We start from the raw sequence: 127,911 nt of genomic DNA, 5'->3' as shown, positions 1-127,911 counted from the left end.
CACTTTCTATCTCTCTGACCCATTCTGTGCTAGGGTGTGAAGACCGGTAGATACACACCTGCTCTCCAAACCACTCACTATACTCTAATGCAGTCTGCATGTAGTACAGAATGTGTTTCTCCCACAAAAACCTAAGTTTTTTCCCCCATTCATTCTTAACCACAGATATACATTATTTTTTAACTAATGTGGCCTATATTCTGGAGGATTCATGTTCTGTTCCTCTGCAACAAGATCTCACGTTCTCACTTCAGTATTCCACATTTGTCGGGGGTATCACCTTAACCCTAGTGAAAGTAGGGAAGGGTTAAGGTTTGGGATAGGGTTAAGGTTTGGGATAGGGTTAAGGTCTGGGATAGGGTTAAGGTTTGGGATAGGGTTAAGGTTTGGGATGGGGTTAAGGTTTGGGATAGGGTTAAGGTTTGGGATGGGGTTAAGGTTTGGGATAGGGATAAGGTTTGGGATGGGGATAAGGTTTGGGATGGGGTTAAGGTTTGGGATGGGGTTAAGGTTTGGGATAGGGTTAAGGTTTGGGATGGGGTTAAGGTTAAGGTTTGGGATAGGGTTAAGGTCTGGGATGGGGTTAAGGTCTGGGATGGGGTTAAGGTTTGGGATAGGGTTAAGGTTTGGGATAGGGTTAAGGTCTGGGATGGGGTTAAGGTTTGGGATAGGGTTAAGGTTTGGGATAGGGTTAAGGTTTGGGATGGGGTTAAGGTTTAGGATGGGGTTAAGGTTTGGGATAGGGTTAAGGTTTGGGATGGGGTTAAGGTTTGGGATATGGTTAAGGTTTGGGATGGGGTTAAGGTTTGGGATGGGGTTAAGGTTTGGGATAGGGTTAAGGTTTGGGATAGGGTTAAGGTTTGGGATGGGGTTAAGGTTTAGGATGGGGTTAAGGTTTGGGATGGGGTTAAGGTCTGGGATAGGGTTAAGGTTTAGGATGGGGTTAAGGTTTGGGACAGGGGGGTTAGAGTGCATAGCACTGGGATCCTGACATTTTTATTAATAGAATCACATAGAAGTTTAATTTGGAACATGGACTTGTGATCAACCACCATAGTGTTAAGTACACTGAGTATACCAAACATTAGGAACACCTTCCTCCCCCCCAGATGCTGGCCCATGTTGACTCCAATGCTTCCAACAGTTGTGTCAAGTTGCCTGGATTTCATTTTTGGTAGTCGACCATTCTTGATACACACGGGAAACAGTTCAGCGTGAAAAACACAGCAGTTCTTGACACAAACCGGTGCACCTGGCACCTACTACCAGACCCCGTTCAAACCGGTGCACCTGGCACCTACTACCAGACCCTGTTCAAAGGCACTTCAGTCTTTTGTCATGCCCATTCACCCTCTGTATGGCACACATACACAATCCATGTGTCAATTGTCTCAAGGCTTAAAAATACTTATTTAACCTGTCTCCTCCCCTTCATCTACACTGCTTGAAGTGGATTTACAAGTTAAATCAATAAGGGATCATAGCTTTCCCCTGGATTCCCCTGGACAGTCTATGTCATGGAAAGAGCAGGTGTTCTTAATGTTTTGTACACTCAGTGTACGTAAATCGCATTCATGACTACTTCCTCAAACTGTGAGTTATAACATTGTCGGACACTAGGTGGCAACATAATCCAACTAATCAAACAAGTATCCCATGTTTCCTTTGAAAGACAACAACATGGTTTCCCTCTGTCACAAGTACACGTACACACACACACCGACACACTTGCATGCAAGACCCTGCTAGGTAAAGTCCCCCCTTATCTCAGCTCGCTGGTCACCATAGCATCTCCCACCTGTAGCACACGCTCCAGCAGGTATATCTCTAGTCACCCCCAAAACCAATTATTTCTTTGGCCGCCTCTCCTTCCAGTTCTCTGCTGCCAATGACTGGAACGAACTACAAAAATCTCTGAAACTGGAAACACTTATCTCCCTCACTAGCTTTAAGCACCAACTGTCAGAGCAGCTCACAGATTACTGCACCTGTACATAGCCCACCTATAATTTAGCCCAAACAACTACCTCTTTCCCTACTGTATTTTATTTATTTATTTTGCTCCTTTGCACCCCATTATTTTTATTTCTACTTTGCACATTCTTCCACTGCAATTCTACCATTCCAGTGTTTTACTTGCTATATTGTATTTACTTTGCCACCATGGCCTTTTTTTGCCTTTACCTCCCTTATCTCACCTCATTTGCTCACATTGTATATAGACTTGTTTATACTGTATTATTGACTGTATGTTTGTTTTACTCCATGTGTAACTCTGTGTTGTTGTATGTGTCGAACTGCTTTGCTTTATCTTGGCCAGGTCGCAATTAAATGAGAACTTGTTCTCAACTTGCCTACCTGGTTAAATAAAGGTGAAATAAATAAATACATTTCCTTCTGTCACACTCAAACACACTCAAACACCATATTAACACACAGACACAACATATCAAATCGTATTTGCCACATGCTTTGTAGACAGCAGGTTCAGACTAATGCTTTCGCACACGCACGCATACACACAATCAAACACCATATTATAAATCAAATACATTTTTATTTGTTAAATGCATACTTACTGGTCCTTTTCCAACAATGCAAAGTTAAAGATACAAAAATAAAAATAAAAATAGTTACATGAGGAATAAATACACAGTGCCAATACTGAGTCAATGTGAAGGAGTACAAGGTAATAACATGGCTACATACAGGGAGTGCCAATACTGAGTCAATGTGAAGGAGTACAAGGTAATAACATGGCTACATACAGGGAGTGCCAATACTGAGTCAATGTGAAGGAGTACAAGGTAATAACATGGCTACATACAGGGAGTGCCAATACTGAGTCAATGTGAAGGAGTACAAGGTAATAACATGGCTACATACAGGGAGTGCCAATACTGAGTCAATGTGAAGGAGTACAAGGTAATAACATGGCTACATACAGGGAGTGCCAATACTGAGTCAATGTGAAGGAGTACAAGGTAATAACATGGCTACATACAGGGAGTACCAATACTGAGTCAATGTGAAGGAGTACAAGGTAATAACATGGCTACATACAGGGAGTACCAATACTGAGTCAATGTGAAGGAGTACAAGGTAATAACATGGCTACATACAGGGAGTACCAATACTGAGTCAATGTGAAGGAGTACAAGGTAATAACATGGCTACATACAGGGAGTACCAATACTGAGTCAATGTGAAGGAGTACAAGGTAATAACATGGCTACATACAGGGAGTACCAATACTGAGTCAATGTGAAGGAGTACAAGGTAATAACATGGCTACATACAGGGAGTACCAGTACTGAGTCAATGTGAAGGAGTACGAGGTAATAACATGGCTACATACAGGGAGTACCAATACTGAGTCAATGTGAAGGAGTACGAGGTAATAACATGGCTACATACAGGGAGTACCAGTACTGAGTCAATGTGAAGGAGTACGAGGTAATAACATGGCTACATACACGGAGTACCAATACTGAGTCAATGTGAAGGAGTACAAGGTAATAACATGGCTATATACAGGGAGTACCAGTACTGAGACAATGTGCAGGAGTACGAGGTAATAACATGGCTACATACAGGGAGTACCAGTACTGAGTCAATGAGCAGGAGTACGAGGTAATAACATGGCTATATACAGGGAGTACCAGTACTGAGTCAATGTGCAGGAGTACGAGGTAATAACATGGCTATATACAGGGAGTACCAGTACTGAGTCAATGTGCAGGAGTACCAGGTAATAACATGGCTATATACAGGGAGTACCAATACTGAGTCAATGTGAAGGAGTACAAGGTAATAACATGGCTACATACAGGGAGTACCAGTACTGAGTCAATGTGAAGGAGTACGAGGTAATAACATGGCTACATACACGGAGTACCAATACTGAGTCAATGTGAAGGAGTACAAGGTAATAACATGGCTATATACAGGGAGTACCAGTACTGAGTCAATGTGCAGGAGTACGAGGTAATAACATGGCTATATACAGGGTGTACCAGTACTGAGTCAATGAGCAGGAGTACGAGGTAATAACATGGCTATATACAGGGAGTACCAGTACTGAGTCAATGTGCAGGGGTACGAGGTAATAACATGGCTACATACAGGGAGTACCAGTACTGAGTTAATGAGCAGGAGTACGAAGTAATAACATGGCTATATACAGGGAGTACCAGTACTGAGTCAATGTGCAGGGGTACGAGGTAATAACATGGCTACATACAGGGAGTACCAGTACTGAGTCAATGAGCAGGAGTACGAGGTAATAACATGGCTATATACAGGGAGTACCTGTACTGAGTCAATGAGCAGGAGTACGAGGTAATAACATGGCTATATACAGGGAGTACCAGTACTGAGTCAATGTGCAGGGGTACGAGGTAATAACATGGCTACATACACGGAGTACCAATACTGAGTCAATGTGAAGGAGTACAAGGTAATAACATGGCTATATACAGGGAGTACCAGTACTGAGACAATGTGCAGGAGTACGAGGTAATAACATGGCTACATACAGGGAGTACCAGTACTGAGTCAATGAGCAGGAGTACGAGGTAATAACATGGCTATATACAGGGAGTACCAGTACTGAGTCAATGTGCAGGAGTACGAGGTAATAACATGGCTATATACAGGGAGTACCAGTACTGAGTCAATGTGCAGGAGTACCAGGTAATAACATGGCTATATACAGGGAGTACCAATACTGAGTCAATGTGAAGGAGTACAAGGTAATAACATGGCTACATACAGGGAGTACCAGTACTGAGTCAATGTGAAGGAGTACGAGGTAATAACATGGCTACATACACGGAGTACCAATACTGAGTCAATGTGAAGGAGTACAAGGTAATAACATGGCTATATACAGGGAGTACCAGTACTGAGTCAATGTGCAGGAGTACGAGGTAATAACATGGCTATATACAGGGTGTACCAGTACTGAGTCAATGAGCAGGAGTACGAGGTAATAACATGGCTATATACAGGGAGTACCAGTACTGAGTCAATGTGCAGGGGTACGAGGTAATAACATGGCTACATACAGGGAGTACCAGTACTGAGTTAATGAGCAGGAGTACGAAGTAATAACATGGCTATATACAGGGAGTACCAGTACTGAGTCAATGTGCAGGGGTACGAGGTAATAACATGGCTACATACAGGGAGTACCAGTACTGAGTCAATGAGCAGGAGTACGAGGTAATAACATGGCTATATACAGGGAGTACCTGTACTGAGTCAATGTGCAGGAGTACCAGGTAATAACATGGCTATATACAGGGAGTACCAGTACTGAGTTGATATGCAGGGGTACGAGGTAATAACATGGCTATATACAGGGAGTACCAGTACTGAGTCAATGTGCAGGAGTACCAGGTAATAACATGGCTATATACAGGGAGTACCAGTACTGAGTCAATGTGCAGGAGTACCAGGTAATAACATGGCTATATACAGGGAGTACCAGTACTGAGTTGATATGCAGGAGTACGAGGTAATAACATGGCTATATACAGGGAGTACCAGTACTGAGTCAAAGTGCAGGAGTACCAGGTAATAACATGGCTACATACAGGGAGTACCAGTACTGAGTTGATATGCAGGGGTACGAGGTAATAACATGGCTATATACAGGGAGTACCAGTACTGAGTCAATGAGCAGGGGTACGAGGTAATAACATGGCTATATACAGGGAGCACCAGTACTGAGTCAATGAGCAGGAGTACGAGGTAATATCATGGCTATATACAGGGAGTACCAGTACCGAGTTGTTGTGCAGGAGTACGAGGTAATTTAGGTAGCTATGTACATATAGGTAGGGGTAAAGTGACTAGACAACAGCATAGATAATAGACAGTAGCAGCAGTATACTGTAGGTAGGGGTAAAGTGACTAGGCAACGGGATAGATAATAGACAGTAGCAGCAGTATACTGTAGGTAGGGGTAAAGGATAGATAATAGGCAGTAGCAGCAGTATACTGTAGGTAGGGGTAAAGGATAGATAATAGACAGTAGCAGCAGTATACTGTAGGTAGGTGTAAAGGATAGATAATAGACCGCAACAGCAGTATACTGTAGGTAGGTGTAAAGGATAGATAATAGACAGTAGCAGCAGTACACTGTAGGTAGGTGTAAAGGATAGATAATAGACCGCAACAGCAGTATACTGTAGGTAGGTGTAAAGTGACTAGGCAACAGGATAGATAATAGACAGTAGCAGCAGTATACTGTAGGTAGGGGTAAAGTGACTAGACAACAGGATAGATAATAGACAGTAGCAGCAGTATACTGTAGTTCGGGGTAAAGTGACTAGACAACAGGATAGATAGACAGTAGCAGCAGCGTATTGTATGTGGTGAGTGTGAAAGTGTGTGTGTGAGTGTGTTGCATCTGTATGCATGTGTGGGCATGTTATGTGTGTGTGGGCATATGTAGTGTGTGTGTGTGTGTGTGTGTGTGTTGGGTGTTAGTATGTGTCAGTGTGTGGGTAGATTACAGTGTGTTTGCATAGAGTCGGTGAAAGAGAGTTAGTGCAAAAAAGGGTCAATGCAGGTAGTCTGGGTAGCCATTTGATTAGCTATTTAGCAGTCTTGTTTAGCAGTCTTATGGCTTGGTGGTGGAAGCTGTTCAGGGTCCTGTTGGTTCTCGACTTGGTGCATTCAGTAAGTTAAGGGCCCAGAGTTGTCCCTGACCACAAAACCTATGGAGCCTATAACTAGGGCCCATAGTTTTCTTTGAGTTTTAGGTCATATGGTCAGGGACAACTCTGATAGGTCATACGGTATGGTGTGTGTAAAAGAGAACACACATTTGGAGCAGAGGAGTTTATTTTCACTCAGCTATGTGCATATGATGTATACCAGCGACCAGCCCTTCAGCCTGGCAGGGGAAGAGAGGAACGTATTGTTTAGGTCCTGGGTGTTTAATGTACTGATGTATACAGTGTTTAAAGAAGGCCCTGGCTTCCTTCTTGCTGTCCTCTGCTCTGGCCTGGCCTGTGTGAGACTCTAGAATCACAGTGGTTTCCTGTCTGAAAGTCCCAGTCTGATTCCCAAATGACACCCTATTTCTTATTGTAGTGCACGACTTTTGACAAAGGGCCCATAAAGGGCTCTGGTCAAAAGTAATGCACTACATAGGGAATAGGATGCTATTTGGGATGCACATCCAAATCAAATCAAATCAAATTTATTTATATAGCCCTTCGTACATCAGCTGATATCTCAAAGTGCTGTACAGAAACCCAGCCTAAAACCCCAAACAGCAAACAATGCAGGTGTAAAAGCACGGTACTAAGTTTGCTTTATTCACTGCTTTAGCACATTCTGCCAACCTGGATGTCATAGCCGTGTCTGAATCCTGGTTTAGGAAAACCACCAAAAACCCTGAAATTTCCATCCCTAACTATAATATTTTCCGCCAAGATAGAACTGCCAAAGGGGGTGGTGTTGCAATCTACTGAAGAGATAGAACTCTGCAGGCTATCTTACTATCCAGGTCTGTACCAAAAACAAAATGCACCTTTCCAGAAACAAGTCTCTCACCGTTGCTGCTTGCTATAGACCACCCTATGTCCCCAGCTGTGCCCTGGACACCATATGTGAATTGATTGCTCCCCGTCTATCTTCTGAGCTGTTAGGTGACCTAAACTGGGACATGCTTAACACCCTGGCCATCCTACAATCTAAACTTGATGCCCTCAATCTCACACAAATTATCAATGAACGTACCGGGTACAACCCCAAATCTGTAAACACGGGCACCCTCATAGATATCATCCTAACTAACTCGCCCTCCAAATACACCTCTGCTGTTTTCAACCAAGATCTCAGCGATCACTGCCTCATTGCCTGCATCCGTAATGGGTCTGTGGTCAAAAGACCACCCCTCATCACTGTCAAACGCTCCCTAAAACACTTTTGCAAGCAGACCTTTCTAATTGACCTGGCCGGGGTATCCTGGAATGACATTGCCCTCATCCCGTCAGTAGAGGATGCCTGGTTATTTTTTTAAAGTGCCTTCCTCACCATCTTAAATAAGCATGCTCCATTCAAAAAATGTAGAACTAGGAATAGATATAGCCCTTAGTTCACTCCAGACCTATCTGCCCTTGACCAGCACAAAAACATCCTGTGGCGTTCTACATTAGCATCGAATAGCCCCAGTGATATGCAACTTTTAGGGAAGTTAGGAACCAATAATACACAGGCAGTTAGGAAAGCTAAGGATAGCTTTTTCAAACAGAAGTTTGCATCCTGTAGTACAAACTCAAAAAAGTTCTGGGACACTGTAAAGTCCATGGAGAATATGAGCACATCCTCCCAGCTGCCCACTGCACTGAGGCTAGGAAACACTGTCACTACCGATAAATCCACAATAATTGAATTTCAATAAGCATTTTTCTACGGCTGGCCATGCTTTCCACCTAGCTACCCCTACCCCGGTCAACAGCCCTGCATCCCCCACAGCAACATGGCCAAACCTCCCCCACTTCTCCTGCACCCAAATCCAGATAGCTGATGATCTGAAAGAGCTGCAAAATCTGGACCCCTACAAATCAGCGGGGATAGACAATCTGGACCCTCTCTTTCTAAAATGATCTGCCGAAATTATTGCAACCCCTGTTACTTGCCTGTTCAACCTCTCTTTTGTGTCGTCTGAGATTCCCATAGATTGGAAAGCTGCCGCGCTCATCCCCCTCTTCAAAGGGGGAGACACTCTTGACCCAAACTGCTACAGACCTATATCTATTCTACTCTGCCTTTTTAAGGTCTTTGAAAGCCAAGTTAACAAACAGATTACCGACCATATCGAATCTCACCATACCTTCTCCGCTATGCAATCTGGTTTCAGAGCTGGTCATGGGTGCACCTCAGCCACGCTCAAGGTCCTAAACGATATCATAACCGCCATCGATAAGAGACATTACTGTACAGCCGTATTCATTGACCTGGCTAAGGCTTTCGACTCTGTCAATCACAACATTCTTATTGGCATACTCAACAGCCTTGGTTTCTCAAATGATTGCCACGCTTGGTTCACCAACTACTTCTCCGATAGAGTTCAGTATGTCAAATCGGAGGGCCTGTTGTCCGGACCTCTGGCAGTCTCTATGGGGGTGGCAAAGGGTTCAATTCTCAGGCCGACTCTCTTCTCTGTATACATCAATGATGTCGCTCTCGCTGCTGGTGATTCTTTGATCCACCTCTATGCAGACGACACCATTTGGTATACCTCTGGCCCTTCGTTGGACCCTGTTAACTAAGCTCCAAATGAGCTTCAATGCCATACAACTCTCCTTCCGTGGCCTCCAACGGCTCTTAAATGCAAATAAAACTAAATGCATGCTCTTCAAACGATCGCGGCCCGCACCTGCCCGCCTGTCCAGCATCACTACTCTGGACTGTTCTGAATTAGAATATGTGGACAACTACAAATACCTAGGTGTCTGGTTAGACTGTAAACTCTCCTTCCAGACTCACATTAAACATTTCCAATCCAAATCTAGAATCGGCTTCCTATTTCGCAACAAAGCATCCTTCACTCATGCTGCCAAACATACCCTCGTAAAACCGACCATCCTACTGATCCTCGACTTCAGCGATGTAATTTACAAAATAGCCTCCAACACTCTACTCAACAAATTGGATGCAGTCTATCACAGTGCCATCCGTTTTGTCACCAAAGCCCCATATACTACCCACCACTGCGACCTGTATGATCTCGTTGGCTGGCCCTCGCTTCATAACCGTTGCCAAACCCACTGGCTCCAGGTCATCTACAAGTCTCTGCTAGGTAAAGCCCAGCCTTATCTCAGCTCACTGGTCACCATAGCAGCACCCCCCAGTAGCACGCGCTCCAGCAGGTATATCTCACTGGTCACCCCCAAAGCCAATTCTTCCTTTGGCCACCTCTCCTTCCAGTTCTCTGCTGCCAATGACTGGAACGAACTGCAAACATCTCTGAAGCTGGAGACTCTTACCTCCCTCACTAGCTTTAAGCACCAGCTGTCTGAGCAGCTCACAGATCACTGCACCTGTACATAGCTCACCTGTAAATAGCCCATCCAATCTACCTCATCCCCATACTGTATTTATTTATTTATCTTGCTCCTTTGCACCCCAGTATCTCAACTTGCACATTCATGTTCTGTACATCCTACCATTCCAGTGTTTAATTGCTATATTATAATTACTTCGCCACCATGGCCTATTTATTGCCTTACCTCTCTTATCCTACCTCATTTGCACATGCTGTATATATATATTTTTCTACTGTTATTATTGATTGTATGTTTGTTTATTCCATGCGTAACTCTGTGTTGTTGTATGTGTCGAACTGCTTTGCTTTATCTTGGCCAGGTCGCAGTTGCAAATGAGAACTTGTTCTCAACTAGCCTACCTGGTTAAATAACGGTGAAATAAACCTGGTGCTGGTGCCTTACGCCATAAGGACCTCCAGCTGTTATAATGGCTCGCTCTCAGCTGCTTCAATGATCCCAGTTACAATTCAACAATCAGACGTGTATTGACTGCAAGAGAAATAGAGAGAGACACACCCACCCACACAAACACACTTAATTTGAGTCAATTTGGTTCAAATGCATATTACTGATTGTGTCTAGTTCCCATGTCTAGTGATAGGGATATTACGTAATATAATTGATTAATCTAAGGGAAATAATTTTCCATTGGTAAAACAGCTTCAATTGAAATGGACAAAATGCCCACCACTCTCAATAACCTCTTGCTCAGAGTCAATAATGGTCCTCCAATTCATTGTTGACAAGTAGTGAAAAGCTGGATCAATAGACTGACTGTCAACTATACAGATGGACCATGATCTTCCTTGAACTAGGAAGATCATGGTCCATCTGTATAGTTGATCATGGTCCATCTGTATAGGTGATCATGGTCCATCTGTATAGGTGATCATTCTCCATCTGTATAGTTGATCATTCTCCATCTGTATAGTTGATCATTCTCCATCTGTATAGTTGATCATTCTCCATCTGTATAGTTGATCATGGTCCATCTGTATAGGTGATCATTCTCCATCTGTATAGTTGATCATTCTCCATCTGTATAGGTGATCATGGTCCACCTGTATAGGTGATCATGGTCCATCTGTATAGTTGATCATTCTCCATCTGTATAGGTGATCGTGGTCCATCTGTATAGGTGATCATTCTCCATCTGTATAGTTGATCATTCTCCATCTATATAGTTGATCATGGTCCATCTGTATAGTTGATCATTCTCCATCTATATAGTTGATCATGGTCCATCTGTATAGTTGATCATGGTCCATCTGTATAGGTGATCATTCTCCATCTGTATAGTTGATCATTCTCCATCTGTATAGGTGATCATGGTCCATCTGTATAGGTGATCATTCTCCATCTGTATAGTTGATCATTCTCCATCTGTATAGGTGATCATGGTCCATCTGTATAGGTGATCATTCTCCATCTGTATAGTTGATCATTCTCCATCTATATAGTTGATCATGGTCCAACAGTGTCATCATGAAAATGACTGGTGAAATAAAGGATTTGGTGTATAAATCTTTGAGCAGGTGAAGTCATGCCTTGGTCACAAGTTTCATTCACTTCCTTTGAACTTTAGTGATCTCCAGTGGCTTTGAGTCATAGCAATGCACTCAAAAGTATCTACTGGCGTCGTAAATGTACACGAGTATTGCCTCATTACATAAAACAACTTCATTGAGAACCTGCAAAGGTTTTTCTATAAAGATTATAGAGCCCAACATCACTAGGCTTCACTGGGCAAAAAGTGGTTGAATCAATGTTGTTTCCAGGTCCTTTTCAACCCCACAATTGAATGTGATGATGTTGATTTGCAGAAAGTCATCAAAGTAAGGGTGTTTCGTCTTGTTCTCAACCAACTGTCAACCTAAATCCCATGTCATAGTGACATTTCATGTTGAATTTAGGTTAGTTGACAACTCAACCAAATTGAGCCGAAATCAAAAATAGACGAACTGACGTCTGTGCCCAGTGTGCTACATCTATAGCCTACAGAAATATGTATATTTAGTAAATAAACCAAGCAGCCATTAAAATACAGGCCATATCATGCTACACAAATCACCTCCTCGCCTTCGGTCCTCCCATGTTTTCTCCCTCCTGCGAGCAGCCACGCTTTGGCTTTCATGAATCACTCACACATTTATTATTCGGCTTTACTAAAATCACTCTCGTTTTTTTAAGTGGATGATACGAATAATATAATTTGATAGGCGAAAAGAAAACTAAAAGTGGATTTGTTGCCAATAAGTCGACGTAAAACAAAGTAGCCGCTCGCGCGCAGTGGTGGAGTTCTCAATTATTGTAACTTTTTATGTTTTGTTTTTCTCCAAAGAACGAGAGCTTCACGCTTTTAGGCGCACGGTGCGTTGAAAAATAACTATTTACAGAAACATATAAAATTGAATATTTTTTATTATTGTGGTTGGTTGCCTTATGACAGTGATTATCCGGGGGCAACGTCAAACGGCTTTATAGCGTCAACCCACCCTGGATGGAGCAATCCGGTTAACTTTATAGCAATAGCAAAGCTCTGTTTGTCGGCTAACTGTCATCGTCCCGGTTAGTGTGAGCTGGATATCCCGCCACGGCACTATGGGCTGCGGGTTGAGGAAACTGGACGACCCAGAGGACAGTAGCCCCGGGAAGATATACTCCACTCTGAAGAGACCGCAAGTGGAGACCATAACAGACACCGTTTACGAGTATGTGCTACTGGACTTCAGTTTGGAAGGTAACGTTATGCGTTAGGATATCATCTCACATTCATTGATAAAACAAAACGGGCTACTCTGGATTTATTCTAAACAATGTTTCTTTAGATATTGACTCTGCTACACTAACTGAATGTAAGAAAACAAAGAAACGTGAATTACTACTTTCTTATGAAATAGCCTGGGCTTGCCCCCCATTTTTACAATGTATGGCTTTTCGTTTTCAAACATTGTCTTACAAATTGAAGATTTGTTTTTCAAATACAAGCGTATTTCTTTGGGTTGATCCTAATTGGAACGAACTACATGTGTGTATCCTGATTCCTGTGCTCTGGCTACTCTCTGTTCTCTTAGCAACCGCTGTCATTTTATTATCCAGAGAAATAGGTCAGGATTTTTTTGCGTGCGTGCGCGCATCCATGTGGGATGAACGATACAGTACCTACTACTGCAGACACCTGCCACCACATTAGAATATGATTCATGATCATCTGGAACTGCCACAACAGACCTTCGTCAAACAGATTTTTTTTTGTGTGTAATCCCGACATGAAGAGTTTTGGAGCCTCAGGCTGGTTGATGTTGTACCCATGGTGGCCTATTTGGAAGGGAAATTATGATTAAGTAAGGCCATGTTAACAGTGGCTGGTGTTCCTTTGAATTGAGTGTTGGTTTATAAAGTGTCTGGTAGAATCTAAACAATGATGTTGAAATCAAATAATGGTCATCAATGCCATCCTAATACAGGGTTTAGTCTTTTTGCCCTAGCACTACACATCTGATTCAAATGATCTAAGCTTGATGATGTTTTGGTCAGCTGTGTAGAGCTAGGGCAAAAAAAACTAAACGCTCACCCCAGGACCCAGTTTGCCCTAAACGCTCACCCCAGGACCCAGTTTGGGAAACCCTGCTCTAATACAAATTACATATTGGTCTGTAGACTGGGACTCCCTGGGGAGCCACCACTCTCTTGCTCACTGTGGTACCTCTGTGTCATCATGGCTATGATCTTTAGATGTGATTAGATAGGTCTGCATGGGTTATTGGGTTTGGGCTGACACAGTAAAGAGTGGCATGGCGCCCAGCCCAGGGGTTGGGATTAAAGCCCGCTAGTTGATAGAGTTCATACAGTCACTCTTATTCTACAGCACAGACCATTTAGTATCTGGACATAGCCGGGATTCATTTGAGTATATTCTCAACAAGCGTGTGTGTGTTTGTTCAAAAGTGCTTTTTTTGGGGGAGATCAGCAGAAAGTCATGAGTTTCCTCCACACCAGCCACATATTACCAAGACCAGTTCAACTGGATATAGGAGTCTCAGTCTGTGTAGGCTGGTGGTGACTTCCACACCAGCCACATATTACCAAGACCAGTTCAACTGGATATAGGAGTCTCAGTCTGTGTAGGCTGGTGGTGACTTCCACACCAGCCACATATTACCAAGACCAGTTCAACTGGATATAGGAGCCTCAGTCTGTGTAGGCTGGTGGTGACTTCCATACCAACCGAAACCTGGTCAAGAAGAAAACATGGCCTCATATACGTTATTGAAATACTGTACTACTTAATTTAAATATCAAATGATATGTCTAGTACTACTATGTACATAATAAGACTGTGGTACAGGTTGTCAAGTTCAACCCTAAATAGCTTGAGTGTGTTATTGAAATGAGGAGCGGTGACTGGAGACAGAGAGAAGCTGTATAATAGATGTCCTGAGGGTCTTTTTTGGAGCGTACATAACCCTGAACATGTCTGAGCTCCATTCCCGAGTGCGGAGCACCTGGCCTGCAGATGTCTCCGAGACAAAGCAAAAAGCACATCACAAGAATACCTCTCTCTCTGCTATGTCAGAGTGCCTCGTGTCTGGCTCTAGGCCTGTGTAGAATAGATAGACATCCACACATTGTTGAATAACAGGAATACTCCAAAAAGTGTCTGGAAATACAACAAATATATGTTTTTAATTTGATGCTCATTGGTCAAGAATTAAAAGGACTGCTGTGCCTACTGCTTTTCATGCCTTTATGTGTTGCTTGTCTGGCTGTGTCACAGAGTTATCTTTATTCTATGTGGGGGATCTTAGCCACATTTGATGCTTGCTGTTGATACTGTATTTTTCCCAAGCCAAGTGTCTCCCACAACCTCCAGTACCAGGCCAAGTGTCTCCCACGACCTCCAGTACCAGGCCAAGTGTCTCCCACGACCTCCAATACCAGGCCAAGTGTCTCCCACGACCTCCAGTACCAGGCCAAGTGTCTCCCACGACCTCCAGTATCAGGCCAAGTGTCTCCCACGACCTCCAGTATCAGGCCGAGTGTCTCCCACGACCTCCAGTATCAGGCCGAGTGTCTCCCACGACCCCCAGTATCAGGCCGAGTGTCTCCCACGACCCCCAGTATCAGGCCGAGTGTCTCCCACGACCTCCAGTATCATGCCGAGTGTCTCCCACGACCTCCAGTATCATGCCGAGTGTCTCCCACGACCTCCAGTATCATGCCGAGTGTCTCCCACGACCTCCAGTATCATGCCGAGTGTCTCCCACGACCTCCAGTATCATGCCGAGTGTCTCCCACGACCTCCAGGACCAGGCCATGTGTCTCCCACAACCTCCAGTATCAGGACAAGTGTCTCCCACGACCTCCAGTATCAGGCCATCTGTCTCCCACGACCTCCAGTATCAGGCCAAGTGTCTCCCACTACCTCCAGTATCATGCCAAGTGTCTCCCACGACCTCCAGTATCATGCCAAGTGTCTCCCACGACCTCCAGTATCATGCCAAGTGTCTCCCACGACCTCCAGTATCAGGCCAAGTGTCTCCCACGACCTCCAGTATCAGGCCATCTGTCTCCCACGACCTCCAGTATCAGGCCAAGTGTCTCCCACGACCTCCAGTATCATGCCAAGTGTCTCCCACGACCTCCAGTATCATGCCAAGTGTCTCCCACGACCTCCAGTATCAGGCCAAGTGTCTCCCACGACCTCCAGTATCAGGCCAAGTGTCTCCCACGACCTCCAGTATCAGGCCATCTGTCTCCCACGACCTCCAGTATCAGGCCAAGTGTCTCCCACGACCTCCAGTATCAGGCCAAGTGTCTCCCACGACCTCCAGGACCAGGCCATGTGTCTCCCACGACCTCCAGTATCATGCCAAGTGTCTCCCACGACCTCCAGTATCATGCCAAGTGTCTCCCACGACCTCCAGTATCATGCCAAGTGTCTCCCACGACCTCCAGTATCATGCCAAGTGTCTCCCACGACCTCCAGTATCATGCCAAGTGTCTCCCACGACCTCCAGTACCATGCCAAGTGTCTCCCACGACCTCCAGTACCATGCCATGTGTCTCCCACGACCTCCAGGACCAGGCCAAGTGTCTCCCACGACCTCCAGTATCAGGACAAGTGTCTCCCACGACCTCCAGTATCAGGCCATCTGTCTCCCACGACCTCCAGTATCAGGCCATCTGTCTCCCACGACCTCCAGTATCAGGCCAAGTGTCTCCCACGACCTCCAGGACCAGGCCATGTGTCTCCCACGACCTCCAGGACCAGGCCATGTGTCTCCCACGACCTCCAGTATCATGCCAAGTGTCTCCCACGACCTCCAGTATCATGCCAAGTGTCTCCCACGACCTCCAGTATCATGCCAAGTGTCTCCCACGACCTCCAGTATCATGCCAAGTGTCTCCCACGACCTCCAGTATCATGCCAAGTGTCTCCCACGACCTCCAGTACCATGCCAAGTGTCTCCCACGACCTCCAGTACCATGCCATGTGTCTCCCACGACCTCCAGGACCAGGCCAAGTGTCTCCCACGACCTCCAGTATCAGGACAAGTGTCTCCCACGACCTCCAGTATCAGGCCATCTGTCTCCCACGACCTCCAGTATCAGGCCATCTGTCTCCCACGACCTCCAGGACCAGGCCAAGTGTCTTCCTTGACCTCCAGGACCAGGCCAAGTGTCTCCCACGACCTCCAGGACCAGGCCATGTGTCTCCCACGACCTCCAGGACCAGGCCAAGTGTCTCCCACGACCTCCAATACCAGGCCACGTGTCTCCCACGACCTCCAGGACCAGGCCAAGTGTCTCCCACGACCTCCAGGACCAGGCCAAGTGTCTCCCACGACCTCCAGGACCAGGCCAAGTGTCTCCCACGACCTCCAGGACCAGGCCAAGTGTCTCCCACGACCTCCAGGACCAGGCCAAGTGTCTCCCACGACCTCCAGGACCAGGCCAAGTGTCTCCCACGACCTCCAGGATCAGGCCAAGTGTCTCCCACGACCTCCAGGACCAGGCCAAGTGTCTCCCACGACCTCCAATACCAGGCCAAGTGTCTCCCACGACCTCCAGGACCAGGCCAAGTGTCTCCCACGACCTCCAATATCAGGCCATCTGTCTTCCACGACCTCCAGTACCAGGCCAAGTGTCTCCCACGACCTCCAGGACCAGGCCAAGTGTCTCCCACGACCTCCAGGACCAGGCCAAGTGTCTCCCACGACCTCCAGGACCAGGCCAAGTGTCTCCCACGACCTCCAGGACCAGGCCAAGTGTCTCCCACGACCTCCAGGACCAGGCCAAGTGTCTCCCACGACCTCCAATACCAGGCCAAGTGTCTCCCACGACCTCCAGGACCAGGCCAAGTGTCTCCCACGACCTCCAATATCAGGCCATCTGTCTTCCACGACCTCCAGTACCAGGCCAAGTGTCTCCCACGACCTCCAGGACCAGGCCAAGTGTCTCCCACGACCTCCAGGACCAGGCCAAGTGTCTCCCACGACCTCCAGGACCAGGCCATGTGTCTCCCACGACCTCCAGGACCAGGCCATGTGTCTCCCACGACCTCCAGGACCAGGCCAAGTGTCTCCCATGACCTCCAGGACCAGGCCAAGTGTCTCCCACGACCTCCAGGACCAGGCCATGTGTCTCCCACGACCTCCAGGACCAGTGCATTCCACTAGATAGATAGACAGGCTGACTGATTACTATGCTCTCTGCTGCAGAGCCTCTGAGAAAGATGTTTCAGTGTGAGGTAGAGCTAAACCGATTATTAAGGATTACATCTAATGTCCTTAATCACCCACCTATGATCTGTTTCATTGTTGTTCTGGGCTTTAGGCCAAACCAGTGGGCTTTAGCTTTAGCAATAACATCAACACTGGACCTGCCTGATGATTGGGGATTAGTTAGAACCCATAACACGTTCCTTCTCCTCTCCTTCGGTTCTCCTTGAAATAAAGAAACATTTCTGACACACACACAAGTGCAAGTAAACAACATCACAGTCAAGCATGCTTGCAAACGCACAAAAAAGCTCAATCTGATGGCCAATTTGCTGACATAAAAACACACGTATCACATTCCAACAGACTGAACAAATATCATATATTTACAGACATTCACACACAACGCACTCTCACTCAAAACGCACACAAACACCTTAGACTGAGATAACAGATAAAAAGACCCTGGCAAGTCCAGATCACAGTGAAATCTCTAGATGAGTGAGTGGCCAGGGAAGCAGAGAAAGGGAAGCTTTTGGCGCCGACAGAGATGGTCGCCTCTTCTAGTCCTTAGGAAACTATGCAGTATTTATTTATTTTTTTATGTATTATTTCTTACATTGTTAGCCCAAAAAATCTTAAGTCTTATTACATACAGCCGGGAGGAACTATTGGATATAAGAGCAACGTCAATTTACCAACATTACAACCAGGAATACAATTTTCCCGAAGCTGGTCCTCTGTTTGGACCACCACCCAGGACAATGGATCGGATCCCAGTAGGCAACCCAAAACAACAACGGCGCCACAGAAGGGGCAGACAGAGTGGTCTTCTGGTCAGGCTCCGTAGACGGGCACATTGCTCACCGCTCCCGAGTATACTACTAGCCAATGTCCAGTCTCTTGACAACAAGGTAGACAAAATTCGAGCAAGGGTTGCCTTCCAGAGAGATATCAGAGATTGTAACATTCTCTGTTTCACGGAAACATGGCTCACTCAGGATATGTTATCAGAGTCGGTACAGCCACCCGGTTTCTTCACGCATCGCGCCGACAGAAACGCATCTCTCTGATAAGAAGAAGGGCGGGGTGTATGCCTTATGATTAAGTCGTGGTGTGATCATAACAACATACAGAAGCTCAAGTCCTTTTGTTCACCTGACCTAGAATGACTTACAATCAAATGCCAACCACATTATTTACCAAGAGAATTCTCTTAGATTATAATCACAGCCGTGTATATCCCCCCCAAGCAGACACCTTGACGGCCCTGAAGGAACTTCATTGGACTCTATTTAAACTGGAAACCATATATCCTGAGGCTGCATTTAATGTAGCTGGAGATTTTAACAAAGCTAATCTGAAAACATGGCTCCCTAAATTTTATCAGCATATCGAATGATCGACCTGGGCTGGCAGCATTCTGGATCATTGCTACACTTCCGCAACGCATACAAAGTCCTCCCTCGCCCTCCTTTCGGCAAATCTGACCACGACTTCATTTTGTTGCTCCCAGCCTATAGACATAAATTAAAACAGGAAACACCGGTGCTCAGGTCTGTTCAACGCTGGTCCGAACAATCGGATTCCACGCTTTAAGATTGCTTCGATCACTTGGACTGGAATATGTTCCGGATAGCCTCAGACAACTCAGACTCTCCTTCACCGCGGCCAACGTGAATAAAACATTTAAACGTGTTAACCCTCGCAAGGCTGCCAGCTCAGGCTCCCATTCCTAACCGCATCCTCAGAGCATGTGCAGACCAGCTGGCTGGTGTGTTTACGGACATATTCAATCAATCTCTATCCCAGTCTGCTGTTCCCACATGCTTCAAGAGGGCCACCATTGTTCCTGTTCCCAAGAAAGCTAAGGTAACTGAGCTAATTGACTATCGCCCCGTAGCACTCACTACCGTCATCATGAAGTGCTTTGACAGAATAGTCAAGGATCATATCACCTCCACCCTAGACACCTAAGACCCACTCCAATTTGCTTACAGCCCCAATAGACGACGCAATCGCAATCACACTGCACACTACCCTATCCCATCTGGACAAGAGGAATACCTATGTAAGAATGCTGTTCATCGATTACAGCTCAGCATTTAACACCATAGTACCCCGCCAAACTTGTCATTAAGCTTGAGACCCTGAGTCTCGACCCCGCCCTGTGCAACTGGGTCCTGGACTTTCTGACGGGCCACCCCAGGTGGTGAGGGTAAGAAACAACATCTCCACCTCGCTGATCCTCAACACTGTGGCACCACAAGGGTGCGTTCTCAGCCCTCTCTTGTTCTCTCTGTTCACCCATGACTGCGTGGCCATGCACGCCTCCAACTCATTCATCAAGTTTGCAGACGACACTACAGTGGTAGGCTTGATTACCAACAATGACGAGATAGCCTACAGGGAGAAGGTGAGGGCCCTCTGAGTGTGGTGTCAGGAAAAAAACTCACACTCAACGTCAACAAAACAAAGGAGATGATTGTGGACTTCAGGAAACAGCAGAGGGAGCCCCCCTATCCACATCGACGGGACAGTAGTGGAGAAGGTGGAAAGTTTTTTTAAGTTCCTCGACGTACACATCACAGACAAACTGAAATGGTCCACCCACACAGACAGCGTGGTGAAGAAGGCGCAACAGCGCCTCTTCAACCTGAGGAGGCTGAAGAAATTTGTCTTGTCACCGAAAACACTCACAAACCTTTACAGATGCACAATCGAGAGCATCCTGTCGGGCTGTATCACTGCCTGGTACGGCAACTGCTCCACCCACAACCGTAAGGCTCTACAGAGGGTAGTGAGGTCTGCACAACTCATCACCAGGGGCAAACTACCTGCCCTCCAGCACACCTACACCACCTGATGTCACAGGAAGGCCAAAAATATCATCAAAGACAACAACCACCCGAGCCACTGCCTGTTCACCTCACTACCATCCAGAAGGTGAGGTCAGTACAGGTGCATCAAAGCTGGGACGGAGAGACTGAAAAACAGCTTCAATCTCAAGGCCATCAGACTGTTAAACAGCCATCACTAACATTGATTGAGTCAGTATGCTGGCAGCAGCCAATCTCTAGCCACTTTAATAATAAAAAACTGGATGTAATAAATGTGTCACTTTAAAAATGCCACGTTATATAACGTTTGCGTTTTTCCAACAATTGTTTACAGACAGATTATTACACTTATAATTCACGATCACAATTCCAGTGGGTCAGAAGTTTGCATACACTAAGTTGACTGTGCCTTTAAACTGCTTGGAAAATTCCCAAAAATTATGTAATGGCTTTAGAAGTTTCTGATAGGCTAATTGACATCATTTAAGTCAATTGGAGGGGTACCTGTGGATGTATTTCAAGGCCTACCATCAAACTCAGTGCCTATTTGCTTGACATGAAGGGAAAATCAAAAGAAATCAGCCAAGACTTCAGAAAACAAATTGTAGACCTCCACAAGTCTGGTTCATCCTTAGGTCCAAATTTCCAAATGCCTGGAGGCACCACATTCATCTGTAGAAACAATAGTACGCAAGTACTAGGAAGGAGACATGTTCTGTCTCCTAGAGATTAACATACTTTGGTGTGAAAAGTGCAAATCAATCCCAGAACAACAGCAAAGGACCTTGTGAAGATGCTGGAGTAAACAGGTACAAAAGTATCTATATCCACAGTAAAACGAGTCCTATATCGACATAACCTGAAAGGTCACTCAGCAAGGAAGAAGCCACTGCTCCAAAACCAATATAAAAAAGCCAGACTACTGTTTGCAACTGTACATGGGGACAAAGATCGTACTTTTTGGAGAAATGTCCTCTCGTCTGAAGAACAAAAAATAGAACTGTTTGGCCATAATGACCATTGTTATGTTTAGAGGAAAAAGGGGGATGCTTGCAAGCCTGAAGAACACCATCCCAACCGTAAAGCACAGGGGTGGCAGCATCATGTTGTGGGGGTGCTTTGCTGCAGGAGGGACTGGTGCACTTCATAAAATAGATGGCATCATGAGGAGGAAAAATTATGTGGATATATTGAAGCAACATCTCAAGACATCAATCATGAAGTTAAAGCTTGGCCGCAAATGGGTCTTCCAAATGGACAATGAACCCAAGCATACTTCCAAAGTTGATTCAAAATAGCTAAAGGACAACCAAATCAAGATATTGGAGTGGCCATCACAAAGCCCTGACCTCAATCCTATAGAAAATATGTGGGCAGAACTGAAAAAGCGTAGGAGGCCTAAAACCTGACTTAGTTACATCAGCTCTGTCAGGAGGAATGGGCCAAAGTCCACCCAACTTATTGTGCGAAGCTTGTGGAAGGCTACCTGAAACGTTTGACACAAGTTAAACAATTTTAAAGGCAATGCTACCAAATACTAATTGTGTGTATGTAAACTTCTGACCCACTGGGAATGTGCTACTACACCTGCATTGCTTGCTGTTTGGGGTTTTAGGCTGGGTGTCTGTACAGCACTTTGAGATATCAGCTGATGTACGAAGGGCTATATAAATACATTTGATTTGATGAAAGAAATAAAAGCTGAAATAAATAATTCTCTACTATTATTCTGACATTTCACATTCTTAAAATAAAGTGGTAATCCTAATTGACCTAAGCCAGGGGATTTTTACTATGATTACATTTTAGGAATTGTGAAAAACTGAGTTTAAATGTATTTTGCTAAGGTGTATGTAAACTTCCGACTTCAACTGTATATACTGTACTCTATACCATCTCCTGCATCTTGCCTATGCCGCAAGGCCATCGCTCATCCATTACATATTCTTATTCATTCCTTTACACTTGTGTATGTATAAGGTAGTTGTTGTGAAATTGTTAGATTACTTGTTAGATATTATTGCACGGTCAGAACTAGAAGCACAAGGATTTCGCTGCACTCGCATTAACATCTGCCAACCATGTGTCTGGCCTGGGATCCCCTCCCATTCCCTGCACACCCCCACCCACCAGCCCAGTAGCAGCCCCGCCAAGTAGCAGCTCAGCCCCGCCCAGTCCAAGCCCACTCCAGCAGCAGCCCAGCCCAGTTGCACCCCAGTAGCTTAGCCTCCTTTTAAAGCTCCATTACTCCTGCCTGTGGTGGAAGCAGAGGCCTGCGGCAGCACATCAAAGTGGCTAATGGCTAAAGCTTCACAAGCTGATTTGGTTCAGCCCCGCAGTCAGTGTGGATGGAAGGAGGGAGGGATGGGGGAGAGCTGGAGCACTCCGCTGGACCCAGGACAGAGGCTGGATAGCAGCCCGTGAATAGAGGGGCAGAGAGGGCATTACACTGCTGATCCAGTGGGACTCTACTGGGCTGAGTGGGGGATGAAGGAATACAAGGGAGGGGATGGAAAGGAGCTGGTTGGATGGATGGATGGATAAATGCACAGGGAAGGATTTGTTGATGAAGGTGTATGGACAGATGTATTCATTAAATATTGCAGTTTGATGGGATTGAAGGATACATGAAAGGATTTGAGAATGAGTGTATCCACCCACCCTGTTATCCTAAAATAGTATGACTAAAGTAGTCTGTCCGAGGTTGGTTATCTCTGACTGTTGAACCTGGATTTCCGTGTAAAAGAACTCATAAGTTCATAGGAGAGTAAATCCATTTGAATTCAATCAAAAACAGGGTTGTCAAACAATTTTATAATTTCTAGAAAAAAATATTTGAATAGAAATGGATATTTCTTTACCTTTTTTAAAATCAAATATCTAAAAACGCGTAAACTCATATTTTTTTTCATATTTGCATATATTGTAGCTTAGACCCTATTTTCACAGTATTTTGTTTTTGTGCTCGCTATCAGCTGAGATATATGCTCTTGAATACAGGGTGGGTGTCATTTCAATCATATAAATATAATTTATAGAATGGACCTATCCTTCAGACCACTGCAATTTAGTTGTTACACCATTGATGTTTAAATTGAATTTCCATTTTTACTAACACAAAGATGGCTGCCACCGTCAAACGTCAACTTCAACGGACAGTCTATTCTATTATCTATATTTCTATGATTTCAAAAGGTTTCCTAGGGAGAATTGACTGCATAATTTAAAACAACAGATATTCCCATTCAGGTCAACATTCTCTGATGTGTGGACCTCCAACCATCTTTGGAATAATTTGAAAGATACTATTTCAATTGTATTCCAATTTTAGTACATGTACTGTATCAACAAAAATATGAAACACGCCCTTTATTCAAGAGCATTAGTGTCTGAACCCATGGTGGGCACACCAAAACACGGTACAATTGGAGTTTATGCCTTTTTTGATCATTGACGTTTTTAAGGTAAGTTTATAAAAACTGTTTTGTAAGTTTTTCAATGATATCAATCTCAACCGTTTATGTTTTCCAGTGACAAAGACATGGATGTCTCATGGTATGGTGGGGTATGCAAAATGGGTCCATTTTGAGCACCTTTATTGCTTGAATGTTTTGTCATTAAGGTTTAGAAAAGTAACTTTCTGAGCACTTCTACAATGGGCAAATACAGATCATTCTGAAAGTTTTCAGACCTCTGTCCACATTTTGTTACATTTTGCCTTTTTCTAAAATGGATTCAATTTTCCCTCAATCTACACACAATACCCCATAATGACAGACATTTTTGCAAATGTATAAAAAAAAATGGAAATATGACATTTACATAAGTATTCAGACCCGTAGTACTTTGTTGAAGCACCTTTGGCAGTTATTACAGTCTTCTTGGGTAGGACGCTACAAGCTTGGCACCCCTGTATTTGGGGAGTTTCTCCCATTCTACTCTGCAGATCCTCTCAAACTCTGTCAGGTTGGATGATGAGCATCACTGCACAGTTATTTTCAGGTCTCTCAGAGATGTTAGATCGGGTTCAAGTCCGGGCAACTCGAGGACATTCAGAGACCTGTTCCAAAGCCACTCCTGCATTGTCTTGGTTGTGTGCTTAGGGTCGTTGTCCAGATGGAAGGTGAACCTTCGCTCCAGTCTGAGGTCCTGAGCGCTCTGGAGCAGGTTTTCATCAAGGATCTCTCTGTACTTTGCTCCGTTCTTTGCTCCGTTCATCTTTCCCTCAATCCTGACTAGTCTTCCAGTCCCTGCCGCTGAAAAACATCCCCACAGCATGATGCTGCCACCACCATACTTCACCGTAGGGATGGTGCCAGGTTTCCTCCAGACATGACACTTGGCATTCAGGCCAAAGAGTTCAATCTTGGTTTCGTCATGGTCTGAGAGTCCTTTAGATGGCTTTTGGCAAACTCCAAGCGGGCTGTCTTGTGCTTTTTACTGAGGAGTGGCTTCCGTCTGGCCACTTTACCATAAAGGCCTGATTTGGTGGAGTGCTGCAAAGATGATTGTCCTTCTGGAAGATTCTCCCATCTCCACAGAGGAACTCTAGAGCTCTGTCAGAGCTCTTGGTCACCTCCCTGACCAAGGCCCTTCTTCTCCAATTGCTCAGTTTGGCTGGGCAGCCAGCTCTAGGAAGTTCTTGGTGGTTCCAACTTCTTCCATTTTTAAGAATGATGGAGGTCGCTGTGTTCTTGGAAACGTTCAATGCTGCAGAAATGTTTTGGTACCCTTCCCCAGATCTGTGTCTCGACACAATCCTGTCTCGGAGCTCTACGGACAGTTCCTTTGACCTCGTGGCGTGGGTTTTGCTCTGACAACTGTGGGATCTTATATAGAGAGGTGTGTGTGCCTTTCCAAATCATGTCCAATCAATTGAATTTCCCACAGGTGGACTCCAATCAAATTGTAGAAACATCTCAAGGATGATGAATGGAAACAGGATGCACCTGAGCTCAATTTCGAGTCTCATAGCAAAGGGTCTGTGTACTTATGTAAATACGTTTTTAAAATATTTTTTATAATACATTTGCAAACATTTCTAAACCTGTTTTTGCTTTGTCATTATGGGGTATTGTGTGTAGATTGCTGAGGACTTTTTTTTATTTAATCCATTTTCGAATAAGGCTGTAACGTAACAAAATGTGTAAAAAGTCAAGGGGTCTGATTACTTTCAGACGGCACTGTATGATTTACCACACCCAGTCTCAGGAATGGCTCAGGAAATGCATTTGGTCAGAGAAGTCATCTTTTTTATTTTCTTACACCTTATTTGTAGAACAATCTTCAAAATGTTATTAAATGTGATGTTCTGGTGCCTCTAGGTCCATTCAGAAAGCTGATCGAGGACCTTATTACTGATGAATGTGATGTTCTGGTGCCTCTAGGTCCATTCAGAAAGCTGATCGAGGACCTTATTACTGATGAATGTGATGTTCTGGTGCCTCTAGGTCCATTCAGAAAGCTGATCGAGGACCTTATTACTGATGAATGTGAATGATCGGGGACCTTATTACTGATGAATGTGATGTTCTGGTGCCTCTAGGTCCATTCAGACAGCTGATCGAGGACCTTATTACTGATGAATGTGATGTTCTGGTGCCTCTAGGTCCATTCAGACAGCTGATCGAGGACCTTATTACTGATGAATGTGATGTTCTGGTGCCTCTAGGTCCATTCAGACAGCTGATCGAGGACCTTATTACTGATGAATGTGATGTTCTGGTGCCTCTAGGTCCATTCAGACAGCTGATCGAGGACCTTATTACTGATGAATGTGATGTTCTGGTGCCTCTAGGTCCATTCAGACAGCTGATCGAGGACCTTATTACTGATGAATGTGATGTTCTGGTGCCTCTAGGTCCATTCAGACAGCTGATCGAGGACCTTATTACTGATGAATGTGATGTTCTGGTGCCTCTAGGTCCATTCAGAAAGCTGATCGAGGACCTTATTACTGATGAATGTGATGTTCTGGTGCCTCTAGGTCCATTCAGACAGCTGATCGAGGACCTTATTACTGATGAATGTGATGTTCTGGTGCCTCTAGGTCCATTCAGACAGCTGATCGAGGACCTTATTACTGATGAATGTGATGTTCTGGTGCCTCTAGGTCCATTCAGACAGCTGATCGAGGACCTTATTACTGATGAATGTGATGTTCTGGTGCCTCTAGGTCCATTCAGACAGCTGATCGAGGACCTTATTACTGATGAATGTGATGTTCTGGTGCCTCTAGGTCCATTCAGACAGCTGATCGAGGACCTTATTACTGATCAATGTGTTTTTTTATTTTTATGACTGCGTTTTTCTTTCTGCTTCCATTTTGTATTATGATGTATTTATTTCTGCAATTCAGGGTTCGTATGTAAAGGAGACCATGGTCTCAGTATGACTCCTTGATAAAATGTAAATACAATTGGTGTGAAAATTACCATATGAGTTGGCAAGACGGTACAAATAGATCTAGGATTACCAATAATTTATGGGCAATTCCACTGTCACCGAATTACGCTTTGACTCAGTTTTCACTTTAAAATGTATGCCAAACAAAAAACATTGATTTCAAGGTTTGCACAAGGGTGACTTTTACTAATTTCCACACATTTAAAAAAAATGAACTGCACAGATACCAACTTTGACATGATGATTGAAGTGGATTTACACCCGGTAACGGAATTAAAACATGGGTTCCTAATCTGTACTACACGGAAATGAATAATTATAAATGTGAATGTCATTCTCCTCATGTTTCACAAGTTTGGACATCACAGTGCAGTACAATACAACAGAGGGTACAGTATACTGTACTCTACTGTACTCAGTATTGTACTGTGCCCTACTCACTACTGTGCTATCCAAACATACATCTATAATAAGTTCAGATTTGGTCCAGACCGTCTGCGGACGTTAACATCAAGGCCAGGGTGGACTGTCCCAACGTCCATGGCTCTCTGGTGTCTGTCGGTGCTCAGTGGGTGAGGATGCTGGCTACAGTAAATGCAAAGAGAGGGGGCTCATTGGTTGGTGTCAGAAAGAGCTGGGTGAGTTGAGGAAGAGAAAGATGGGCCTCCCGAGTGGTGCAGCGGTCTAAGACACTGCATTTTTCCCAAGTGTGTGTGTGTGTGTGTGTTTTTACAGGTAAGATGAGTTACACAAATTATTTAGCTTCAGTCGGCTGGTATGTGACGGTGGCAAAATTGGTTTGACTTCGGATAGGTTCTCTCTGGGGCTAGTTAGAGACCAATAAATTATACAATCTAAATGGGACTTATCATGTTGCATACCTTTTAGTTCGCATTAAATGCTTTCAATATTTGTATATGAATTTATAGTTGGAGGGTTTTAAATCATTGAAATTTGGAGCTATTAGAATTGTAACATTGTCACATGTACATTGTGTAATTTACCAATGGTCCCTAACGAGTTCCATAGGGATATCCAAAGTCAACCCAAATTTACCACGGCTATTACGATTGGGTCGCATGAACCTGCACTCCGAATTGATGATTACTTGTGTCCTGCCAGCTGTTGGCAGGATTGAAACAAACCCAACCTTAATTTACGTTGTGATGTAGTCACAACTACAAGTCTCACTAAACAAAGTTTTAGACAAAACTAACTTTACGACCAAAATTATTCTATTTACACTTTGTAGTAAATTTTGACAGTAGAATGACTCGTATCGATGCCACATAGGCTGTTTTCTAAACAAGAAGTTGTTTTTAGGGGCAGTTGCTCTTTTAAATTTGGAAGAGACTACAAGGTCAGTGGTACCAGCCGACCTGGCTGGTGTTGTGATATGGTTCAACACACCGTGAAGAATCAATTCTGCTCAGCTCAATTGAGTTTCCAGTGAACTCGAGGGACCCTGATTGGCAGAACGGTGTACTGTTTAGCTAATGTAATGATCTGCTAGCAGAGATGGATACATTAGTAGGTTAAGTGCCTTGATAATCCCATTAAGATGATCCTCTTTGCTATGAGATCGACAGTATCGCACTCGCTCTCCGCTTTCATGTTCATCTCCTGAACTCCTGTAGTACAGTGACCTCAAAATATTCACACCTCTTGATTTTTTTTCACACATTTTGTTGTAACCAGCCTGAATTTAAAATGGATTAACTGTAGTTTTTTTTGTCACTGACCTACACACAATACCCCATAATGTCAAAGTGGAATTATGAAGGGTAAAGAAAAAAGAAAAAACAGATTGAATATCCCTTTTGAGTATGGTGAAGTTATTTATTACACTTTGGATGGTGTACCGATATACAGGGTCAATTTAAACCACTGTTTCTCTCAAATAAAAAGCCTGCCGAGAACATTTTGATTAAAAGCATCACTTCTCTGATTCTTCTCAGTTATGATGCCAGCGTCAGACAGAACTTGCTTAAGCAAGGAAGAAGAGGAATTTGTACGCTTCAGTGATAGTCAGAGAAAGAGATTAAAAAGTAACTTGATTTACAGATACAGGCATCCTTCCTAACTCAGTTGCCGGAGAGGAAGGAAACCTCTCAGGGATTTCACCATGAGGTCAATGGTGACAATAAAACAGTTAGAGTTTATTGGCTGTGATAAGAAAAAACTGAGGATGGATCAACAACATTGTAGTTACTCCACAATGCTAACCTAATTGACAGAGTGAAAAGAAGGAAGCCTGTACAGAACAAAAATATTCCAAACAAAGGACTAAAGTAATACTGCAAAAGATTTGGCAAAGCAATTCACTTTTTGTCCTGAATACAAAGTGTTATGTTTGGAACAAATCCAATATGACACATTATTGAGTACCACTCCCCATATTTTCAAGCATGGTGGTGGATGCATCATATGGAGGTCCAGAGAGGACATATGAAATCCCTTGTTAAGTCGATCATAACTTATTTATCTCATGATCACGACATAACAAAAGTTATTTAGCCGAGACCACAAGAAACTCTATAAATAGGAGTGGATGCATTGATGATAGATTGACGGTGTGGCTGAGGCGGCAGAGCCCACGGTGGATCAGCACATATGTTTTGATTGATTGCTACATTAAGGGATGGTATATTTTAATGCTAACATTATGCTTTCATTTGTTTGGAGATCATTATCAGTTTATAAGTTAGAATGATAGCAAGCTAAATGTCCCTTGTGCTAAGTGCTCTTGGGGCATCTAAGCCCTCGTAGGGTATTTACAGTGGCTTGCGAAAGTATTCACCCCACTTGCCATTTTTCCTATTTTGTTGCCTTACAAATTGGAATTAAAATCGATTTTTGGGGGGTTTGTATCATTTGATTTACGCAACATGCCTACCACTTTGAAGATGCAAAATATTTTTTATTGTGAAATGAACAAGAAATAAGACAAAAACAGAGAACTTTAGCGTGCATAACTATTCACCCACCCAAAGTCAATACTTTGTAGAGCCACCTTTTGCAGGAATTACAGCTGCAAGTCTCTTTGGGTATGTCTCTATAAGCTTGGCACATCTAGCCACTGGGATTTTGCCCATTCTTCAAAGCAAAACTGCTTCAGCTCCTTCAAGTTGGACGGGTTCTGCTGGTGAACAACAGTCTTTAAGTCCTACAACAGATTCTCAATTGGATTGAGGTCTGGGCTTTGACTAGGCCATTCCAATTCCAAGACATTTAAATGTTTCCCCTTAAACCATGAGTGTTGCTTTAGCAATATACTTAGGGTCATTGTCCTGCTGGAAGTTGAACCTCCTCCCCAGTCTCAAATCTCTGGAAGACTGAAACAGGTTTCCCTCGAGAATTTCCTTGTATTTAGCGCCATCCATCATTCCTTCAATTCTGACCAGTTTCCCAGTCCCTGCCGATGGAAAAACATCCACACAGCATGTTGCTGCCACCACCGTGCTTCACTGTGGGGATGATGTTCTCGGGGTGATGCGAGGTGTTGGGTTCGCGCCAGACATAGCGTTTTCCTTGATGGCCAAAAAGCTACATTTTAGTCTCATCTGACCAGAGTACCTTCTTCCATATGTTTGGGGAGTCTCCCACATGGCTTTTGGCGAACACCAAACGTGTTCGCTTATTTTTTTCTTTAAGCTATGGCTTTTTTTCTGGACACTCTTTCGTAAAGGCCAGCTCTGTGGAGTGTACGGCTTAAAGTGGTCCTATGGACAGATACTCCAATCTCCTCCTTCGGGGTTATCTTCGGTCTCTTTGTTGCCTCTCTGATTAATGCCCTCCTTGCCTGGTCTGTGAGTTTTGGTGGACGGCCCTCTCTTGGCAGGTTTGTTGTGGTGCCATATTATTTTAAATAATGGATTTAATGGTGTTCCGTGGGATGTTCAAAGTTTCTGATCTTTTTTTATAACTCAACCCTGATCTGTACGTCTCCACAACTTTCTCCCTGACCTGTTTGGAGAGCTCCTTGGTCTTCGTGGTGCTGCTTGCTTGGTGGTGCCCCTTGCTTAGTGTGTTGCAGACTCTGGGGCCTTTCAGAACAGGTGTGTGTGTGTGTGTGTGTACAGTGGGGCAAAAAAGTATTTTCTATGGGGTTGAGATCTGGAGACTGGCTAGGCAACTCCAGTACCTTGAAATGCTTCTTACGAAGCCACTCCTTCGTTGCCCAGGCGGTGTGTTTGGGATCATTGTCTTCCTGAAAGACCCAGCCACGTTTCATCTTCAATGCCCTTGCTGATGGTAGGCTTTGTTACTTTGGTCCCAGCTCTCTGAAGGTCATTCACTAGGTCCCCCCGTGTGGTTTTGGGATTTTTGCTCACCATTCTTGTGATCATTTTGACCCCACGGGGTGAGATCTTGCGTGGAGCCCCAGATCGAGGGAGATTATCAGTGGTCTTGTATGTCTTCCATTTCCTAATAATTGCTCCCACAGTTGATTTCTTCAAACCAAGCTGCTTACCTATTGCAGATTCAGTCTTCCCAGCCTGGTGCAGGTCTACAATTTTGTTTCTGATGTCCTTTGACAGCTCTTTGGTCTTGGCCATAGTGGAGTTTGGAGTGTGACTGTTTGAGGTTGTGGACAGGTGTCTTTTATACTGATAACAAGTTCAAACAGGTGCCATTAATACAGGTAACGAGTGGAGGACAGAGGAGCCTCTTAAAGAAGAAGTTACAGGTCTGTGAGAGCCAGAAATCTTGCTTTTTTGTAGGTGACCAAATACTTATTTTCCACCATAATTTGCAAATAAATTCATTAAAAATCCTACAATGTGATTTTCTGGATTTCTTTTCTTTTAATTTTGTCTGTCATAGTTGAAGTGTACCTATGATGAAAATTACAGGCCTCTCTCATCTTTTTAAGTGGGAGAACTTGCACAATTGGTGGCTGACTAAATACTTTTTTGCCCCACTGTATATATATATACTGAGATCATGTGGCACTTAGATTGCACACAGGTGTACTTTATTTAACTAATTATGTGACTTCTGAAGGTAATTGGTTGCACCAGATCTTAATTATGAGCTTCATAGCAAAGGGGGTGAATACATATGCACACACCACTTTTCATTTCACTTCACCAATTTGGAATATTTTGTGTATGTCCATTACATGAAATCCAAATAAAAATCCATTTAAATTACAGGTTGTAATGCAACAAAATAGGAAAAACACCAAGATGGATGAATACTTTTGCAAGGCACTGTCAGCCCTGAACGATGCCTAACAGGCAGCCCTGTCTCCCTGGCTGTATTCTGCCGCCAAGACCACAGCCAATCACATTTAAGCAACAATTCAGCTACAGAGCCTTCAGAAAGTATTCATTCCATATTTTATTTTGTTACAACCTGAATTTTCTTACCCATCTACACACAATACCCCATAATGACAAAGTGAAAACATGTTTTAAGAAATGTTAGTACATTTTTTGAAAATGAAAACAGAAATATCTCATTTACATAAGTATTGTAATACATTTTTTCATGATATTATACTTTGACATTAGAGTATTTTGTGTAGATCATTGACAAAAAATGGAAAATATAGAAAAAGTCAAGGGGTGTGAATACCTTCCGAGGGCACTGTATATTTGGAATCAATCGAGCATCACTTTTTCAGTGCAATTTTTAAGTAAAAAATAGGTATTAGGTTAACAATAGATAAGGGGGGGGGGAAGTTGGGCTATTTGAGGTAATATGTAGATGGAGGTATAGTTAAAGTGACTATGCATAGATGATAAACAGAAAGTATCAGCAGCGTAAAAGAGGGGTTGGCGGGGGTTGCCTTATGGTCCTAGACTTGGCGCTCCGGTACTGCTTGCCGTGCGGTAGCAGAAAGAACTGTCTATGACTCGGGTGGCTGGAGTCTTTGACAATTTTTAGGGCCTTCCTCTGACGCCGCCTGCTGTAGAGGTCCTGGATGGCAGGCAGCTTAGCCCCAGTGATTGTACTGGGCCGTACACACTACGCTCTATAGTGCCTTGCGGTCGGAGGCCGAGCCGTTTCCGTACCAGGTAGTGATGTAACCAGTCAGGATGTTCTTGATGTTGCAGCTGTAGAACCATTTGAGGATCTGAAGACCCATGCCAAATCATTTCAGTCTCCTGAGGGGGAATAGGTTTTTTCGTGCCTGCTTCACGACTGTCTTGGTGTGTTTTGGACCATGTTGGTGATGTGGACACCAAGGAACTTGAAGCTCTCAACCTGTTCTAGTACAGCCCTGTTGATGAGAATGGGGGTGCGCTCGGTCATCCTTTTCCTGTCGTCCACAATCCTCTCCTTTTGTCTTGCTCACGTTGAGGGATAGGTTGTTATTCTGGCACTACCCGGCCAGGTCTCTGACCTCCTCCCTATATGCTGTCTCATCGGGGATCAGGCCTACCACTGTTGTTGTCTGCAAACTTAATGATGGTGTTGGAGTCATGCCTGGCCATGCAGTTGTGAGTGAACATGGAGTACAGGAGGGGACTGAGCACGCACCCCTGAGGGGCTCCAGTGTTGAGGATCAGCGTGGCAGATGTGTTGCTACCTAGCCTCACCACCTGGGGGCGGCCTTTCAGGAAGTCCAGTATCCAGTTGCAGAGGGAGATGTTTAGTCCCAGGGTCCTTAGCTTAGTGATGATCTTTGAGGGCACTATGGTGTTAAATGCTGAGCTGTAGTCAATGAATAGCATTCTCACGTAGGTGTTCCTTTTGTCCAGGTGGGAAAGGGCAGTGTGGAGTGCAATAGAGTGCATCATCTGTTTGAGCGGTATGCAAATTGGAGTGGGTTTATTTTGGGATAATGGTGTTAATGTGAGCCATTACCAGCCTTTCAAAGCACTTCACGTCTACGGACGTGAGTGCTATGGGTCTGTAGTCATTTAGGCAGGTTGCCTTTGTGTTCTTGGGCACAGAGACTATGGTGGTCTGCTTGAAACATGTTGGTATTACAGACTCAATCAAGGACATGTTGAAAACTTGCCAGTTGGTGTGTCCGTTTATCCTCATTCCTTCTCTTCTACTTTTGCCAGCTTTCTTCTCCATCTTTCTCACTTTTACACAAGCTCTCCCTGTCACAGACCAGCTTTCTTCTCCCTCTTTCTCACTTTTACACAAGCTCTCCCTGTCACAGACCAGCTTTCTTCTCCCTCTTTCTCACTTTTACACAAGCTCTCCCTGTCACAGACCAGCTTTCTTCTCCCTCTTTCTCACTTTTACACAAGCTCTCCCTGTCACAGACCAGCTTTCTTCTCCCTCTTTCTCACTTTTACACAAGCTCTCCCTGTCACAGACTTTTACACAAGCTCTCCCTGTCACAGACTAGCTTTCTTCTCCCTCTTTCTCACTTTTACACAAGCTCTCCCTGTCACAGACCAGCTTTCTTCTCCCTCTTTCTCACTTTTACACAAGCTCTCCCTGTCACAGACCAGCTTTCTGGCTCATAAAATCTTTCTCTAAACCCACCTTTTTTTTTGCGCCACACTTGGTATCTGTCCATCTCCTTCCCCCCCTCCTGTGCTCCCCCTCTTCTCTCCACGCTTTTTCTCACACATGGGGAGAACAGAGGGCTCAGTGTGTGTGTTGACAGGGGTGAGCTGTGGGGATGGGAGTGGGTGTGAGGGGGCTTTAAGAAGGGAGATGGAGAGTGACGACAGCACCTCGACATACATGTGTGTGACACTGGAGACTGGATGAATAGCCCAGCGTTGAGCTCCACTAGGGAGCTATTTGTCGAAGTGTGTCACTCCTTGCTCTAGAGCTTAGGTGGGACCCATCACACACGGTGAGATGACAGAGACACTGCCAGGTCAAAAACTTCCAAAGACTTGCCAGGATCTTTCTGTTTCAACCATGGCCAAATTCAGCCAGGCCCTGCAAAATTCACATGGAGAATTGTCAGTAACAAGCTCTTATCTCAGTCTGAGGTGTTTGTGTGGGAGTGTGTGAGTGTGCGTTTTGAGTGAGTGTTTTGTGTGTTTGTTCAGTCTGTTGGAATGTGTTGAGCGTGTTTTTATGTCCAAGAATGGGCCGTCTGATTTGGTGTTGTGTTTTTGTGCGCTTGCATGCATGCTTGACTGTGTGTGTGTGTGTGTGTGTGTTTGTGTGTGTGTGTGTGTGTGTGTGGCACAGCGCCAGCCCCTGTGAACAGACCCTCTTTGTGGACACAAGAAGTATAGTGATGGTGGTGCTATAACTCTCCAGAGACTCCACTAGATTACACCTCACATATTACCAACACAACGCCCCCTCAACAGACAAGAACCAACTTCTAAACAACAACAACATAAACAACAATCCAGCAGCACAAACAACCAGCACTAAAGTATCAATGCAAGAGACAAACTCGATGCAACTCCCCCACAACACTGCAAACCAATCAAAACAAAGCGCCATGCCAGCCTTAACTTATCAGCAACACATGGCTGTTCAAAAAAACTATGTACAGTTGAAGTCGGAAGTTTACATACACCTCCTTGATACTCCTTTCCAATACTCAGTTTTTTGCAATTTCTGACATTTAATCCTAATAAAAATTCCCTGTCTTAGGTCAGTTAGGATCACCAATTTATTTTAAGAATGTGAAATGTCAGAATTAAGAGTGATTTATTTCAGCTTTTATTTCTTTCATCACATTCCCAGTGGGTCAGACGTTTCCGTACACTCAATTAGTATTTGGTAGCATTGCCTTTAAATTGTTTCACTTGGGTCAAACGTTTCGGGTAGCCTTCTACAAGCTTCCCACAATAAGTTAGGTGAATTTTGGCCCATTCCTCCTGATAGAGCTGGTGTAACTGAGACAGGTTTGTAGGCCTACTTGCTCGCATACGCTTTTTCAGTTCTGCCCGCACATTTTCTATGGGATTGAGGTCAGGGCTTTTTGATGGTCACTCCAATACCTTGCCTTTGTTGTCCTTAAGCAATTTTGCTACAACTTTGGAAGTATGCTTGGGGTCATTGTTAGTTTGGAAGACCCATTTGCGACCAAGCTTTAACTTCCTGACTGATGTCTTGAGATGTTGCTTCAATATATCCACATAATTCTCCATCCTCATGATGCCATCTATTTTGTGAAGTGCACCAGTCCCTCCTGCAGCAAAGCACCCCACAACATGATGCTGCCACCCCCGTGATTCACGGTTGGGATGGTGTTCTTCGGCCTGCAAGCATCCCCCTTTTTCCTCCAAACATAATGGCCAAACAGTTCTATTTTTGTTTCATCAGACCAGAGGACATTTCTCCAAAAAGTATGATCTTTGTCCCCATGTGCAGTTGCAAACCGTAGTCTGGCTTTTTTATGGTGGTTTTGGAGCTGTGGCTTCTTCCTTGCTGAGTGGCCTTTCAGGTTATGTCGATATAGGACTCATTTTACTGTGGATACAGATACTGTACCTGTTTCCTCCAGCATATTCACAAGGTTCTTTGCTGTTGTTCTGGGATTGATTTGCACTTTTCACACCAAAGTACGTTCATCTCTAGGTGACAGAACGTGTCTCCTTCCTGAGCAGTATGATGGCTGCGTGGTCCCATGGTGTTTATACTTGCGTACTATTGTTTGTACAGGTGATGAATGTGGTACCTTCAGGCATTTGGAAATTGCTTCCAAGGATGAACCAGACGTGGAGGTCTAAAAAAAAATCTGAGGTCTTGGCTGATTTCTTTTGATTTTCCCATGATGTCAAGCAAAGAGGCACTGAGTTTGAAGGTAGGCCTTGAAATACATCCACAGGTACACCTCCAATTGACTCAAATGATGTCAATTAGCCTATCAGAAGCTTCTAAAGCCTTAACATCATTTTGTGGAATTTTCCAAGCTGTTTAAAGGCACAGTCAACTTAGTGTATGTAAACTTCTGACCCACTGGAATTGTGATTAAGTGTAATAATCTGTCTGCAAACAATTTGTTGGAAAAATGACTTGTCATGCACAAAGTAGATGTCCTAACCGACTTACCAAAACTATAGTTTGTTAACAATAAATTTGTGGAGTGGTTGAACAACAAGTTTGAATGACTCCAACCTAAGTATATGTAAACTTCCGACTTCAACTGTAAGTGAAGCACCACCACATTTTTTTATTTTTTATTTTTTATTTCACCTTTATTTAACCAGGTAGGCTAGTTGAGAACAAGTTCTCATTTGCAACTGCGACCTGGCCAAGATAAAGCATAGCAGTGTGAACAGACAACACAGAGTTACACATGGAGTAAACAATTAAAACAAGTCAATAACACAGTAGGAAAAAAATGGGCAGTCTATATACAATGTGTGCAAAAGGCATGAGGAGGTAGGCGAATAATACAATTTTGCAGATTAACACTGGAGTGATAAATGATCAGATGGTCATGTACAGGTAGAGATATTGGTGTGCAAAAGAGCAGAAAAGTAAAAAAATAAAAAAATAAAAAAACAGTATAAAAACAGTATGGGAATGAGGTAGGTGAAAATGGGTGGGCTATTTACCAATAGACTATGTACAGCTGCAGCGATCGGTTACCTGCTCGGATAGCTGATGTTTGAAGTTGGTGAGGGAGATAAAAGTCTCCAACTTCAGCGATTTTTGCAGTTCGTTCCAGTCACAGGCAGCAGAGTACTGGAACGAAAGGCGGCCAAATGAGGTGTTGGCTTTAGGGATGATCAGTGAGATACACCTGCTGGAGCGCGTGCTACGGATGGGTGTTGCCATCGTGACCAGTGAACTGAGATAAGGCGGAGCTTTACCTAGCATGGACTTGTAGATGACCTGGAGCCAGTGGGTCTGGCGACGAATATGTAGCGAGGGCCAGCCGACTAGAGCATACAAGTCGCAGTGGTGGGTGGTATAAGGTGCTTTGGTGACAAAACGGATGGCACTGTGATAGACTGCATCCAGTTTGCTGAGTAGAGCGTTGGAAGCCATTTTGTAGATGACATCGCCGAAGTCGAGGATCGGTAGGATAGTCAGTTTTACTAGGGTAAGCTTGGCGGCGTGAGTGAAGGAGGCTTTGTTGCGGAATAGAAAGCCGACTCTTGATTTGATTTTCGATTGGAGATGTTTGATGTGAGTCTGGAAGGAGAGTTTGCAGTCTAGCCAGACACCTAGGTACTTATAGATGTCCACATATTCAAGGTCGGAACCATCCAGGGTGGTGATGCTAGTCGGGCATGCGGGTGCAGGCAGCGATCGGTTGAAAAGCATGCATTTGGTTTTACTCGCGTTTAAGAGCAGTTGGGAGGCCACGGAAGGAGTGCTGTATGGCATTGAAGCTCGTTTGGAGGTTAGATAGCACAGTGTCCAATGACGGGCCGAAAGTATATAGAATGGTGTCATCTGCGTAGAGGTGGATCAGGGAATCGCCCGCAGCAAGAGCAACATCATTGATATATACAGAGAAAAGAGTCGGACCGAGAATTGAACCCTGTGGCACCCCCATAGAGACTGCCAGAGGACTGGACAGCATGCCCTCCGATTTGACACACTGAACTCTGTCTGCAAAGTAATTGGTGAACCAGGCAAGGCAGTCATCCGAAAAACCGAGGCTATTGAGTCTGCCGATAAGAATATGGTGATTGACAGAGTCGAAAGCCTTGGCGAGGTCGATGAAGACGGCTGGCTGCACAGTACTGTCTTTTATCGATGGCGGTTATGATATCGTTTGAACACACTACCACAGCTGGAGCAGGAGCTGGTAAGATGCAGTATTTATAGTGTGGTGGTTCCGTGGTGGTGGGGCTTGCCCTGGGTTAGAGGTGGAAAGGAATTTACTGGAGCAACAGATGTCTCTCTGTCTGATCAGTATAGCAAGAGGAAGAGCTGGGAATGTGTCTTGTTTTGGAACCATAAACTGAGGGAAGTTGGTGATGTGTCTTGTTTTGGAACCATAAACTGAGAGAAGTTGGTGATGTGTTTTGTTGTAGAAGTGTGAGACTAACCACATTTCCATCCAACCATTTCATGCTGATTAATAACCTGACAAAAAAAAGTCCCGACCTGGTTGATAGAATCATGAAATGCTGGTACAATTTTCTAAATGCCGACAGACAATTTGTTTGTAAGACATGGTGGGATCTTTTTGTGTTTGTAAAATTATAAAATGGCGGTGGAAATGCCTTTATGCGCAAATATTTATATAACCATCTTATCGAAGTAAACTTTGAGTCACGCGATGTTATGTTGTGTGGTCCTCACACTATGACTCAGGACAGCATGCAGTTTATTAGGCTACAGATTAAATCAATTATGATGAATTTCACAGGGTAATTAATGTACTTGATACTCCTTTCCAATAAATATCAAGGGTCTTATTCTGGTGACATGATGATCATTGCTTGGCTGCCGTTTGACAAATACAAATAATATCGCTGTTATCCATAATAACCTCATTATGTAGGTAGCCTACCCACATTGTATCTGCGAGCTGTTGGCTAGAGCACATTTGCTTTATAACGCAGCTCACAGATACAATGTGGGTAGGCTACCTACATAATGAGGTTATTATGGATAACAGCGATATTATTTGTTTTTGTGACGAAAGTATCAGAAGAGTTGAAAATACTATGGAAATCCATTTAACTTGTATTTTTCACTCGGTACATGGGAATTTTATGGCAAAAGTTATTTGTATGTGCACTATGTCATCACGCACAGGCTTTTATTTGCAAAAAGTCTGTTTGCTGGAAATACATCTCTGGTGGGAAAATGCTCATATTGTTTTATGCAGATTTGAGAATATTTGCATGAAAATCTTTTGCAAATTGGATGGAAACATAGCTGCTGGCAGCATTATTTCAGTCGCTCTGCATAAGTGTCTGTCTGATACAGTAAACCATTTCTATCCATTAACATCTTCATGCTTATTGGACAGTCCAGAGTCTCCAGACTGGTCTCCTCTGGGAGTGACTAGGGAACGCAGTAGGTCTGCTAACGAGATTATTAAACAGACAGACTGACATAGGAGAAGATCTGATTGGTGGTGAGGTCATTTTGGGACTGGGACTCCTGGTGTTAATCTTCAGACAGACAAAGAAGGATGTCATGCTGCTAACCTCCACTCCTCATTCCTCTAGTTTCTGTTGCTTGTCATTTTATTGACTCACTCTGTTCCTCTTTCCTCCTCCTCTGTTTCTCCTTCTCTCTTTCCTTCTCTGTTTCTCCTTCTCTCTTTCCTTCTCTGTTTCTCCTTCTCTCTTTCCTTCTTCTCTCTTTCCTTCTCTGTTTCTCCTTCTCTCTTTCCTTCTCTGTTTCTCCTTCTCTCTTTCCTTCTCTGTTTCTCCTTCTCTCTTTCCTTCTCTGTTTCTCCTTCTCTCTTTCCTTCTCTGTTTCTCCTTCTCTCTTTCCTTCTCTGTTTCTCCTTCTCTCTTTCCTTCTCTGTTTCTCCTTCTCTCTTTCCTTCTCTGTTTCTCCTTCTCTGTTTCTCCTTCTCTGTTTCTCTTTCTCTGTTTCTCCTTCTCTGTTTCTCCTTCTCTCTTTCCTTCTCTGTTTCTCCTTCTCTCTTTCCTTCTCTGTTTCTCCTTCTCTCTTTCCTTCTCTGTTTCTCCTTCTCTCTTTCCTTCTCTGTTTCTCCTTCTCTCTTTCCTTCTCTGTTTCTCCTTCTCTCTTTCCTTCTCTGTTTCTCCTTCTCTCTTTCCTTCTCTGTTTCTCCTTCTCTCTTTCCTCCTCTGTTTCTCCTTCTCTCTTTCCTTCTCTGTTTCTCCTTTACTCCTCTCCTTGCCACTTGTCATCCTTTCTGTTCATCTCTCTCCTCTCCAGGTAGTCGCCCCACTGTGCAGTATATGTCCTCTCTGTGTGAGCTGCCACAGGCCCTGCAGCCCTACTACATCCAGGGCTATGTCCTCACCACCCTGCATCCCATTATCCTCTCTGTTGGACGCACACGCTCCCTGCCCTTCAGCCTGCTCTACCGAGCCATCCTCACCCGCCCACGACCCAGGTACCAGACACATACACACGCATTTTTCTCGTTTTTCAAGCGGAAGTCTTTTAAGGGAATATGCGAGCACACTTGTTCGGTTCAGCTCGATGAGTTGGGCTAGGTGCCAGCTGAACTGAAGCACGCTGATGCCTTAAACCCCCACCCAACCCTAAATGTATCTGAGTTCAGTATTGAAACATGCCACCCAACCAACCTGGGAAATAAACTCAGCAAAAAAATAAATGTTTTTCAGGACCCTGTCTTTCAAAGGTAATTTGTAAAAATCCAAATAACTTCACAGATCTTCATTTTAAAGGGTTTAAACACGGTTTCCCATGCTTGTTCAATGAACCATAAACAATTAATGAAAATGCACCTGTGAAACGGCCGTTAAGACACTAACAGCTTACAGACGGTAGGCAATTGTCACATGTATGAAAACTTAGGACATTAAAGAGGCCTTCTACTGACTCTGAAAATCACCAAACGAAAGATGTCCAGGGTCCCTGCTCATCTACGTGAACGTGCCTTAGGCATGCTGCAAGGAGGCATGAGGACTGCAGATGTAGCCAGGGCAATAAATGACAATGTCTGTACTGTGAGACGCCTAAGAAAGCGCTACAGGGAGACAGGACGGACAGCTGATTGTCCTCAGTGGCAGACCACGGGAAACAACTAGAGGTCGACCGATTATGATTTTTCAACGCTGATACCGATTATTGGAGGACCAAAAACTGCAGATACCGATACATTGGCCGATTTGTAAAAAAATATATATATATTTTTTTTTATTAATTCATTTTTACATTTTATTTATATGTAATAATGACAAATACAACAATACTGAATGAACACTTGTTTTAACTTAATATAATACATCAATAAAATAGATTTAGCCTCAAATAAATAATGAAACGTGTTCAATTTGGTATAAATAATGCAAAAACAAAGTGTTGGAGAAGAAAGTAAAAGTGCAATATGTGCCATGTAAGAAAACTAATATTTAAGTTCCTTGCTCAGAACATGAGAACATATGAAAGCTGGTGGTTCCTTTTAACATGAGTCTTCAATATTCCCAGGTCAGAAGTTTTAGGTTGTAGTTATTATAGGAATTATAGGACTATTTCCCTCTATACCATTTGTATTTCATTAACCTTTGACTATTGGATGTTCTTATAGGCACTTTAGTATTGCCAGTGTAACAGTATAGCTTCCGTCCCTCTCCTTGCTCGAACCAGGAACACAACGACAACAGCCATCCTCGAAGCAGCGTTATCCATGCAGAGCAAGGGGAACAACTACTCCAAGTCTCAGAGCGAGTGACCTTTGAAACGCTATTAGCGCGCACCCCGCTAACTAGATAGCCATTTCACATCGGTTACACCAGCCTAATCTCGGGAGTTGATAGGCTTGTATTCATAAACAGCAGAGCTGCTGGCAAAACGCAGGAAAGTGCTGTTTGAATGAATGCTTACGAGCCTGCTGCCGCCAATACCAAGTGTCACTTGGAAGGTTTGAATGACCTGTATTCTGCTTGTGATAATTAGTGATTCACAGTTTAAACCTGTCTGAATATCTCTTTAAATGTATTTTATTTGATGTTCTCTTCTGTCTCCTAGCAAGCAGGCGGTGTCCATGTGTCACAGTGTTCCGGTGTTGAGGGTGGAGGAGTGGCCTATCACAGGACAGTCTCTGACGGGTGACAATGTTAGAGCACTGATTGACAGGGTGAACAGTTGTGCCCAGGGGGGCGTGAGGTTTGTGGGCTCGGTGCTCCAGCCGGCTGGAGGAGGGGCCAGTAACGATAGGATGCCTAGCCCCAGGAGGGGCTGCCGATCACTCCCACGCACTCCTCCATGTACCCCTCCTGGTGATGGAGACACAGACCTGGAGGAGCACAGCCCTACCAACAGCCCTGGTGAGATTCTGTTTTTCTTGTCTCTTCTTGTCCCGGGTCTCGTGTTCTCTTCTCGTCTTTCCTTTCCACCTCTTTTCTTTTTCTCTCTTTCTCATAACTTGGAAGGATGGCAATGCGAGACTAGTTCTCTCATCTGTCTCCTCCCCTGAACAATGTTGACATGTTGGTTATATCAGCTCTCCACACACCCTCAACATGCTGAACCCATCATCACAGCCACACTGTGGAGTCCTGGATATTTTCTCCCTTCAACACTCTACTCATCTTCCTCTTATCCCCCTCTCCTCCAGTCGGTCAGTGTAGTTCAGTTTAACTCTGTGTGGCCTTTCCTGCCCCAGGACTATCAGTCAGCACCAACTCTTACCCACCAAGCAGGGCACAACTCCTCACCACAGAGACAACCATACAGTGACATGTCCTTGTCCTTAGCAGAGCGAGTGGAGTTCACATTATAGTTCCCATAACCTCCTTGGCTGTGTTTTTATCTAGTCTTCTTGTTCTCCTCAGTGATGGCTTGAACTGGCAGATTGATCTGACTCGCTTTTGTCTCTCTATCCTCTCTTTTCCCTCTACCCTCTCTCTTCTCCCTCCCTCTCTGCCTCTCTCTTCTCCCTGCCTCTCTCTTCTCCCTCCCTCCCTGCCTCTTTCTTCTCCCTCTCTCTCTGCCTCTCTTCTCCCTCCCTCCCTGCCTCTCTCTCTGCCTCTCTCTCTTCTCCCTCCCTCCCTGCCTCTCTCTCTTCTCCCTCCCTCCCTCCCTCCCTGCCTCTCTCTCTGCCTCTCTCTTCTCCCTCCCTCCCTGCTCCCTCAATTAAACTTTTCAATTAAATTTAACATATGTTTACATTGCCAAACAAGTGCCAAACAAGTGAAATAGATCATAAACAAAAGTGAAATAAACGATACAATCTACAGTAAACATTACACTCACAAAAGTTCCAAGTGAATAAAGAAATTTCAAATGTCATCTTTTATACAGTGTTGAAATGAGGTGCAAATAGAATAAATAAACATAAATATGGGTTGCATTTACAGTGGTGTTTGTTCTTCACTGGTTGACCTTTTCTTGTGGTAACAGGTCACAAATCTTGCTGCTGTGATTGCACACTATGGTATTTCACCCAATATGTGTGTGTATATATATATATATATTTATTTATATTTATTTATATATATTTATTTATTTATATATATATTTATTTATATTTTTATATATATATATATACATATATATACACACACATATTGGGTGAAATACCATAGTGTGCAATCACAGCAGCAAGATTTGTGACCTGTTACCACAAGAAAAGATTATTTATATTTATATATATATATATATATATATATATGGGTGTTTATCAAAATTGGATTTGTTTTTGAATTCTTTGTGTAATCTGAGGGAAATATGTCTCTAATATGGTTATACATTTGGCACGAGGTTAGGAAGTGCAGTTCAGTTTTCACCTCATTTTGTGGGCAGTGTGCACATAGCCTGTCTTTTCTTGAGAGCCAGGTCTGCCTACGGGCAGCCATTCTCAATAGCAAGGCTATGCTCACTGAGTCTGAACATAGTCAAATATTAACTTAAGTTTGGGTCAGTCACAGTGGTCAGGTATTCTGCCACTGTGTACTCTCTGTTTAGGGCCAAGTAGCATTCTAGTTTGCTCTGTTTTTTTAATAAATTCTTTCCAATGTGTCAAGTAATGATCTTTTTGTTTTCTCATGGTTTGGTTGGGTCTTATTGTGTTGCTGTCCTGGGGCTCTGTGGGGTGTGTTTGTGTTTGAGAACAGAGCCCCAGGACCAGCTTGCTTAGGGGACTCTTCTCCAGGTTCATCTCTCTGTAGGCGATGGCTTTGTTGTGGAAGGTTTTGGAATCGCTTCCTTTTAGGTGGTTGTAAAATTTAACGGCTCTTTTCTGGATTTTGATAATTAGCGGTTATCGGCCTAATTCTGCTCTGCATGATTTATTTTGTGTTTTACGTTGTACACGGAGGATATTTTTGCAGAATTCTGCATGCAGAGTCTTAACTGTTTGTCTCATTTTGTGAATTCATGGTTGGTGAGCGGACCCCAGACCTCACAACCATAAAGGGCAATGGGTTCTATAACTGATTCAAGTATTTTTAGCCAGATCCTAAGTTACATGTGGCGCTGATGTTTAGGCTGAGGTATGTATAGTTGTTTTGTCTGCTCTAGGGCAACAATGTCTAACTGGAATTTGTATTCATGGTACTGGCAACTGGACCTTTTTTGGAACACCATTATTTTTGTCTTACTGAGATTTACTGTCAGGGCCCAGGTCTGACAGAATCTGTGCAGAAGATCTAGGTGCTGCTGTAGGCCCTCCTTGGTTGGGGACAGAAACACCAGTTCATCAGCAAACTGTAGACATTTGGCTTCAGATTCCAGTAGGGTGAGGCCGGGTGCTGCAGACTTTTCTAGTGCCCTCGCCAATTCGTTGATACAGTTGAAGTCAGAAGTTTACATACACTTAGGTTGGAGTCATTGAAACTTGTTTTTCAACCACTCCACAAATTTCTTGTTAACAAACTATAGTTTTGGCAGGTCAGTTAGGACATCTACTTTGTGCATGACACAAGTAATTTTTCCAACAATTGTTTACAGACAAATTATTTCACTTATAATTCACTGTATCACAATTCCAGTGGGTCAGAAGTTTACATACACTAAATTGACTGTGTCTTGAAACAGCTTGGAAAATTCCAGAAAATTATGTCATGGCTTTAGAAGTTTCTGTAGGGCTAATTGACATCATTTGAGTTAATTGGAGGTGTACCTGTGGATGTATTTCAATCCCACTTCTGACACCAGCCGCGGCTTTTGTGGAGCGATGGGTAACAATGCTTCGAGGGTGACTGTTGATGTGTGCAGAGCGTCCCTGGTTCGCGCCCAGGTCGTGGCGAGGTTAGGGACGGAAGCTATACTGTTACATTGGTAATTTTGACATCATGGGGATATCAAGTAAATCAGCCAAGACCTCAGGAAAAAAATGGTATACCTTCACAAGTCTGGTTCATCCTTGGGAGCAATTTCCAAACGCCTGAAAGTACCACATTGATCTGTACAAACAATAGTACACAAGTATAAATACCATGGGACCACGCAGCCATCATACTGCTCAGGAAGGAGACTCGTTCTGTCTCCTAGAGATTTTTTATTTTTTTTATTTCACCTTTTATTTAACCAGGTAGGCTAGTTGAGAACAAGTTCTCATTTGCAACTGCGACCTGGCCAAGATAAAGCATAGCAGTGTGAACAGACAACACAGAGTTACACATGGAGTAAACAATTAACAAGTCAATAACACAGTAGAAAAAAAGGGGAGTCTATATACAATGTGTGCAAAAGGCATGAGGAGGTAGGCGAATAATTACAATATTGCAGATTAACACTGGAGTGATAAATGATCAGATGATCATGTACAGGTAGAGATATTGGTGTGCAAAAGAGCAGAAAAGTAAATAAATAAAAACTGTGGGGATGAGGTAGGTGAAAATGGGTGGGCTGTTTACCAATAGATTATGTACAGCTGCAGCGATCGGTTAGCTGCTCAGATAGCAGATGTTTGAAGTTGGTGAGGGAGATAAAAGTCTCCAACTTCAGCGATTTTTGCAATTCGTTCCAGTCACAGGCAGCAGAGTACTGGAACGAAAGGCGGCCGAATGAGGTGTTGGCTTTAGGGATGATCAGTGAGATACACCTGCTGGAGCGCGTGCTACGGGTGTTGCCATCGTGACCAGTGAACTGAGATAAGGCGGAGCTTTACCTAGCATGGCCTTGTAGATGACCTGGAGCCAGTGGGTCTGGCGACGAATATGTAGCGAGGGCCAGCCGACTAGAGCATACAAGTCGCAGTGGTGGGTAGTATAAGGTGCTTTAGTGACAAAACGGATGGCACTGTGATAAACTGCATCCAGTTTGCTGAGTAGAGTGTTGGAAGCAGTTTTGTAGATGACATCGCCGAAGTCGAGGATCGGTAGGATAGTCAGTTTTACTAGGGTAAGCTTGGCAGCGTGAGTGAAGGAGGCTTTGTTGCGGAATAGAAAGCCGACTCTTGATTTGATTTTCGATTGGAGATGTTTGATATGGGTCTGGAAGGAGAGTTTGCAGTCTAGCCAGACATCTAGGTACTTATAGGTGTCCACATATTCAAGGTCGGAACCATCCAGTCTGGTGATGCTAGTCGGGCATGCGGGTGCAGGCAGCGATCGGTTGAAAAGCATGCATTTGGTTTTACTAGCGTTTAAGAGCAGTTGGAGGCCACGGAAGGAGTGTTGTATGGCATTGAAGCTCGTTTGGAGGTTAGATAGCACAGTGTCCAATGACGGGCCGAAAGTATATAGAATGGTGTCGTCTGCGTAGAGGTGGATCAGGGAATCGCCCGCAGCAAGAGCAACATCATTGATATATACAGAGAAAAGAGTCGGCCCAAGAATTGAACCCTGTGGCACCCCCATAGAGACTGCCAGAGGACCGGACAGCATGCCCTCCGATGATGAACGTACTTTGGTGCGAAAAGTGCAAATCAATCCCAGAACAACAGCAATGAACCTTGTGAAGATGCTGAAGGAAACGGGTACAAAAGTATCTAAATTCACAGTAAAACAAGTCCTATATCGAAATAACCTGAAAGGCCGCTAAGCAAGGAAGAAGGAACTGCTCCAAAACCGTCATAAAAAAGCCAGATTACGGTTTGCAACTACACATGGGGACAAAGATCATACTTTTTGGAGAAATGTCCTCTGGTCTGATGAAACAAAAATAGAACTGTTTGGCCATAATGGCCATCGTTATGTTTGGAGGAAAAAGGGGGAGGCTTGCAAACCAAAGAACACCATCCCAACCGTGAAGCACGGGGGTGCTTTGCTGCAGGAGGGACTGGTGCACTTCACAAAATAGATGGCATCAGGAGGCCGGAAAATTATGTGGCTATATTGAAGCAACATCTCAAGACATCAGTCAGGAAGTTAAAGCTTGGTCGCAAATGGGTCTTCCGAATGGACAATGACCCCAAGCATACTTCCAAAGTTGTGGCAAAATGGCTTAAGGACAACAAAGTCAAGGTATTGGAGTGGCCATCTCAAAGCCCTGACCTCAATCCTATAGAAAATGTGTGGGCAGAACTGAAAAAGCGTGTGAGGAAGGAGGCCTGAACCTGATTCAGTTACACCAGCTCTGTCAGGAGGAATGGGCCAAAATCCACCCAACTTATTGTGGGAAGCTTGTGGAAGGCTACCTGACACATTTGATCCAAGTTAAACAATTTAAAGGTAATGCTACCAAATAATTATTGAGGGTATGTAAACTTCTGACCCACTGGGAATGGAATTAAATAAAAGCTGAAATAAATAAATCTCTCTACTATTATTCTGACATTTCACATTCTTAAAATAAAGTGGTGATCCTAACTGACCTAAACCAGGGAATTTTTACGAGGATTACATTTTAGGAATTGTGAACAACAGAGTTTAAATGTATTTGGCTAAGGTGTATGTAAACTTCCGACTTCAACTGTATGTCACGGCCCGACCATAGAGAGCTTTTTATTTCCTATGTTGGTTAGGTTGGGGTGGGTCATCTAGGTAATACATTTCTATGTTGGCCTGGTATGGTTCCCAATCAGAGGCAGCTGTTTATCGTTGTCTCTGATTGGGGATCATATTTAGGCAGCCATTTCCCTTTTGTGTTTTGTGGGATCTTGACTTTGTATAGTTGCCTGTGAGCACTATAGCAGCTTCACGTTTCGTTTTGTGCAATGTTTTCTTTGAGTTTCACTTCATAATAAAGAGGATGGAACCATACCACGCTGCATCTTGGTCCATTCATTATGACGATCGTGACAGTATATATGTTGAAGAGAATGGGGCTTAAGCTGCATCCCTGTCTCACCCCCGGTCCTGTGTCAATTTTTACTTCACACCGTTGTTTGTGTACATGGATTTCATAATGTTGTATATTTTCAATGAATTTGTATAGCAGACCCTCATGCCAAATTGAGTCATAAGCTTTTTTGTCATCAACAAAGCATGAGAAGACTTCACTTTTGTTTTGGATTGTTTGTTTGTCAAGTAGGGTGTGCAGGGTGAATACGTGGTCTGTCGTACGGTCATTTGATAAAAAGCCAATTTGACATTTGCTCAGTACATTGTTTTCGCTGAGGAAATGTACAAGTCTGCTGTTAATGATAATGCCCAAGGTTGCTCTTGACGCATATCTGATGGTAGTTATTGGGGTCAAATTTGTCTCCACTTTTGTGGATTGGGGTGATCAGTCCCTGGTTCTAAATATTGGGGAAGATGTCAGAGCTGAGGATGATGTTCAAGTATAGCCAATTGGAACTTGTGGTCAGTATATTGAATCGTTTCATTTAGGATAACATCGACACCACATACCTTTTTGGATTGGAGGGTTTCTATTTTGTCCTATAGTTCATTTAATGTAGTTGGAGAATCCAGTGGGTTCTGGTTCTCTTTAATAGTTGATTCTAAGATTTATATTAGATCTTGTAAAGGTTTTTGCTGTTTGTTCTTTGTTATAGAGCCAAAAAGATTGGAGAAGTGGTTTATCCATACATCTCTGTTTTGGATAGAACTCCTTGTGTTGTTTGTTTAGATTTTCCCAGAAGTGGTTAGATTCTATGGATTCTTCAATTACATTGAGCTGATTTCTGACGTGCTGTTCCTTCTTTTTCCGTGGTGTATTCCGTGGTGTGTCAGATGACAGAACGGATGAGACTGAGGCAGGAATTCCTTTAACCATAAAGTGGTATGTTTACTGAGTAGTCTGTGCTGCATCACAAAGGAAACAAATAACATGTATCCAATCAAATTCATAATCCCATACCAATCATTCAGATTAACATAATTAGAGAAGTCAACAATCCAGTTCATTAAGAAGTCCATAGTAATCATCCGTGAGTAATTTAGGCTCGTAACTATTTATCATAAATCATGAAAGAATACAAACAGTGGTCATTCAATTTATAATCCCCATTAGTTTGATATCAAAGTCGATCAGTTAGCAAACAATGACATTTCTCATTTCACCCTTTCAATTGTCTTCATGTGTACATGTAATCAATTTCATTGCATAATTGGCCTCTGAGGGTCCGTAGGGCCGTGATCATTGACAATTCACATTACACAATATGTTTGAAGCTGCGCTCCAAGCCGCGCTCCGCGGTAATAACTATTAACAATAACTGATGGCCCACTCTCCGGATCGCAACAGATAGTTCAGATGAAAGGTAACAGAGTCGGTGGACTTACGTGGATTCATGGACGCACAGAACTTCTGGATCAGATGCAGTTAAGGAAGAGAAAGCAGAGCTCAGGCAATGGCAATTTCTTCCTCTTATGGAGTTGAGATCTGTCTGACATTTCCACCTGACCTAATTAAAGTGCCCCTGGCCCAGCTGAGTAAGTGGCAATGAATTAAAGGATTATTCCACCAACTCCATGGGCCTTTTCTACAGTACTACTGCCAAGAGATGAGCTATAGGTGTACCCACCATAGGAGTCTCCTCGACGCCTACCATTGACTATGTACATACCAAACGTCTGACAGAGCTGCAGGAGTTGTGACCCATTTTTGTTGATTTTGTTGTTGTAGTTGTGTCCTAGGGGGGCACATGGGCGAGGGAATACTGCCACCTCCAGGTAGGTGTTTGTCCCACTGTGTGCTGAGGGTGTTGGGTTCTTGTCCAGTTCTGGCATTTAGGTCGCCACAGACTAGTACATGTTCCTGGGCCTGGAAATGGTTGATCTCCCCCTCTAGGATGGAGAAGCTGTCATCAATAACGTATGGGGATTCTATTGGGGGGATATAGGTAGCACACAGGAGGACATTTCTCTGTTGAGATTATTTCCTTTTTCATTTCTAGCCAGATGTAAAACGTTCCTGTGTTGACTAATGGAGTGAGTTAGGTCTGCTCTTACCTCGTTAGCATACCCCCTGAGTCTCTTCCCTGTTCCACACCTGGTAGTTTGGTGGATGGGACTACCAGCTCTCTGTAACCTAGAGGGCAACCAGTGGGTCCGTCTCCTTTATACCATGTTTCATGTAGTATGACAATGTCTGTATTTCCAATTTATTTGATTAAGTCTGGTTCCTGCTCTTTAGGTCAAAGGCAGATGACCTCAGACCTTGAATATTCCAGGATGAGATAGTAAAAGACCATCACCGAGCATGTTGAGCATCTCTCTCTCCATCCTTACCTCCTCCCCATCTCTCAGACCTGAGGTTGCTGGTGTTTTTCCACTCGTGGGCACCAGGCTGTGCTCCTCTGGACGCTCTGGCCTGCCAGTACCACCAGGGGGCGTTGTCCATGCGCGTGTCCAGGAAGGGTCCGATGGTCAGCTCGCTGGAGGCCGATTGGCTGGAGCTGACTGCAGCTTACTACCGCAAAGGCTGGTCATTGGTGGACTCGTTTGTGTACTGGGACACACCCAAAGGTACTGTCAAATACTAAGATATAGAGAGACTTCTAAGGTGAATGTACATCCGTGCCCCCCTCATACACGTGATCTTATTCATTATGATTCACAACATACAACTAAACTTAGATCAGCAATCGTACTCTGAGAAAACGAGCCTAAGAACTACTGTGTAGTAGTGGCATGTAGAACTCTTCTGTAGTGACAGCCACATCAGGCTTAGAAAGCAAAAACAACGTGCATGCTGTGACATCTTGCCTAGGAGTTGTAAGGTCTCCAGCAATGATAGGTCAACATCCTATTACAGTTTACTTCTCTGGAAGAGAGGATGGGATTAAAGAGAGTTTAAGAACACTTTGTCCTCCATCTCTCGTGAATCCACATCTTTCTCAATCATCCTTCTCTCATTCTGCTACTCTATCCATTATTGTCTTATCAGAAATCTGTTGTGTTTTGTCTCCCTGCTTCCTTCGTCCCACGGATCACTCACTTCCTGTTTCCCAGTCCCTGCTCCTTCTATCCCTTGTCCCCACCCTTCTATCCCTCCTCCTGCTCTATCCTCCTTCTCACTCTTCCTGCTCTCTCCTCCTTCCTTCTCCTCCCCTTCAATCCCTCCTCCTGCTCTATCCTCCTTCTCCCTCTTCCTGCTCTCTCCTCCCCCTTCTATCCCTCCTCCTGCTCTATCCTCCTTCTCCCTCTTCCTGCTCTCTCCTCCTTCCTTCTCCCCCTTCTATCCCTCCTCCTCCTCTCTCCTCCACGTCTATCCCCCCTCCTGCTCTCTCCTCCCCCTTCTATCCCTCTTCCTGCTCTCTCCTCCTTCCTTCTCCCCCTTCTATCCCTCCTCCTCCTCTCTCCCACCTTTCCTGCTCTTTCCTCCTCGCTCCCTTCTCTCTCCCTCCTCCTTTTCTTTCCCCTCCCTCTTCTTCCACTGTGGCTATATTTGGACCTCTCTTCCCAACCTGGCTTCTTGTTGCACCATAGACTAGCAGCATAAAATCCACATTTGTAGACATCTGGGGCCTGAGAGTATAGTACACGGGGGACTCTCGCTCACATACAGCCTACTTCTTCATGTCTTTAACTAGCTCATTGTCATGCCAATGACATACTTTCAGTACTGACTAGAATTCACTGCCTCGCAGAGCATTGTTCACGTTGCAGTTCAACAGCTACTGTTAAGGTATTTTATTTAACCTTTATTTAACTAGGCAAGTCAGTTAAGAACACATTCTTATTTACAATGACGGCCTACCAAAATGCCTCCTGCGGGGACAGGTGCCTGGGATTTAAAAAATTAAAATAGATACAATATAAATATAGGACAAAACACACATCACAACGAGACAACACAACACTACATAAAGAGAGACCTAAGACAGCATGATGACAACACAACATGGTAGCAGCACAAAAAATGGTATAAACATTATTGGGCACAGACAACAGCACAAAGGGCAAGAAGGTAGAGACAACAATACATCGCACAAGGTATCTGGTGACGCACGTCTGTCCACCGATTGCATTCATGTAACTCAGATTTATGTATGATTTTTATGTTTTCTGGTTGATATGCGTTGTGTGTTGATACACTGAACAAAAATATAAATACAACAAGTAAAGTGTTGGTCCCATGTTTCATGGGCTGAAATAAAAGATCCCAGACATGTTTCATATACACAAAAAGCTTATTTCGCTCAAATTGTGCCCAAATTTGTTTACATCCCTGTTAGTGAGCATTTCTCCTTTGCCAAGATAATCCATCCACGTGACAGGAGTGGCTTATCAAGAAGCTGATTAAACAGCATGATCATTACACAGCTGCATCTTGTGCTGAGGACAATAAAAGCCCACTCTAAAATGTGCAGTTTTGTCACACAACACAATGCCACAGATGTCTCAAGTTTTGAGGGAGTGTGCAATTGGCAGAAATTCCACTATGCCCTCAGATGAACCATCAAACAGGCAAAGCGTCAATACAGGACTAAGATTGAATCCTACTACACTGGCTCTGAGGCTCGTCGGATGTGGCAGGGCTTACAAACTCTGTAGTCTGTAAAAGGGAAATCCAGCCGCGAGCTGCCTAGTGACACGAGCCTACCAGATGGGCTAAATGCCTTTTATGCTTGATTCGAGGCGAGCAACACTGAAGCATGCATGAGAGCACCAGCTGTTCCGAACTACTGTGTGATTACGCTCTCCGTCAACGATGTGAGCTAGACCTTTAAACAGGTCAACATTCACAGGGCCAGACGGATTACCAGGCCGTGTACTCCAAGCATGCGTGGACCAAGTGTCTTCACTGACATTTTAAACCTCTCCCTGACCGAGTCTGGAATACCTATATATTTCAAGCAGACCACCGTAATTGCTGAGCCCAAGAATGCCAAGGTAACCTGCCTAAATGACTACCGCCATGAAGTGCTTTGAAAGGCTGGTCATGGCTCACATCAACACCATCATCCCGGAAACCATAGACCCACTTCAATTCAACCGCCCCAACAAGTCCACAGATGACGCAATCTCAATTGCACTCCACACTGGCTTTTCCCACCTGGACAAAAGGAACACCTAGGTGAAAATGCTGTTCATTGACTACAGCTCAGCGTTCAACACCATAGTGCCCACAAAGCTCATCACTAAGCTAAGGACCCTGAGACTAAACACCTCTCTATGCAACTGGAGCCTGGACTTCCTGATGGGGCTGTTGTGGAGCGGGTCAGGTGGTTCAAGTTCCTTGGTGTACACAACACCAACAAACTATCATGGTCCAAACACACTAAGACAGTCGTGAAGAGGGCACGACAATGCCTATTCCCCCTCAGGAGAATGAAAATATTAGGCATGGGTCCCAGATTCTCAATTGTTTTTACAGCTACACTATCAAGAGCATCCTGACCGGTTGCATCACCGCCTGATATGGCAACTACTCAGCATCTGACCATAAGGCGCTACAGAGGGTGGTGCTTCCTGCCATCCAGGACCTCTATACTAGGCGTGTCAGAGGAATGCCCAAAAAATTGTTAGACTGCAGCCACACAAGTCATAGACTGTTCTCTCTGCTACCGCATGGTACCGGAGCGCTAAGTCTGTCCAAAAGACTCCTTAACAGCTTCTACCCCTAAGCCATAAGACAAATGGCAATTAACAATTAATCAAATGGGTACTCGGTAATGGTACCCCCCTGTATATAGCCTTGGTATTGTTATTTTATTGTGTTACTTTTCATTTTATTTTGTACTTTAATTTTAGTAAATCTTTTTAACATCATTGTAGGTTAAGGGCGGGTAAGTAAGCATTTCACGGTTGTTGTATTCGGCGCATGTGACAAATAACATTTTTATTTGATTTGAATGTGCGAATGTCCACCAGAGCTGTTGCCAGAAAATGTCATGTTAATTTCTCTAACATAAGCCGCCTCCAACGTCGTTTTAGAGAATTTGGCAGTACGTCCAACCGGCTTCACATCCGCAGACTACTTGTATGGTGTCGTCTGGGCGAGCGGTTTGCTGATGTCAACGTTGTTAACAGAGTGCCCCATGGTGGGGTTATGGTATGGGCAGGCATAAGCTACGGACAACGAACAAAATAGCATTTTAATTATTTTTTAATGATACCGTGATGAGATCCTGTCGTGCCATTCATCCGGCGTCATCACTTCATGTTTCAGCATAATGCACAGCCCCATATCGCAAGGATCTGTAAACAATTCCTGGAAGATTGGAAATGACCCAGTTCTTCCATGGCCTGCATTCTAACTAGACATGTCACTCTTTGAGCATATTTGTGATGCTCTTGATTGATGTGTATGACACAATCATCAGCCTGATCAACTCTATGCGAAAGAGATGTCGCGCTGCATGAGGCAAATGGTAGTCACACCAGATACTGACTGGTTTTCTGATCCACACCCCTACAATTATTTTGTTTAAGGTATCTGTGTATTCCCAGTAATGTGATATCCATAGATTTATTTATTTAAACTGACTGATTTCCTTATATGAACTGTAACTCGGTAAAATCTTGGATATTGTTGCATGTTGCGTTTATATTTTTGTTCAGTATAGTTTACTGTGTGTGTTGTCAGGTGAGCCTGTGCCCAGGTCACTAGAGGGACTGTTTGTCTATGAGGAGAGAAGCACTGCCCCTCCTGCCAATGACACTATCGTAGTGGAGCAGTGGACCGTCATTGAGGTCAGAGAGCCGTGTGTGCATGAAGGACAGGTGAATGTGTTGCAGTAGGTATTCCCTAGGGAAGATCCTGTAGGGAGAGAGAGGTTAGCATTACGTGTGTGCATGAAGGACAGGTGAATGTGTTGCAGTAGGTATTCCCTAGGGAAGATCCTGTAGGGAGAGAGAGGTTAGCATTACGTGTGTGCATGCGTGGGTCAGTCAGTGAGGACAGGTGAATGTGTTGCAGTAGGTATTCCCTAGGGAAGATCCTGTAGGGAGAGAGAGGTTAGCATTACGTGTGTGCATGCGTGGGTCAGTCAGTGAGGACAGGTGAATGTGTTGCAGTAGGTATTCCCTAGGGAAGATCCTGTAGGGAGAGAGAGGTTAGCATTACGTGTGTGCATGAAGGACAGGTGAATGTGTTGCAGTAGGTATTCCTAGGGAAGATCCTGTAGGGAGAGAGAGGTTAGCATTACGTGTGTGCATGCGTGGGTCAGTCAGTGAGGACAGGTGAATGTGTTGCAGTAGGTATTCCCTAGGGAAGATCCTGTAGGGAGAGAGAGGTTAGCATTACGTGTGTGCATGCGTGGGTCAGTCAGTGAGGACAGGTGAATGTGTTGCAGTAGGTATTCCCTAGGGAAGATCCTGTAGGGAGAGAGAGGTTAGCATTACGTGTGTGCATGAAGGACAGGTGAATGTGTTGCAGTAGGTATTCCCTAGGGAAGATCCTGTAGGGAGAGAGAGGTTAGCATTACGTGTGTGCATGCGTGGGTCAGTCAGTGAGGACAGGTGAATGTGTTGCAGTAGGTATTCCCTAGGGAAGATCCTGTAGGGAGAGAGAGGTTAGCATTACGTGTGTGCATGCGTGGGTCAGTCAGTGAGGACAGGTGAATGTGTTGCAGTAGGTATTCCCTAGGGAAGATCCTGTAGGGAGAGAGAGGTTAGCATTACGTGTGTGTGTGGGGGGAAGAGATTAGCACCGTGTGTGTGTGGGGGGAAGAGATTAGCACCGTGTGTGTGGGGGAAGAGATTAGCACCGTGTGTGTGTGGGGGGAAGAGATTAGCACCGTGTGTGTGTGGGGGGAGAGATTAGCACCGTGTGTGTGGGGGGGATTAGCATTGTGTCTGTGTTGGGGAGATTTGCATCGTGTGTGGGGGGATTAGCATCATGTCTGTGGGGGGTGGGGATTGTTTGTGTGTCAGCAACCCTAATGGTAACACAAGAAGATGGATAAACAAGTGTAGAAAACATTCAACAATTACCTTTATCCAGTGTTTGACAACATTGTTGTGCTGTGTAGGGTTCTGATGTGAAGACAGATTACGGGCCACTCCTTCACACACTGGCTGAGTTCGGCTGGCTGCTCACCTGTGTCCTGCCCACACATATCATCCGCCATGACAGGTAACACACATAATTGATGGACATTTTGATATTAATGTTGTTGGACCAGTCTTGGCTCAAGTCTCTGTACTCAAGTGATGAACCTGACATTGCACTTAAATGTTTTGTGTGTTGCCTGATGGCAGTGGAGGGAAAAGTACCCAATTTTCATTCCTGAGTGAAAGTAAAGATACCTTAATAGAAAATGACTCAAGTAAAAGTCACCCAGTAAAATACAACTTGAGTAAAAGTCTACAAGTATTTGGTTTGAAATATACTAAATCATTTCAAATTCCTTATATTAAGCAAACCAGACAGCATAATTGTCTTGTTTATTTTAATGTATGGATAGCCAGAGGCACACTCCAACACTCAGACATCATTTACAAACTTAGCATGTGTTTAGTGAGTCCTTCAGAGGCAGTAGGGAGGTCCAGGGATGTTCTCTTGATAAGTGTGTGAATTTGATCTTTTTTTTTGTCCTGCCTGCATTCAAAATGTAACGAGTACATTTGGGTGTCAAAGAAAATGTATGTAATTTTCTTTAGGAATGTAGTGAAGTAAAAGTTGTCAAATATAAATAGTAAAGTACAGATACCCCAGAAATCTACTTAAGTAGTACTTTAAATATTTTCACTTAATTTACACCACTGCCTGATGGTCCAGAACAAACACGTCAATTTTGTAGCCCGGGTCATCACGCCTTATTTGACTGTTTTCCTTCATAAACGTTTGTAATGTTGTGTGTTTTGTCTAGTGATGGTAACCTGGCAACCAAGCATGTGGTGTTCCTACAGAGACCAATCAAGACCTCTTCAATACCACAGAGGAACCATGTGAGGGCTTGGTTTCAGTTAGCAGCTTTCCTGTTGTAGTGTTTTTGTTCTATGTGGATTTTTTAACATGATTAAGGGAAGTGGAAAATGAAAGCAAAGTGAGATGTAGCAGTATCATACAAATTAATTAATTGTATTAATAAGGATCTGACCCTTTATTAAATGTTTGCCTAAAATAACATACCCAAATCTAACTACCTGTAGCAAGGATATGCATATTCTTGCAAACACTTTGAAGTTTGTGGAAATGTGAAATGAATGTAGGAGAATAACACATCAAATCTGGTAAAGGATAAAGAAAAATACTTTTTTTTGTTGCCATCTTCAAAATGCAAACCCAGGCACAATATAGATTTGCCAATAGATGGCAGCAGTGTATGTGCAAAGTAATACACTGATCCAATGAACCATTGCATTTCTGTTCAAAATGTATCAAGACTGCCCAAATGTGCCTAATTGGCTTATTAATAACTAAGTTCATAACTGTGCACTCTCCTCAAATAATAGCATGGTATTCTTTCACTAATAGCTACTGTAAATTGGACAGTGCAGTTAGATTAGTTTGTCCTGGTTACTTACGTCTTGCTAATTACATTAACACACTTTAGCTCAACCTTCCCGAGGGTGGGACACCGATCTGTAGAGATCCTTAAGAGGTTTTAAATTGCTACATTATAATGCCTGAATTTAACCTTAAAACACTCAACTTCGAAATGTCTAATTCTGAAGTGAGACTGAAAGCTAGTTGCCGTTACACACATCTGCATGTTGCTTTTACTAGATATTTGAATGACCTGTGACTTATTTGCATAATGTTTAGCGTTACTGCATAGTCACCATCAGACTCTTCCTCTTATCCTACCCTCTCTGTCCTCTCCAAGGCCGGGTCCATTCAGAGCGACGTGTTCACTGGCTCTGTGAGTCGAGGTGTGGGCAGCCCCCTAACACCCCCCAATGTGGAGTTGTCCCCCACCGCTGGGGGTATCGGGGGGTTCCCTGTCTTCGGAGGGGGATACCCCAGCACCTTGTCCCACCTAGAGGGGGGCTTCGAGCATGATGACGGGGCGGCAGAGGTGACCTGCATGTGACCCCTGAAATGGACATATATATATATATATACACCCCCATCTATCCCTCTAATCGCTTCCCTAACCAAGAAGACTAGAAAAGCAAAACTTGGCAGTTTTTTTAAATTATGAAGTGTTATTTTTATACATTTTGTTGAGAAAAGCAAGCTGTCGAGACACCTTTGTTCGTACCCTCACACATATGCACTTAACAGTCCAGATTCACACAGCACCTTTTTCATATGAGAAAGAACACACACACAACTGTGACCAGCAGAAAGCACAGGACATCTCCACAATGACCGGGAGAACCAGGAAGAAGCTTCCATGCAGACACACACAGACCACTGGATTGTACTCTGACCAACTACACACCTGGTTGTTGGAACGTGTCCCCACGTTTTGGGACCCCCTCCCCCAGAACTGCCAACACCTCCGTTCAATACAACTTTAATCTCATCCTCTGACGTGTAACATCACACCTACTCTGGCACATGGTGACACGGGCCAGAAGCACAGCTACATTGGGTTGAATACATTGTAGTGCAGCTGACGAGGTATTCCCTTTCCTGCTCCTCTCCCCGGTTGTCTCAAACACACCCAGCTGGAAGGAAACGTACCAGGCGGACAAATACACACTCGCTGTCCAGGGCCTTGCAGCATTCAGCAATATTATTCAGACATCTTCCTGTGATAGTTATCAAACTAGGGCTGTTTTAGTTCAGGCCTGGAGAAGATTATTTGCACAGTAATTGCATGGGTGAGTTTTATTTCCACATACCAGACTGCCAAGCCACAGGGTTGCCTGGGAATGAATTGATAACATACTGAACCTTCTCTAGATATGTACATTAGGGCTATACATGTATTGTCTGATTGTTCACAATGTCATCATTAGTGTGCATTTTTATTCATTGGCATCAGATTCTATTCCTGCACCTATTGTCATTAGAAATAGCTGGTAGTTATTATTTTATGGTACTGGTTATCATGCCTCAATTGTTTTCATTCTGCCCAGTGATGATTCCTTTCCTCAGTTCTTCAGACAAAGGCCCTATTGTGTTACTAAGGGAGATGACATTTGTTTAATACTACTATTAAAGTATTTATATAAGAGAACACCACAATGATGGACATTTGTAGTTATACAATACAGGTTTATGAGCCCCCTTGTTTTGGGGGATGGTGAAACAAATCAGTGTTATTTGAGAATTTGTAATATTTTGTTTCCTTTTGTCATCAGTGTTTATTTCTCCTTATTCAGCTGTGTCCACTTTAGAAAAACACATGCCCATGATTTCCTCACATTTACTGACCAATTATTTACTTTTAAAGCACTAGGCTAAAAAGGAGAGGCCATGGACAGGACAAGTTCATTCTTGACGGTTCCAGCAGTGACCCCACACTCACATCTGCCTTCATCCAGGTGTTGAGAGGTGTACACCTCAAATGTTCCCATGACTTTTACAAGCTGAATGTTTTAAAATAAAGTCATAACAGATGGGGCCAAATTATACATAAAGGGATTCTTTGGGGGGGGGGTCAACAACGGGGTAATGGTATTTTTTTATTAAGACAAATGTCGACAGTAACAAAATGTAATTATTTAAAGGAAAATAAAAAGTGGGGCGGATAGACAAGACTCCTCCCACAAAATAACTTAATGATGAGAGCGGTGTGTACTCAGAGCAACACAAGCATAGAGGGCTTCTGAACCACAAATGGACCCCTAGCCTCTCTAAACCTTAGCATTATGGTCATAGCTTCATCTTGCCTCCAAATGGGTTTCCTGGAAATGTCTGCATATTCTTCCAGCTATCCAAGCCTCAGATCTACAGGAGTGGCAAGGAGTCTATTTGGAATTCAATGAGAGAGAACAAAAGCAACGCGGAGAAAGCAAAGCACCAGCAAACACATGATAGTGGGGGGTGGGACAGCAGGGGTTATATACAGGGAGCCCATAAGGGTGTGCCTTTGCCATCAACACATTATGGTTAAATGTATGTTTTGTAAATCTAGCTGCTCAAAAGGTTCAATTAACATTCCCCACAGAGTAGTGGGTCTGGCTAGTGTGTAGCTGCATCAGACATGGGTTCAAATACTATCTCAAATACTTTGTGTTTGCTTTAGCCTGCCTGGAGTACCAGGTGGGTGGGATTTGCCTTGTGGGACTCTCATTGGTTTCATTGCAACAGGCAAGCTCAATCAAGCAGTATTTGAATACTAGTAATTGAACTCACATCTGGTCTCCTGTGTGCAGCTCTCCTCTCAGGCCTCGCTCTCCCCAGCTGAGGTGTTCTGGACCTCCTCCTCCAGGATAGGAACAATCAGGTTGTCCTTAGACATCAGGTTGTACTTCATCACGAAGCGCGTGAACCGATGGCACAGAAAGGTCTCGTTCTACAGGGAAGGAAAGGGGATGAGAGTTGGGCCCTGTCCAGAAACAGCCTCAACCCCTAAACAAGAGGATGATCTGATGCACTAGTTTAGAGGCTGACTGACCATTTACTATGAAGCCATACTGTCACAGCCGTGATTTGTCATGAAGTAAATCATGTCTGGAACGCAGCTAAAACAGCATCCAGAATCAGAACTAACTGTTGTATGTAGAGCCATAGCTTTGGTCTGCTTGGAGTCATTACATGGCTGAACTCCACAGGGCATGAGTACAGTAGACAATGAAGTGGCCATTATGGATATGCACAGGTCCCAGACTCTATTCAGCTCCGGTACAGTATCAGTCCAGTGTTTCCCTATTGTCTAAGTCTGTAGTGCCACCTGTTGGCTTAACATGGGACTACTACAAGATGGAATATGTTCATAGCTGGTTGGCCACATACGGAGAATTTGGAGTTGGTAATCACTCATTTGGTTGCACATGTGGTGTGGATACGTGCATTATATGTTCTAATTCAAACAAGTAATGAATGTCCCAATGAAGCTTTACTGTCATTTTCAATTGGTATGAAGAGCCCAAATCATACTTCACTGCCAAGTCTATTTGGGGAGTGTGAACCTTCAACTTACCTCATACTTGTCAAATATCTGCCGATGGTGGAAGTAAGCATGGGAGAATATCCTATAGATCCGGCGACACACAGAACCCAGCTTGGCCACTGAGGACTCCTTGATGCTCACACTGGGGAGGGGAGATTGAAAGCGTATGAGTGGGGAACCAAAGCACTCCTTTACATAGTGTGTGTGTGTGTGTGAGTGCTCACCGGCTGGGGAAATACTTGTTGCTGTTGAGAAGGCAGGCAGCTCCGTCCAGCGTGTGCCTGGTGTAGTCAATGGCAGGGCACTGTGGACCCAAGCACAGGCAATGTACATGCATCCTAAATATAGAATAGTGCATTGCAGGCTGAGCTGAAAAATGTAATCCTGAGTGAATTAAATCAAATGTATTTTATAAAGCTCTTTTTACATCAGCAGTTGTCCTAAAGTGCTTATACAGAAACCAGCCTAAAATCCCAAAAAACAAGCAATGCAGAAGCACAGTGGGTAGGAAAAACTCCCTAGAAAGGCTCCTCTCTAGGAAGAAACCAGGCTCTGAGGGGTGGAGATTATAAGTGTACATGGACAATCGTTCTTCATCCTGATTTTAGTAACACTCACCTCTTTGGGGGTCTTGTGTGCCGCACACAGGAATATCCACTGTTCTGTGGCTGTCATCTGGGTGCAGGTGTCTGGGTGGCACTCGCTCTGCAGTTTCACAGCGAGTCCATTAAGCTCCAGACAAAATTGCCTGTATTAGATGGGAGAAAGGTAGACACAGACTGGGTCAACACACCCGCACGGAGTAAGGTTTTTGATCTCCGTGTGTCGTGCAGCTACTGTACCGGAGGTGCTCGTACTTCCACACCCCTTCGTCCTGTCCCTCTGGTGGCTCCAGGATCTTATCGATACCGGAGCAGTCTGACCGGATGTTCTGCTGAATGTACTGAACGAGGGACAGGGGAAGTGCCGAGGTTAGTGATCAAAACATCTTGCCATCATCCTCCTAGCTAGCTAAAAGAAATAGGTTCTGACATGGGTCACAATAATCAACCATTAATAGATAACCTACGAAGAATCTTATAGGGAAGCAGGCAGCCATCTTAAAATAAAGCACACCATGTCAGCGTCAGGCTTGGCACTTGACAGCTACGAACAGAATTCTGCAATTATGACACTTGAAGCTCAAAATGGACTCCACAGTCATGCGCCACTAGCTAACTCAACCACACCTGTTGTACAGCCAGCGTGCTGTCCATCTCTTCAAAGGATTCATCTGGCCAGTTGTAGAAATCCTGCAGTGAGAGAGGGAGCGATAATCATATTCAGTGCATGTGTGGCTATGGCTCAAAGGGCAAAATAGTGTCGCATTTCATATTTCATCTAACTAGACAGATGGTCTCTTCAGTTCCCAAGTCCAGAACAGACTCTGGGAAATTCAGACTACATAGAGAGATAACTACACGGAACTCTTCCACATCAAGTAACTGAAGCGTGCAGTAAAATCAGATGTAAAAAAATCAGATAAAAACAACACCTCACGGCACAACGCGGACTGTCTAGAGAGACACACTGTAAAAAATAATTTTATATCAGTGGAGGGGAATTTCATTTTTTTTTTGTGAAACATTTTTTGATAAAACAATGCTAAATAGTTTGCAAGAAAGGCATTTCACTGTACTTGTGCATGTGACATTAAAACTTGAGAAACGTATATATTCACGTCACCAAATAATTTATTAAAGCACTGTTTTGCTATGAAGGTCTACAGTATCCTCAACAGCACTCTGTAGGTTAGCACCATGGTGTAGGTGGAGGATATTGGGAATGTTCCAGTACATATGTGCACATTATACATCTCAGAGTAGTAAGCAGAATCAACACAAGCCATACGTGTCTGGGCCATTAGACGTGCACTCTGAAGCAATTAATCAATAGGTCATTAGGTTAAGGGAAGGCATGTGTGTCTGGGTCATAAGGCTAAGGGAAACCAATAATCAATAGGTCATTAGGATAAGGGAAGCCATTACCCAGTCCCATGAGGTTCATTAGATGTGCATTAGGAGCATAGGTGTGTATTACTAAAAGCACCATTAGACATGTACCTGCATTAGGAGTATGCGTGTCTGTTTCTTTTTGTATCATTGCTATGGTTACACCACCAATAGAATATATTCCCTAAGCTCTGTGTCTACAGTCAATCACGGACTACAAGAAGAAACCCAGCCCAGTCACGGACCAGGATGTCTTGCTCCCAGGCAGACTAAATAACTTTTTTGCCCGCTTTGAGGACAATACAGTGCCACTGACACGGCCTGCAACGAAAACATGCGGTCTCTCCTTCACTGCAGCCGAGGTGAGTAAAGACATTTAAACGTGTTAACCCTCGCAAGGCTGCAGGCCCAGACGGCATCCCCAGCCGCGCCCTCAGAGCATGCGCAGACCAGCTGGCCGGTGTGTTTACGGACATATTCAATCAATCCCTATACCAGTCTGCTGTTCCCACATGCTTCAAGAGGGCCACCATTGTTCCTGTTCCCAAGAAAGCTAAGGTAACTGAGCTAAACGACTACCGCCCCGTAGCACTCACTTCCGTCATCATGAAGTGCTTTGAGAGACTAGTCAAGGACCATATCACCTCCACCCTACCTGACACCCTAGACCCGCTCCAATTTGCTTACCGCCCAAATAGGTCCACAGACGATGCAATCTCAACCACACTGCACACTGCCCTAACCCACCTGGACAAGAGGAATACCTACGTGAGAATGCTGTTCATCGACTACAGCTCGGCATTCAACACCATAGTACCCTCCAAGCTCGCCATCAAGCTCGAGACCCTGGGTCTCGACCCCGCCCTGTGCAACTGGGTACTGGACTTCCTGACGGGCCGCCCCCAGGTGGTGAGGGTAGGCAACAACATCTCCTCCCCGCTGATCCTCAACACGGGGGCCCCACAAGGGTGCGTTCTGAGCCCTCTGAGCCCCTGTTCACCCACGACTGCGTGGCCACGCACGCCTCCAACTCAATCATCAAGTTTGCGGACGACACAACAGTGGTAGGCTTGATTACCAACAACGACGAGACGGCCTACAGGGAGGAGGTGAGGGCCCTCGGAGTGTGGTGTCAGGAAAATAACCTCACACTCAACGTCAACAAAACTAAGGAGATGATTGTGGACTTCAGGAAACAGCAGAGGGAACACCCCCCTATCCACATCGATGGAACAGTAGTGGAGAGGGTAGCAAGTTTTAAGTTCCTCGGCATACACATCACAGACAAACTGATTTGGTCCACTCACACAGACAGCATCGTGAAGAAGGCGCAGCAGCGCCTCTTCAACCTCAGGAGGCTGAAGAAATTCGGCTTGTCACCAAAAGCACTCACAAACTTCTACAGATGCACAATCGAGAGCATCCTGGCGGGCTGTATCACCGCCTGGTACGGCAACTGCTCCGCCCTCAACCGTAAGGCTCTCCAGAGGGTAGTGAGGTCTGCACAACGCATCACCGGGGGCAAACTACCTGCCCTCCAGGACACCTACACCACCCGATGTTACAGGAAGGCCATAAAGATCATCAAGGACATCAACCACCCGAACCACTGCCTGTTCACCCCGCTATCATCCAGAAGGCGAGGTCAGTACAGGTGCATCAAAGCTGGGACCGAGAGACTGAAAAACAGCTTCTATCTCAAGGCCATCAGACTGTTAAACAGCCACCACTAACATTGAGTGGCTGCTGCCAACACACTGACATTGACACTGACCCAACTCCAGCCACTTTAATAATGGGAATTGATGGGAAATGTAAATATATCACTAGCCACTTTAAACAATACTACCTTATATAATGTTACTTACCCTACATTATTCATCTCATATGCATACGTATATACTGTACTCTATATCATCGACTGCATCCTTATGTAATACATGTATCACTAGCCACTTTAACTATGCCACTTTGTTTACATACTCATCTCATATGTATATACTGTACTCGATACCATCTACTGTATGCTGCCCTGTACCATCACTCATTCATATATCCTTATGTACATATTCTTTATCCCCTTACACTGTGTATAAGACAGTAGTTTTGGAATTGTTAGTTAGATTACTTGTTGGTTATTACTGCATTGTCGGAACTAGAAGCACAAGCATTTCGCTACACTCGCACTAACATCTGCTAACCATGTGTATGTGACAAATAAAATTGGATTTGATTTGAACAAGAAAATGGAAACCAAGCTGAAATAAGTTCAAGGCAAAAAGATAATGGTGGCTAAATGCCCAAGGGGATGAATCATTAACATAAAGAGGAGTGACTGTGTGTGTGTAACGTAAGGATGAAAACTGAATAAAAAGTGTGTGCCGAGGCTGGAAAGGCAGTTGCTTCATGCACCAGCTCGGCTTTTGTTAATTTGTAATAAAGTCTATTTGAACTCACAAGCTCCAGTATTTGGGAAATATTATTGACTGAATATGTCCACGACAAGGACAGCTAGTTTCTGTCCTCCTCTGGGTACATTTACTTCAATACAAAACCTAGGAAGCTCATGGTTCTCACCCCCTTCCGGAGGACATCCTCCAACCTATCAGAGCTCTTGCAGCATTAACTGAAATGTTGTCCACTCAATCAAAGGATCTGAGAATTAATCTAGTACTGAAAACATAAGCTAGTTAGCTAGCACTGCAGTGTATAAAATATGGTGAGTAGTTGTGAATCAAAGAGAGAAAGACAATAGTTGAAGTTTTGAACAAATTAATTCCTTCAAAAATGAAGGAGAAGCAAGAGAGAGCTAACTATATTTCTTGTATTTTTTTCTCTCGCTTTCTTAGCTAGTTTAGCTTACTCAAACACCTGGCTCAAACAAAGAGGGATGCTATGGCTATCCAAAACTGGAACTAAGTCAAGGTAAGCTTTTGGTTTATGAATTGACACCAGGGCCTTCTGGTGTAACTGCTAAACTGCCTGCTGACTGTACACTGTACTGCATGATTGTAGCGGATTTACTAACGTGTTAGTTGTAGAGTTTTGTTGACTATGATATTAGCTAATATGGTGCCAACGATGTAGGCTGTGTGTAGCAGTTAGCGATTATAATATGAAGGTTTGGTTTGGAAAGGTTTTTTCGCCTGGTCACAGACAGCTGATATATTGTGCACTGAAGTCCACAAGCGAAGGGAAAATGCGAGAGGAAGAGAGCACGTAGATGCGAGAAGGAATACAACTAGAAAAGTAATCATGCTGTTTGTATGTGGCTGCTATGAATGTTAACTGTGTCTGCGTGTGTTTAGGGGTGTATTTATTCTGCAGATTCTGTTGAAAAACGTTTCTTAAATGGAAGCAAACAGAACGGGGATAAATATACCTGAATTTGTCCAATAGAATCTCTCGTTTACACTAATGACTACACCCTAGATCAGCTAGTCACGCAAAGCCGTATTAAATGTGTCACTGTCACCTTGATTACTCAAATTTTTCTCTTGACCTGTTGTAATCTTTCAATCACAGTCTAGATTGTAGAAACATGATGATGGGTATAGGGAAAATACAAGTATAATGTGTAGTAACTATCGAGGTTACATTGAGCTGGGTGAATGGAATATGAATATCCAATATGTTGTAATATAAATAAGGACATGCTCATAAAAAAGTAAAAATCCTCCCTAATCTTAAACGACAGCGACTCGTCACTATTGTATATTTGCGTAATAATGTATCGCATGATATGTTTTATTTATTATGTAGGCTGTTGCGTTTTCTTGTGATGTAGCTAATTGTTTTAATCCTGTTTGGACCTCAGGAAGAGTAGTAATGGTGATCCTAATAAATAAACAATATACAGTATTTAGCTAGCTACGTTTACAGTTACTGGTAAACTAGCTAACTACATTGGGGACACGTGTAATTACACAAATAATTAACGTTACTTGGCTTGATAGCTAGTTGATGGAAAATAATATAACGTTAGCCAGCTAGCTAAAGTACAGTAGCTGAAGACTACAGCTCATGAACAGTTAGCCATGTCAAAATAGCTCGCTAACAGTTAAACGGTAGCTAGCTAATATGTCAACAATTACAGCTGTTATCTAACTTAGATATCTAGCGAACTTAAACTAGGTTAGCTACTAGTTCGCTAGCTATCAACAGTAAAGTGGTTTTCAGATGGTATGTATATTTCATTGTTTTAAAGTCTAACTACCTAGCAAGTCTCAAATTCTGTGGTCGTTTTTAGCTAGCCTAGTTAGCGTTAGCTAACGCTACCCAGTTGCAAGCCCGACTCTTCCTATTTTCCGGAAAGACAACTCCGAGCTAACCGTTCAGAGAAACGACTCGACTCAAACCCCCAAATCTGAATGAAATTCACTGTTCCTGTAAGACCACCGTGGTCACCGTTGGTCTCTTTACCATATGCAATCGTATTCCGCTTTGTGGAAACATACCTTCGCCTTGGTTCCAGGCCGATTCCTCCTCAGAACTGCAGTACCCTCCGCCATGACCATCTCGACAGAATGCCCGGATGCAAATGATGCGCACATTTACTGACTTGTGTGTGACCAGGGGCGCGGACAGGGAGTTGCAAGGCTACCAAGCAGTGGACATTCCTCAAGTGGTGGAAGAGGTACACAGTTATCATGCTTGAGTAAAGGTAAAGATACCTTTAATAGAAAATGACTCGAGTAAAAGTGAAATTCGCCCGTTAAAATACAACTTCTAAACGTATTTGGTTTTTAAATGTACTTAAGTATCAAAAGTAAAAGTATAAATCATTTAAAATTCATATTAAACAAACCAGACGGCACTATGAATCTGACAGGAGTGAAGTTTATGGGAAAAGTGGACTCTTGCATTTTGGCTGATCCATTTGTGATTTTGCGGTGGGTGAAAGAGTTGGGTAATGTGGAATCGGTGAAGGTAACCAGAAGTGGTCGAGTGATAATTGTTTGTGTTGGTCAGAGGGAGAAGGCGCTCGGAGTAAAACAAATGGGGGCAAGAAAAGTCGTTTCGCTCTCAAGAAAAGGGCACCAATGAAAGGAGTGGTAACTGGGGTAGCAGTAAATATAAAAGTTGACCAGCTGAGGGGAAAGAATCCCGGTGTATGTGATGCTCGTCTTTAGATGCGACGCATAAACGGTGGGGAAACAGAAGAGGCATTGTCTGTTCTTTTGAGTTTTGAAGTTGAGTTTTTGCCAGACAAAGTGAAGCTAGGATATATAAGTTATCCTGTAGGAGCGTATGTGCCGAATACGTTACGATGTTACAGATGCCAAGCTTATGGGCATGTGGCAGCAGTGTGTAGGAGGGAGGGTCCAAGGTGTGAGAAATGTGCAGAAGGGCATGAGGCAAAGGAATGTGTAGTATTGGGGAAAGTAGTGGAATGTGTTAAGCAAAGTGTAAGGGAGTTGTTCTCCAGTCTAGTGGGTGGCGGTAATGCAACAAATTGGATGCCAACTGCCTTTAAACCTCATAGAAGAAGAGGCACACTCCAAAGCTCAGACACCATTTCCAAAGGAAGCATGTGCTTAGTGAGTCCACCAGATCAGAAGGATGACCAGGGAGGTCCTCTTGATAAGTTCATGAATTTGAATATTTTCATGTCCTGTTATGCATTCAAAATGTAACGTCGACTTTTGGGTGTCAGGGAAAATGTAGAGTAAAAAGTATATTATTTTCTTTAGGAATGTAGTAAAGTTAAATTTGGCCAAAATATACATACTATACATACTATAAAGTATAGTTACCTCAAAAATTGACTTATGTAGTACTTTACAGTATTTTTACTTCAGTACTTTACACCACTGCATTCCTCCAGATATATATATATATATATATATCACTGACACGTGGCATGTCAGTTAAGTACAAATTCTTATTTACAATGACCCCCTACCGGGGAACAGTGGGTTAACTGTCTTGTTCAGAGGCAGAACTACCTATTTTTACCTTGTCAGCTTGGTGATTTGATCCAGCAACCTTTTGGTTACTGGCCCAACACTCTAACCACTAGGCTACCTGCCGCCACTAACTCACACACACACACACTTTGTTACGTTACAGCCTTAATCTACAATCGATTAAATATGTTTTACTCAATCTACACACAATACCCCATAATGACAAAGCAAAAACAGGTTTAGAAATTTTTGTACATTTATTAAAAATAAAAAACTGAAATTCCTTATTTACAGAAGTATTCAGACCCTTTGCTATGAGACTCGAAATTGAGCTCAGGTGCATCCTGTTTCCATTGATCATCCCTGATATGTTTTTACAACTTGATTGGAGTCCACCTGTGGTAAATTCAATGAATTGGACTTGATTTGGAAAGCCACACACCTGTCTATATAAAAGGTCCCACAGATGACAGTGCATTTCTGGCCATAAACCAAGCCATGAGGTCGAAGGAATTGTCCGTAGAGCTCCGAGACAGGATTGTGTCGAGGCACAGATCTGCAGCATTGAAGGTCACGAATAACACAGTGACCTCAATCATTCTTAAATGGTTTGGAACCACCAAATCAAATTGTATTTGTCACATGTGCCGAATACAACAGGTAAAATACATGTGCCGAATACAATACAACCCTCCTTACAGTGAAATGCTTACTTACGAGCCCTTAACAATGCAGTTTTAAGAAAATCCCTAAAAAAGTAAGATAAGAATAACCGAGCAGTTGCCATACCAGGCAGTGATGCAACCCCTCAGGATGCTCTCGATGGTGCAGCAGTAGAACCTTTTGAGGATCTGAGGACCCATGCCAAATCTTTTCAGTCTCCTGAGGGGGAATAGGTTTTGCCGTTCCCTCTTCACAACTGTCTTGGTGTGCTTGGACCATGTTAGTTTGTTGGTGATGTGGACGCCAAGGAACTTGAAGCTCTCAAACTGCTCCACTACAGCCCCGTCGATTAGAATGGGGGCATGCCAAGTCTTGTTTGGAATGGACTCCAACCAAGACTCTTCCTAGAGCAGGCCACCCAGCCAAACTGAGAAATCAGAGGAGAAGGGCCTTGGTCAGGGAGGTGACCAAAAACCCAATGGTCACTCTGACAGAGTTCCTTTGTGGAGATGGGAGAAACTTCCAGAAGGACAACCATCTTTGCAGCACTCCACCAAACAGGACTTCATGGTAGTGGCCACACAGAAGCCACTCCTCAGTAAAAGGCACATGACAGCCCGCTTGGTGTTTGCCATAAGGTACTGCCATGACGTTGGCCTGGGGGTAGGTTTATGACAGTCATAAATACCTCTTCCCCCCTTTTTCCTCTCTCTACCCTACTGATGTTACATTTGCAAACACCTTGGTTAACATAGAGATTCTGGGAACATCAGAAGGTGGGGGGAAATTAACTATATTCTGGTAATCCGACCAATTGAACGTATGCATTGGTACTTCATGAATATGATGTCAGTTCGGTTGTCATCTGAGACATTCTCATCAATGATAAAATGACAAACTCTACAGTGGAAAGTCTACACATCAGAGTTATCGGATTCACATGGAATTGTTGTTCAATTTAAATATTTGAGTATGAAATTATTTGTGATGTGATTTTAGCTTCTAAAATGTGAGATTTGGGTTTTCATAAGGTAGGGCTCTGCTCAATCAGTGGCCCGCCCCTGTGAAGGGACATGGGCTATAAAACTTTTCAAACCCTCCCTCCTCTCCCTTCCTATATAAAGCCTTGACAACAATATAACCTCCTGTTCCGAGGACGTGAGGACGACGGTCCGATGTCAGAATAGTTCAGATAATAACTACAGAACGAAGCCAACATCTGAGCTTTGGTTGCGAATGGTATGAACTTTGAACTCTTATTCACTACAGAAGTGATACCTCCTAGCTGTTGAGTTAGCAACAGCAGCTGCAAATGCAGGTTAGGAAGGAACAGACAGAGTATTCCGTCTACCACACAACGACATTACTACAACATATCCAATTTACCAGCAGAGACATTCTTCAAAGGACAAAGGACTCGGTTGGGCAACACGGCCTTCCATCTACCACCAACCTACCGAAGCACAGCTCAGAGTAAATATTTATTGCATTTTTTTCCTTTTCCAAATGGGCGGTAATTTAGAATGCATAAGATACTGTATTTACGATAGCACAGCTTCTCCCTGTGTCCCTCAGTCTTCCCGCTCTTTCACTAAAACCCAGCCCTTTTCTTTTGTGTAACCAGCTGTCATATCTGTTCCGCCCGCTAGGGACGTTTTCCTTTATGACGTAATTTGTAATCAAGTTATTATTAATAATGTATATGTGTAATTCTGTGTGATTAGTTAGGTATTTAGTAAATAAATAATTCAACCCAATTTTGTATTGCTAATTCAACTTGTTAGCCAGGTTTCGTGCAGATAACCAAGAATTTACAAGTTTCAGATGAGACTGAATTAAGGTGACGATTAATATTGACTGCTATTGATGTAAAATATTGGTAGGTCTTTAAGAGTTTATTTGGAAGATAACAGCTCTATAAATATTATTTTGTGGTTCCCCGACTCTCTAGTTAATTACATTTACATGATTAGCTCAATCAGGTAATATTCATTACGGATAAATTATTTTATAGAATAGCATGTCATATCACTTAATCCGGCATAGCCAAAGACATGACAGTACCTAAAGGACTCGTTACCATGAGAAACAATGCCATCTGGTCTGATGAGATCAAGATTGAATGCCAAGCGTCACGCCTGGAGGAAACCTGGCACCATCCCTACGATGAAGCATGGTGGTGGCAACATGGTGTGGGGATGTTTTTCCAGAGGCAGGGACTGGGAGATTAGTCAGGATCGAGGGAAAGATGAACAGAGCAAAGTACAGAGAACCTTGATGAAAACCTGCTCCAAAGCGCTCAGGACCTCAGACTGGGGCGAAGGTTCACCTTCAAACAGGACAAGGACCCTAAGCATACATCCAAAAACAACACAGGAGTGGCTTTGGAACAAGTCTCTGCATGTCCTTGGGTGGCCCAGCCAGAGCCTGGACTTGAATCAGATTGAACATCTCTGGAGAGACCTGAAAATACCTGTGCAGCAACGTTCCCCATCCAAACTGACAGAGCTTGAGAGGATCTGCAGAGAAGAATGGGAAAAACTCCAAATACAGGTGTAAAAAGCTGTAATCACTAGAGGTCAACCGATTTATGAATTTTTAACGCCAATACCGATTATTGGAGGACCAAAAAAAGTTGATACTTATTAATCGTCCGATTTATTTATTTGTAATAATGACAATTACAACAATACTGAATGAACACTTTTCTTTTACCTTAATATAATACATCAATGAAATCAATTTAGCCTCAAATAAATAATGAAACATGTTAAATTTGGTTTAAATAATACAAAAACAAAGTGTTGGAGAAGAAAGTAAAAGTGCAATATGTGCCATTTAAAAAAAAAGCTAACGTTTAAAATCCTTGCTCAGAAAATGAGAACATATGACAGCTGGAGGTTCCTTTTAACTTGAGTCTTCAATATTCCCAGGTAAGAGGTTTTAGGTTGTAGTTAATATAGTATTTATAGGACTATTTCTCTCTATACCATTTGTATTTCATATACCTTTGACTATTGGATGTTCTTATAGGCACTTTAGTATTGCCAGTGTAACAGTATAGCTTCCGTCCCTCTCCTCGCCGCTACCTGGGCTCGAACCAGGAACACAACGACAACAGCCACCCTCGAAGCATCGTTACCCATCGCTGCACAAAAGCCGCGGCCCTTGCAGAGCAAGAGGAACAATGACTACATGTCTCAGCGAGTGATGTCACCGATTGAAACGCTATTAGCGCGCACCCCACTACCTAGCTAGCCATTTCACATCGGTTACACCAGCCTAATCTCGGGAGTTGATAGGCTTGAAGTCATGTGCTTGAAGCACAGCGAAGAGCTGCTGGCAAAATGCACAAAAGTGCTGTTTGAATGAATGCTTACGAACCTGCTGCTGCCTACCATCGCTCAGTCAGACTGCTCTATCAAATATCAAATCATAGACTTAATTATAACATAACACACAGAAATACGAGCCTTAGGTCATTAATATGGTCAAATCTGGAAACTATCATTTCGAAAACAAAACGTCAATTTTTTCAGTGAAATACGGAACCATTCCGTATTTTATCTAACGGGTGGCATCCCTAAGTCTAAATATTACTGTTACTTTGTACAACCTTCAATGTTATGTCATAATTCTGAACAATTCTGGCAAATTAATTTCTTCACAGTTCGCAACGAGCCAGGCGGCCCAAACTGCTGCATATACCCTGACTGCTTGCACAGAACGCAAGAGAAGTGACACAATTTCCCTAATTATAGGAAATTCATTTTAGCAAGCAATATTAACTAAATATGCAGGCTTAAAAATATAGACTTGTGTACTGATTTTAAAGAAAGGCATTGATGTTTATGGTTAGGTTTGGTGCAACAACAGGGCTAAATCATCACCAGTTTGGCGAAGTAGGCTGTGATTCGATGAGAAATGAACAGGCACCGCATCGACTACATGCAACGCAGGACACGCTAGATAAACGAGTAATAGCAACCATGTGTAGTTAACTAGTGATTATGTTAAGATTGTTTTTTATAAGATAAGTTTAATGCTAGCTAGCAACTTACCTTGGCTTCTTGCTGCCCTTGCGTAACAGGTAGTCAGCCTGCCATGCAGGCTCCTCCTGGAGTGCAATGTAAGGCAGGTGGTTAGAGCGTTGGACTAGTAACCGGAAGGTTGCAAAAACAAACCCCAGAGCTGAAAAGGTAACATTTTCGTTCTGCCCCTGAACAAGGCATTTAACCCACCTTTCCTAGGCCGTCATTGAAAATAAGAATGTGTTCTTAACTGACTTTAGTTTAAAGGTGTAAAAAATAAAATAATCAGCCATTCCGATTAATCGGTTGACCTCTAGTAACTCACTGCCAAAGTGGCTTCAAGAAAGTACTGAGTAAAGGGTCTGAATACTTGTGAACGTAATAGTTTTATAAATTTGCTCAAATTTCTAAAAACCTGAATTGACTCATTGTGTGTAGATTGTGTTTTCCTACACCATTTTGTTTACTCAATAATCGATTTTAGATTAAGGCTGTAACATAACAATGTGGAAATAGTCCAGGGGTCTGAATACTTTCCGAAGCTGCTGTATATAGAATATGTATCTGCAGTAATAGAGAAGTAGTTGCTCACCTCTGATTTGAAAGGAATCTTTAATTTCATGGAACAAGTGTATTGCAGGAGTGGAAGGACTTTTCCATTGACCAAAACCAGTTGCTAATCAACTGGTACTTCAACAAAGTCTTATGCAGATCTGATTTTGATGGAAAGTTCATTCATATTCAACTTGTTATATCTGTCAAACTCACTCCTCAGCACAAAGAGTCCCCACTTGCACATACAGAATATCTGCTTGGCAGGAGTATGAAAGAGGCAACACATCTAGATTCAATAGTTAACTTTATTATTGTAACAAAACATGATCAGAATTATTTACAATTGAATAACATAAGAAACAAAAACGAGGCAACCTATATTAGGATGAATGGAGGTTGTACAGCAAAAAGGATTATTCTACATATTTGCCAAGGATGTCAGCATCACGGAACAGGAAGTATTCCTGAAAGACAAATGTGGAAATTGAATAGACAATTAGAAGAATCAATTGCTTTTACTGTGGTCATAATTATTTATATTCTAATGAACATGTAGATTACTCCCACAACTAATCATTGTATTAGATAAGTATGATATTTTATAGGTAACATTTTTAGACATACCTTGTCTTCCAGGTGAACTTTAGTTCCTCCGTACTCTGGCAGAAGGACCTTCTCTCCAATTTTGACACTCATGGGTGTCAGATATCCTTTCTGAATGGGATCAGTAGACAACACATTTAGACAACCATAGCGAATGATAGAAGCCTCTAGTGGCCAAAAGCCATTTTTGCATGGACAGCACCATTTTAAAGTAGTCAACGGGGTGGGGTTTCCTATGAATAGTAGTCCCAATGGCACTGCCCATGCTTTCAGACGCTATAATGGCACAGATATAAATATGCGTCCTCTATCTTTCTATGGCCACAAGCCAGAGCAGCAAGCTCTCACATCAAAATATTACTATATTGTATCAATGTGGTCCATGAAGATAAACAATTCTAATCTCCTTACATTGAAATCTGATCAACTGCACACCAGACAGACAAGCCAGTTAGTTCGACAGCACAGCCATAAGCTATTGTTTAGCCGGAAAGAGTGAAACAGGAGCAGTAAGTTACCTGGTTGGTGGAGCCTGGTCCCACTGCCACCACTGTGGCCTGCAGCACCTTGCCCTGGGCCTTCTCTGGCAACATGATGCCCCCCTTCGACATAGTCTCTGCAGCCAGACGCTCCACCAGCACCCGGTCAAACATGGGAAGGAATTTCCTGAAAGCCTATAAGATGAAGGGGAAGTATTTAATTTGACAGAGACAATGTACAAACAAAACATTGCAATCTAACTTAAAAAAAGACAAAAAAACATTGCAACTGATTTTAGCTTAATAGGACATCAGAGTTGAAGAGTTTTGAACTCTTCTACAGTGAGTGCTTAGCATTCAATGGTCATACCCTCAAATAGCCACTAGGTAGAGCCTGAGATCCATTGTGTGAACTGGTAAAGACTTGAGTAACAAAAGCAGGAGGGGCCCCCCATAGTGGCCCCTTAAATAGCCAAAAGGAGATGCGTTGTAGCCATCTGCCACTGAAAATAAGGACATTTTGGTGGAATATGTACATTTAAACCTTTGGCATTTTCCCAGAGTTCTTGGTTTGGTCAAGTTACCAACTAGGGATTCATAAACCTACTTACTACAGGTTAGTGGTACTCTCCTATACAGACCTCTGTAACAGCAACAGGAAATCAGAGGGTTCATTACATTAGAATGGGGGAGGAATATCCATAGCGATGGACCTTGATAACTAGCAGTGTCCACGCAATTTGCTAAGTAGAGCCTGCAAAAGGCAACAAAGAAACCCTTTGTATTCACTAATGACGGGTATAAAGAAAGCAATTGTTTGAATACTGATGTAGGACGATCTTCAAGCTTAAACTAAGACTACTAAGAAGAGTGTGGGTTCTTTATGTGGCCAGCACATTGCAAGGTACCAAAACAGAAGATTTGCAACACAAGCTGCCAGTCTGCTAGCAAATTTATCTTTGACCTTGAGTGAAGGGCATCTCTGAAACAGGGGAAACAGGAGGTGGAGGATGAGGGGGCCAATGTTTACCATGATCTCAGTGAAGGACAGAACCCTGACACACAGATAATCTTTTAGACTAATCATGGCGGGACTGTTGGAGTAAATTCCAGAACAAGTCAGCAAGACACACCCCCACATGGTGATGAAAGCTTTGTGGGGTCTAGATAGTGGTCTCAAGGACCCAGACCCCCAGAGAAAACATTCAAGGTCTGTTCTTCAGTAACTGATTTGTCTCATGATTCAGATCCCCCAGTCTATCATATTTAGGGCAATATTCCAACATGGAATTGTGTTGCATACTAAAGTTAAGTTATTGTAGTATATAGGCTAGTCTGAAATGTTTAAACAAGCAGCAAGTGCTGAAATTAATAATCAAATGAAAATAGTCAGTGCTATCCTGGACTTCCCTACCCTAAACCCTACCTAACCCCCTAAGGACCCTGGATAGCACGGACCAAATTAAAATGCTCTGACGCAGTTGCACATGGGATCACGACGTCTGAAGCAACGTAAACCAGAAGTGGTTGATAAGGAGCCGGTATTTCATATTGTCGTTGTGCAAGGACACGACAATGAACCAGAAAAAATGAAATGTAAAATGAGATTGAAAAAAAATATATATAAAAAAATAAAAACTGATGGCTAACGTTTTGTGCACAAAGGATCATCCACACAGCATGCGGCCTCAGATTAGTTTAGGCAAAATATGGTTCACGTCACGTGTCATCACTTCATTCATTCTAGTACAACGCTAGCAATACCAAAATCAGATGTATATTTTCACCAATAACCAAGGACTGGAGATTGAATGTTTCAAGTGGTGTCTGTTAACTGTTAATGATCTGCTTTGGCACAATCATGCATGGCAGCTCGCTTGACATTGTCTGAAGTACTTTGCGCAGTGTGAAGCTGCCAAACTCATCTCATCCTGTATTCTTGCAGTGGTCCTAGCAAGCTCGACTAATTTGTGCGAACACTGAAAATGGCAACATCTGTCTGACCTTGTCTGAGAGAAAACAAGGCATAATTAGCAAGCTAGCTAGTTTGCTAACGTTATGAAACTCGTTATGCTAGCTAGCTAGCTAGCTAGCTGTTTGTGTCAGAACGTTAAGTATCCTAAATTATATCTTAGCTATGTGACATTGTTTTGAGAAAGAATGCCTTACCATCTTTAAGTGATAGTCGTTGAAACCTCGTGATGTTGAGCCCCGATTTCTTCTTGAGTGTGGATCTAACAGGCTGAAGCGGAAACTCCACGTGAGGAAATATCGAGAAGTGGGACGCGCATGCGTGTCTACTTTATGGTTCCCGGACAGTTTCCGTTCCAGAATATTCCATAACCTCTACATAACGCAAAGAAGCACGTCGTAACACGTGCAAACATAAAATGATCACACTTGTGCAGGGGGGACTCGTCAGGACAGTTATGATGAAATTATAACTAATGCTTCATGAGTTTTTATGTGATTGCAATTCGCAGCAATGTTGCACAATGTGCCAACTTTGACCCCTCTTTTTTTCTCCAATAGTACATTCTGGAATCTGGGTGCCCAGGAACGAGCATTACAGTGAGAAGTTCATTTTTTACACTATAAACTCACCAAATAAAGTAATTTACCTTATGCATGTATATAGATAGCCCATTAATTTGAAATACAATACATATGATACAAAATGTCACTCAATTTCAGCAAATATAATTTATATTTCCCCTATGCAGGTTTTGGGGCGGACCAGTAAATTACCCGGATGCAAAAAGCCATGTGCAGTGCTGTCTCTGAAGTTCGATTCACCACACCTCTCTCTGGTCGTTCTTCTCAACTCTATAACGTTAATCACTCAGTTTCCTCCAGACGACCAAATCGTGCCAGCCTAAAATCTTTCAAACGATAAGTAAGTAATATTATGTCTTTATAAATCTCTGTAGCGCATCAATCTAAAGCATAATGAACTGTCTCAAACGTCATGCTTTTGCGAGCATCGTTAGTCATTTTCAAGCCTCCATCCAGCAAGGACAGTCAAGTAGCCATGCTCGTTTGGAATGGTAATTTACATCCTAATGTCCCTGAATATCAGGCACTGGTAATTATGGCATCGCTTACTTGTCGTTGTTTCTCCAGTATTTTCCGTAAGTCTATCTATTTGGTAAGTTAAATTGGTAGTTAGCTAACTAACATTACAGCTTTTGAAGGTAGCTAGTTAACAATTAGCATTAGTTATGCAATTATTTTCCACGTTCATTTTGATTTTGTCATGTGCTCTGATCTTAATTCAGTAATGACAGATAGTCAGATAACGTCACCAATTGGGCCAACATTGACTCATGCATGTCCCTACAACATATTTGGTCACCATCACAACTAGGCCTAATTCCAAAAGATTGCTAAAGGTATCATTTTTCTCACTCCTAGTTATATACATCTACATTCCGGCGTGACAAATAAACGTAGTCCCAGTCTTGCCAATATTTTGTTTGTTTTAAATGCCGATTCAAAATCAATTTTGGGATATCTAATAAATGGCTACCTCGGGCTGGTATCGGCTGCGATATAAATGTTGTTGTATGTAGCATTATTTGACAAATAATGCTTGTGCTGGACATTTTTACGACAAGTACATTTTTTTTTATTCATTAAGTAGTTCATTCATTGAGATAAGGCATTTACTGCGCACTCTCCATACGCTGTGCGATTTTGACCTTGTGACGCATGACCTGCGCACACGTGGGGAGAATCAGGAAAAGACCGGTTCGAGACATTTCAGAAACGATGTCGCAAATATCAGCAAACGCCCCATTACAGAAATAAATAATTTACGATTCCGAATGAACGTCTCAGATTAATTTGTAAACGGATGCACAACACTGCAATAGCTTGCCGGACATGGACTGCTAAATGCTACTTGTTCTCAGGACCTTGAGAAATGTGCATTATGTTGACTTAAGCCCTTGATTTGGGTTATATAGACCAATAAATTCTTCCAACATGTAAGCTAATTTAAGATAGCCTACTGTGACAGTTTATTCAGATTCCCTCCTTTTGACGTTTTCCCTTTTAGACCATGTTCTGCTAAGTAAGATGGATATATCTTTGTCTTTCTGCAAGACTTCAAACACACATTTGCTTGTGGTCTTGCTCTGGGTTATGTCCTTTTTGTCCTTGAGATTTTCAGGGGTATTTCATCATGGAATGCTGTCATTAATTTGTTAATTATTCCCTGACAACTCTTGCTGTATCATGAAAGGCCAATAGGTTGTACTGTATAGCTTGTTTTGTCACCTCCAGACAGTCATTATGTGACATATGGGCCGGAGGAGGGGGTAGAAGGAGTCTTTGGTATAATCCAGAAGATTCATTTGTTACAGGGCAAACATGGACTCCTGTTTGCTACTTTGAGATTTTACCAACAATTTAAGTGCATATTAAAATAAGATAGCTAACAGCTGACATATTAAATTTTTTATTGGCTGCTCTGTGACTGAATGATTGGTAGTGTGGCCCCCTATAATTTTTCTCTTTCTCCCCCTTCCAGAGATGCTGCGTCTACCCACGGTGATGAGACAGATGAGGCCAGTCTGCAGGGCCCTGGCCCCACACCTCACCCGAGCCTACGCCAAGGACGTCAAGTTTGGAGCCGATGCTCGGGCCATGATGCTGAAGGGAGTGGATCTGCTGGCTGATGCTGTCGCCGTCACCATGGGTCCCAAGGTAGGAGGAGGGAATTGCTATGACTATACCTTCTGCTATATTGCGGTGCCAAATAAATATATACAATTCTGTACGATTTAAATTTCACCCAGGGGTGGGATGTCTGTTATGTATAACCAATTCATTATTGTATCACTTTTTATTTGGGTTTTATTTCCACCCGAAGAACCGTGTGCACCACGGTGTGTCTTGTTCGGGCAGGAACAACTGAACACAAGTGTTTTGAGCTGTATCCTTTGCCACATTCCTGCAGGGTCGCACAGTAATCATCGAGCAGAGCTGGGGCAGCCCCAAGGTGACCAAGGACGGCGTCACTGTAGCCAAGGCCATCGACCTGAAGTGCAAGTACCAGAACATCGGTGCCAAGCTGGTCCAGGACGTGGCCAACAACACAAACGAGGAAGCAGGAGATGGCACCACTACCGCCACCGTGCTGGCCAGAGCCATCGCCAAGGAGGGCTTTGACACCATTAGTAAAGGCGCTAACCCTGTGGAGATCCGCCGTGGCGTCATGCTGGCTGTGGAGACCGTCATTGCTGAACTGAAGAGGATGTCTAAGCCAGTCACCACACCTGAGGAGATTGCCCAGGTAACCAATTGTGTTAAGAATATGGATTGATCAAATAAGTCAATATTCATATCTATTCAATTGATACAAATAATGATTTAATAGACTGATGCAATATTTATATTCTACTTTATATTAAGACATCCTTCTTGATGTTGAATGTAAAGTTTTCAATGCTCTGTTCTGTCTGCTAGGTGGCCACCATCTCTGCTAATGGAGACGTGGAGATCGGCACCATCATCTCCAACGCCATGAAAAAAGTGGGCCGCAAGGGAGTCATCACTGTCAAGGATGGCAAAACTCTGCATGATGAGCTTGAGATCATTGAGGGGCTGAAGTTCGACCGCGGATACATCTCACCTTACTTCATCAACACAGCCAAAGGTAAGGTCCCCTGTCTGCCATGACCCCACCACCATGCCCAGCTATTTTGTGGCTTTAAGATTAAAAGAAACTCCAGCACACTGGTATCTTGATGCTCTACAGATTTAATGTATTTTTATGATGTTGATTCTCCACATTTGGCCATTTTGGAGCTTTTACATAACATCTCTCATCTCTGTCCCTCAGGCCAGAAGTGTGAGTTTCAGGATGCCTATGTGTTGCTGAGTGAGAAGAAGATCTCCACTGTCCAGAGCATCGTCCCTGCCCTGGAATTGGCCAACCAGCACCGCAAACCTCTGGTCATCGTGGCTGAGGATGTGGACGGAGAGGCCCTCAGCACCCTGGTTCTCAACAGGTCAGTTCCCTGTCCCTTTAGCACCCTGTGTCCCAGAGTAGCAGTTCTGATCTGGGATCAGTTTGGGCTTTTGGATCATAATTATATGCACAGGGGGATCTGATCCTCGATGAGCAATCCTGCTCAGACGCTTTGAGAATACAGGCCCTTTGTCCTCAGCAGGTCAGTCAGTGTCCTTAATTTAACCAGTAAACCCTTGAGGGTAAAGGGCCTGTTTTAAGGACCTTTCCCCTTCACATCAACACTGACTGAGCACCTGGGCCAATGGGACACAACCAGCTCACATGGCTGCACTACTAATATAGAACACTGAGATATATCACCAACATCATTCAGCTCTGGGTATTGATAACTGAAGAGTCAACCTCAAAATAAAGCTGTAGACAATTTTGCTATTCCTGCCCTCTTCACTTGTAGATGCTGGATGATGTCAGTTTGGGTGTGTTCATTTAACCTCTACTCTGTCTTTAGGCTGAAGGTGGGACTACAAGTGGTGGCAGTCAAGGCCCCAGGCTTTGGAGACAACAGGAAGGCCCAGCTGCACGACATGGCCGTGGCTACCGGGGGCACTGTAAGCACACTTTACACTAATCATCACCGTAGGGCCTATACGAACATCAATCCATTTCTACTGTAAGAACACTTTACACTGTAACCACCCCAACTTATATCAGTCAATCACTACTTGAGAAAAGGAATAGGAAAAACAGGATAAGTTACAGTAGAGCTTGTTCAGTGCGGTTGTCATTCCCCCTGCACACAGAAACGTGTCTTCTCCTATCCCTGTCTGGCTGCATCCCACAGCAGGCAGGGACACTTGGTCTCAGACACGTCTGCACTGGCATGATTCATCAATCAATGAGTGTTGCATAGTCTTGCTTATCCCATGGTTAAGGGTTTAGCTCGGCACCCAATGGCCCTATTCTAATAATGGTGAAGTGCACCCTCTGTCCCCCTCTTAAAAGATGGACACCATTTTAAAAATATTTTATCAGGGCCAATGATTACCTGTTCAAATCCTGCCCTTCCTTTACTGACATCCCTCCTCTCTTCCTTAGGTGTTTGGTGATGAGGCGGTGGGCATTGCTCTGGAGGACATCCAGGCACATGACTTTGGCCAGGTGGGCGAGGTGTCAGTGACCAAGGACGACACCATGCTGCTGAAGGGGAAGGGAGACACGGCATCCATCGAGAAGAGGCAGGCTCAGATCGCTGAGCAGCTGGAGAACACCACCAGCGATTACGAGAAGGAGAAGCTCAACGAAAGGCTGGCCAAGCTGTCTGACGGAGTGGCTGTGCTCAAGGTCAGAGGAGAAGAGGTCGGGGGCTGTATGGAGGGGATTGAAGAGAGAGAGATTAAGAGGGATAGATGACAGTATAATTTAATTACATTTGTTTAGTCCTTTTAATGTCCCTGAATATTGTCACATTTTAGTCCTGGCCATTGAAATAAGCCTAGAATATACCCCAATGGGCTGGCGACGTATACTAAACTTCGAAATCAGTCAATCCGCCATCAACACAATGGGAAAGTTATTTATTGAAATAGCATGGGTGATGGAGGAAAAACCATTTGGAGCCTTGTGGCGAACAATAATGCATGCGGTCTGGGCAGATGTGTGTGCTTCTGTAAGTTGTTGTTCGTTTGTATACGGAGCAAAAAAAACAAGGTAGGATGAGTTGACATTAGGAGATTCCTAATGTGAGACAGGATTTACATTTGAGTTGCTCCTGTATCCACCATGCATGAAAGAGATAGTCACCCACTGACTGTTCTGTTTCAGGTGGGAGGAACCAGTGATGTGGAGGTGAATGAGAAGAAGGACCGTGTGACCGACGCCCTGAATGCCACCAGGGCCGCTGTAGAGGAGGGCATCGTGCCCGGGGGTGGCTGTGCCCTGCTGCGCTCAATCCCTGCCCTGGATGCCCTCGTGCCCATCAACTCTGACCAGAAGATTGGTAAGTAGAGTTCTTAATCTTTACCCAACTTGCCAATAGGCTTTCCTCTGGTCACATGGGAGTGGCGAGATATGTTCCATTTTCATTTCAAACTTTTAGACAGAAGTAATGTAGCTTAACTTGGTATATCGCTTCCTGTCTATAGGAATTGACATCATCAGACGAGCCCTGCGTGTGCCGGCCATGACAATTGCTAAGAACGCTGGTGTGGAGGGCTCTCTAGTGGTAGAGAAGATCCTTCAGGCCGCGGTGGAGATGGGCTACGATGCCATGGAAGGAGAGTACGTCAACATGGTAGAGAAGGGCATCATTGACCCCACCAAGGTATGGATGCTTTAGCTCGGCACTACACTGTCATTCACCCAGCATACCAAAAATATAATAAAGACATGTTCATTTTATAGTGATGGAAAATGTACAGAACTAATGTTGGCAAAGTTATATGAATGTTAATTCATACAATATTGATTAGTTGCTGCAATAAGGTTTACGGTGTATGCTTTCACTAGACTGAAGTTGCATAGACAGCAAATGGCTGCTAGTGATATTACAGGTTCTCTGCTGAAGTGCTCTGGCTCCCTCTCTTGGTGTATGTCTGTATTACAACAAGGACTTAGTATGTCTCCCCCTACAGGTGGTGAGGACTGCACTAATGGATGCTGCAGGTGTCGCATCCCTTCTCTCCACTGCTGAGTGTGTGGTCACAGAGCTGCCCAAGGAGGAGAAGGAGGGTGGCATGCCAGGAGGAATGGGAGGTATGGGCGGTATGGGAGGTATGGGCGGTGGCATGTTCTAAGGCCCACCTCAAAGCGCTGTAAAAACTTAATGGCAGCGTGGGGCTAGGGGGCAAATTGTCCCTCCATCCCCCAGACTTGCTAAAACTGAATGGCCGTGAGTTTTGTTGGAGCTGCAAATGGATGAACCACACTACTTCTGCTGATTGTCTCCCTCCACCCTCTGGAAGAACAGACTTGCCTGTCCTCGCTCAGCCTCTCTCCGTCCCTCTACCCGACCAGCCTGCTCAGCCTCTCTCCATCCCTCTACCTCTTTAACTGAGGCTCTGAGACCCCAGTCTGCCCCGATGACCCCCCTAATTAACTGAGGCTGTGAGACCCCCTCCATTTACCTCACAAACATGGCCGTCTCATCATCCATCAGCAACATGCAGAATATTCACTGTTTATGAAAGATGCTAACCAGTGCGAATAATGCAATGCTGGTATTGATAAATTGTAATTTCTATCAAATGGAAGTAATGAAGCCTGTAACTTCCTGACGTTAAAGACGAGGCTGATTTGAATAACTGGTAAAACACAGGATAGCTATAGATAGAAGGGGGTTTGCTAGAGAAAGGAAACTTGGCCAGACATGCCACTGTCAATTTTTGTCGTAACCGTTTGTTAGTTTTAGCTTTGTCCTGTTTCACCCAAGTAATGTTGGGAGGAACCGTAACCTTTTCAGTTGAGTTAATGAAAATAAAATAATTGCGGCGCATGAGCATTCCTTTGATTTCAATACTCAAATATTCTAGAACTTTGGAACCAAAAGATTCATATCATAATTCTATATGATGGTTATTGTGCATTAAGATAGCTGAATGTCTTTCCAGCAGAGGTGGACTGTAGGTTGGTCGGACTAGTTACAGCAGTTTGGGCCAGTGAAGGTCCAAGCCACAAGTTAATGTGAAACCCATTGATGTCCTCATGACCGGATTTGTACTTACTGCTCATAGATGTTTAGCCTACATTTACTGTGTTCAATCAGTACTATAAAGAACCGTGCATTCAAGAAGTGTTGAGCTGTGTTTCTCCCCCCCCCCAGTACATTATTTCTTTGCAGATAACCAATCGTGATCATTTGACATGTTTTGTACAATGTAGACATTAATTTGTTTTTATTTAATAAAACCAAATGTTCTGAACAAGACCATTGTGCTTCCATGAGCAAACACTTCACATATCTGATCATTTCATAGTATAATGCCAGACATACTGAACTGGAATTCTGGAAAACGCAATAGTTATCACTTAGAATTAAATTCCTGTCAATTTGGTGATCATTTGTTAGGGCTCACCCATCCTGTTCTTGGACTATTACTGTCCTGTAGGTTCACTCCAACCCTAATCTAGCACACCTGATTTCAAGAATTAGCTAGTTGGTAACCTGAATCGGGTCATTTAGAATTGTGTTTGGAGTGAATATCTACAGGTTAGCTCTCTAGGAACAAGGTTGGAGAGCCCAAGTGTACATTTTATGAGCTCTCCTGGTTAAATATGTAGTATTTGTATCTTAGCTCATGTCTCTGGCAATGTAACCTGTTGGTATGGTATTTTGTTACAGCATGTGATTCTGTATTTGTCCAGCAGGAGTCATAACTTACTGTCAGTTCTATTCTTACCTCTCACATGATTCCCTCGTCTATGGTCAACCAATCGGATGTTGACAACTAAACCCGAGGAAGGCACATAACACCGAAAGACTTCCCATTAAATGTTCTGGAGTCTACATTAACTGCAACTAGAACTACACACACAAACCTTTTTTATTATAAAAATAGTTTACATCTTCGCTCATTGAAACACCCCCATTTGCACTATAAAACAATCCCCAAAACACAATTATAGTTAAGTCAGCACTCTAATCTGTGGTCTTACACAATATGTACATGTTAACTTAATAAATATCTATAGGAGTAGAATGCTTAAGGTTATAAAATATAAATATGATTCCACTAGGATCAGGTCAAAGGTCACTGGGTGTACATAAGTGACATCTTTAAAAGGTTCTATGGTAAGATGTGACAGTATTCTGACTGGCAGAGACAAGCAACCAACATGTTAACTTATTCCCTTTATAGTAAACTACTTTTGACCAGAGCCCTACGGGTATATTGTATAGGAAATAGGGTGCCATTTGACACAGTTTGGATGACACTGTACCCTGCCTAGCCAGTCTGGGCCCTTTTAAACAGTGGATATCTCTAGGGAAAAAGTAGCTGCATTTAGAAAACTAAACACATATTGCACAAGTGCCATAACTGAACAACATGCCTCCCATGGTCATTAGAGAACAATGTGTTATATGGGATGCAGCAGAAATGTCCCCGGTAACATTGTTTTAACGCAGCACCTCTTGAACAGGTATGTGTAGGTAGGCTCGGCAGTGTTGCGACATTCCTTTAGGAAACGTCCATCTTCAAGTGCTCACACTTCATTCAAAAATGTACAAACCGATCCTTTGATACCCCAGCCTCCATCTTATCCACATGACAACATAGCATTAGGCTACTTAAGCAATAAAGCCAGAGGAGGTGTGGTATATGGCCAATATACCACGGTTAAGAGCTGTTCTATTGGACCACGCAAAGCGGAGTGCCTGGATACAGCCCTTAGCTGTGAAATAGTGGCCATATTCCACAGACCCCAGAGGTGCCTAATCGCAATTATAAACTGGTTACCAAGGTAACTAGAGCAGTAAAAAACATTTGTCATACCCGTGGAATACCACTGCCAAAGCAGCATACAGGGCTCGAACCACCCAGTTTATGTTAGTTACAATAAAACGTAATGCACGTCATATCTTGGATGGGCCTTCACAAACTGTTGGCCTGATCAGGACATAACACCAGTCCCTTTCCCCTGATCTCGCTACCATAGTATCTTACACACAGCCTTTCACTATAAACAGACTTTATTTAGGCCTTAGTAGAAGAGTTTTTATATCTCCACAAGAGGGCTATTATGAGCCCTGTGCTCACCGCATGGGGAAAGCACTAAGCTCAGATGTGCCTACTGGCCAGAGGTGCTGATGGTTTCTTTGGGGCGAGGTGGCACCAGTAGGGGTCTATGGTGGTACAGGGGGGATGGTATTTTGGGGGGGCAGGGAGGGGGACAGAATCTAGCCACAAGCAGTTAATGGGTATAAAATCATTGGTTGTTTTCTGATAAGGCACTGCAGTGTTCAGGCATTTAACCTCTCTCCCCCCCTCCCTGCCATGGCTGACTGTGTGTGTGTGTGTGTGTGTGTGTGTGTGTGTGTGTGTGTGTGTGCGCAGAGAGAGGATGAACCGTTGGGGCACGCTACGTGTGGTGCACCTCATGAAACATGAGCTCTCTGGGGATCATGGTCTGTGCTCCGTACAGTTTCCCGGCCCGCCTCTCAAACGCCGACACGTTCTGCTTCACCACCTCGTCAAAGAAAACCGTGGCCAGCTGGGAATGCAGCAGGGATCGGAATTCAAAGGAGATCTGGAGAGCGGAGAGATGGAGAGTGGTTGAGAAAGTGATCTAGACATATGATCCTGTATACATGCATGTGTGCGAGAGAAGAAAACAGTGCCAAAGATAGTAGAGATGCATAGCTAACTCTTATGCAGACGCATACATGGACACACGTAAAATACACTAACCCAGATACCCACAGTGCAGTGTGTTGAGGTACTTACAGAGAAGTCAACCGTGCAGGTGCGAGGGTAGCCAGGGAGGCCTGGGCTGAAGCGCCACACCGTCTCCAGGTGGTTGAAGAGCTTACCGTCTGAACAGGCTGCCTGGGGGTCAACACAGCCATGGTCAGACTGCTGATATAACCACAGTGGCTGCATTCCAGGTCATCTTTATTAAAAAGGCCCACTACGATATTCATTAGATTGCTATATAATATTTATGTAGTTCCTGAGATGCTAAACACTTCTCCAGACAGTGACATCTGATCAGCTATTCAACGCAACAGCAATTAAGACAAACAGGAACACACCCGGTGTCCATCTACTTCACAGCTGCTTATCTTAGATCTAGCCAAGTACCCTCACTGCATATACAGTAGTGGTGGGAGTTACCAGCCGCTACTGCAGTGCCTTACCTTGACCAGGTGGGGGCGCACTGTGGTGACCAGCGAGGTGTAGTTTTCCACTACCGGGGGGAAGCCAACTGTCAGCTTGGCCTTACAGAACCCCGAGCGCCGGAACACCACGTCAGACTTCTTACACCAGGGAACGAAGTGAAGGTAGTTCTCCACCCCAGCTACCACTTCATACATCTCCAACATAGAGTACCTGAGAGAGAGAGAGAGAGAGAGGAGGCCTGGGTCAACATCTTACAGAGGGAGGATAGTCCTCCAAACTCTGACCTTAAATTATATTTGTAATGTAGGTGAAGGTCATCAACGGAAGAAGACTGTTACTTAACAGGGATGATTGACATTCTCTGCCCCCATGTCTCAACTTGCCCGGGGACTAACGCAGTCAGACTATTGCAATTTCCCAGCCAATCATTACATAACAGCCTGGCAAATAGCCCAGGACACAGAATGAGTTGCTTTTAATATAGCCCAGGACACAGAATGGGTTGCTTTTAATAGTGTAACATTGAGTGATTATGACCTTCACTGGATATATGAGAGTCATTGGTGGGAGCAGGACAGACAACACATAGAGAAACCAGAGAACCTATATTAATTTCTATGAGGCAGACTTGGGTTTAAATATTATTTGAAATAATTTCAAATGGGCAACTTTGTCTGTGCTCCACTGAACTGTTGCAATAGAACTAATAGAGAACTCCTAAACCATGACCACCTGGCAAACCATGACCAACTGGCACTCCAGGCAGCCTAAAGCAGACGTTCAAATTATTTGAAAGATTTGAAAGAGTATTTGAACCCAGACAAAGGCAGGTCTGATTTCAGGGAGGCACAGTGACTAACCCCATAACGCGTCTCTCAGAGTACTCCTTCCTCTTGTTGAAGGTGTCAGCCAGGTTGAAGAAGGAGCGGGTGGGGGCCACGATGACTGTGGACCTGGGCATGGCCCCCAGGAGGGGTGGCACCCTCATCATCAGGATCCCACATGAGGAGAGATATCTGTTCCGAAACAAGGAGAGAGGTGAGTCAGAAAACAACATAAGGGTCAATCATTTGCCAGTTTTCCACACACATATCAGCATCAAATTCACAATCATTTCTGAGTATCTAATTCCTATGTATGAACTGGCTGCATGACCGAATTCTCTGGACACCTCTTCCCGATAGCTGAACAACCAAACCGTCGGTGTACGTACAGGATTAGAAACGTTACACTCGGCTGCTGCTGGGTGCCCTTTTAATAAAGTTAGATCAAAGCTAACTATGTCAAGATCCATGGAAGTGGCCAATGGTTCATCAGAGCCTCAGGTCTCTGAGCTCATGTTCTCACACTGCAGTCATTTACAAAACCACCATGTGAAGGGGCCAATACACAGGACATTTTCTGGTGAAAACAGGTAGTGTTGGTTTCTAAGATCAACTGCTTTGAATCCCTTTTCCACAAGCTACCAGTAACCAGAAATATGCCAAGTCAACCACAACATACTTTGGCTATACTTGCAGAACTAAAAAAAATACAATGAAAAGTCTGGGCATTTAATTTTTTTTAAACTCTAAAAATCATAAATCAACTCAGTAGGTTTGGCGCTATACTATAATTTGTGCATGGCTAAAGAAACCTATAGCTTGGGTCTCCAAATTACATCAAGTTATAAGGCCAGCATTTCATAAACTTCACTGTGGGAAAAGTGATGTTGATATTAGAGATCGACCGATTATGATTTTTCAACGCCGATACCGATTATTGGAGGGCCAAAAAAGCCGATATTTTTTGTTGTTGTAATAACGACACTTACAACAATACTGAATGAACACTTATTTTAACTTAATATAATACATCAATAAAATCAATTTAGCCTCAAATAAATAATGAAACATGTTCAATTTGGTTTAAATAATGCAAAAACAAAGTGTTGGAGAAGAAAGTAAAAGTGCAATATGTGCCATGTAAAAAAAAAAAGTTCACGTTTAAATTCCTTGCTCAGAACATGAGAACATATGAAAGTTGGTGGTTCCTTTTAACATGAGACTTCAATATTCCAAGGTAAGAGGTTTTAGGTTGTAGTTAATATAGTATTTATAGGACCATTTCTCTATACCATTTGTATTTCATATACCTTTGACTATTGGATGTTCTTATAGGCACTATAGTATAGCTTCCGTCCCCCTCCTCACCCCTACCTGGGCTCGAACCAGGAACACAACGACAACAGCTACCCTCGCTCCACAAAAGCCGATGCAAGGTGAATAACTACTTAAAATCTAAAAGCAAGTGACGTTTGAAACAGTATTAGCGCACACCCAGCTAACTAGCTAGCCATTTCACATTGGTTACACCAGCCATTGGGCTGATAGGCATAAACAGCGCTGTGCTTGCGAAGAGCTGCTGGCAAAACGCACGAAAGTGCTGTTTGAATGAATGATTCGGGCCTGCTGCTGCTCAGTCAGACTGCTCTATCAAATCTGATTTAATTATAAAATAATAACACACAGAAATACGAGCCTTTGGTCATTAATATGATCGAGACCAGAAACTATAATTTCGAAAACAATACGTTTATTATTTCAGTGAAATACGGAACCGTTCCGTATTTTATCTAACGGGTGGCATCCCTAAGTCTAAATATTCTTGTTACATTGCACAACCTTCAATGCATGTCATAATTACGTAAAATTCTGGCAAATTAGTTTGCAATGAGCCAGGCAGCCCAAACTGTTGCATATACCCTGACTCTGCGTGCAATGAACGCAAGAGAAATGACACAATTTCACCTGGTTAATATTGCCTGCTAAACTGGATTAGTAGTTATAACTAGTGATTATGATTGATTGTTTTTTACAAGATACATTTAATGCTAGCTAGCAGTTTATCTTGGCTTCTACTGCATTCGCATAACAGGCAGGCTACTTGTGGAGTGCAATGGTTTGAGCGTTGGACTAGTTAACTGTGCAGTTGCAAGATTGGAACCCCTGAGCTGACATGGTGAAAATTTGTCGTTTTGCCCCTGAACAAGGCAGTTAACCCACAGTTCCTAGGCAGTCATTGAAAATATGAATGTGTTCTTAACAGACTTGCCTAGTTAAGTAAAAGGTATTAAAAAAAATACAAATTAAAATCGGAAATCGGCACCCAAAAATACAGATTTCCGATTGTTATGAAAACTTGAAATCGGCCCTAATTAAAAATCGGCCATTCCGATTAATCGGTCGACTTCTAGTTGATATGCTTCAGTTTGCTGCCATATGACTGGTACCACATTTGTTTTCAGCAACAAAAAGGTAAAACAGATCTAAAACAATTGTCATTTACAAACCCCAAGTTGTAAATGACAGTACATGGAGAACGGGGTTATTTCTATCTGAAAGAATGAAGTAGAGGTTGTTCCACTTGGAACCGATAGGTCGCTCGACCTCATTCATCGTTTCATCACACGTAAAAGATGGTGGAATTAAGTCATGGTCAGAATTTGGCGTATCTCTAGACACACCTTCATCTCTTTGATCTCCACCCCCAACAAATAGCAGGTGTATAGTATGATATTCTCATGCTTACGTTCAAGGTCAGTATAGACAGAGAGAACAGTGCATAACAAAGGGAATTATGCTCCATTTACACCTGCTTAACTAGTGTTGATCTTCTCTATGTGACTAGCCTAATGAAAAGGCTTGTCAGCTACAGAGGCTTGAAGCTGAGGAAGACACAGGGTCCTCCAGGTGTCACATTTTCGGTTCAGTAAGCAGTAAAGTGAACATACTGAATTCTGCACAGTGAGCACACCTGCTGCTGCCCCAGTGACAACTATTTCAGCGTAAAAATTTTAAAAAATAAAACACTTGCAAAGAGTGAGTCAGAAAATACCTTTGAATCTCTGACTCAGAGGACAACCTCTCAACACACACCTAGGACTATTCAAACAGTGGTTTAATTCCAATGAAAGACTATATGCACACCAATACACACAAGAAGCAGACAACTGACTCAAATGAAATGCTGTAAATCCCAAATAACTGAATAGTAGGAGCCGGTAGGATTATGGTGAAAGCCTGTTAGTTCCTTTCAACGCAATAGCTGCGTTGAAATAGCTGTATGAGTGAGTGACAGAGAGAGTGACAGAGAGAGAGGCGCATTAGTGGAGAACATGCTTGTGGTGGCAGTTGTGTCCCTGACAGAAACAGATGATGGCCATCTGCCAGCAGCTTAGCCACCGCTGCACCTGGCTGGTGATTGCCACACGGGGACACAACGTACCTGGAGGTCAGCATTGGGGAGAATGACTGATTGGACTACAGTAGTTATCACCACCAGCTTGGGTATTGTCACTTTGCGTCGTGATGTTATTTTGTGTAGCACTGCATGGTGTGAGGAATACAAAATTGTGAGTTCCAATGAACTTCAATCCGTTTATGTTTTCAAGACACTGATAGTCAGATTAGGAGCACCTACTGAATCCACCTACAGCACAGGAGTAGTGCGTTTCTGAATGGGAACTCCTAAGATTCAGTGCAATTTTAAACTATTTAGCAACTAGGAGTTTGGTTTCATCACTCTAGGCAGTGCCTAATGCCTAGATCACACCGACAGGGTCATTGCATTTTGGGGTAACCAGAACTCCATTAATTTCTGATGGAACCCTGCATTTGACTTTTTGCATTGCGTTGCTGTTACAGAGCGTTCTGTGTGGTGCATACGTTGGATTTAGCAAACGCATGCGTCAAACTATATGGTAGACGGTTTGACAGAAATGATAACAGAAAGTAAATGTTGAACATTTGTTGGACACATATCCATATGATGCCGTGTACCATTTTGCAAAAGGACACTGTCCGTGTTATCATGCGTTAAGCCCCAGATAATGTCCAAAGACAGATTGCGTACCACAGGTAGCTGGATACATGGAAGTTTTCCAGACTTCTCTAATAACTTCAGCCACTTAGCTAAGTGGATGAATGCCTTTGACATGTTAACCATTTCAGCCAGAGGCACTGCACTGACTGATATCGGAGGTAGTAGACAGTCTAGCCAACTAGCATTCTAATTGTAAACATGTCATAGATAAAAATAACACTTAGTACAAACCTCAACTAACGTTACATACCAATGCTTCAAAGGAAACACCTTGGATTTTATTATTTAACTAGGCAAGTCAGTTAAGAACAAACTCTTATTTACAATGACAGCCTAGGAACAGTGAGTTAACTGCCTTATTCAGAGGCAGAACGACAGACTTTTACCTTGTCAGCTCAGGGATTTGATCTAGCAACCCGTCAGTTACTAGACCAATGCTCTAACCACTAGGCAGCCTGGCGGTGTTCAGTTCGAGAACCAAATGAGAAATCGTCCTCCAACGATTAAAAAGTGTGTGATTATAGATGTATTCTCATAACTCACAACCCACCCACTGTGTCCCGAGTACCCATGAGTACCCCTACCATAGCTAACATTTAGCAATCAGGCAGCAGCCCTAATTAGTTGTCAGAACAGTTAGCTAAAATGACATGTTTGGCTAGTTATACGAATATGTTAGATAACTTAAGTAAGCTAGCTAAAGTAGTCTGCTAAAGTTAATTTGAGACAGAAAAGCAGATTGACCGGCTGGACACAAAGCAGCTGAGGCAAACTAAACTAACAACCTGCTAGCGAACTTTAGCTTCATCGAGAGAAAAAAATGCGAACTGTAGGTGGGATAATGCTAGCAGTAACTTGACCATATTCAGGATTTACATTTGTACATAAAACATGAACGGCAGTTACCTTACGCCAATCCTTTTAGGTGTTTCTCGGCTGGCTGTGACGGGTAACTTTTTTATACATTCTAGTACGGCTCTCCTTAGTCCCCGCATTCCTCTCGCCATCTTCACTGCGATGATCGCTTCTCTCAGCCACTAGCTACTTCTCCCGCAGCCCATTCCTTCGTGGACGCGCCTTCTCTAACTAGCGCAATGATTGGAGAATAGTTATCTGTTAAGAGTTTTCATTGGTCACTGTATACCTCCGTCACCCTAAAACTGTTGACCTGTGTTTTTTTTCCATTGTGCTGTGAGTGCGTGTGCAAAAATGTCACGAGATGTGGGATTGAGTTGCCTTGACTTGATCGACCTACAGTGCATATTTGACTCTGAAAGGTTAGTGCTAAATTTGTTGAAAGGATACAACGTAAGCAGGGGTTTTCTCGCGATTCAATTTAAAGGGCTTTATTGGCATGGAAAACATATGTTTACATTGCCTAAGCAAGTGAAATAGATAATAAACAGAAGTGAAATAAACAATCAAAATAAACAGTAAACGTTACACTCACAAGCGTTCCAAAGGAATATAAACATTGAATATGTCATATTATGGCTATATAAAATGTTGTAATGATGTGCAAATAGTTAAGTTTACAAAAGGGGAAAAAAATAAGCATAAATATGGGTTGTATTTACAATGGTGTTTGTTCTTCACTGGTTGCCCTTTTCTTGTGGCAACAGGTCACAAATATGGCTGCTGTGATGGCACACTGTGTTATTTCACCCAAAATTGGGTTTGTTTTCGAATTCTTTATGGGTCTGTGTAATCTGAGGAAAATATGGGTCTCTAATATGTTCATACATTTGGCAGGAGGTTAGGAAGTGCAGCTTAGTTACCACCTCATTTTGAAGGCAGTGTGCACATAGCCTGTCTTCTCTTGAGAGCCAGGTCTGCCTATGGGAGCCTCTCTCAATAGGCTATGCTCATGTGACCGATGTGAAATGGCTAGCTTGTTAGCGGTGGTGCGCGCTAAGAGTGTTTCGATCGGTGATGTCCCTCGGAGACCTTGAAGTAGTGGTTTGTGAAGCGATGGGTAACGATGCTTCGAGGGTGCCTGTTGATATGTGCAGAGGGTTCCTGGTTCGAGCCCAGGTAGGGGCGAAGAGAGGGATGGAAGCTATACTGTTACACTCACTGAGTCTGTATGTAGTCAAAGCTTTCCATAATTTTGGTTCAGTTACAGTGGTCAGGCATTCTGCCAGGGTGTACTCTCTGTTTAGGACCAAATAGTGTGTCAAAACCGTCACTGTATATTTTCATCCCCTGCCGCTAGTTCTTCCCCATAGCATGGTTCTTGTAATGCTACTGACTGAGTAATGTGATATGGAGACACAGGTTATGCTTTTACAAGTGAACTGCATATCTGGCCAAGCATATTGTAATAACATTGACTGTATTAATAATATAATTATAAAATGGTCATTTAGAATTTAAGCTAGTTTCTAGAGAAACTTCAGCTATCCAATGTATGTAAGGGTGATTGATATCAATATCTCAAGTACCACTAATGTGCCATTGAGCAGGGCACTTCATCTTCTCCAGGGGCGCTTCCCTTCAGTTTACCGTGTGCTACTCCCAGCCTGGCCTGTGTTTATTTATAATATATAAATAAAATATATACTCTATTCTATGGTGGTTTACGTTTGGATTTTCAGCATACATTTATCAACAGTTCCCTCAAAGTGCTACTTTGATTTCAAACCCAATGAATTGGTTAGTTTATTCACAATATTAAAACCTCCTGTTTTCTCATAGCCAAACTAATTTTAGGGCGTTAAGTATTTTAATTGAAATTTAAAAACCTCAGATATGTCCCTCTCAAGCAACTGGGAACTGTGATATTTAGACACAAATGCACATTTTCTCTGTTTTACACACGCCTGCGCATCTATTTTTGCAGAACGGATATTAATTAATTTTGATTTCCGGTTTCAGTCTTACTGAACCACCAAAATGGCGAAGATCGCCAAAACACACGAAGGTAAGATTATTTATTTACAAAGTGTTTTTAAAAGACTATTATAACCTCATTTTACTTACGTCAGTTTCATAGTAAATATACGACAAAATGCATCTGTTGTTTATGTCAGCTAACGTTATATGTCTTAGCTCTATTTTCATTCGTGACATGATGTTGACAATCTAGACGCAACGAGGCCGGGCGTATAATAGATAATGGCGTCCCGCTAACTACTAAGCTAGCTAACCTAGATTATACAGAATTTCAATAAGCATGATTGCCTTAAAAATATATATATATATTAGTGTGCTCTTGATACTATTTATGGGAGGTTTGTGTAGATGTAGACATGCGTAACTTGCTATGATATTGATATGGCTACAGCGTCACACTGGTGTTGTAAAAGCTACCTAGTTAAGATGGCGTTGAAGGTAATGCTAAGGAACTACATAACGTAACTAACTAACCAACCCTGCCGGATATTCTGTAAGTTGCTAGCTATGTGGTTTATCTAGTCGTTGGCAAGCTAAAATTGAAACTAATTTAGCAGGCCCTACTTTGTCAACACAGCGCACTATTTGAGCATGGTAGTCAAGCTTAATAATTAGTTGCAATGGCATCTATTTTAGTTAATGTATAACCTGTCACTGCTGCTTATTTATTTACATTAATGTAAAATCGCATTTGATTTGGTAATATGCTTGACATCATTGGTGATGTTGTCAACATGCCCAGATGGTCAATGACTGTTGTTCTTCCCCCCAGACATCGAGGCCCAGATCCTGGAGATCCAGGGCATGAAAGCTGCCCTGGTGGAGGAGGGAGGAGATCAGGGTGTGGGCCTGGACTCTACTGGATACTACGACCAGGAGATCTACGGTGGCAGCGATAGCCGCTTCGCTGGATATGTCACCTCCATCGCGGCCAATGAACAGGAGGATGTAAGTCCTGATGTCAAATCCTGTGATGTAATGATGCATGTTTTCTTTGTAACTTGGCAAAAGTGTTACACGTCATCTGCTATATGCAACACTGAAATCCTCTTTCTCTTCCTAGGGGTCAGACATCAGCTATTCCACTGTCTGTTTTTTTTATGGAGTTGGCTACACCAATATGTCTTGTTGTCCTCGAGCTGGGAGAGTCTGCCTTAAATGGCTAGGCTTGACCAGACTCTTGTCTCTCTCTTATTTTCAGGATGATGAGGAGGACTCGTCAACGAGTCTACTTGGACAGAAGAAACCGGGATATCACGCTCCGGTGGCTATACTCAATGCAATACCACAGTCAGATGAACAGGTTCGCATCACCATCTTCCTCTCTTCCTGTAGAATTCTACATTGGAGTTCAGAACTGACAAGAGTACCTTTTATCAAATCTTAGTGCTAATGTTTTGGATTTGCATAATTTTCCTGCTGATATCTTGTCATAGACACCATTTTTAGAATGGCTACTTATCAAACTCTGTAATGTTTACCATGATGACATGTATTGTAACATGCTGTTGTCTCTCCTCTCAGTACGACCCATTCGCCGAACACCGGCCCGCTAAGATTGCAGAGCGTGAAGACGAGTACAAGGCCAGACGTCGACAGATGATCATCTCTCCGGAGCGTCTTGACCCCTTTGCAGATGGTAAATTTCACCCCTCCATGTTCCCTCCATAGTGTCCTCCCCTGATATATGTTATGTGTAGTACTGTAACTGCCATGATCCCATGGATGCCTTTCAAGGGTTCCAACCCACCTTTTGCTGCTTAGCCCTTCGAGCACTGTGCACCTGCTTGCTCCCCAGACTAAGACCTTCCCTTGGTAATCTTTTCTGGCCCGAGGGTGTTTTTTATCACTCATCATTTTGTCTCAATAAAATCTCTTTGCTTTTGGGGCAAACCTGGCAGATAGAAGGTTTTTTTTCTCTCGAAAATTAGAATAATTGTAAACTAATTAAGTTGTGCGAAGTTGTGCGAAATTCAACTTTTGCCAGTAAGTGTGTCCATATGTTTTAGGGAGAGGTGGTTAGGTGGTTGTTGTCTTGGTTACAGACTATTATACCTAATACTACATGGGTGGCAGGTCGGCTGTGAGTGTCTCGAAGGGTTAACAGACACATGTGGCTATCTATATAATGGACTGTTTAATTTAAAGAAAGGTATTGGGTAATGTGAGTAGCAACATGTTTTTAATTGTTTGTGATTTAATGCTTATCCTTGGGGTAATTCAACTGCTCATACAATGTGCTGCACCCTGCTGTACCCAGTAAGCGGTAACGCAATGACCCCATTACCGCACACACAAACCACCCCATCACGAGGCAGTCAGAAGCCAGAAATGTGCTGGCTATCTGAAGCTTGGCTCCCAGTCAAGGAATGCCCCCAGATTGCCGACCCACCTGGGTACAGATCTGAGGCTTCGAAGTATTCCTGTGTAAAACAAGAACACTCGTAATAAGCAATGCTATTTTACCACCCTTTTCTTCCAAGTGGCCCTTCCTTCTTCACTCCACTATAGTATCATTGTGCAGGTTTATGGTCAGTTACCACCACTGCAGGCTTGTCAGACTTCTAGGGGCTAGGGAAGTTCCACTAGAAGAGATGAGGACATAGTCGATTATGAGACTCACACACAAACTATAGTGCAGTTGTCATCAACAATACTAGTGAGTTATGGTTTCAGATTTCAAGCCCATTTTAAATGGCATTTAGTCCAAGTCTGGTCAGGGATCTTAACTTGGGCTCCAGGGGTCTAAGTAGTAGAGTGGATTACAGTGACGGCCAAAGGGCTTTGTCTCCAGTATTGTCCTGTCCCTTACCTCTCACAGGGCACGGAGCCGTCACTTACATATATTCACATTTCTCAAAGCCTAAACCTGGCTACAACTTGTTTGTCTTGCCAGCTTAAATGTATGTTTGTTCGTTAGAATGAACTGCATAGCCTGTCAGTTTAACCAAGGATGGCCTATTTCTCAGACTACAGCTTGACTAGCCATTAAGCTTTTGATTAACTAAACACATACCTTGTAGATTAAGTTTACAGTATGTTTATTTACACGTTGCAACAATTTATTTGTAATGCAACAATTTGCCTGTAGGGTCTGAGATTTAATTGGCCTTAGTGCCTCAATGTAGTCTGGGGGTAGGGCTGTATCAAACCTGCATGTAGACAGCTCTGTCATATACAAATATGTTGTGGAATTATATTTCTATTTCACATCTTTGTAAAATAGAAACATATCAAGAAATCTGTGTGCCGCAATTCCACAGGCCCATACTAACTGTCCTTAATTTCTCTCCTACAGCAGTACTGCTTTGCCAGTCCTGTACTGCAGTCTCTTAAGGGTGCAGCAACTCATCCTGTGTAGGTTATGGTGAACAGACAGAAGTGTGCGCTTGTCAGTTTTGTCAGGGTCCACTGGCTGGTTGTCTGTCTGGGTGGGGGAAAAGCAGCTATACCCCAACAAACCTCTACCCCAACAACCTTTTATTTTGTCTTCTACCAAAGACTTATTTTTATAGAATTAAATTGAAACCTCTGCCATTTTATGGTAGTCTTTTGCTTTAGATTTATCTTGTAATTCATAATATATATATATATATATATATATATATATTTTAAAAACATTTTTCTAAAAAGGAAGTCAAGATCTACATTTACGAAGTTGGAATAGCAGTGGACTCCAAGGTCAAACTAGCGACTGTTCAGTAGCATGTGGCCAGTTCCCCTGAAACTAAGGTATTGATCGTATGGATCTAAAAGTTGCCTCCACTGCCCCTCAGGTACACGTGTTACTACATATATATAGATATACTCTCCCTGCCCTGGGTTACATAAAGTAGCTACACATTTATCTCACAGAACATTCCTAGATTTGGTTAAAAAAAATCTTGACTTCATTTTCTTAAAATGCTATCAGTAATTCGCACTCTGGGGGATATTTTATTTATTTATTTTTACTTTGAAGTTTGAGCCCCAGGAGGATTTTTCTTTTGTGACGTAAATAAAAGAAATCACAGGTGGTATGCTTATGTGTGTGAGTTCCAACCCTTTTCCAAAGTGTTACTAATGGTAAAGAGACATTTTCTAGGCTTCTTTTCTGCCGGTTGAAGTCTGACTGCAGAAGGACCCTTGGCACTGAAAGTGTACGTATTCTGGAGAGCACAGCCCAGGACCCCTGCATCAGTGATGGCTTTATCCTCTCCTGTTATCTCCTTGAAAGAAAGACAAAACAACCTCCACTGTTTCTCAATGTATCTGCCTGTTTTTTTTTTAGACAGCTATGTTTGTATGTAAGGCAAGCAAGAGAGGACTGTCTGTATGTTGTGTATCTAGGGTTGTCTTGTTGTGATTCAGCTTAAGGAACTAAACCAGTAAATGTTTCCTAAAGAAAAAGTGAGGGCCTAGCTGAGCTGGCTGTGTTGTTGTGCTTGCTGTGTGTGTTATGAAGCCGGGTCCTGGGGGCGTTTTCTAATCGGCTGCCCTGTGTCTTGTTGGTGCTCTTTCGCGCAGGGGGTAAAACGCCGGACCCTAAGCTGCAGTCCAGGTCGTACATGGACGTCATGAAGGAGCAGCACCTGACCAAAGAGGAGGTAAGACAGACCACATAAACCCCCTTTGTGGTCCTCCAGTACCCCCGACAATACACATTTTTATTGTAATCCTGGATAAGCACACCTGATTCAACTTGTCAACTAATCATCAAGCCCTCAATTTTTTTTTTTTACCTTTATTTTACTAGGCAAGTCAGTTAAGAACAAATTCTTATTTTCAATGACGGCCTAGGAACAGTGGGTTAACTGCCTGTACCTTGTCAGCTCGGGGATTCGAACTTGCAACCTTTCGGTTACTAGTCCAATGCTCTAACCACTAGGCTACCCTGCCGCCCCAATGAGCTGAAGGAGGTGTGTTTGTCTGGGGCTACAATGAAAGGGTGTTCTGGTGGGGGTACTGGAGGACCAGGGTTGGTAAACACTGCTTTAGACCAAGGGCATGGCTTTGTCTTGAAGTTATGTTTCTGAGTGCTGTGTGCCCATAAAGGATATAATTAAGCAATAAGGCCCGAGTGGGTGTGGTATATGGCCAATTTACCATGGCTAATAGCCGTTCTTATGCACTTCGCAACACTGAGTTCCTGGATACAGCCCTTAGCCGTGGTATATTGGCCATATCCCACAAACCCCTGAGGTGCCTTATTGCTTTTATAAATTGGTTACTAATGTAATTAGAAAAGTAAACGTACCTGTGGTATACAGTCTGATATACCATGGCTTTCAAACAATCAGTCTTCAGGGCTCCAACCACCCAGTTTATAATAAATACACCCACACAATGAAATTGTATCGTTCAGTGTGGTGTATCGTTGCCTACAATAGACTTAAGTCCTACAAATCCCACAGGAAACTTTCCCCTGTTGTGTGTATCCTTTGGTTGGTGTTCTCACGGTCTCCCTGCTTTCCCTCCATGCAGAAAGAGATCCGTCAGCAGATGGCAGAGAAGGCCAAAACAGGAGACCTGAAGGCTGTCAACGGCTCTGCTGCCTCCCAGGCTGCTGCTGCTGCTGCCGCCGCAAAGCGTAAACGCCGCTGGGACCAGACGGCCGAGAAACAGGACCAATCAGGAACCCCCAGCAACGCCGGCACACCGAAGAAGATGTCCAGCTGGGACCAGGCCGATCAGGCTGCTGAGGTAAAACTTATTATCTTAGTTCATCAGATCCAGTTTGTATCCTTACAATTATTTTTTTTGGTCTGGTGTTCGATCAGCAAATGATATAGAAGTGTTTTTGGGGCAGTTTATTTGCCTTGACTTAAAATGTGCGTTTTTAAGATCCTAGTGGAACAAAGTAACTCAACCGTGCTTCTCCAGTTTACATTTCTGTACTGTGAGAACTCACTGAGCCCTTTATTCCTGGACACACCCTACCACACATACAGCAGACCCCAGGACACACCCCTGGTCACACCCCCTCCAACAGCCGCTGGGACGAGACCCCCGGAAGGAACAAGGGCAGTGAGACCCCAGGGGCCACCCCCAGCTCCCGAATGTGGGACCCCACCCCTAGCCACACCCCGGCTGGAGCAGCCACGCCAGGCAGAGGGGACACACCGGGACACACCACCCCTGGACACGGGGGAGCCACAGGCAGCGTGCGCAAAAACCGATGGGACGAAACCCCCAAGACTGAGAGGGAGACCCCTGGTCATGGAAGTGGTTGGGCCGAGACCCCCCGTACAGACAGAGGAGACGAGTCAGTGGGAGAGACCCCCACCCCCGGGGCCAGTAAAAGGAAATCCCGTTGGGACGAGACCCCCGCCAGCCAGATGGGCTCTTCCACCCCACTGATGACCCCTGGGAAAACTCCTATCGGAACCCCTGCCATGAATATGGCCACTCCTTCTCCAGGTACTGTTAATCACCTAGCCTTCCTGTCAGGCCTTTGAAACCCATTTTAAATTCCTTAGAGGTAGACTATCATTTAACACTGATAACTGTTGGTGAATTGATATTATGTACTTGTTCATTTACTAGTAGTAGGAATAGAAGTAGTAGAATGTTCCACTAAGTCATGCTACTGGGTAATTGAGGCATGTTTACATTATGCATGCATTTCCTATCCTGTCAGGTCACCTGATGAGCATGACCCCAGAGCAGCTGCAGGCCTGGCGTTGGGAGAGGGAGATAGACGAGAGGAACCGACCTCTCACAGACGATGAGCTGGATGCCATGTTCCCAGAAGGATACAAGGTACACACCCACTCCCCAGCACATTGGCAAAATAGAGCTCAACTGTCACTTGTCACATCAAATGCAGTATCTATATTAAGTGATTGAATGGTCTTTGGTGATGATACAATGACGCGTTGGAACGGGACACATTCTGTCTCTGGGGTCACTGGGCCAGGGTCACGTTCTGTGTCCCTGGGTTGGGATCCCCACAAGCAGCGTGTCTCTTCAGTTGAAGACATTGAGGCATTTGTCTGAGAAGGGCTCGATTCCAGTACAGGGAAAGAGTGAATGGAACTGAAGTAAATAAAGTGACTCACTAAAGTATGATAAATGAATAGTACTAACGTTTCATCCCCACCTCCCTCCACAGGTCCTTCCCCCACCAGCAGGCTATGTGCCCATCCGTACCCCGGCCCGGAAGCTGTCTGCCACCCCCACCCCCATGGGGGGCATGACGGGCTTCCATATGCAGCAGGAGGACCGCTCCATGAAGCAGATCAACGACCAGCCCAGTGGGAACCTGCCCTTCCTCAAACCAGATGACATTCAGTACTTTGACAAACTGCTTGTTGAGGTGGATGAGTCCACTCTGAGCCCAGAGGAACAGAAGGAACGTAAGATCATGAAACTACTGCTAAAGATCAAGAACGGAACACCTCCCATGAGAAAGGTGAGAACAGATACCAACTGTCCTCATAGTCTTTACTAGAGGTCGACCGATTAATTGGAATGGCCGATTAATTAGGGCCGATTTCAAGTTTTCATAACAATCGGAAATCGGTACTTTTGGGCGCCGACTTTTAATTATTTTTTTATTTTTATATGTACCTTTTATTTAACTAGGCAAGTCAGTTAAGAACACATTCTTATTTTCAATGATGGCCTAGGAATGGTGGGTTAACTGGCTTGTTCAAGGGCAGAACGAGAGATCTTCACCTTGTCAGCCCGGGGATCCAATCTTGCAACCTTACATTTAACTAGTCCAACGCAATAACGACCTGCCTCTCTCGTTGCACTCCACAAGGAGACTGCCTGTTACGCGAATGCAGTAAGCCAAGGTAAATTGCTAGCTAGTGTCACGGTGCTGACTTTAGCCCAATACCTGCAGCAAAAGCCTCTACCCCGTCCTCTGGCTGGGCAGAGTACTTTAGCATTTTAGTTACTTCGGTGTAACAAGGGCCTAGCCGTGCGGCCCTACCAACCCTTCTATTTATTCGTAATGGCCCTTCGCGTGAGTTGGGTTTGTTCCTTCGTTCACGTTGTCACTCCCTTATTTCCCGGTCAAGTATGGGGCCTTGGATAGATGAGTACTTTATGTTTATAGATTCTTCCTATACTCCCTTGTCTTCTTCTCTTATATATCAATACCTAATATCTGATATTCTGTTAGTTATTATGCTCATCAGCTAGTAGTCAGTTGGAAACTAGTATTGGTATATGTTTTGACTCCTAAAAATATATTATTGTCCACACAATGAAATATACTTTAGTGCAATCACTTTAACCTATAACCAGGGTCACTTTCTGTTCAGTGAGAGTGTCAAAGGCGTTTGCTCTCCAGATCGTTAATCTGTTCTAGTTGTCAAAGTTTCAAGCTTTTATTAAGTCACTCTGTTTTTGGTCTTATACACATCATTACAATTCAATGGTTATACAGTCCTAATACATCAATAGTGCTCAATCAATCCTTAATACACTTTATACTAATGCCAGATAATATTGCAAAACTTTAAATGCGTTAACACTTCTAACAATATTGACTAAATAGCCAAAAGAGTTCAATTACCTTAAATGCTCAGTCCCGTGGTCACTTTGCCGTAATTGGTATTCTCTCAGTAATAATGCTTGATTCCGAATTCTAATACTTTACTACTATTCACTTCCAACTCTGTGTATAGACTCAATATTACAATGACTGGTATTTGGCCGTTTCTTTAAATTGTTAATCACTTCTGGACCTGATGTGTCACTGTGCGAATTCCACTCTGTCTTTGATCAAGAGGTGTCAAGACCCCTGTGTTTCAGAGACTCAGTTTCAGGTTCACAGAGCTTAACCAGTTCGATTCAGTTAATGATCCAATTAATACTTAAGCAAAATTTAACCAGTTCTTGAATATTGTTTAAGTCTGTCAAAGAGAGTATAGTGCAATTGTAAATTTACCTAATGATGATTCTCCATATGAAGTCTGTCTCATATGTCAGTGAGAATCATGGTTCTCTCATGATCTCTGTTCTCTTTATATACTTTTTTTTACAGGGGAAGTTTGCAAAGTGCTGGACCACACTGCACAATGTTATGGTTTCTGTAAAATGCACAGTGATAGCTCTCTTACATCATTCTGATTCACCCTTCTAAGTCTAAGTCACAGAGTACTGACACGCATAGCTCTGCTTCCGTGTTCTGATGAGTAGATTACACTTGATGATACCAGCTGGTTGTTTCCACTGTTGGGTGTGGTGTTTCAAGTCTCAGCTGAGAGAAGTCTATGATTGGTATCTCCTCTGTCTCCCCCTGGTGTCCATTATCAGTAGGTGTAGTCCATGGTTCCATGAGGTCCCATGGATGTCCTGTAGCAGAGTTGTCTTCCCATGTAGAGGGAGTGTGCAGATCCCTTTTGGTTTTTGTCACACTAGCATTAAACTTATCTTATAAAAAACAATCAATCATAATCACTAGTTAACTACACATGGTTGATGATATTACTATATATTATCTAGCGTGTCCTGCGTTGCATATAATCTGACTGAGCATACAAGTATCTGACTGAGCGGTGGTAGGCAGAAGCAGGCGCGTAAACATTCATTCAAACAACACTTTCGTGCGTTTTGCCAGCAGCTCTTCGTTTTGCGACAAGCATTGCTCTGTTTGACTTCAAACCTATCAACTCTTGAGATGAGGCTGGTGTAACCGAAGTGAAATGGCTAGCTAGTTAGCGCGCGCTAATAGCGTTTCAAACTTCACTCGCTCTGAGACTTCTAGTAGTTGTTCCCCTTGCTCTGCATGGGTTACGCTGCTTCGATGGTGGCTGTTGTCGTTGTGTTGCTGGTTCAAGCCCAGGGAGGAGCGATGAGAGGGACGGAAGCTATACCGTTACACTGGCAATACTATAAGAACACCTAATAGTCAAAGGTTAATGAAATACAAATGGTATAGAGGGAAATAGTCCTAGAATTCCTATAATAACTACACCTTAACTTCTTACCTGGGAATATTGAAGTATCATGTTAAAAGGAACCACCAGCTTTCATATGTTCTCATGTTCTGAGCAAGGAACTTAAACGTTAGCTTTTTTACATGGCACATATTGCACTTTTACTTTCTTCTCCAACACTTTGTTTTTGCATTATTTAAACCAAATTGAACATGTTTCAATATTTACTTGAGGCTAAATTGATTTGATGATTTATGATTAATATGATTTTATGTATTATATTAAGTTAAAATAAGTGTTCATTCAGTATTTTTGTAATTGTCATTATTACAAATAAAATAAAACAAAAATCGGCCAATTAATCGGTATCGGCTTTTTTGGTCCTCCAATAATCGGTATCGGCGTTGAAAAATCATCATCGGTCGACCTCTAGTCTTGACCACAGAATTTAATGGAACATTTCCCTGACCCTGAAGATGGCTGCCATTATCAGCACAGTCTGATTTAGGAAGGTTTGACATAGGCCTATATAGTGTTATCTCTATAGACTTAGCTCCATCTTCCTTTTTGTGTATAACTCTCACCACTGAAAAGTCAACCGTCCAGTCTAACCCCCTTGCGTCCCTTCTCAGGCTGCCCTGCGTCAGATCACAGACAAGGCGAGGGAGTTTGGAGCAGGGCCCCTGTTCAACCAGATCCTGCCCCTGCTCATGTCTCCTACTCTGGAGGACCAGGAGCGCCACCTGCTGGTCAAGGTCATAGACCGCATCCTCTATAAGCTGGATGACCTGGTCCGCCCATATGTACACAAGGTGGGTCGTCGCGTGTGAGAGCGAGGGACTCACTGACTCTGTTTACAATATGTCTCCTGTGCTGAGATTGGCCCTCACTAATTGACTCTCTGTTCCCCAGATCCTGGTGGTGATTGAGCCGCTGCTGATTGATGAAGATTACTACGCCAGAGTGGAGGGCAGAGAGATCATCTCTAATTTGGCCAAGGTGAGCCCCACTTCCAGCCCTATAATGTACTCACACACCCACCACAGTTGGGTCGTATGCCTGTTGGACCGGTCCTTGGTCAGATCAGGGCTGGTACTTCGTTAGATGAAAAACCAGCAGGAGAACTAGCCGGTCTGACATCCAGTTCATTTCTGTTCTCACCTTGTTGGTCACATCCCTAAAGCAAGTAGCTAATACATTTTGACCTGAAATCACATTAGAAAAGTATACTTAGGATGTCTATGCAAGCACTATCATAAACACCTATTCATCTTAGTTGATCTCTTACCCTCCCTTCCTCACTCCCCCTCTAGGCTGCCGGCCTGGCCACTATGATCTCCACTATGAGACCTGATATTGACAACATGGATGAATACGTCAGAAATACAACAGCAAGAGCTTTTGCTGTCGTAGCGTCCGCTCTGGGTATCCCCTCCCTCTTGCCCTTCCTCAAAGCTGTGTGTAAGAGCAAGAAGTCTTGGCAGGCCCGCCACACGGGCATCAAGATTGTCCAGCAGATCGCCATCCTCATGGGCTGTGCCATCCTGCCCCATCTGAGGAGTCTGGTGGAGATCATCGAGCATGGTGAGGGGCCACTGCCTGAGGATGCTATTGGACCTGGGGGGGTAGATTAGTTTTCTAGTTATAGTACATTAGTTATATTTAGTAGTGACTAGTATATTTGACTCAAGTAGATTACTTTTCTAGGATCTAGGGTGCGAGAGTTGACATTTCAAGTTTATTTTAAAGTGCATTGTTGGTCACAAACTTTACAAAGAAGGATAACATGGTCACAATACACTTTACAAAGAAGGATAACATGGTCACAATACACTTTACAAAGAAGGATAACATGGTCACAATACACTTTACAAAGAAGGATAACATGGTCACAATACACTTTACAAAGAAGGATAACATGGTCACAATACACTTTACAAAGAAGGATAACATGGTCACAATACACTTTACAAAGAAGGATAACATGGTCACAATACACTTTACAAAGAAGGATAACATGGTCACAATACACTTTACATAGAAGAATAACATGGTCACAATACACTTTACAAAGAAGGATAACATGGTCACAATACACTTTACAAAGAAGGATAACATGGTCACAATACACTTTACAAAGAAGGATAACATGGTCACAATACACTTTACAAAGAAGGATAACATGGTCACAATACACTTTACAAAGAAGGATAACATGGTCACAATACACTTTACAAAGAAGGATAACATGGTCACAATACACTTTACAAAGAAGGATAACATGGTCACAATACACTTTACAAAGAAGGATAACATATATGATGATCTGACCTCCGCCGTGTCTGCCCCCCTCAGGTCTGGTGGATGAGCAGCAGAAGGTGCGGACCATCAGTGCCCTGGCCATCGCCGCCCTGGCGGAGGCTGCCACGCCCTACGGTATCGAGTCCTTTGACTCCGTACTCAAACCCCTGTGGAAGGGTATCCGACAGCACAGAGGAAAGGTGAGGACACATTGCTTTGTCACATGCCTGCGAATAATTCTCGCCTGTTGGACTGGTCCGTGGTCAGATCAGAGCTAGTACTCCACTAGATGGACACCAACATGAGACCTGTCAGATCTGACATCCAGGTCACCTCTGTTCTCACCCTGTACCTGTTGGTTACATTCCTAAAACAGGTTAATACAAACTAGTTTACTTGACATCACAATACAACTTCATTTCAGGATCTCGCCTGTACAGGTACCAGTGTTTCCCCTATATTCATTCAATAGTGGCTGCCACCCCCAAAAATATGATGTACATTATAATACAAATAAAATATGATGTACATAACAAAAAATATAGAAGCAAAAACGTTTGGAACGTTTAAGAGTTTTTAGTGTGAACTTAAACGTTATGTTTGAGTCACTCAGATGGCATATGAACACGGCATAAGCCATGGAAAAAGGTGTAGAATTGCAGCAAACTATCTTTAAAACGGCAAAATTGTCTGGATACAGTAACAGTCAACTCTCACCTCTCCCCTCTGGGTCCCAGGGTCTGGCTGCGTTCCTGAAGGCCATTGGCTACCTGATCCCTCTAATGGATGCTGAGTACGCTAACTACTACACCAGAGAGGTCATGCTGATCCTCATCAGAGAGTTCCAGTCCCCTGACGAGGAGATGAAGAAGATCGTGCTCAAGGTGAGGGACCCTGCGCGCGCGCGCGCGCGTGTGTGTTCGACTCATTCTCGCTTGTTCGACCTATCAGATCAGAGCTAGTACTCCACTAGATGGACACCAACATGAGAACTGTCAGATCTGACATCCAGTTCTGTTCTCACCCTGCACCTGTTGGTTACATTTCCAGAACGAAAATAAGTTACACATGCTACGTATTACACTTCAAAGTGAATTGGTGTGTGGCCTGTTTCTAACCCCCATTGTCCCCCCTCTCTTTCAGGTGGTGAAACAGTGTTGTGGTACTGACGGTGTGGAGGCCAACTACATCAAGACAGAGATCCTGCCTCCCTTCTTCAAGCACTTCTGGCAGCACAGGATGGCCCTGGACAGACGCAACTACAGACAGGTAGGTACAGACGCAGCTGAAACAGGAACGACTCCATGCATATCCCTTATGCTGACTGGCTTGATTACAGATCTAAACTAAATGTTTAACCAATCATAAATCAGTTGTAGGCAATTTTAGAACAATAAAATCTACATATATTTTTAGCCTCAATGGGATAAACTGGTAAAATAGAAAGAAATACAATAACTCACTAACATTTAGAATCCGGTCGTAGTTGATTCATGTCTGGTGTTTTTGGGGTCTGTGAGCTAACCTCTTCCCTGTATGTCTGCCCATCTTCTAGCTGGTGGACACCACAGTGGAGCTGGCCAATAAGGTGGGAGCAGCAGAGATCATCTCTCGTATAGTAGATGACCTGAAGGACGAGGCAGAGCAGTACCGGAAGATGGTGATGGAGACCATAGAGAAGATCATGGGGAACCTGGGAGCTGCTGACATCGACCACAAGCTGGAGGAGCAGCTGATCGACGGCATCCTGTACGCCTTCCAGGAACAGACCACTGAGGTGAGACCCGGGGGGGGGGGGGGGGCACATTCAGCAAGGAACAGTGTTGTGGAACGTTCAGATAGAAATGGATTATGTAGAACAATCATGCCTCTCTGAAATGTAGAATAAGGAATCAGGTCGCCTCCTGACCTTTCTATCTGATATGTTTCAGGGTTTCCCAAAAGCAGTGGAACTTAGGCTTCCCAGTGTTTTACCGATGTGTCTTTCTGACAATGGTCTGAGATGTAACATTCATTTCCCAAAACACCTTACAGAGAACAGTCGTATGTGTCAATATTGATAAGATTGGAAGAAAAGCATTGCTGTTCTCGGATCAGCTTTTTCAGTTAAAATCTTACCTTAATTATAAATGTTATGTCACAATACTGCCATTGGATCAGCTCCTAAAGAGATATTACCACCTACGGCTGCAAATATTGAGGCGGCTTATTATAATGCTTACCCAATAAAAATTGCCACGTTAGGCTACACATGAAATATGAGACAAATTACATACAATGGTCTACAAGTAACAAAATAGAACTCAAATGATTGAAAATGAACTGTATTTCAATATGATTGACGTAGAGCTATAGCCTACTGTTTATATTCTTAAAGCATTTTTTTTAAAGACCACGTCACTTGTTTGTATCAATTGTCAAGACATTGCCAATTTTGTTTTTGTAGTCAACTTTGTTCTAAAGTTACCCGTGGTCAGAGACAGTTAAACCATGTGATTCTATGTTTAGAGGAGGTCTTCAGTATCTAACGAGGCACTTAGCTGTTCTACGAGTGGTCTGAGGCAGGCGTTAGATTACCAGCGTTTTCAAGTGCAACGTTAATAACGATGGTTTTGGGAAACAGCTCGGAGATTTAACGATGCTCCTACGATGTTTCTAATGAAGAACCGAGCCTTAAGATGCTTTTGGGAAACCAGGCCCAGAACGTTTGCCTGCTGAACCTGGCTCGTGGTATAACATCGGGAAAAGCCTGTGCTGAAACAAGTTATCACTCTCTGAACAGCAGTGTGGATTTATGGGAATCTGAGGCTTGACGGGAGATTCATTTTGATTTGATGGGTAACTGCTGTTGTCCGAAATGGCACCCTGTTCCCTTTAAACCCGAGCCCTTTGGGCCTTGGTCAAAAGTAGTGCACTCTATATGATGCCATTTTGGACACAGACACTCTGTCTGTCATTAGCCTACCTGTGTAGAACATGACTGACTGTAGGACTTGACCTCTGACCCCTGTAGGACTCTGTGATGCTGAACGGGTTTGGCACGGTGGTGAACGCCCTGGGGAAGAGGGTGAAGCCCTACCTGCCTCAGATCTGTGGTACAGTGCTGTGGCGTCTCAACAACAAGTCTGCCAAGGTCCGCCAGCAGGCTGCTGACCTCATCTCCCGCACCGCCGTGGTCATGAAGACCTGCCAGGAGGTTAGTCTTCCCAACCACTCACAGATGGTCACGCACATGCACACTCGAACACACACACACGTATTGCACACACGCACATATATACAGTCTCTCTCACACATATATATATATATATATATATATATATATATATATATATATATATATATATATATATATATATATATATATATACACTGCTCAAAAAAATAAAGGGAACACTTAAACAACACAATGTAACTCCAAGTCAATCACACTTCTGTGAAATCAAACTGTCCACTTAGGAAGCAACACTGATTGACAATACATTTCACATGCTGTTGTGCAAATGGAATAGACAACAGGTGGAAATTATAGGCAATTAGCAAGACACCCCCAATAAAGGAGTGGTTCTGCAGGTGGTGACCACAGACCACTTCTCAGTTCCTATGCTTCCTGGCTGATGTTTTGGTCACTTTTGAATGCTGGCAGTGCTTTCACTCTAGTGGTAGCATGAGTCTGAGTCTAAAACCCACACAAGTGGCTCAGGTAGTGCAGCTCATCCAGGATGGACCATCAATGCGAGCTGTGGCAAGAAGGTTTGCTGTGTCTGTCAGCGTAGTGTCCAGAGCATGGAGGCGCTACCAGGAGACAGGCCAGTACATCAGGAGACGTGGAAGAGGCCGTAGGAGGGCAACAACCCAGCAGCAGGACCGCTACCTCTGCCTTTGTGGAAGGAGGAGCAGGAGGAGCACTGCCAGAGCCCTGCAAAATGACCTCCAGCAGGCCACAAATGTGCATGTGTCTGCTCAAACGGTCAGAAACAGACTCCATGAGGGTGGTATGAGGGCCCGACGTCCACAGGTGGGGGTTGTGCTTACAGCCCAACACCGTGCAGGACGTTTGGCATTTGCCAGAGAACACCAAGATTGGCAAATTCGCCACTGGCGCCCTGTGCTCTTCACAGATGAAAGCAGGTTCACACTGAGCACATGGGACAGACGTGACAGAGTCTGGAGACGCCGTGGAGAACGTTCTGCTGCCTGCAACATCCTCTAGCATGACCGGTTTGGCGGTGGGTCAGTCATGGTGTGGGATGGCATTTCTTTGGGGGGGCGCACAGCCCTCCATGTGTTCGCCAGAGGTAGCCTGACTGCCATTAGGTTCCCGAGATGAGATCCTCAGACCCCTTGTGAGACCATATGCTGGTGCGGTTGGCCCTGGGTTCCTCCTAATGCAAAACAATGCTACACCTCATGTGGCTGGAGTGTGTCAGCAGTTCCTGCAAGAGGAAGGCATTGATGCTATGGACTGGCCCGCCCGTTCCCCAGACCTGAATCCAATTGAGCACATCTGAGACATCATGTCTCGCTCCATCCACCAACGCCATGTTGCACCACAGACTGTCCAGGAGTTGGCGGATGCTTTAGTCCAGGTCTGGGAGGAGATCCCTCAGGAGACCATCCGCCACCTCATCAGGAGCATGCCCAGGCGTTGTAGGGAGGTCATACAGGCACGTGGAGGCCACACACACTACTGAGCCTCATTTTGACTTGTTTTAAGGACATTACATCAAAGTTGGATCAGCCTGTTTAATTTTGAATGTGACTCCAAATCCAGACCTCCATGGGTTGATAAATTTGATTTCCATTGATCATTTTTGTGTGATTTTGTTGTCAGCACATTCAACTATGTAAAGAAAAAAGTATTTAATAAGAATATTTCATTCATTCAGATCTAGGATGTGTTATTTTAGTGTTCCCTTTATTTTTTTGAGCAGTGTATTTATATACACACACACTGCAATGATTTCACCTTCACTGACGGAGTTCTTCTTTCATTTCTAATCTTCCCTCCCTCTCTCTCTCTCTCTCCTCCACAGGAGAAGCTGATTCCCTTTCTAAACATCCCTCTCTCTCTCTCCTCCTCCACATGAGAAGCTGATTCCCTTTCTAAACCTCCCTCTCTCTCTCTCCTCCTCCACAGGAGAAGCTGATTCCCTTTCTAAACCTCCCTCCCTCTCTCTCCTCACAGAAGAAGCTGATTCCCTTTCTAAACCTCCCTCTCTCTCTCCTCCTCCACAGGAGAAGCTGATTCCCTTTCTAAACCTCCCTCTCTCTCTCTCTCCTCCACAGGAGAAGCTGATTCCCTTTCTAAACCTCCCTCTCTCTCTCTCTCTCCACAGGAGAAGCTGATTCCCTTTCTAAACCTCCCTCTCTCTCTCTCCACAGGAGAAGCTGATTCCCTTTCTAAACCTCCCTCTCTCTCTCTCCACAGGAGAAGCTGATTCCCTTTCTAAACCTCCCTCTCTCTCTCTCTCTCTCCTCCACAGGAGAAGCTGATTCCCTTTCTAAACCTCCCTCTCTCTCTCTCCACAGGAGAAGCTGATTCCCTTTCTAAACCTCCCTCTCTCTCTCTCCTCCACAGGAGAAGCTGATTCCCTTTCTAAACCTCTCTCTCTCTCTCTCTCTCCTCCACAGGAGAAGCTGATTCCCTTTCTAAACCTCCCTCTCTCTCTCTCTCTCCTCCACAGGAGAAGCTGATTCCCTTTCTAAACCTTTCTCTCTCCTCCTCACAGAAGAAGCTGATTCCCTTTCTAAACCTCTCTCTCTCTCTCTCTCCTCCACAGGAGAAGCTGATTCCCTTTCTAAACCTCCCTCTCTCTCTCTCTCTCCTCCACAGGAGAAGCTGATTCCCTTTCTAAACCTTTCTCTCTCCTCCTCACAGAAGAAGCTGATTCCCTTTCTAAACCTTTCTCTCTCCTCCTCACAGAAGAAGCTGATTCCCTTTCTAAACCTCCCTCTCTCTCTCTCCTCCTCCACAGGAGAAGCTGATTCCCTTTCTAAACCTCCCTCTCTCTCTCCTCCTCCACAGGAGAAGCTGATTCCCTTTCTAAACCTCCCTCCCTCTCTCTCCTCACAGAAGAAGCTGATTCCCTTTCTAAACCTCCCTCTCTCTCTCTCTCCTCCACAGGAGAAGCTGATTCCCTTTCTAAACCTTTCTCTCTCTCTCCTCCTCCACAGGAGAAGCTGATTCCCTTTCTAAACCTCCCTCTCTCTCTCTCTCCTCCACAGGAGAAGCTGATTCCCTTTCTAAACCTCCCACTCTCTCTCTCTCTCCACAGGAGAAGCTGATTCCCTTTCTAAACCTCCCTCTCTCTCTCCTCCACAGGAGAAGCTGATTCCCTTTCTAAACCTCCCTCTCTCTCTCTCCTCCACAGGAGAAGCTGATTCCCTTTCTAAACCTCCCTCTCTCTCTCTCCTCCACAGGAGAAGCTGATTCCCTTTCTAAACCTCCCTCTCTCTCTTTCCTCCACAGGAGAAGCTGATTCCCTTTCTAAACCTCCCTCTCTCTCTCTCTCTCCTCCACAGGAGAAGCTGATTCCCTTTCTAAACCTCCCTCTCTCCCTCTCTCTCTCCTCCACAGGAGAAGCTGATTCCCTTTCTAAACCTTTCTCTCTCCTCCTCACAGAAGAAGCTGATTCCCTTTCTAAACCTCCCTCTCTCTCTCTCCTCCTCCACAGGAGAAGCTGATTCCCTTTCTAAACCTCCCTCCCTCTCTCTCCTCACAGAAGAAGCTGATTCCCTTTCTAAACCTCCCTCTCTCTCTCTCTCCTCCACAGGAGAAGCTGATTCCCTTTCTAAACCTTTCTCTCTCCTCCTCCACAGGAGAAGCTGATTCCCTTTCTAAACCTCCCTCTCTCTCTCTCTCCTCCACAGGAGAAGCTGATTCCCTTTCTAAACCTCCCTCTCTCTCTCTCTCTTCCACAGGAGAAGCTGATTCCCTTTCTAAACCTCCCTCTCTCTCTCTCTCTCCACAGGAGAAGCTGATTCCCTTTCTAAACCTCCCTCTCTCTCTCCACAGGAGAAGCTGATTCCCTTTCTAAACCTCCCTCTCTCTCCCTCTCTCTCCTCACAGAAGAAGCTGATTCCCTTTCTAAACCTCCCTCTCTCTCTCTCCTCCTCCACAGGAGAAGCTGATTCCCTTTCTAAACCTCCCTCTCTCTCTCCTCCTCCACAGGAGAAGCTGATTCCCTTTGTAAACCTCCCTCTCTCTCCCTCTCTCTCCTCACAGGAGAAGGTGATTCCCTTTGTAAACCTCCCTCTCTCTCTCTCTCTCTCCTCACAGAAGAAGCTGATTCCCTTTCTAAACCTCCCTCTCTCTCTCTCCTCCTCCACAGGAGAAGCTGATTCCCTTTGTAAACCTCCCTCTCTCTCCCTCTCTCTCCTCACAGGAGAAGCTGATTCCCTTTGTAAACCTCCCTCTCTCTCCCTCTCTCTCCTCACAGGAGAAGCTGATGGGTCACCTGGGAGTGGTGTTATATGAGTATCTAGGAGAAGAGTATCCTGAAGTACTGGGAAGTATCCTTGGTGCTCTCAAGGCCATCGTCAATGTCATCGGTATGTAAATGTTACTCCCTCACTTCTACAACTCCCTGTCTTCTGACCAATAGCACGTTGACACTAAGGTTGATGACCCTTTGGTCTTCAGTCACATGCCTGCGAATCATTCTCGCCTGTTGGTCAGATCAGGACTAGTACTTCACTAGATGGACACCAACATGAGACCTGGCAGATCTGACATCCAGTTCACTTCTGTTCTCACCCTGCACCTGTTGGTTACAAATTAAAAGTCATTTTGGGTGGCAGGTAGCCTAGTGGTCAGAGCGTTGGACTAGTAATCGAAAGGTTGCAAGATCAAATCCCCGAGCTGACGAGGTAAATATCTGTTGTTCTGCTCCTGAACAAGGCAGTTAACCCACTGTTCCCCAGTAGGCCGTCATTGTAAATAAGAGTTTGTTCTTAACTGACTTGCCTAGTTAAAGGTAAAATAAAAAAACATTTGTTTTATTTTCCAAAATGCTCTGTCTTGTAGCTCCATACACTCTCAGCCCACTAATTTAGCCTTCTCACTTCCTAAGAGGAGCTGAAATCATTTGAGAAAGAGCTCGAGTGGGTGGAGAGATGCCTGTGAATGACTTGTTGAGTTCAGTGAAGAACAAGTATTGGGCTGGTTTAACAGCAGTAATGCTATAAGAGTGGTTATGATTAAGTTAGGATAGTAGAGGTGTTAACACTTGGTGATATGCATCCAGAGAGCTGATTGGTTGTCTGTGCTGTCACTCAGGTATGCACAAGATGACTCCACCAATCAAAGACCTGCTACCGCGGCTGACGCCAATCCTGAAGAACAGACATGAGAAGGTGCAGGAGAACTGTATTGACCTGGTGGGCAGGATTGCTGACAGGTATGTCTGTAGCAAAGGAATCACACACACATACACACATTCACTAGTAAATTCCAATATCTGACTCTTAACCATATGTGTAAATATGGTATAATAGTAGATGTTTCATCCCCTATGTTGTAACTCCTACCCTGGTCTGTCTGTGTAGGGGTGCTGAGTACGTGTCGGCCAGGGAGTGGATGCGCATCTGCTTTGAGCTGCTGGAGCTCCTCAAGGCCCACAAGAAGGCCATCCGCAGAGCCACCGTCAACACCTTCGGATACATCGCCAAGGCTATCGGGTGAGTTCTCCTGTCTCTGGCTACTGCCCAATACTCCTCTCAAGAGTTGTTGAACTCCATTACTGCACATTTTATTAGGGTTTCTGAGCGTCCATGAAAAATGTTGTCTCAAAGTTGTATTATAATGATGCTTGGTGATACTTCACCTGTTACTGTCATGGTAACCAGTATATATTTAGCCTATCATTGACCTCTCCACCCCTCCAGACCCCATGATGTGCTGGCCACACTACTCAACAACCTGAAGGTTCAGGAGCGTCAGAACCGAGTGTGTACCACCGTAGCCATCGCCATCGTGGCTGAGACCTGTTCTCCTTTCACCGTGCTCCCCGCCCTCATGAACGAGTACCGTGTGCCTGAGCTCAACGTGCAGAACGGCGTGCTCAAGTCCCTGTCCTTCCTGTTTGAGTACATCGGGGAGATGGGCAAGGACTACATCTATGCTGTCACGCCCCTGCTGGAGGACGCACTGATGGACAGGTGACAGGACCAAACATTGTAACTAACAATCAGTCTGGTGGGCTGACTAAAGTCACAGTGACCCTGTAGTCAATAAACCACAAACATAACGTTTTCCAGGTATTGTAAATGCATCAAGCTACATAGCCACACGATCCTGTCCAAGATCAGTTCTGTCTGTAACAGGGATCACTCGGTTGAATGTGCTGTAACATGCCTGTAACACGCCTGTTGGATTGGTCCGTGGTCAGATCAGGACTAGTACTCCACTAGATGGACACAGAACTGGCAGATCTGACATCCAGTTCACTTCTGTTCTCACCCTGCACCTGTTGGTTACAAATGAGAAGTCAAGTGTCATTCATTGTCATTGTGGATTTCCACCACAGAATTAGAATGTATAGTAGGCCCCACCTGCTCCTTTGCACCTTTCGGCTGGCTCCATGGTAACCCTGTTTTTCTCCTCTCTCTCCTCCTTGCAGAGACCTGGTCCACAGACAGACTGCCAGTGCCGTGGTACAGCACATGTCCCTGGGCGTCTACGGCTTCGGCTGTGAGGACTCCCTTAACCACTTGTTGAACTACGTGTGGCCCAACGTGTTTGAGACGTCGCCCCATGTAATCCAGGCTGTCATGGGGGCCCTGGAGGGCCTCAGGGTGGCTATCGGCCCCTGCCGCATGCTGCAGTATTGCCTGCAGGTAAACCTGACTGATCTCCTTGCTCTGACAGACAGGTAGCAGATTGACTACTATCTGCTACTAGATGTTGAGAATTAACATAAAATATCCATAAAGATGTAAATGATGTAAAAAGTGATGTCACTATCAACAGCAACATACCGTTATAAAGTCTGTGAACGAACTGCGGTGGATACACTATATATACAAAAGTATGTGGACACCCATTCAATTGAGTGGATTCAGCTATTTCAGACGCACCCATTGCTGACATGTGTATAAAATTGGGCACACAGCCATGCAATCTCCATAGACAAACTTTGGCAGAAGAATGACCTTACTGAAGAGCTCAGTGACATTCAACGTGCCACATTTCCAACAAGTCAGTTAGTCAAATTTCTGCCCTGCTAGAGCTTCCCCGGTCCAACTGGATGTGCTGTTATTGTGAAGTGGAAACGGCGAGGAGCAACAACGGCTCAGCCGCAAAGTGGTAGGCCACACAAGCTCACAGAACGTGACCGCCAAGTGCTGAAGCGCTTGGGGTGTAAAAATCATCTGCTCTCAGTTGCAACACTCACTACCAAGTTCCAAACGGCCTCTGGAAGCAACGTCAGCACAAGAACTGTTTGTCGGAGATTCATAAAATGGGTTTCCACGGCCGAGCAGCCACAACACAAGCCTACGGTCACCATGTCTAATGCCAAGCGTCTGCTGGAGATGTGTAAAGCTCGCCGCCATTGGACTCTTGAGCAGTGGAAACGTGTTCTCTGCAGTGATGAATCAAGCTTCACCATCTGGGACTAATCTGGGTTTGGCGGATGCCAGGAATATGCTACCTGTCCCATTGCATAGTGCCAACTGTAAAGTTTGGTGGAGGAGGAATAATGGTCTGGGGCTGTTTTTCCTGGTTCGGCTAGGCCCCTTAGTTCCAGTGATGGGAAATCTTAACGCTACAGCATACAATGACATTCTAGATGATTCTGTGCTTCCAACTTTGTGGCAACAGTTTGAGGAAGGCCCTTTCCTGTTTCAGCATGACAACGCCCCCGTGCCCAAAACGAGGTCCATACAGCAGTAGTTTGTCAAGATCGGTGTGGAAGGTCTTGACTGGCCTGCGCAGAACCCTGACCTCAACTCCATCGAACACCTTTGGGATGAATTGGAACGCCGACTGCGAGCCAGGACTAATCACCCAACATCAGTTCCTGACCTCACTAATGCTCTTGTGGCTGAATGGAAGCAAGTCCCCGCAGCAATGTTCCAACATCTAGTGGAAAGCCTTCCCAGAAGAGTGGAGGCTGTTATAGCAGCAAAAAGGGGACCAACTCCATATTAATACCCATGATTTTGAAATGAGATGTTTTATGAGCAGGTGTCCACATACTTTTGGTCATGTAGTGTATTTCATAAAAAGCAACAAACCTTGTGGGAAGGGGTGGAAAACATGGTTTCTGGGGGTGTTTGGTGGGGGGGCTTGAATGGGAACATGATGGGTGGAGGACTACTTTTTTAGTTTTTTCCTGTTTTATACTGAATATATTATTATTAAACACTATATATTTCTTACCTACAGGTACATGTTTTATCAACTTAAAAATGTGCAGAGATGATGTACCTGTAACCCCCTCAACAAAAAATGCCTAAACAAACAAGCCATAATGATACTAGCACTGTAAGTGCAGCCGTTGAGTTGGTAATGCTCTCTAACCTCGTCTCCTCTCTCCAGGGTCTCTTCCACCCAGCCAGGAAGGTCCGAGACGTCTACTGGAAGATCTATAACTCGATCTACATCGGTTCCCAGGATGCGCTGATCGCTCACTACCCCCACGTCTACAACGATGAGAAGAACCCTTACCTCCGCTATGAGCTGGAGTACTTCCTGTGATTCTGTTCACGCTCTCTCTCTCTTTTTCTCTCTGTTCACGCTCTCTCTCTTTCTCTGTTCACTCTCTCTTTTTCTCTCTGTTCACGCTCTCTGTTTCTCTGTTCACTCTCTCTTTTTCTCTCTGTTCACGCTCTCTGTTTCTCTGTTCACGCTCTTTCTCTGTTCACGATCTCTTTCTCTCTGTTCACGCTCTCTCTCTCTCCACTCGCTCTCTGCCGATCTCTTCCCCTTTCCCTCCTCTCTTTCTTTTCCCTTGTTGTCCTATCTCTCTTGGTGTGTAGATAGGACTTGGTCCATTGTTTTGTATTATTTAGCCCCTCTGTCTTTGTAGTGGGTGTGTCCAACATGGCCACAGTGTCTGTGGCCCAAAATTCATTTTTAATCAAATAAAAACAGTATATGATTAGGGAGAAAGAAATATAAAACTGAAACATTTCTTAGAGCTTATGTATTGTTTTATTTCTTTTATAATTTCCAGAAGGAATGATAGACACATGCAGTACAGTGACGTGCAGGATGTAAGTTAGCCATGTTAACGAATGGAAAAGCAAGTCAGTGAGTTTTGAAGTTCTTTAAAATATTGTCATGGTTTCTGTGTACTGTCCTCTGTAATGGCCATTCCTTCTCAATCCTCTGCTCACCTATCAGTGATCACACCTTTAGTTCTTATCAGAATGTTGCTTTATTTGACTAAATAAACGTTTGTGTATAAAATAAATGTCCACCTGTGCTTTATGTTGAGTTGGTCACAATAAAGCGCAAGATGTCTTCTCATAAGAGTGATAATATGCTATATGGAAAGCAGTCTATGCAAAGTACCAACTTTTTTCCCTATAGCTAGAACCCTATGGGTAGAATAAGTCATTGTGGAATATGTGGGAACCAGCATTCTCCAGATTCCACTTCCACACGGATCACCTTCGCCACCTTGTTTAATGTCACAACCTCATGTTCCAGGTTTAAATGAAAGATTTTTACTGCAGTTAAATGTACACAAGCAGGAGTAGAATATCAACCATCCCAAATGAACTATATTTGGGCAGGTAGCCTAGCGGTTAAGAGTGTTGTGACAGTAACCAAAAGGTTGCTGGTTTAAATCACCGAGCTGACTAGGTGAAAAATCTAACTGGCCTTGAGCAAGGCACTGAACCCTAATTTATCCTGTAAGTTGCTCTGGATAAGTATCTGTTAAATGACTGAAATGTACATTTCATCCAGAAATGCCACTACATTACATTTCAAAGGCTACCGCTTGTTCAGAAATGTTAATAAAAGGAAACCTTAAACCCCTTTTGTTCCATTATCAGCCCTGTCAACCAAGGAGAAGGAGTGCTCTGGGTAGTTAGCCCTGTGATGATGACATGGAAACCAATGCTTGCTTTCTTCCATAAAGATGGCTGTATGTTGTTTATTTAGCTGACACCATGTTATTTATTAGTACTAAAAATTACTTTAAATTGAGAATTTCTATAGAACATGCTTTTTAGTTCAGAACTATGCTTTTTCTGTGTCCACGAAACAGGCCCTATATGTCTGGGCTACCCTCAGGGTTCACGTCAGAGGAACAACGCTTACTCGTATCTAAACAGAAGAGATTTCCTCAAATACGCCACTTCGATACAGCTACGACCGGAATTGACTTTTTCGTAGCCGGTTAGGAGAATTAGGTTATGGTTAGGAAAAGAGTTAGGCTTGTGAAAATGCTCTCATAACGTGCTATGAAAAGTCTCATATCTGCATCTAAGTGGTGTGTTTTTAGGGAGATCACGTGAACAGAAGTCCCACAGATCTAAAGGTCTGATGTCATTCAATAAGGTGCCATCTTTCCTTCATATACAGGTCAGTGTTACATAGTCAGCAGCATACCACACTAGAAATATTGCTCTGTTTAAGGTGCTATCTTTCCTTCATATACAGGTCAGTGTTACATAGTCAGCAGTATACCACACTAGAAACATTGCTGTGTTTAAGGTGCCGTCTTTCATATGGGACATTCAACAGGTGTCCTGACTCTGGTCACTAAAGATCCCATGGCACTTATCGTATGAGTAGGGGCGTTAACCCTGGTGTCCTGGCTAAATTCCCAATTGGGCCCTCATACCGTCATGGCCACCTAATCATCCCCAGCTTCCAATTGGCTCATTCATCCCTCCTCTCCCCTGTAACTAGGTTTTTGCTGTAAATGAGAATGTGTTCTCGGTCAACTTACCTGGTAAAATAAGGCTTGAAAAAAAGGCTACTCATCACAGGTTGGTGGCACCGTCATTGTGGAGGATGGGCTTGTGGTCATGGCTGGTGTGGAATTGTATCAAAAATGGCAAACGTGGTTTCCATGTGTTTGATGCTATTCCATTTGCTCCATTCCAGACATTACTTTGAGCCATCCTCCCTTCAGCAGCCTCCACTGCTACTCATAGTTAGGGTTAATGCCAGCGGGGCGAGGTAGTCCTAGTCTTGTCCCCGTGCCGTGCCCTCATACCACTAAAAGCCTGGCAACCATGGCTATAGTCAACCAATTGTAATCACCGAGGATGAGCTCCAACACTTCATGAAGACCATTTCGTAGAGTGCGGTCCTTGAACTGGGAGACCAGCGCCCAGACAGACACCCGGGTAGTTTTCCATCCAGCCCTGACAAGAGGAACTCAGAGCTCAGCTCTTTCTCTCTCAGCTCTCTCTCGCTCTCTCTCTCTCGCTCTCTCTCTCTCTCTCTCTCACACACACAACACACACACTGTCCTCAAGAAAGTCAGAATATATCAGAGAGTTGAGCGAGCATGGTGGAGTCTGTCTGCCTGCAAACTGGGTCAAAGGCAGCACATGCATGGGCCTCTACTGCTCCTGCGGCATATAGTGTATATGTGTGAGTGGTGGGGGAGGGTTTCCATTGTAGGGAGGTAGTAGGGGGGATGAGAAAGAAGCCCTGGAGCGAGTGTAGTCATACTGTGTTGTTGGCAGCTGGAATCTGGTCTCTTTCAAAGTGGGAAGACTGGGCTGAGCCACTGAGCTGCAGCGTAACTGGCCTTGCAGTCAACCATATGGCTGTGACCTCTGCTTGCCCTTATCAACAGAGACAGGGAGGCAGGCAGACACTAACTCATACAGGCAGTAGAATGCAGACAGAAACGGGAATTTAGGGAGAAAAATACACAGAGTACAAAACATTACGGACAGCTTCCTAATATTGAGTTGCACCCCCCCACATTTACCCTCAGAACAGCCTCAATTCGTTGGGGCATGAACTCTACAAGGTGTCTAAAGCATTCCATAGGGATGCTGGCCCATGTTGACTCCGATGCTTCCCACAGTTGTGTCAAGTTGGCTGGATGTCCTTTGGGTAGTGGACCATTCTTGATACATGCGGGAAACTGTTGAGTGTGAAAAACCCAGCAGCGTTGCAGTTCTTGACACAAACCGGTGCACCTGGCACCTACTACCCTGTTCAAAGACACTTATATATTTTGTTTTGCCCATTCACCCTCTCAATGGCACACATACACAATCCATGTGTCAATTGTCTCAAGGCTTAAACATCCTTATTTATCCAGTCTCCTCCCCTTCATCTAAACTGATTGAAGTTGATTTAACAGGTGACATCAATAAGGGATCATAGCTTTCACCTGGATTCACCTGGTCAGTCTGCCATGGAAAGAACAGATGTTGTTAATGTTTTGTTCTTAACTTAGTTTATATCATATGCACATTATTTATGTGTTACCTTTATCTATAAATGTTACCTTTATAAATGTTACCTTTATCTATAAATGTTACCTTTATAAATGTTACCTTTATCTATAAATGTTACCTTTATCTATAAATGTTACCTTTATAAATGTTACCTTTATAAATGTTACCTTTATCTATAAATGTTACCTTTATAAATGTTACCTTTATCTATAAATGTTACCTTTATCTATAAATGTTACCTTTATAAATGTTACCTTTATCTATAAATGTTACCTTTATAAATGTTACCTTTATCTATAAATGTTACCTTTATAAATGTTACCTTTATCTATAAATGTTACCGCAAATGTTTTCTGAAGTATCAGTAATGTGAATGTGAATCTGGCTCTCTTTTCTAGAATGAGATTTGACGTGGCACCATAAATGAGGATGATAGAAGGACGATTTTGAGTCTTTTCCTCAATGAAAAAGCCAGCCATTCTGGCTCCCATTGCAGAGAGTAGGGTGGGGTGGGAAACTGCTCACCCATGTGGGCACTGGGCATGGGTGAGCATCAACATTTAGTTACAACTAGAGTCACAACATTTAGGTAAACTCTATGAAATGAGGAATATGTAAGAAGGAAGAACTTTAATATTTTCCTCAAAAAAGCAAAAGCCAAAAGCCAACTAGTGCCCTGTGGGCACTAGTCAGGGATGACTAGCATTTAGTCACAACTTGGCGCTTGTGGGGGCTTTGCCGGGTCAGTTGTCCCCTGAAGGGTAGTGGTTGTTTGGTGTGGGTGGCTATATAGTGGTTAAGAGGGGTTGTATAATTCTGTCAACAGGAAATCAGAGATGCAACAACAATGAGACATGCTCCATATAGTTCTGTGCCAAAGTTCCACTCTCCAGTAACCATATGAAGGATTAGCTCTAACCACCCAGACCTAGTAAGGCAATGACTGATTCTGATACACATTTCCTGTTTGCTCTCCAAAACACAATAAACTCAGGAATGCATCTCCCTGAACCTGTTGACTGTATGAAAGGTGGTGTGTTGAGAAAGGCAACAGTAAACATATCTGTTCATACTGCAAACAGAGATGAATGCATAAGAACATAGGGGCATTTCAGATTGATGACAAGAAACTAACCTGTTTGTTACAAATTAATATATCTACAATTCTAGGTAATTCACCTGTAGTGTATCTGTAGGCCACTGAACATTTACCAAAGCAATTTACAAACCCGTCTCTGACTTTACTTCAAATTGTTTTCCCCCCTATTCTAGCCACAGGAGGGCAGCAAGAGGGAGCACTCTAACGAGCGTTGGCGCTGACAATCGGCGATGACTCTCCTCAAATTCTGCATCTGAGTGTAGGAGAGCGAGAGGCTTGAACTTCCTGTGCAATCTCAGTTCACCCGTTTTACATATACAGGAAGATTTTCGGAGCTGCAAAGTGAGAGGGGAGTGTTTGGTCATTTAAAGAGAAATTCCCCCGTACATAAACTGTAAATGCGGATTGTTTACATCAGTCGGTCGAGTCGGAGAAGCCATTCCTTCTTACCCTCCTCCCTTCGCACACTGTGGCGGTGGCGCGACTCCCCCTCACCGCAGATAGTGTCAGTGGAGCTGGCCATGGGGCCCTGATACAGCCCGGGCCCTGACTGAGGTTCTGCGTTGCATCAGAAAAGGAACAATTATTGATGGACGATTCACTTCTCTGACTACTGCATCAACCAAGAGTGACTACAAGGGGAAAGATAGAAGATTTTGAACTGCAATATTATTTCAAGATAATTGCATGATCTGATATTCGAGGGAGTGTGTTGATGTGCTGACCAAATTGATCGAGATTATTATGGCTGTTCTAAAACTCGTCGAACAGGTAGCTATGCCAATTTGACAAATAATTAATGTTTCATTAACGTTATATGTAGCTGTAGATAGTCTATAAGCTTTTCTCATTATGCATTGCGATAGTGACTACTTTGTTGATAAAAAGATATGCCCAAGTTAAACCCGGGAAAGTGGAATGTTTTTGTAAACGTTACATAATTGAGAAATTATTTTTCATGAGTCGCTGGCAAGTGAGAGGAAATCGTTTTTCTGGTGCCCAGAGGAACAGCTGCGGTCCGCTACGCGAGCGAGGAGGTGTGTCGTGCATCTCGTGCTGTGAATGAAATTGGGCGGTGTGTGTTATCTCATGTTGTAGATGCATTTGCAGTATTTACATAGTTCTTTGTTCTCCTTACCGTTTTAAAAGTAGGACAACGAATTCGGGGTGACTTTCTGATTGCTCTTCTGTAAAAAGTACCCCAGTTGAGTCACCGCCACGCGCCACTGGAATTCAGCTGTGAATTCCTTTATCGTCCCCATGAATTATAGTGTTGCTGTCGGCACCTGTTATGATCTGTCAAGTTGTTACTGGTGCATCCCTCGGTTTTGTCAAAAGAATGTGTTCTGCATTTTGGGCTTGCCTAGTCAAGTTCCCCATTTCTCTCTTCCTAGATTGTTGTCAGCGAGAAGAGTATAGGATGTTGAGCACAGTGACTTGTGTCACAAACTTCAAACTTCACCATCAGAGCATGATAGGATGTTACTATCTTTTTGTTGCTGTTACCGCAGACATATCTGAGTTGTTTTTCTTCACTGTATAGGGGGCTGTTTTTGTTGTAGAGGTGCTGAGTAACAGGGTCAAGCGGACAATAATAACAACAGCTACAGTACAGGGGTCATCTGAGTCATCACTCAGTCACCAGTCTTGTTGGGCTTGGAGTTTTTCCTGAACGCATGACCTGACCAGTCCCTAAAACCCGACCCTGGCAAGAGTGACTATTGTCTGGTTTCAATGATGGACTATTTTGGCAACTTTGAAAATAAATTGTTCAGGGGTGGGTCCTCTTTAGAAAGACAACTCTCCCAACGAATCACGCGACAGACATGCCAGAACGTCGCGATTCAAAAAGCAACGTTTGCAGGCAAAATCTTTGCAGTGGTTTTAGTGAAGGTAGTTGATGCAAGCTAGCCACTTGTGAAATGCATTCATTAAAAATAACCTCCATGATATCCTTCTAGCTAGCTACTATTTTGTATTTTTTTTTAAAGCGGATGCCAAAATAATCCACCAGACAGTTGGCACAGTTGCCTATAAGGTCGGGCTTTCGAGACTATGACCTGACAAGAAACATGGGCTATAACAAGGGGCCCAGGTGAGGAAAAACTCTGGGTCACATAGGGATAAAGAGGCTCTGCATTATCTGTGAGACCGAATACTAATGGTGCTGCTGTTTGACCTTCCTCTGTCCCTTATCCAAGGCCTTTATCTATAGATCAGCCCAGTCTGAACTGTGTAGAGCAGCAGCTGCAGGAAGTGATCCAAGAGCCTATCTCGCCTGTACATCTGATTTCAGCCTATGTCAGGCACGCACCACTGTATGTGCTCTCAAACCAGCATCAGTTATGGTCAGTGGGTTGTTTGAGTTAGTACAGGTTGTAACGGATGTGTATGTTTGCAGAGAGATTATACAAGTGTATGGCTCTGTGTGTCTACTGGCCAGTGAGTGACTCTGGCTGGGCCACTCAAGGACATTCAGAGACTTGTCCCGAAGCCACTCCTGCATTGTCTTGGCTGTGTGCTTAGGGTCGTTGTCCTGTTGGAAGGCGAACCTTCGCCCCAGTCTGAGGTCCTGAGTGTTCTGGAGCTGGTTTTCATCAAGGATCTCTCTGTACTTTGCTCCGTTCATCTTTGCCTCGATCCTGACTAGTCTCCCAGTCACTGACGCCGACAAATATCCCCACAGCATGATGC

General features: G+C 43.8%; 7 protein-coding genes and 1 non-coding gene across 12 annotated transcripts in view; 5 read left to right on the top strand and 3 right to left on the bottom strand.

The window, feature by feature from the left end:
- The first annotated feature begins 12,182 nt into the window (after window positions 1-12,182).
- LOC115130313 (raftlin-2-like) lies at window positions 12,183-60,837 on the top strand. Its single transcript, XM_029661324.2, has 8 exons — window positions 12,183-12,810; window positions 40,759-40,939; window positions 42,541-42,839; window positions 51,093-51,311; window positions 55,378-55,484; window positions 56,765-56,868; window positions 57,605-57,683; window positions 58,565-60,837. The coding sequence occupies exons 1-8, from the start codon at window positions 12,672-12,674 to the stop codon at window positions 58,769-58,771; spliced, it is 1,335 nt and encodes a 444-aa protein (XP_029517184.2). The 5' UTR covers window positions 12,183-12,671; the 3' UTR covers window positions 58,772-60,837.
- Window positions 60,305-68,306, bottom strand: LOC115130323 (MOB-like protein phocein). Of its 3 annotated transcripts, XM_029661360.2 has the most exons (8): window positions 68,196-68,306; window positions 62,977-63,039; window positions 62,590-62,690; window positions 62,366-62,495; window positions 61,972-62,051; window positions 61,778-61,889; window positions 60,991-61,150; window positions 60,305-60,582 (listed from the first exon to the last, which is right to left on the bottom strand). In XM_029661360.2, the coding sequence occupies exons 1-7, from the start codon at window positions 68,289-68,291 to the stop codon at window positions 61,019-61,021; spliced, it is 714 nt and encodes a 237-aa protein (XP_029517220.1). In that variant the 5' UTR covers window positions 68,292-68,306; the 3' UTR covers window positions 60,305-60,582; window positions 60,991-61,018. The 3 variants fall into 3 exon arrangements, with proteins under 3 accessions (XP_029517220.1, XP_029517211.1, XP_029517229.1); XM_029661351.2 differs by having other exon boundaries at window positions 60,305-61,150; XM_029661369.2 differs by having other exon boundaries at window positions 60,305-61,150; window positions 62,605-62,690; window positions 68,196-68,303.
- Window positions 68,307-75,183: 6,877 nt separating this feature from the next.
- Window positions 75,184-78,759, bottom strand: LOC135559519 (10 kDa heat shock protein, mitochondrial-like). Its single transcript, XM_029661377.2, has 5 exons — window positions 78,727-78,759; window positions 78,148-78,324; window positions 76,018-76,173; window positions 75,521-75,610; window positions 75,184-75,360 (listed from the first exon to the last, which is right to left on the bottom strand). Exons 1-5 carry the CDS (start codon window positions 78,742-78,744, stop codon window positions 75,310-75,312), a joined length of 492 nt encoding a protein of 163 aa, XP_029517237.2. The 5' UTR covers window positions 78,745-78,759; the 3' UTR covers window positions 75,184-75,309.
- A 1-nt stretch (window position 78,760) lies between these two features.
- LOC115130305 (60 kDa heat shock protein, mitochondrial-like) lies at window positions 78,761-85,880 on the top strand. Its single transcript, XM_029661311.2, has 10 exons — window positions 78,761-78,874; window positions 80,513-80,688; window positions 80,942-81,277; window positions 81,451-81,640; window positions 81,827-81,995; window positions 82,467-82,566; window positions 83,054-83,299; window positions 83,780-83,954; window positions 84,100-84,278; window positions 84,589-85,880. Exons 2-10 carry the CDS (start codon window positions 80,515-80,517, stop codon window positions 84,748-84,750), a joined length of 1,731 nt encoding a protein of 576 aa, XP_029517171.1. The 5' UTR covers window positions 78,761-78,874; window positions 80,513-80,514; the 3' UTR covers window positions 84,751-85,880.
- Window positions 85,881-86,478: 598 nt separating this feature from the next.
- Window positions 86,479-94,729, bottom strand: LOC115130318 (coenzyme Q-binding protein COQ10 homolog B, mitochondrial-like). Its single transcript, XM_029661337.2, has 5 exons — window positions 94,564-94,729; window positions 89,655-89,810; window positions 88,812-89,004; window positions 88,399-88,500; window positions 86,479-88,201 (listed from the first exon to the last, which is right to left on the bottom strand). Exons 1-5 carry the CDS (start codon window positions 94,662-94,664, stop codon window positions 88,034-88,036), a joined length of 720 nt encoding a protein of 239 aa, XP_029517197.1. The 5' UTR covers window positions 94,665-94,729; the 3' UTR covers window positions 86,479-88,033.
- A 134-nt stretch (window positions 94,730-94,863) lies between these two features.
- On the top strand, window positions 94,864-121,150 carry LOC115130299 (splicing factor 3B subunit 1-like). 2 transcript variants are annotated; one of them, XM_065018800.1, is made up of 24 exons: window positions 94,864-94,934; window positions 96,535-96,580; window positions 97,325-97,500; window positions 97,754-97,855; window positions 98,077-98,191; window positions 101,059-101,138; window positions 102,016-102,234; window positions 102,483-102,951; window positions 103,172-103,293; window positions 103,646-103,945; window positions 107,060-107,239; window positions 107,340-107,426; window positions 107,741-108,011; window positions 108,783-108,928; window positions 109,466-109,612; window positions 109,872-109,997; window positions 110,284-110,505; window positions 111,742-111,924; window positions 116,171-116,282; window positions 117,010-117,130; window positions 117,279-117,410; window positions 117,618-117,890; window positions 118,352-118,568; window positions 120,274-121,150. In XM_065018800.1, the coding sequence occupies exons 2-24, from the start codon at window positions 96,553-96,555 to the stop codon at window positions 120,430-120,432; spliced, it is 3,987 nt and encodes a 1,328-aa protein (XP_064874872.1). In that variant the 5' UTR covers window positions 94,864-94,934; window positions 96,535-96,552; the 3' UTR covers window positions 120,433-121,150. The 2 variants fall into 2 exon arrangements, with proteins under 2 accessions (XP_064874872.1, XP_064874879.1); XM_065018807.1 differs by lacking the exons at window positions 94,864-94,934; window positions 96,535-96,580; window positions 97,325-97,500; window positions 97,754-97,855; window positions 98,077-98,191 and adding an exon at window positions 98,222-100,691.
- LOC115131354 (small nucleolar RNA SNORD15) lies at window positions 103,386-103,535 on the top strand. Its single transcript, XR_003863941.1, has one exon. It is a non-coding gene; the product is annotated as a small nucleolar RNA SNORD15 (small nucleolar RNA).
- Window positions 121,151-125,478: 4,328 nt separating the features above from the next.
- LOC115110535 (serine/threonine-protein phosphatase 6 regulatory ankyrin repeat subunit B-like) overlaps window positions 125,479-127,911 on the top strand; it is a 53,975-nt gene continuing 51,542 nt past the window's right edge. Inside the window, exon 1 of one of the 2 annotated variants that reach the window (XM_029636286.2) lies at window positions 125,479-125,988. In XM_029636286.2, coding sequence (XP_029492146.1) covers window positions 125,962-125,988 — 27 coding nt within the window. In that variant the 5' untranslated portion in view covers window positions 125,479-125,961. The remainder of the gene's footprint in view (window positions 125,989-127,911) is intronic. The other variant, XM_065018789.1, reaches the window with a different exon arrangement.

Source organism: Oncorhynchus nerka, linkage group LG1, assembly GCF_034236695.1.
Source record: "Oncorhynchus nerka isolate Pitt River linkage group LG1, Oner_Uvic_2.0, whole genome shotgun sequence".
In the NCBI taxonomy this organism is placed as follows: Eukaryota; Metazoa; Chordata; class Actinopteri; order Salmoniformes; family Salmonidae; genus Oncorhynchus; species Oncorhynchus nerka.
Note: the sequence above shows the minus strand (reverse complement) of the source record. Positions and strands in the feature narration are given on the sequence as shown.

What these genes read in the sequence shown, in the direction of transcription:
- LOC115130299 (XM_065018800.1), top strand. Translation starts at nt 96,553, where the DNA reads ATGGCGAAGATCGCCAAAACACACGAAG. An exon ending in TGTTCCCAGAAGGATACAAG is followed by an intron (nt 103,294 to 103,645) that starts GTACACACCCAC and finishes CTCCCTCCACAG; the next exon opens with GTCCTTCCCCCACCAGCAGG. An exon ending in GAACACCTCCCATGAGAAAG is followed by an intron (nt 103,946 to 107,059) that starts GTGAGAACAGAT and finishes GTCCCTTCTCAG; the next exon opens with GCTGCCCTGCGTCAGATCAC.
- LOC115130323 (XM_029661351.2), bottom strand. Translation starts at nt 68,291, where the DNA reads ATGTGCGCATCATTTGCATCCGGGCATTCTGTCGAGATGGTCATGGCG. An exon ending in GCACGCTGGCTGTACAACAG is followed by an intron (nt 62,691 to 62,976) that starts GTGTGGTTGAGT and finishes TCCCTCGTTCAG; the next exon opens with TACATTCAGCAGAACATCCG. An exon ending in TGGAAGTACGAGCACCTCCG is followed by an intron (nt 62,496 to 62,589) that starts GTACAGTAGCTG and finishes CATCTAATACAG; the next exon opens with GCAATTTTGTCTGGAGCTTA.
- LOC115130305 (XM_029661311.2), top strand. Translation starts at nt 80,515, where the DNA reads ATGCTGCGTCTACCCACGGTGATGAGACAGATGAGGCCAGTCTGCAGG. An exon ending in CACCTGAGGAGATTGCCCAG is followed by an intron (nt 81,278 to 81,450) that starts GTAACCAATTGT and finishes TCTGTCTGCTAG; the next exon opens with GTGGCCACCATCTCTGCTAA. An exon ending in ACGGAGTGGCTGTGCTCAAG is followed by an intron (nt 83,300 to 83,779) that starts GTCAGAGGAGAA and finishes GTTCTGTTTCAG; the next exon opens with GTGGGAGGAACCAGTGATGT.
- LOC115130313 (XM_029661324.2), top strand. Translation starts at nt 12,672, where the DNA reads ATGGGCTGCGGGTTGAGGAAACTGGACGACCCAGAGGACAGTAGCCCC. An exon ending in ACTGGACTTCAGTTTGGAAG is followed by an intron (nt 12,811 to 40,758) that starts GTAACGTTATGC and finishes TCTCCTCTCCAG; the next exon opens with GTAGTCGCCCCACTGTGCAG. An exon ending in GTACTGGGACACACCCAAAG is followed by an intron (nt 51,312 to 55,377) that starts GTACTGTCAAAT and finishes GTGTGTTGTCAG; the next exon opens with GTGAGCCTGTGCCCAGGTCA.
- LOC135559519 (XM_029661377.2), bottom strand. An exon ending in ACGACTATCACTTAAAGATG is followed by an intron (nt 76,174 to 78,147) that starts GTAAGGCATTCT and finishes TTCATCTTATAG; the next exon opens with GCTTTCAGGAAATTCCTTCC. An exon ending in GACCAGGCTCCACCAACCAG is followed by an intron (nt 75,611 to 76,017) that starts GTAACTTACTGC and finishes GATCCCATTCAG; the next exon opens with AAAGGATATCTGACACCCAT.
- LOC115130318 (XM_029661337.2), bottom strand. Translation starts at nt 94,664, where the DNA reads ATGGCGAGAGGAATGCGGGGACTAAGGAGAGCCGTACTAGAATGTATA. An exon ending in TCTGAGAGACGCGTTATGGG is followed by an intron (nt 89,005 to 89,654) that starts GTTAGTCACTGT and finishes TCTCTCTCTCAG; the next exon opens with GTACTCTATGTTGGAGATGT. An exon ending in CCTGCACGGTTGACTTCTCT is followed by an intron (nt 88,202 to 88,398) that starts GTAAGTACCTCA and finishes TCCGCTCTCCAG; the next exon opens with ATCTCCTTTGAATTCCGATC.